The sequence below is a fragment of the Miniopterus schreibersii genome (genome assembly GCF_964146895.1).
Source record: "Miniopterus schreibersii genome assembly, chromosome: 10".
NCBI classification, from domain to species: domain Eukaryota; kingdom Metazoa; phylum Chordata; class Mammalia; order Chiroptera; family Miniopteridae; genus Miniopterus; species Miniopterus schreibersii.
Window position 1 is genome coordinate 65,210,960 of NC_138110.1, and position 142,896 is coordinate 65,353,855.

At 48.4% G+C, this 142,896-nt stretch overlaps 2 protein-coding genes across 4 annotated transcripts; one reads left to right on the forward strand and one right to left on the reverse strand.

The window, feature by feature from the left end:
• The first annotated feature begins 21,018 nt into the window (after positions 1-21,018).
• Positions 21,019-57,104, forward strand: SMOX (spermine oxidase). 3 transcript variants are annotated; one of them, XM_081148794.1, is made up of 8 exons: positions 21,019-21,218; positions 45,355-45,588; positions 47,888-48,114; positions 52,081-52,254; positions 52,415-53,174; positions 54,063-54,223; positions 56,048-56,137; positions 56,590-56,982. In XM_081148794.1, the coding sequence occupies exons 2-8, from the start codon at positions 45,381-45,383 to the stop codon at positions 56,725-56,727; spliced, it is 1,758 nt and encodes a 585-aa protein (XP_081004920.1). In that variant the 5' UTR covers positions 21,019-21,218; positions 45,355-45,380; the 3' UTR covers positions 56,728-56,982. The 3 variants fall into 3 exon arrangements, with proteins under 3 accessions (XP_081004920.1, XP_081004921.1, XP_081004922.1); XM_081148795.1 differs by lacking the exon at positions 56,048-56,137 and having other exon boundaries at positions 56,590-57,104; XM_081148796.1 differs by lacking the exon at positions 52,081-52,254.
• A 15,797-nt stretch (positions 57,105-72,901) lies between these two features.
• ADRA1D (adrenoceptor alpha 1D) lies at positions 72,902-91,242 on the reverse strand (the record flags this gene model as incomplete). The annotated part of the gene is made up of 2 exons (XM_081148686.1): positions 72,902-73,458; positions 90,120-91,242. The coding sequence occupies 2 exons, from the start codon at positions 91,240-91,242 to the stop codon at positions 72,905-72,907; spliced, it is 1,677 nt and encodes a 558-aa protein (XP_081004812.1). The 3' UTR covers positions 72,902-72,904.
• Between the last annotated feature and the right edge of the window lie 51,654 nt (positions 91,243-142,896).

The window sequence follows — 142,896 nt, forward strand, 5'->3', positions numbered from 1 at the left end:
AGGCATCTTTTCCATCTGGCTGTTCTTGAGTTATACCCTTTTATAATAAACCAGCAATCTAGTAACTAAAATGTTTTTTCTGAGTTCTGTGAGCTGCTCTAGCAAATTAATCAAACCCAAGGAGGGGATTGTGGGGACCTCTAATCTATAGCCAGTGGGTCAGAAGCATAGGTTGGTGTCTGGATTTGTGATTGGTGTCTGAAGCCGGGAGGAGGGCAGTCTTGTGGGACTAAGCCTTTAACCTGTGGGATCTGACACCATCTCTAGGTAGACAGTGTAGAATTTGAGTTGAATTGTAGGATACTCAGTCAGTGTCTGCTGAGAATTGGAGAACTGCTTGCTAATGTTGGAAAACATACATACATTGGAACATTCAAGTCTATTATTTCATATACCCTTGGATGCTATCTTTAAGCTGAATAAGAGAAGATATCATAGCCCGGCTGGTGTGGCTCAGTTGGTTGGAGCAATGGCCCATGCACCAAAAGGTTGTGGGTTCAATTCCCAGCTAGGGCACATACCCAAGTTGTGGGTTCAATCCCCAGTTGGTCTGGACACGTACGGAAGGCAGCTGATCTATGTTTCGCTCTCATATTGATGTTCCTCTCAGCCTCTCTCCACCTTCCTCTCTCTAAGCATGTCCTTGGGTGAGAAATACATTTCTTTTTTTAAAAGAGAAGATGTCATAGTATAGATGTCAATGAATGAAAGTCAAGAGTTTTCAAATGTAAAAAACAACACCAAAAAAATCCCCATTAAATTGAGTGTGGATAAATACACCTGAAGCCTTCCAAGGGTTTAAAGGGGCTGGTTTGCTAAAGAAACTCTAAGCCTGGTCTGCAGCCCTTAAAGCAGCCCTAGACCTGAACCCGTCAGAAGCCAGCTGTGAAAGCTATGCAGAACCCAGGGAGGGCACATGGGCTAGAGTCCATTTTAGATTCAGAAGAGTTAAATTGGCCAAGTGGGCAATGCCACTGCCAAAGTGAAAATGAGCAGAACCAAATTAGCCAACCAAAAAACTCTCTCCATTGCTAGGGTAGCTAGTTCCATGACTTTTGCCCACCCAGTGGGGCTTGATCATAGCTTGGACCACCAACTGCTGGGCAGGTTTCCCTTCTTCCATTTTTTCAAATGAGAGTTTTTGTTGCAGTTATCTTGTTTCCACTCCAACATTGCACACATCCCCATGTGTGGCGGGGGCCAGATTTCTTGTCTTTTATTATTTAGGTCACTGAATACAGAGCAGTTTATCTAGACCTGATGAGAGAGCCCCACATCTCCCATAGACCTGAACTGGAATCATTCATTGGATTCCCTTGGGGAAGGGAAAGGGATTTTCTACATAAGGTCAGAAGGGTTTGCATTGTCAAAGCGATGGGTTTAAAAAGATTACTAAATTGTACCCTACCTTCTCTATTTTCCTTTTATTCTATAACAATAGAGGTTTTGGGTAGGCATTTGATTGCCCAGCCATGACCCTTTCCCAGATTCCCCTGCAGCTGAATGAAGTCGTGTATTCAGGCCAGTGGGCTGGGAGTAGAAGTGATGTATACAATGCCTTGGTTGTATCCTTAAAAGGAAGTTTATTTTGTGTTCCTTCTAGTTTAGTTCTCATTTCTGAAATGATTTTTAATTTTATTTAAATTTCTTTCTTGAGTGCTGTCATTTTCTTTCCAAGTTTTTCTATTCTGACTTATGTTGCTATTTCTTATCATATAAACTTCTCATTATCGTTGAACTCATTTAGATATAGTAGATTACATTTTTAATCTGTTATAGATTACATTTGCAATCTGACTTGTGGGCATGTCTCTCTGGCTCATGTTTGTTATCTGTAGGGGTGTTATTTTGCTCCTTACTCTCTTTCTTTCTTATAAAAACATTGTAGGGGATTTGGCCTTGATAATTTTCTATTGCATATTTCTATGTGCAGTTGGTGTTCCTGAACTTTTAGGAGGAGGCTGCTCATGGCTGCCAGTACAAGGTGAACAGAAACAGTGACATTGGGTTTTCTTGCTTTATTCTAGAATTTTAAGGGCAAAAATTTATTGTTGCTCCATTAAATATGAATTTTCAAAGGATTTTGGTGTATATCTTTTACCAGGTTTAGAAAGTTCCATTCTATTTCTAGATACCTAAGAATTTTTTATTTTTAATAAGTGTGATTTAAAAAAATTATTTAAAAATTTGAGATAATCTTGTGTATTTTTAAGATTAATAATAAGGTAAGCATTTAATATATTTTAATGCTGAATTCTGGAGATAAATCCAACTAGGGCATGATGTATAGTTATTGTAAATACATTGTTTGATACAGTTTCTAGAATTAAAAAAAATATATTTTATTATTATTATTATTATTATTATTATTATTATTATTATTATTAATATAATGTGCTGACTTTCTGAATATGTTTAAAAGGATAAAAAGTCCTCTCAATGCAAAGGAAAGAATAGACATTCTCTAACAGAGCCAGAGCCAAGGGAACTATAAAGCACATGGGTGTTCACTGTGCAACAGTTTGCAGAATTTTGTTTTGAATTTTCATATCTATGTTTATAAGTGATATTGCTCAGAGATTTTTTTTCTCATTTTGTTCTTGTTTGGGTTGAGTATCAAGGTTTTTCTAATCTCATAAAATGAATTAGTCATGTTCTCCCCTTATTTTCTGGAACAGTTTTCATGAGATAGGAATGATCTGTTCCTTGAATGCTTTGAAGAAACTGCTTATAAAACTATCAGAGCCTACTTTTTAAAAGGTAGATTTTAAAGCTTTTGATTAAATTTTATAACCATTTGTCAAATGGTTATAAAATTATTTAACTTTTCAATTTATTCTTTGAATCAGTTTTGGATAGATACATTTTCTAGGAATTTACCCATTTCATCTAAGTTTTAAAGTTTAGTAGCAAAAAATTGTTCATACTTTATAGTTGTTTATAATTTAAATTTCTGGCTTTTTCTATAATTATGCATCTTTTTTCATTTTTTAAATTGCTAAGTTATGTCTTCTTTCTTGTATATATTATATATGCACTTAATTTCTAAATTTTATTTAATTCCTTCTGCTTTCTTTGGATTTCTTCTATTATTCTTTCCCTCATGTCCAATGCTGGCTAATTAGCTCAACCATTCCCAGCCTTTCTTCTTCTCTAATATTGTCATTTATGGTTATACATCAGTCTTACGTCATGTTTCCCAGAAGTATAGCCTAAGACAGGGATTCTTGTGTACAGGATTTATTGAGAGGGCTCTCAGAATAAGAGAGCGGAGAGAAGCTGGGTAATGTAGAGGAAGGAGCTCAGGAAAGGTGTGGTCCCTGGCCCTGACCCATGGGAGCCCTGGAGCATGAATGGCAACAGAATTGGTCCCACCTTGAGGCAAGTGGGCTGGACTTTGGCACCCCTGTTTGAGTCAAATATTGGCTATAGACTGCCATGGAGTGGTAGGTGGGGGCACAATCTCCCAGGTCAGATGGTTCCCATGAACTGAGGGCAGGTCTCTGGAGAAGGGCAGCCAGGAACTGCTGGTGTTACTGGAGATGCACACTCTGACCTGTTAAAGGACCAATGGTTAAACAAAAAGGAACATGGTTGGAGCACCAACAGAAGCTACTACACCTATTAATATAGTGTATTTTTATTATTTCATATTTGTAGTATTTCATGATTTTATATAAATTTATTCTTTTATCTGTAATTGATTTAGAAATGTGTTTAAATAATGTATAAATGTGAGTTTTTTAGTTATCTTTTTGTTAACTAAGCCAAATGGTATTTATAAGTTAATTTCTTTATGTTAAGAGAAAATTCATGATACTCATTCTTTGCCATTGGTTATGAATTATTCTATGGTCAATTTTTATAAACATTATGTATGTGTTTGAAAAGAATAATTTTTTTTCCTCTTGCTAGGTGCAAAGTTCTATATATGCCTTTTACTTATTTATTTAATTTTTTAAATTAAAAAATTATTCGTTTAAGGGAGAGGGGGAGAGAGAGAGAGAGAACCATCTGTCGTTCCATTCATTTATACATGCATTGGTTGATTGTTGTATGTGCCCTGATCAGGGATCAAGCCCACAACTTTGGCAACTGAACTACCTGGACAAGCCTGCCTTTTATTTTTTATCATTATTTTTTCAGTCAGAAAAAAGATAATTTTTAAAATTGAATTTTAATTAAAAGAAAAAGATAAAATATGCATATGGATTTTAGGCACTCGAGAAAATTACCAAGTAGAAAGCAACAAGTATTCCAATTGCCTTATTTCATGGTGAGCATAATTTCAGACATCTCTCTTTGCATTTTTTTTCATTTTCATGAAATTTATTATATTTTTCCATACATAAGTATGTGTGTACTGAGTCATGATATATAATTTATTTCTTACTGTGAGTTGGTGTATCAGTGATCTATTGCTGCATAACAATTACTTCAAAATTTACTTAAATCAACAAGCATTTGTTATCTCACCACATCTCAGGGTCAGGAATTCAAGAGCAGCTTAGTTAGATGGTTCTGGTTCAGGGTCTCTCATCAGGTTGCAGTCAAGACGCCAGCCAGGACTGTTGCAATCATTTGAAAGCTTTACTGGGACTGGAGGATTTGCTTCCAGGATGTCTCACTCACATGGCTAGAAAGTTGTTGCTGGCCATTGGTTGAAGGCCTCAGTTCCTCATTGTGTGACCTCTGTATAGGGTTGCTTGAGTGTCCTTACAATATGGTTCTGGCTTCCCCCAAAGGAAGTGACTCAAGAGAATAAGGCAGAAATGGCAATGTCTTTTATGACCTAGCTTCAGAAGTCACATACCATCACTTTTGCCATATTTGGTTGTGATGAAGTGTTGGAAAAGGCTATACAGGGGTGTGAATACCAGAAGACAAAGCTTATTAGGGGACCTCTTGAACGTGGCTGCCACAATTGGGGTAAAAAATGTTTGAGAACCTGACTTGTCTAATCACCCACTTTATGCATAATTTCAAATTATCACCAAATCCTGAAGACTGACCATTCATATATAGGTTTTACTAATGTAGTTACAAAATACTTACAAAGTTAATGTGGCCTATAGTCAATGATTAATGAGTAGTTATTGATGCCACTTCCTATAAGTACATTATAATAAACATGACTTTTAGCCAGTCTTTCATACCTTGATTATTGTAGTAGCCTAACTGGTCTCCTTGTTTCCATCCGTACCCCCATCAGCCCCTTCACCACACAGCAGCCAGAAGAACACATTCATTTTTTAAAACTTTTTATTATGGATATTTAAGAACATATAATGTACCCTCATATATCCATTACTAGCTTTAACTGTTATTAACCTCTTGTTCTTGTTTCTGGACATCTTTTTTTCTCTGTCTGCCTCTCTATTTCCGTCTGTCTGTCTTTCTGCCTGTCTCTCTTTATGTATGTGTGTGTCTCTCTGTTGTTGTCTTTCTATGTCTCTGTTCCCCCCCCCCCCAACATTTGTTGCTATTGCTGTTGTTGTTTAGCTGATCTATATATGCCTTTTAGACCAAGCTTACTAATACTGTTGTTCAAATTATCTACGTTCCTTAAAAATGTTTATTCTACTTTATTTCTGTTATTGAAAGGCACTTGTTGAAAATTTATGTGAAGATCATGGATTTGTTAATTTTTTCTCATACCATTATCATATTTTGTTTTTACCATATTTCATCAATTGTAAGATGCACATTTCTTTTCACATTTTATTACTTATGTATTTATTTTCACATTTTAACATTTCTGTTATTGGGATATATTTCACAGTTGAAGTTATATGATTGCTTTTAGCCAGATGAAGGTCATGATGAAGCTGTCATTGCCTGAGCATGTATGAACTTGGTCATAGTTGTTAATATTGTCATTATTTCATTTGAGTGATGTGGGCACATCATGTGTGGAAGTTAATGATCATTTTACATTTCCTAACAATATTACATTAATTCAACATTGAAATGAAAGTTATGTACATTCTATGTACAAGAAAGAGAGCAGCAAGACAAAAGCACCTAGATGGTGCTGAAGGAATTCCTGTAATTTTTCTTCGTCTTTTTTTTTTCTTTCTTCACAGTGGGACTACCAGGGATTTTATGAAATAAAAAATACACACATCTATAAGAAGATGAAGTTGTGCTATGGCTAAAAAGCTTGCCTGTCACTCACCAAGCAATATAACTAAAAGCAGGAGAAATTCCCAAAACCTTAAAATTGGATGACAGACATTTCAAAACATTGAGAAGCTGGTATGATTGATGTGTCATGTGGAAACCATTGCTGGAGCTTTGAAAATCAGTTTCACAGAAGCTTTCTGCTGACTTTGAACATAAGCATTTCTAGTGTTGTGATTCAATTGGGGGAAAAAATAAAACATGCATTTAGGCAAATAGAGAATGATGACAAAATCACACATTCTTTCAATACCTCAAAATTGTACTGTCAATTCTAAAAACACTAAATAAATTAATATAGTGAGCACATATTACCAAAAGAAGAAAATCACTGAGATAGTATATGTAGCTGCTGTTAACCAAAAGATGTCATGATACTTAATATGAATAAGGTATTCATATAGCTTAATTTCCAAAACAGAATACTGATGAGAGTGAAAGAGGAAGTCATGGATACTTGTATAAGGATGTCAGGTACTATCTCCAGTAAAATCAGGTTAAAAACCCTAATTTTAAATTATAAAGCAATTTCTGAGAATTAGATTTTTCTCAAAGATGTTATTGTGACTGCAATAATAAAATAATGGATGGATGTTAGCTCCATCAATGGAAGACTAGCTAAAAGTCACATAGAATAGGTGTATAGGACTCATGGGCAACCAATCTGCCCAGTACAATTGTCTTCATGCATTTTGTGGGCATTTATTTAAACAATGAGATAATAAGCTCAAGAGACAGAAAGAAGGGAAACACAGACAAGAGGTCAGAGACAGAGATAACAGAGTGAGAAGTTCTAATACATATTTAATCAAAGTTCCAGAAATTGAAGAACAAGAGAGAAGATAGGGACAGAGGCAATATTTGAAGAGAGAATAGCTGAAAAGCATCTGAAACTATTGAAAGATACCAATTTACAGATTCTAAAAGCTCAATTCCAAGCAGTCTACATAAAAAGAAATCTGGCCGTGGCTGGTGTGGCTCACTGGTTAGAGAGATGGCCTGCACAGTGAAGGGCCTTGGGTTCGATTCCTGGTCATGGATATGTCCCTTGGTTGCAGGTTCACTCCCTGCCCCTGGTAGGAGTGAGTGCAGGAGGCAACCAGCTGATGTGTCTCTCTTACATTGATGTTTCTCTCTCTTTCTCTTTCTCTCCTTCCTTCCCTTCCACTCTGTCTGAAAAGCAATGGATAAAATATCCTCAGGTGAGAATTAACAAAACAAACAAACAAACAAATAAATAAATCTGTACCTAGATACATCATAATGAAACTACAGAGGACCAAAGACACAGAGAAAAATCTTAAAGAGCATCCAGGAGGAAAAAAAAGAGATTACATTTAGTTAGATGGCAACAGAAGTGAGAAGAAAGTGGAATGATATTTTCTATGTGTTGGGAAAAAAATTTATAGAATTCTATACCCAACTAAAACATCTTTCCATTAATAAAAGTAAGTATGTTCATGTGTTTTTCCATTGCATTCATTTCCCAGCACCAGAAAACATTCCTTTGTTATGCCCAATTTGCCCAATTCTCAGGAGCTTCTACAGTGAAAAATAAAACCACAGCTACCAAATGCTTTAGGGGGTTGAGAAAAAAATAATTTCAAGGCCAGAGTATTGGCTGTCATCAGAAAGACTATGACTCTTTATTTTGCAATATGTGATGGAAACCACAGAGAAAAAAACATGGCTTAAAGGAAACACATGATGAAATCATTTCAAGACTCTTCTCCTGTTTAAAAACTGGGATATAAAAAACCCTCTCAATTCAATGATAAAGCAAACAACCCAATAAAAAATGGACAAAGGATTTGAACACACATTTCATAACAGCTATCAAAGCTCAACTACACCAGGAGGGTGGACATAGCCCATGAGGGGGGCAGTGCCCAGCGAGGGTGAGTGGGGAGGCTGTGCCACTGGACCCTACAGGATACCTACACAATTATACCACTCTACCAACCCTGGGAGGTGTAGCAATACTACCTAATATACAGACACAAACACAGGGAGTCTGCCAAAATGAAGAGACAAAGAAACAGGTCACAAATGAAAGAACAGAACAAAATCCAGAAAAAGAACTAAAAATGGGACAAGCAATCTACTAGATGCAGACTCCAAAACACTGGTTATAAGGATGCTCAGTGAACTTAGGGGAAGAGCAGATGAATTCAGTGAGAACTTCAATAGCATAAAAAAGGACATAGAAACCATAAAAAAGAACTAGTCAGAAGTGAAGGCTACATAAACTGAAATGAATAATTTACAGGGAATCAACAGTAGAGTAGATGAAGCTGAGAATCAAATCAGTGATTTGGAATATAAGGAAGCAAAAAACACCAATCATAATGGCAAAAAGAAAAAAGAATTAAAAAAAAAATTAAGATAGTGTAAGAAGCTTCTGAAACAACTTCAAGCACACCAACATTCAAATCATAGAGGTGTTTGGAGGAGAAAGGAGAGAGCAAGAAATTGAAAACCTATTTGAATAACTAATGACAGAAAACTTCCCTAACCTAGTGAAGAAAAGAGATGTACAAGCCCAGGAGCACAGAGAGCTCTAAACAAGATGAACCCAAGAGGCCCACACCAAGTCTCATCATAATTAAAATGCCAAAGGTTAAAGACAAAGAGAAAACCTTAAAAGCAGCAAGAGAAAAGCAGTTAGTTACCTACAAGGGAGCTCCCATAAGACTGTCAGCTGATTTCTCAGCAGAAACTCTGCAGGCCAGAAGGAATGGCATGAACTATTCAAAGTGATGAAAAGCAAGGACCTACAACCAAGATGACTCTACCCAGTAAAGCTATCATTTAGAATTGAAGGACATATAAAGAACTTCCCAGACAAGAAGAAACTAAAGAAATTCATCACCACCAAACCAGTATTATATGAAATGCTAAAGGGTGATATTGAAGGGGAAGAAGAAGAGACAAAAATATGAGCAATAAAGTGGCAATAAATACATATGTATCAACAATTGAAACTAAAAAACAAAACAAACAAACAGAGCAGAAACAGACTCCTAGACACAGAGAACATTTTGACAGTTGCCAGATGAGAGGGGGGTTGGGGAGATGGGTAAAAACGTTGAGGGGATTAAGAAGCACACATTGGTTGTCACAGAATAGTCATGGGGATGTAAAGTGCAGCATGGGGAGTATAATTAGTAATATTCTAATAACTATGTATGGTGTCACATGGGTATGAGATTTAGCAGGATGATCAGTTAGTAAGTTATATGTCTAATCATTGGGGTGTACACTTGAAACTAATATAGTATTGGATGTCAACTAAGTGAAAAATAAGTGCTTTTTTAAAAATAAATAAAAGTGAGAATCTAAAAAAATAAAATAAATAGAACCTGAAATAAAAAAAATTGACATCAATATTGGCTCATCAATTATAACAAATGTACTACACTAATGCAAGATGTTAAAAATTAGAAAAGTTGGGAGGGAGGGTGAGAGGGTACACGAGAACTCTACTTTTTGCTCAAATTTTTCTATAAACCTAAAAGTGTTTTTTAAAAGTCTATTAACTTTAAAAAGGGCCCTGCCAGTGTCGCTCAGTTGGTTGAGCATGGTCCCATGCACCAAGAGGTTGCCAGTTCGATTCCCAGTCAGGGTACATGCCCCGGTTTCGAGCTCAATCCCCAGTGGGGGTGTGCAGGAGGCAGCCAATCAATGATTTTCTCTTATCATTGATGTTTCTATCTCTCTCTCCTTCTCCCTTCCTCTCTGAAATAAAAAGAAAACATATTTTAAAATAATAATAAAAGAAATTGATGCAGAAGACGAGCTTTAGATAGGAAGTTTAGGAATACTTAAACAGTTTTATTTTGCTTGAAATTTTCTTTTTATGTATGCACAAAGTGATAAGCCATAACTCATTAATCCTAAGACACACTTAAAAAAAATCTTTGAATAAGGATGCATCTTAAAAAAGATGGCATTTTAGATTTGATGAAATATGGTATGATAAAAAATATATATGTCTAAATAAGTCTAAAGAAATTCTTTCAATATGTATTAAATAAAATCTAAGATTAGAAAATATTGTGGCATAGTTTAATTGGTGGTGTTTATATTTTTAAATGGAGCTTAAAATAATACTGCATTTTACAATTGATGTGTCTCTGATTAGATGAAATATAATATAGGTGTATACTATAAATTGGCTAGACGATGCATATTTATCTATTATTGTTTCTGGTGAAGGTGATTAAAGGGGATGACAATTTGAACTGTAATGCTTTATTTCTTGTATTTAAAAATGGCAGAGTCACTGACATAAAATGTTAACTGATTAAATCTGAGAAGTAGGAGCATGGTGTTATATATTTTTTTGGCTATTTTATTTTTTATATTAAATTTTTTTTTTTGAATTTGAGAGTACGCTTATTAAAGCTGGGGACAGTGAAACAAGCAAGGGCTTAGGACAGGAGAATCAACAGGAGAGAGCCTAGGTGGGGTGCCTTTGGCTTTCTAGAAATGTTATGGGAAAGAAATGAGCCAAGGCGGGCTGCTTTAGCTCACCGGGGAGTCAGAGAAAAGGGGGCCTTGGAAACAGGTTCAGGAATTAGCCCACGATGAGTTGCAGCTGCCCACTGCTCCCCTGGTTGCAAGCCTTGTGGGGTCCCTTAGGGTTTAGGAGATGCATGCCTGTGGGGTCTATATTTAAAAATTTTAAACAAAACAAATACCAGAAAAAATAAAATTGAAGAACAACAGCTCAGAAACTTATTTGCTGGGGAGTATTCTTGGGCAGTTGGGGGATGGTAGAACTTCGAGAAGGAAAAAGTCAGGCAGGCAGACACAAAAAGACAAATGTTGCATGATTCCACTTACATGAGATACCTACGGTAGTTAAATTCATAGAGACAGAAAGCAGAATAGTGGTTCCCAGGGGCTGAGGGCGGAGGGTGGGGGCAAAGGGGCATTTTTATCAAATGGGCACAGAGTTGCAGTTTGGGATAATGAAGAAGTTCTGGAAATGCACAGTGGCAATTGATGGTTGCACAACATTGTGAATGTACTTAATGCCATTATGAGCTGTACACTCAAACATGGTTAAAATGGTAAATTTCTGTTATGTTTATTTTACCACAAATACACACACACACACGTTGGACAGGGGAAATCAAAAGTCTTGTTTCAGGCATGTTGAGTTTGAAATGCTCACAGGTAGTTGGATAAAAATCCAAGCTCAGGTAAGTGATCATGGGCTGTAGATGCAAATTTAGCAGACACCATGTTGGAGCCAAGAGGCCAGAGAGTTTCAAGACCAGGGGCTTCCAGCACTCAGAAAAGGCACGTCCAGTGAGGCAGGAGGAAAACCAGGAGAGGTGGGGTGGAGGAAGCCAAGGACAGAAACCCTTCTCAGCAGGAGGCAGTGGTCAGCCGTATAGACTGCTTCAGAGACACTGAGTGATGTGAGCACCACTGGATTTGGCAGTGAGAGAATTGTTAGGGTTTCTGCAGCATGCTAAGGAAGAAAGGCAGACTGAGGTGGTGTGGGAAGGAAAGAAGTGGTGATGGGAACTATCCAGGAACTTTGAAGAAGTTTTGCTCTGAATATTAGGTGAGGAATGGGGTGGTAGCAGGAGGCAGATAGGGAGGTCTAGGGAAGCCTTTTTTGTTTTTTAAAGATGAGAGGTATTGGAAGAAGTTTGTATGCTTTTGGGAGTGGTCCACTATTCCCATAAAAGAGAGAGTAAGAGCAGAAGTAGGAAAGAAGGGAGGACTGAAGAAGAGGGACACGAGTGGTGTGTGTGGCCTCGTATAGGAGCAGGACACCTCCTCCATCCAAGGAGAATGGGCAGAGAGAGTGGGCCCCAGGCGAGTGGTGTAAAGATTTGGTGGTGGGAAGACGAGATCGCATCCGTCTCTTCAATGAGGAGTGAAGCAATGTAAATGATGGTTTCTGTTTCCTCACCAGCTGAGCTGAGCACAAGAGGGGGTGGCGGAGGTTTGAGGACAGAGGAGGAGATGCAGACAAGTCATAGCGAAGAGTGGGAAAGGCTGCACAGTGAGCCTGTGGAGCCCTGTGGCCCTGGATATAAAAGGAGGCCAGTGACAAAGTTGAGTGACTTTCCCTGGCAGCGAGCGTAGGGAGGTGGGTCTGACTCATCTGTGAACCTTAAATTGTGCTTCAAGGACCAGTGGCATGAGCTTCACCTGGGAACTTGTTAAAAATGAAAGTGATCAGTTACCACCCTAAACCTTTTGGATCAGAAACTCTGGGGTGGGACCAATCCATATGTGCTTTTCACAAGCTCTCCAGGTGATTTGGAAAGTTTGGGAAGCTCTGAACTACACTGAAGGAACCAAGGGCATTGGGGATCATCTGCAACTTGTAGATGCCAATAGGTGCCATTCTCTAGGGCAGAAGTTTCTAGTGCTATGAGCTCTGGGTGTGTCTTCTTTCTTGATTAGTGACAGATCCATAAGCAAACCTGGAAATTGCCAAGAATGGAAGCCACTTGAAGGAACTTGGAGCTTTCTAATGAAAGATTATTTTGCAAGGCAAACATCATCTTTCAAAGGTACTTTTTTTTCTCTTCCTGAGTCTGAATTTGAATATTGAGTTTCCTGTGTCTTGATCTTCACTCCTGCCCACGGTGTTGTGAAAGGACCCTGGACTTTCCTTGCCCTCCCTAGGTCACGTCTTTCTGGGTTGTCACAAAGGCCCTTCCTGAGGTCTGTTCCATCTTCCCACATGGCTCATTTCCAGTTTTCAAGTCTTTGGGGAAACAAGGTGGAACTGGTCATTCTCTTACGTGTGAAGACTTCTCCTCCTGAGCTGAAATAAAGACAAGGATGAGTCAGCCTCTCCCAACCTCTAGGATCTCCCAGTGACTCAGAGGATGGTCTGTTTAATGGATAAGAACTCCTCCCAGGAAGTTGGCAGCCCCAGCCTCCCCCACCTGAGTCATCTGCCCTGCGCGCTACCTCACCATGCACTGCCACCAAGATCTAGGGATATATGCCATGAAAGATCAGCGATAAGTGGACCAGGAATAAGGATGGAGTTGAAAGGCTAGCGTGCAGGAAGCTAAATTTGGTCTTCACTAGCTGGTCACCTTCGGTGAACCCACAAATGGCTTAGTGTCCGTGTTTGAAAATGGGAGAAATTGTGTATCCTACAATGTAAGTAGACCCAGTAGTGGCCCAAAAGAAGAGAAGCTGAGTCCTCTGGGAATATATCTGCCTGGGGACACACTATGGAAATTTCCTCTGCCAAAGGAAGGGAGCAGTGGGGGTGGTCCACTCTGGAGGATTTTTCTAGGTAAGCTGTATCCTGAACAGGGCCTGCAGGAGAGTGGGGAGGCCTGCATAGGAGGAGAGGCAGGAAGTCAGATGTGGGAAGGCTGGCCTGAGGCAGGGAGCTTGGCAAGTGGAGTCACAGAACAGCTGGTGGAAACACAGCAGTCCAAGACCTTGCTTTCAGCACTGCCTGAGTTACAGGCTCTGGCTTTCTTTCCTTTCTCCTTCACTGCCTGTCTCTGTCCATCTCTGTTTTTTCTCTATTCATCCCCTCCCCTCTCTCCTACATCACAGAGAGTAGTGAAGGCCCCACCCACCCCTCCTCATGGGTCGAGTGTTTTCTTTCCTGTTTCGATGGTGACTGGCATCTGCTTATGGAGGCAGCAATCAACCCATCCTGTTTACTTATTGCTGACACAGCGGGTTGTGGTTTAGCAACGTTGTCGGCCACAGCCTCCCAGGGTGGGGTGGAGACCAGGAGGCTGACACACACACAGGCACACACACTCAGCCATGACCAGGTCAGTCTGTCTCACAGAACCAGTGGGTCCTGGGCTGTCCCACTCCGTTGTCTAGGATGCTATGGGACAGCCAGCTGGGCTGAGGTCATCTCCTCTGCTGCTGATGTCAATGGTCCAGCATGCTCAGCAACGGCTCAGGCCTGAGGAAAGATCTCCTGACTGAAGCTGAGTGCACAGTGCCCAGCTCCTCGGAGGGTGGGAGGACTCAGAAGTGAGTTCAATGCCCAGAGGGCAAAATGTTAGAAGGGCATCTTGCTCAGAGTTTCTATTTCTATACCAGGGAGTTAGGACCACAGAGTAGGCAAAGGGCTTTCGGAATTGGCCACCCTTTACCACATCCCCTTTCTGCTCCACCTCTTTGGGTTGGGTCCCTCCCTCTTTAATTCATGTGTTTTGAGACACTTCTCAGATTGTTTTTCTTGGTTTCCCCAAGTTTTGTGCAGTTGCTGCTGCTCACTATTAGGCTGGAGGTTGACAAGGCTTCCAGGAGTTGGTGGTATGAATGGGGAGAGGGGTGGGAGCAAGGCCAGATCTGTGGGGCGAAGGATGGTGGTGGTGATGGGCATTTTACTAGAGGCAAAGAGGAACCAAGGATGAGAAAATAGTGCTCTATGTTTTCAAGGTGCTTGACTAGGACCTGACTCCTAAGCTCAGAGCACAAGGGCCCAAGCAGACAAAGACTGTCAATCAAAAAGTCCAAGAAACAGAAAACCCACATGAGCTGAGAGTCTAGGTGGATGCCCTCTGATGCTTTGAGGGGGTTCTCAGAATTCCTGTGGTCACCTGGAGCTTGCCAGGGTCTGACTCATGGCCTGATTGCATGCCAACTGTGATGGTGAAGAGCCAGATAGAACCAGGGCTTGGTGGGGGGCAAGTCTACCACTCACTGCTGTGTGACTGGGGCCCACGCTTCTACTAGGAAAGTATTCATTGTCTGAAATTCAGATTGAACTGGGTGTCCTGAATTTTTTATTTGTTAAATCTGTCAACCCTTCCAAGCACTCCAAAGGCCAGCCCCCACCCCCAACCTGAGGCCATAGCAACAAGCCCCAAATTACTTTGCAGTCTGGGATTTCATCTAAAAAACCCATATAAATTTTAAGGTTTTCTCCATGTTTCTATCCTTGTTTTGATGTAAAGCAGGTATTAAAATTGTCATTTTAAAAGGACAAACATTTCCCACCTATTTGTACTCAGCTGTGGATTAGTTAAGACCCTGCTTATCTGGATGGCCAGCTTAGCAGGAGGAGGACCTGTGGGTCCCTCCTGGGGTTGTTTGCACTGGGCACTGGTGGACGAGGAATGGCAGGACAGGAGAGGGAGTTTTTTCAAAGGTCACATTTGCTCAACTTAAAGGGTTCCATTTTTGCCTTCTATTTGCCTTTTTGATATGTGTTTAATTGTCTCTTCGTTCACAAAATGGGGATTATTTTAGTTAAAAAATGCAAATTCTCTTACTTGGTAAAATAAAGGGTGGGTAGCCAGAGAGAGCCAAAGTCTCTGGAAAAGTGGGAAGGAGGCAGGAGGGTACAAATCCCTGAAAGGAGCAAAGGGTGCTTGAGAGCAGTGGCTACACACTGGAATAACCAGCAGGCCCAAGTAGCACCCCAGACCCCCACATCAGAACCTTGGGGGTGGCACCCAGGTGGCAGTACATTTTCAAGCTTCCCAGGTTGCTCCAATGTACAGCTGAGGTCGATGCCATTGCTTTGGAGCTTTGCTACTTGAAGTCTGGCCTGCGGACCAGGGGCATCAGTCTCCCCGGGAGCTTGTTAGAAATGCAGAATCTTAGGCCCCACCCTAGACCTGCTGAATCAGGACCTGCATTTTAACAAGGCCCTCAGGTGCTTCATCTGCGTTCTGAGAAGTCCTGCTTTAGCAGCCCTGTCAGGAGCCTCGTCTTGATGGGGTGGTCTCAGCAGGAGCTGGCCTCCTTCAATGGAGACCTGAAGGTCACAGGTGCCGGTGTCTCCATCGGAGCCTGCTGTAGCATCTCCCATTTCTGGGTGTGTGAAGTTGGAGCCTGGTCCATAGTAATGGAACTTGTATCCTTTGTCTGGGTCTGTTAGTGTCTTTTCATTGATACATCATTGTTCCATCAGGACAGCCATACAGTAACTGAGGATGCTGGCTGAAGATCAGGGACTCTTGTGCTGGTGGAGAAACCTAAAGACACCAGCCATGATGTGTGGAGAGGACAAGAGGAAGTATGCAGTGTGGCCTTGACGTCAGATGCAATCTTCATGTGCTGCATGGCCATGCAGGCCTGGTTTTGAGCCATGAACTCTCTTGTTTTCTAAGTCTTTCTTCAACCAGATGGACTTGACATAACTTATGAAAAAACCTGGGTGAGGAAGGATACTTTTTATTTGTTTCTCTATCAGTCAGATAGAGAAAGTATATCCTCCAACCAAGAACAACACTTCCTTGGGGATTTGTGACCCATCCCTTCTAGAACTTTATAAACTCCTTAATTGCAGAGATTGCTGCCCTTTACCCCCAGTTCACTTTCCCAACCTTTCTGGGCTCACAGCTGGAATGCATTTCCCAGCTTCCCTTGTAGTAAGGTGTGACTATGTGGCTGGTTTCGGCCAATGATATGTGAATAGAAGTAATGTCATTTTTTAAGCTAAGGCTTTCCTCTGCTGCTGGCTTCACTGCAGCTAGTGGTTGCTGGAGGCACAGGTTGGGATGAGCCTAGATTGCTGAATGTACAGGAAAGCCATCACAGAATGGGAACACCTCTTATTGTGTGGGTAAGGCATGACTTTCTTTTATGTTTGGACCACTGTGTTCTTGGGTCTCTTTGTTACAGCAGCCAGCATTACTGTAACTAACACTTCTTAAAGCCCTCTTTGTTACTCTGCCCTCTTAGCACAGGGCATCCTGCTCCCTGTGATGGGTGTGTGGAAGTGCTTTGTAAACTGTGAAGTGCTCTACACATGAGGAGTCTGACTGATCAGTGCTTTACTAATGTTTCAACACAAAACAGAGATTAAGTCAGCTGTGTCAAAGTAGCAGAGACTGATGCTAATAATAACTGACATCTAGAGGATCCCGATGGCTTAGAAATCACTTTTCACACCCTTTATTCCTTATAATACCTACCACAATTCTGAGAGACAGGCTTTTATCTTTACGTCCATTTTAAGGGTGACAAGAGGGAACATGTTGAACTTGCTCAAGGCCACACAGCTGGCCTTTTCCCCCTTGTTGCTCTGGGAGGAAACAATGAAGAACTGTTTTAGCTCTAATCCACTCTGCATCGGTTAGGCTCTCCAAAGACCACCTCAAGAGTATAGGAAAACAGGTTATACACAAGGCTGTAGATGCTGTTGACTTGTAAGAAGTGTTAAAATTCCATCCCTGGTTGAACCTGCCTACCCCCGGAATCTGTTCTTAAAGATAAGAAAGAGGTATTGTTTTGGGGTTTCTGTTTTGTGGTAGATTATCTGCAAAGATGGCTACCAAGGAGTCCTTCCATTCCTGCATGTGCATTTTTTATGGGTTGAATTATGTCCCACCTCCATAGATAGGTTGAATATATTGGAGATATGTTGGAGTCCTAGCATCTAGCACCTCAGAATATGACCTTATCTGAAGACTGGGTCTTTACAAAAGTAATCAAGTTAAATGAAGTCATTAGGGTGCGCCCTAATTCACTGGTGTCCGTGTAAGAAGGGGAAATTTACACACAGAGTGACATGTATACAGGGGGAACTCATGTGAAGATGAAGATGAAGGCATGAAGGCATGAAGGCAGAGATCAGGGTGATGCATCTACAAGCCAGTGAACACAAAGATTGCCAGCAAACCACCAGAGCCAGGAGAGAGGAATGGAACAGACTTTCCCTTACAGAAGGAACCACCCTGGCTGACAACTTGACCTTGGACTTCCAGCCTCTAGAACTGTGAGATAGTAAATTTCTGTTGATTAAGCCACCCAATTTGTGGCACTTTGTTGCAGTAACCCTAGTAAATTAATACAACATTCCACTCTTCCTAGCAAGAGGTGGAATCAATTTACCCTCTCCTGGAATCTGGAGACTTTGTGACTTTCTGTAGCCAATAGAATGTGGCAGAAATCATGCATTGGCAGTTCTGGGCCTAGATCTTAAGATGCTTGTGAGCTTCCGTTTTCACCCTCTGAGAAGTAGGCTGCCATGTTGTAAGGAAGTCTAGGCTATCCTGCTGGAGAGGTCACCTGGAGAGAGAAGCCATTTACATTGTTCTAGGCCCAGCCAAGCTTCCAGCTGATGTCCCTAGTTAACATCACATGTGGCAGAAGCACTGTCTAACTGAGCTTAATCAACACAAAGAGTTGTGAGAAATAAGAAATCGTTGTTGTTTTAAGCCACTAAGTTTTGAGGGTGGTTTGTTGGGTAGCCACAGACAACTGAAATGTATTTTGGCAAGTATTCTAGCACCTCTGCCACTGTTTTCCCCAAAGCCAGATGCTTCCAGTACCATCCTTGCTACCATCCTCCTCAATGGATTCTGGGTGATGCCTGTCTGCTCACATTGCTTACTTCCACATAAAAATCTTTAGTGGTGCATCTGACTTCAGGCCTGGATGATGCCAGCACCCCAATTGCAAAGAAGACTGGGAAATTGTGTCATATATATATGTATATATAATTTTTAAAAATATTTTTTATTGATTTTTAGAGAGAGAGGAAGGGAGAGGGGGAGAAAGAGAGAAACACTGATGTGAGAATGAAACATTGACCGAGTGCCTCCTGCATGCTCTTTACTGGGAATTGAACTGGCAACCTTTCAGTGAGCGGGGTGATGCCCAACCAACTTAGCCACACTGGCCAGGGCTAATTTTTTTTTTTTTTTTTTGGCGTGTGTGTGTGTGTGAACTTACTGTGTGCTTGGCACACAGCTCTGGGTCCATTCACCTTCTCTTTGTAAACAGTACTCTGACATCACCCTTATTCACCCTGTGGTTTGGATGGAATTAATGCCAGGGTTGGGCATATGATTCAGGCCCAAACAATGATATGTGATCTAATCAGAGCCAACTTGGTGTAATCTTGATTTTTTTGTTGGGACAGCTGAAAGAAGTGAGGACTTGGGCTGTGAGGATGGAGCCTAGAGCTGTTGGCAACCACCTTGCTGCTGCAAGGAACAGAAATGAGAGATGAGGAGAGGAAGACTAAGTCTTGGTATTTTTTGAGTCTCTTGGTGCCCAAATAAGTCATATCATTGGAGTCTTCTATTATGTGAGCATATAAATTTTCTATTTGCTTACACCAAGCCAATTTGAGTAGATTCCCATTATTTGTAATCTGTCAATTCCATATATATATTAATGTCCTTATTTAATATTCACAATAAGTCTTTGGAATAGGTATTATTTATTAACCCCATTTTACAGATGAGGAAACTGGTGCACAGAGGGGCCACATGGAGGCAGAATTCAAGCCCAGGAAACCTAATCCTGAGGGCCCACTCATAAACATCCTGTTCTTGGTGATGGGGAAGGATTCACAGAGGAATGCATGACATTTAACCTAACATTTAACTCCAAGGGGTCACAGGAATCTGTCAGGAGCAGGGAGAAAGACTTCTAGGTGGGGGGAATAGCTTGGACAATGACAAGGCCTTTTCTGCTAAGGCCGTGTACCTGCCCTGCAGCCATGCTGTGGCTGCTGCCAGACCCACCTGCTTCCCCCAAATCCCCTCAGACTGTTTAATCCACCCCTTCCCAGTACCCCAGGTGTGCTGGTTCATGGAACAGACCTTTGCCCTAGCAAGCATGTAAGGAAGGCATTTTGCCCGCTACCTGGAGTGAGTCACAAACAGTACCCTTACCTATCCCACTGGGTTCTATATAATTCTTTAGGGCCTGCCACGTGCTGGGAGGATACCCATGTCTTCTTGCCACCCCGCAAGATCAGCCTGGTATGTAAGTGTCCTTACTCTTGCCTGGGAAATTTTCCCAGCACCTACACGCAGCCTGGTCCCTCCTGCAGAGCAGCATCAAAACCCCTCTGTCCTGACCTCCGGACCCATGAGGGCTTATGCTCTGCATTGGGGCCTGGTGGGTTCACTGTGGGGTCTGGGTTAGGTGAGGCACACTCCTCAGTCTGAAAGACAGTTCAGGGCAGGATCCTGGATACCACTGAAGGCTTGTACCCCTAGGACTGGGTCTCTGTCAGCCCCAGGAGGACCTGAAGATGCTAACAGGGCTAAATAGAATGAAATTGTCAGAGACCAAGGGCTCCCTGCTCCTCCCCTCTGCTCCCCCCTCCCCCCCAACTAGAGCAAATGAAAAACTGCAAGGAACCAGAGCAGTGCTTGCAGAATCTCAAACAGAATACAAATAAATAATTTCCAAATAATTCTGATTTAAAAACAAAAGAAAAAGATAAGTGACCCTCACATTTGTATTAGCTTCATTTTTTATTAAATCAAGAATGAGGCAGTGGGTTCTAGTAAAGGGTATTTTCTTAAAGAGGCCATTTCCACTCACGGTCGTGGGCTGCGAAAGGACAGGCTGTGGCGATTTGAGAGCCCCATCACCCACTGCTGTTGCAGGTTTGAGGTCCATTCTCGGAGGCTGGGGTGTGGGGGTGGAGGGTGCAGCAGCGGTGTTGGGGAGAAAATGAAATTGGGGGTGGCCCTTGGGGACGAGCCCTCTGGCCCCAGTGGAGGGTCTGCAGGAGTGAAGGCAGCTCCAGGAGAGAGAGGTGCTCTTTCCTTTCGAAACGCCGGCCCCGAGCTCCTCGGGTAAACTGAGGCCCGCGTCCCGGCTTTGCTGGTCACCTGGCAGACAGCCTTGGCCCTGCGTTCCCCCCCAGCACAGGGAGGGCAGGGCTGGGCCGGCTGCTTTTCTTTCGGGGACAGGTGGGGACGTTTGGCTCCCGGCTCCAGCAGGGGAGGGGGCGTGGGGCCCCGGCGGGGAGCGCTGGGCGGGGAGTTGGAGGTGCGGGCGCCGCGCCGCTCGGCCCCGCGGTCGCCAGTTTCCCCGCCCCCGGGGGGGCGGGACCGGGGAGGAGCCGCGCGCGTCCCCGCCCCGAGGCCGAGCGGGGGCCGGGCCGGAGAGGCCGGGCGGGGTGGGCCGGGGACGCGAGGCGGAGCCGGGCCCCATACAGGCCGCGGCGGCTGGCTCGGGCCCCTACGGTCCCGGTGGCGGCTGGAGGAGGGAGCCAGGCGGCTGGAGAGGAGGGGAGGTGGAGGAAGCCGAGGCTGGAGCGCCGTTCGCCGCAGACTAACTTCCCGGGCTCAGCAGGGAAAAAGGTACGGTGCGCCCGCTCTCGGTCGCGGCCCCCGGCCCCCGACCCCCGACCCCCGACCCCCGGCGCCCGGTCTGCTCGCGGGCAGGCGGGGGCTGCGGCCGCCGCGGGAGGGTAGGGGCCCGGGCAGCCCCGAAGGCTCGGCCGGTCCGCGGCTCCGGCGCCAGCGCGGCGCTCCGGCGGAGGGCTGGGCGCGCGGGCTTCCCCGCGGCTCTCGGAGAGCGGTGGGCGCCGCGCCCCCTTCGCCCGCGTCGGAGGAGGCGGTGGTCGGGCCCGGGGGCCGGTGATCTGAGAGGGGGCTGCGCGGGCCGGGCGAGCGCGCCGGGGCGAGGGCAGGCCGGACCCCGCGGGCTGCCTGCTGCTGGGGAGCGGCCGGGCGTCTGGCGGGCGCGCTTTGTGGGCGCAGACAAAGCCGGGCGCCGACACCCGCGACGACTGGGGCCGCCCAGAGGGTGGTCGCTGGGGGAGAAGAGAAGGCTTTGGGGCGACGGCCCGGACCAGGGCGAGGCTGGGCCGCCCTCCCTGCGGGCGTTCGGGTGGTCTCCTCGGGGGGGCGCCGGGCAGGGTGGGGAGCAGCTCTCTCCGATGGGCCAACTAGGGGCTCAGCGGCTGCGCCGGGCTAGGCAACAGCCGGGCTGGGAAAGGGGTAGTGTGCTGGAGGGCTCACTTGGGGGAGGGGCTGAGGAGGGAGGCCTCTGCCCTGGGATGGGGCTGGGGCTTTGGTGGAGCCGGCGAGGGGTCCGTGGACCCCCTCCGAGGGCTTGCACCAGGGGAGGGTACGGCCTGGTGAGATAAGTCCTGTGGCTGACGTGTACGGTGAGATGTGTCCACAGGTTGTTTGCAGAATGTGCTGGTGGTGGCACATCCCGTGCCAGTCCACGGGAGAGCCACTTGTCCAAGCAGCGAAACAAGGCAGGCGCCCCAGGGGTCGTTGAAGTGGGTGCGGACGGAGGGGTGGGTAGGCGCGCATCTGGAAGTGTGTGCAGTGCAGGCCCCGCATCTGTATTGTGCTCCCCACCCCCTCCCCTCCCCCTCTCTCTGGTAAGGGGCTCGAAGCATCCCAATTCCTGCCCCAGGCCTATGCCTCCGCTTGGGTTCCAAGGTGCTCCGCTCCCTGTCCCCCACTCTTCAGTTACTTCCCCTCTCTCCAGTCTTAGAAGTGGCTTCTTTCCCCCCGGATTATTCATACAGTGTCAGAACACGCTTTGGCATTTCACAGTCCCGCTTTTGCCCTCATCTCTCATTTTCCCTCAGCAACAGATCCAATTCTCGCAGCAGAGCTTCTCCAGAGAGCCGCCTGTTCCTGCCCCTTGGGTTCCCCAGCCCACCTGACCCGGCTTCTGTCTCACCAGTCACTGAAACTGCGCCTTCCCTCCCCCAGGCGATGTCTCCAGTGATTTCCACACCCCCACAAGCAGGTTTTCCTTGACCTCCCTTGGTCTTGTGGATCATTTTCTCCTTCTAGGACCAATAATCTCTCTTGGCTTCTCTTGGTTTTCTTCTTTCCCTGGCTAGTCCTTCCTTCGTCATCTTTGGGGACAGCTTCACTCAACGTTGAATGCTGGAGGGTCTCAGAGCTGTGTTCTCAGTCCCCTCCTCTTCCCTGACTCCATTCTGTTTACATACCGCCCCCCACCCCCAGCTCTCATTCTTTCTTAGGACTTTTAAAATCAAGTATTAATTTACAAACACACATATCTTAAATATACATCATTTTCATTCTCATGATTTTAAGGAGCAAATTTTATCTTAAAGCCTCTCTATCCAACCACCTATGTGATGATTTATGGTGTCCTGGATGTGCCATCGGTATGAAAGACTTCGTATGGATGAGACAGAACCCTGACTGCACTCCCCAAACGATCCTCCACAGGCCTACCTATCTCAGTAAACCCACCCAGCTTTAAAGACAGGAAACCAGGAGGCATCAGCTCCTCCCGTTGCCTCCATCCCCACAACCGGTCCAGTAGCAAATCCTTTGGGTTCTTTCTGCAGAATCTATCTCAGGCATGTTCTTCAAGCTCTTACTCCACTACTACCACTCTAGGCTACTGCCCCAGGGCAAGCCACCTTTTATGTCTTGCCCAAATGCTGCAGTAGTTGTTACCTGTTTCCATAAGTCCTCATTTGCTCTCCTCTAATCTATTTTTTAAAATTTTTAAAAAATTTGTCTTTATTGTTGGAAGTATTACAGATGTCCTCTTTCCCCCCCATTGACCCCTCCTACCCCATAACCCCCCTCAAGCCGTCACCACACTGTTGTCTGTGTCCATGGGTTATACATATATGCATGTGAGTTCTTTGGTTAACCTCTCCCCCACCTTCCCTCTGAGATTCTATTTTAACAGAGAAGTATTTAGAAAAATATTGATTAGATAAGCTCATTCTCTAAAGCCCTCCTTAGCTCCCTATTGCACTTGGAATAAAATTTCAAAGCTTCCCCCTGGCCTATGAGACCCTTCGTGATCAGGCCATCTCTGACTTCCTCCAGCCCTATCTTGTCCCTATGTAGTCTTCCTGACAGCCACACCTGAATCACTTGGCCTTTGAACAACCCAAGCTGTTTTCTGTCCTGGCACCTTTGCTTATAATGTTTTCTCTGCCTGTAATGTTCTTCCAGGGTTTTCTACTGGGCTGGTTTGGCTCCTTCTTATTTTTCAGGTCTCAACTTAAGTCTGCCTTTCTCAAATGCCTTCCCAGTCTTGGTAGAGGGCCCCTCCCCACCCCATAATTCACTATAGCTCCCGTTTTACCTTCCTCATTCTATTTATCACAGTCCGTGACTATTTGTTACAATTATCTTTTTACTTTGGCTGGCTGGAAACTTGACTGAATGGCCCACTGCTGTATCTGGAGCATCTACACAGTGCCTGGCACACAGCTGTTGTTCAGTCTTGAATCAGGTGGGAAGGTTGGGGCTGGGCTAGGCAAAAGAGGTGGGTATTGAAGTTAGCGCAGGAGCCCCCTTTAAATCTCGTCACCCCGAAGATTTTTCTTTTCTTTTCTTTTCATTTCATAAAAGCAGTTGTGCAGATGGCTGTAAGATTCTGAGGGGGTCAGTGGGGTGTGAAAAAGGGAAGTGGAAATTGTCAAGTGTCTCGAAGGCAGGTCTAGGGGGGAGATTGGAGGGTCTGAGGGATGTGGAGTCAGTGTGGGTTGCTGTGGGTTGGGGGTAAATGACTTCCTTTGCTCTCTTTGGTGGGAATCCAGGCTAGGTTAACAGGGGTAGGCGGGGGTGATGGTGGGAGGTGTTCTCTAACTCAGGAGATGGGAGCGGTCTGGGCAGCTGGGGATTTATTTCAGGCTATTCCCTGGGTGACTGCTGGGTACCCATCCCTGGAGGGCAGGGAGTTGAAAGGGAGGAACAAACTGGGGCTGGGGGTCTCTCTATTAGACCCATGTCTTTCCACCCACAGCTCTCCTCTTTGCACAGAGGAGCCAGCTGAGAATTGAATTGTGTGGCTGGTGCTTCCAGAATGGAGGGCGGAGGACCAGGGGACCTCAGATCTGGGAGGGAGGGCAGCTGGGTCCTGGACAGGCAGGCTGGTGATGGACCAAGGTAACACTGTGAGATGAGTGCTGGAAACAGAGGCTGGGGTCCAGATCTAGAGTTGGGCTGGCATGCCTAAGAAAGGCCTTGACCTGGGATAGGTGGGAGCAAGGAGGGTATCCTGGGTGGGAAATCAGGCAGAGACCAAGAGGCTGGGCAAGGGCCCTGCTATACTCAACGGTTGTCAGGCAATGTTTTAAGGACTTTGTAAATATTAACTCCTTTAATTCTCTTAATAGCTCTATAAGGTAGGTCTTATTGCATTTAACAGATGGGAAGACTGAGGCGCAGTCATACAACGCAATAGTGACAGAATAAGGATTTGAACCCAGGCAACCTCGCTCCAGAATCCATGCTGTAAACCACCCAACTCTACCACTTACCTCATACCTCTCAGATGGGCACCAACTGAAGTCTTCTTAACAATCAAACAGTTTTTACAGACTTCCAGACTTGCAGGATGACATGCAGGCTGCATGTTTTGGGGACTGGGGAGGTAGGAAGGAAGTCATAACCTCTAAGGTAGAAGGGATCTTCGCTCAGTGAGTTTCTCTGCTTCATGCCCTACCTTTTCTTTCAGGAGAGGCTCAGGCCCAGGCTGAGTAGTTGAGCATCATATACACTGTGATTTTAGGGCGCTGGGGGGTCAGTTTCTTCTGGTACTAAAACAACTCTCTGCTTGAGATGCCACCATTGGAATGTCATCCCTCTGGGTTTAGTATTGCCCCACTGCCCTCTTCATCTGCCTCTGGAGAGCCTAGGGAGGTCAGGTAGGGGCTCTGCAGATAAACTGGCCTGTTTTGGATTCCATCTAGAATGTTGTGAGGTAGAGCTTCAGATTTGGCCTTGGGAAACCTGGGGGGGGGGTGGTCAGAGTAAGGCTGGGTCAAACGTGGGAGCTGAGCTGGGGGAACAGAGAAAAGGGAACTGAAAACAGCTTAATTCACTTCACTGTTGGGCCTGTCCTTACCTCTTTTTGTCTGTCTGTAAAATGGGATTAGAGAGGCTCTATTCCTTTGCTCCCCAGAGGTTGTGAAAGCCATGAACTCCTTAAGGTTACATGTTTGAGTGCCTTCTTGCAGACCCAGTATGAAGGAGGACTTTCCATAGGACACTAGCCCTGAGGAACTGGGCCAGAAAGGAGGGAGCCAGGAGGAGGGTGTGGCAGCCCTGTCCTGCAAGGCTTTCCTGTTTGGTAATGAGAGGATGACTCTGGGCAGGTGACTTTGCCTCCCAGCGGCCTGGCTGGCTGGCTGAGTAGGGGTTTGCTGACCACAAAGGATGGAGTCTCTTTTCTCCAGTTTCTGAGCCCCAGAGTTTAAGGGGTCTGCTCATCTATCTTGCCAGATTCTGCCAGCCCGCCAGGAAAAGAGGGAGGCAAAGTTGGTGGCATTCTCTTCTGAAATTTGGGAAACTGAGGCACACTGAGCAAGCACATTATTGCTGGAAGCTAACCAGGTCCATGGTTCTGGGGAGTTTCCCTTCTTTGGCAGGGAGTATGCAGGAGGCTTATCCACACTACCTGAGTCCTTGTCTGCTGGGTCGAGGTGAAAGCTGTGGCAGAGCCAGAGGCTGGCAGGCAGGAGCTGAGGGTAGACTTCTTGACAACTGATGGCATCATTTGACATCTCCTATGCCCCAGTCCAGTGTTTACAACCACTGGGAACACATGACAGGGTCCCCCTGTCCAGGAAATAAGAATGAGCCATGCCAGGTGTGATATAATGAAGTGCAGGTCAGACCAGCTTCCTCGAGGAGGTAGTGCTTTTACAGGGTCCTGAAGTCCTAGCAGTTTTGGCCAACAAAGGAGGGGATGGCATTTCTAGGGTGGAGAGGAGCCCACACCTGGAGAATTGGGTTGAAGGCAGGTTGGGGAAGGCCTTGACTGCCAAGCTGCTGAGTCTAGACTTGATTCACTAGGCCCCAGGGAGCCACTGAAGGTTATAGGTCCCGGGTGCAACTTGAACAGTAGTCTATAAAAGTACATCTCAAACTCCAACATAAAGTAGATCACCTGGAAAGTTTGTTAAAATGTAGGTTCTAATTCAGCAGATCTAGGGTAGGGCCTGAGATTCTGCCATTTCTGACAAGCTCCTGGGTGGTATGATGCAGCCGGGTCTAAGGGCCATCTATGTGTAGCGAGGGTTGAGATTGTAGACTTGGGCCAGGTAGGTGCAGATTGGAGCAGGTCAGGTGGGGCCTGGAACAAGTAAAGGGGACCATCTGGGCTCCGGTGGGCTGTGTTGGGGAAGTGTGGGGACTGCCTCTGTGGGGGCTGAGGTGGAGGCAGGGCAGAGGGGAGAGTGTAGAGGATGCAGGGTGCTGGGAAGTGGGGCTGGGTGAGGGATCTCTGGGGGCTTGTGTCTCAGGTCAGGAACCAGGTCTGATTTCCAGGGTGTTTGGCATTGACGAGCTCCCAAGATCACAAGAGGGTTTCTAGGTACTGCCCAGTGCAGGGTGACATGCAGGCCGCATGTAGGCACCTTATCTTTGCCCACAGCTGAGCCCAGCCCTGTGGGTAGCCAATCTGGGGTGAGCATTCTTCCTCCATTTAGTGTTGGCCCAGGGAGATTGGGGAAACAGCTGACTTCAGCTCCAGACATAACATCTTCTAGAAGTCCCCAGGGTCTCCCCAGCTGCCGAGCCATCCCCCCCAGCAGGTGCAGCATCCCTCACCCTGCCCTGCATGAGTTCTTGTAGCCACTGCCAGTGGTTACATGAACCACTGCTATTGGGGTCTTCTCCCACTGGGCCCTCTCCCTGGTGCACCTGGAAGTGGGAGGTCTACATGCTTCTTTCTGCTCCCCCTCTGGCTGGGCTACTGCAGGCAAGTGTCTGCTCCCCTCTGAGGCCTCAGTTTCCTATAAATTGAAGGATTCTGTCCTTTCTCTGGGGAGCAGGTGAGAGGGTCACTGGGTTTGTTGGGTGGGGTACTGCTTCTTCCTAGAATGGCAGCTGAAAACATTTTAATTTTGGTTTAATATTAAAATTTGCATACTAATGATGGAATAGAATGATCAATTTGCATGGAAGAACTGTTCAGTGTGCTTTGGGGGTCTCCCAAAGCCCTTTGCTTTCTGGGTTTGGCATGGCCTGGGCTGTGGTATCTGAGGGCACAGGTCAGATGAGGTATCTTTAGACCCTTTGGGTCTTCCTTTAGACCCAAAGGAAGGTGGGAAGGTTCTGCGGCCCTCGGCAATACCAAGAGGGGCTCTCAGGCTGAATTCCCCAAATGTCTGCACACCTCCTAAAAGGACTGCAGGACCCAGTGTCTGCCTTTGCCAGGCTGTCCTGAGGAAGTGGGAGGGGGTGGCATTTCTCAAATATTGTTCTGAGAAATTTCAAGGATTCAGGGGACAATAAGCGTAGAAACTGGCAAATTCACTCCACCACCACGTGGGAGATTCAGAATGCTTTTAAAGAGAATTAAAGGCTCTGACAAGTCCTGCAGAAAAGAAGCCATTTGGTGTTTCCCAAAATGATTTGACTACAGAAATCTTTTTTTTTCTTTTTTTTTAGACTTCCTAATAATATCCCACTGACCAGAAAAACACCCAGTGGGAAGGGCTGATGTGGGAATATGCAGCTCCATGGAAGACTTGGGTAGTGCCCAAGTCCAGAAGTGCCAGGGAGGGAAGGAAGGATGGATAGACAACTTCCTGGGGAAGGTGGACTTGGTGGGATGGGTACCATTTGGACAGTCTGTGGAAGAAAAGGGTACTGCAGAGGGAGGGATGGCCTGGAGAGGATGGGCCTAGAGCCAGCTCTGGGTTCTCATGGCAACAGCTCTGCTTTCCTGGGTGGGTGAGGAAGAGAACTGGGAGGACCTGTCTGATGCCTAGGGTCCAACAGTTGCCAGGCCTGGGTCTTTGGGATTCTGGGAGTGCCTCCCACCCCACTGCCCCTGCCATCTCCTCACTCTAGAAGTTCTCTCCTAGCTGTTCATCTCAGAGAGTGGGGTTGTGACCTTTGGGCAAGAAGCTAAACCTCTTGGTACCTCAGTTTCCTCATTTGTACTGTGGGGATAACATTATTTCCCTCGTAGGGTCGTTGTGATAATTGAATACCTGTTGGCTGCTCTTAGTGTGACCCAGGGAAGGGGACAGTGGTCAGGGATGTGAGAGGCACAAAGGCCATCAGAGAGCATGGTGAGGTTTGGGGTGGGGTCCTGATCAGACTAGAGGAGAAGAAAGAGTGAGAGCGAGGGTAGCCAGGACTGACTTCCTGGAGGAGTCACCTGCAGAGTAAGGAGATTTGGGCAGAATGAGGGGATTTTATGGGCCACTTTGGGCCCTGTGGAACTAGCCTGGGTGTGGAACCACAGGATCTGGTGGGTGGGTTTAAGAGACAGGGGAGCTAGGGCAGGGAGGAGTTGTCAGGGACCTTCCTTCATTTATTAGGCCATGGGGAGCTATTGAAGGTTTTGTTTTTTAATCTTCACCTGAGGATATGTTTTTTTAAAAATTGATTTTAGAGAGAAAGGAATGGGGGGGTGGGGAGAGAAAGAAACATCGATCTGTTGCCTCCTGTTTGCGCTCTGACCAGTGATCGAACCTGCAACATTTTTGGTGTATGATACTACACTGCAGCCAACTGAGCCACCTGTCCAGCACCTGCCCCTGAAGGTTTTTGAGGAGGGCAGTGGTTTGATCAGAGCAGTGCTTTAGTGAGAAACATGGCAGGAGTGTGATGGTGGGTTGAAGGTGCAGGACCCACCCCCCTCCAACATTGGCCTTCCTCCTGAATAGCTGTGCCCCTTCACAACTCAAAGCATGGGGAGGGGGCAGGTTGCTTATATGACCCTTATCCCAGATTCTCAGAGCTGAGTCATTTTCCCCAAAAGGTTGGGAATCTCATCCTGTTGCCTTCCTGGAAGGGGTGTTGCAAGTACAGGAGCGGGGGAGGGGGAGTTCCAGGGCCCTTGCTCCCTTCTTCTACTCCTCCCCTGTGGCTGGTGGGGACAGTCATTGAGTCCACCCTGCCTTGCTCCTTGCCACACCTCATTTCCTCTGAAGTGTGAGGACTCTTTGTTCAGCAGCTCAGGTGGGGGTGATGGGGTGTGGCATTTCAAACTGTGACCCCGGAGAAGTTGCTTTAATGGTGCAAAGTCAGGCAGACAGGAGGTCCCTGGCAGAGGATGCTCAGTGAGCCTGCGTACCCAGCCCAGCTACACTCCTGTCCCGCTCTGTCCTTTTTCAAACAAGCGGAGCCCAGGGCTTTTCCTGCTCTTTCTAAACGTGCTGGGAAGAGAGGGGAGGAAGGAAAGCATTTGGGTTCAGCCAGAGCAGGGTGGCTTGGCTGGGGGAGTGCAGCACCCCTGACACCCCAGTCCAGATTCCTTTACCCTTTAGCTACTTCTTGGAGGAGACTGTGAAAAGGAAGGTATGATTTAAGCCCAGGAGAAGAAGCACTTGGAAATGAGCTGTAATTTATTAGAAACAGAACAAGGAACCCAGTTACCCTCTGCCAACTTTGTCCTAGGCCCTGGCAGACCCAGAGTGCCTGTCCTCCCCTCAGGCACCACGAGGCCTGAGCTGTTAGCCCATTTCACAGACAGAGGGAGGTACTGGCAGTACCGGCAAATGATATGACTGGGTTTCCAACCCAGGTTCTTTGACACCTGGTGCAATGCCCATTCTTCACCCCACAGACCCCTCAGAGCCTGTTCCTCGACTTTCAACCATGCCTCTTCGCCACAGCCAGACCTCCCTCCCCCACCCCAAGCCAGGCGAGCCCAGCCCAGCCCAGCTCCCCGAACTCCTGACCCCAGGGAGGAAGGGGCTGATGGGTGAACTGCAAAAAACTAGCTCTTGAGTTGGCTAGGTCTTAAGATGGCTCAAGCAGAGACACTCAAGACCACCAATCGACAGACATTGTTGAAAAAGATTTTTAAATGAGGCTTTTATATGTTAAACATATAGATCCCTTTCACTCTCTTTTTTTGGAAAATTAATTTAAAAAATCATACACAGCCCAGCTGGGCGTGGTTCAGCGGTTGAGCATCGACCTAGGATCCAGGCGATCGGGGTTTGGTTCCCGGTCGGGGCACATGCCTGGGTTGCGGGCTTGATCAATGACTCGCTCATTATTGATGTTTCTATCTCTCTCTCCCCCTCTTCTTTCCTCTCTCTGAAATCAATAAAGATTTATTAAAAAATAAATAAATAAAAAATCATACACAATTAATGGAAAACTTTTGACTTAATCTGAAAAAGTAACTCAAGACAATGAATCTGACTCATTCCGTGGCTTTAAAAAACAGTAAAGGCCAAGCCTTAGTATCTTACTAAGTGAACTTTGGAGTTCCTTATGTTAGATGGCAGGTGTGGAGCCTCTCTGGACCTTAATTTCCTCCTCTGTAGAATGGGGATATTGACTTGAGGATTCACTGATAAATTGCACGTGAAATGCTTAGCACTGTGCTCTGTACCTCAGACGTGCTCTATGAAAAATAGCGATAACCATGATGATAGAATTATGAGAACAAGCATTTCTTTATTTCAATAGCTGGTGAGTTATTAAGTCTCTCTTTGAACTCAATGAAAGGACTTGAAGAATATGTTTCTTGTCCAAGCTCAGTGTCTTAACTCTGTAGGTGTTTTATGGATTGAATCATGGGCTCAGGGCCCACGTATGCATTTTGAAGTGAAGAGCATTGGCTTTTCAGACCTGGTTCCAGCTCTCCCTGGGGTCCTGCTGCCATGTTGAACTTTATGGAGGGCCCTTTATGGGTGTTCCTGTGTTAGGAGATCCTGTGTTAGGACTTGTCAGAGAGCACAGCTACACCACCCTGTAGTTACCAGGTAGGGAAAACCTTGGGCCATTGAGAGAGGAGGTGACTGTTTAGTGGAGGGGGGTATGTGTGTGACACGACACCTTTTTTCTGCCGAGGGCCATTTGGATATTTATAACATCATTCACAGGCCATACAAAATTATCAACTTAAAAATTAGCTATGAAAAAAGCTGCTAGATTTATTGAATTTTGAGTCCCACCTGCGGTTGCCTTGGCAGGGCCAGACCAAATGATCCGTAGGCCGGACATTCCCCACCTCTGGTCTAGAGGGAAGTATGCGTTAGTGGCTCTTAGAATTTTTCTTTTGTGTGCAGGCACAATTAGACTAGCATCCCTGTCCCTGTTTTTGGAGAATGAAACCAAGGGCAAAAGGGCCGTGGCCTGGCATAGTGTCATGCCTGGCAAGCCTTGAGCCAGCCCCTATGGGGCAGGGAGACTCAGGTAGCCTGATGCCCACCCCACCATCACCCTGGGCAGGAGGCAGGTGGCCTCCCTGTGGCAGCCCTTGGTTTTGGCAGTGCAGCTGGGTTGAGACTAGGTTTGGGGACGCCTCCTACAAGGCAGCCCTGAGTGCCTGGCACAGTGTGTGCTGTGTCAGTCTGTGGGGAGGGGTGAGACAGGAGAAGTGCCAGGCAGGGTGCTGTCCTCAGGCCTGCTGCCCCGGGAGGCTGATGGGGGCCTGAGAACCGAACAGGCATTGGGCAGAGATGAGCTCAGTGTTGTCAAGTCCTGCTCTGCCCTCACTTTATCTGGTGGCCTCTGTCACATCTGTGAACCTCTCTTAGCCTGTTCCCTCATCTGTAAAATGGGCACCCAGGTGTTTGGGGGTATTAAATGACTCCGTGAATGGAGAGTGCCCAGCACGGGGCCTGGCACATGAAGAACACTGGAAGTAGGGGTTTGCTGTGTGGTTCATCTAGTGGCTGGATTTTTGGGGGATGTTCTCCCTTTTTCATTTTGCGATCATGCGTGCCACCTTCACTCTGTGATTAACTGCTGAGTGGGGGGCATAGGATAGGAAGCTTTGTGGGAAGAGTTCACAGTGAAGGGGGAAACCCTCCCCACATTGCTGCCTGGAGTCAGCAAGCCTTGGACACTCAGTCTGCCATTTAGGCTGCAGTGTCTCTCTGGGAGCAGAGAACATGGGTCCCAGGCTGGGCAAAGTGGGGACCCCGTGACTCTAGAGAGAGGATGGGCTTGCAGGAGATACCTTCCTCCTGGGGGCTGGAGCTGAAGCACAGGCTTTGTGCACAGTTATGAAGGGCCAGCAAGGGGGAACTGTGCCTGGGCTTGACCTTGTCTCACAAACCTCAGTTCTTGTCAGTGGTTTTGAAAGATTCAGTGGAAAGTGCTGATTGGGCAATCCTCCTTCACCCCAGAACTGTGGAGCTGCAGCTCCTGGCATGGAGAGGGGAGAAACCTGGCAGGGAAGCCACCTCTTCATCTGCCAGCTGACACCTCCCAGGCTTCAAGTGCCCCAGGTGCAGAATGGGTGTGTCTCTGTGGAGACACTAGCCCAGGTCAGGAGCTGGTCAGGACAGTGCCTGCAGGTGATGCCTGATGAAGTGGGGCTGGCAGAGGAGCCCAGGGCTGTGTGTTTTGACACGTGCTGGGCCCTGCAATGGGAGGTGGCCTGGAGAAGTGTTCCCAATGCTGGTGATAGCCTTAAGGAGAGAACTGGGTTCTGGAATTAGACCATCTGGGCTCTCCTCCCATCTGTAGATCCTGCACCAAGTTATTTGGCCTCCATTTCTCGTCTGTCTCACCCCACAGGCTTTGTCAAGGGGAGAGGGGATTACCAGTTGACACAGAACTTATCAAGGTTTGTCCTGACTGGTCACCCAAGTCATCCTGACCCCACCCTTGCCCTCATCCCCACATCCTGTCATTCAGCAAGTTCCCAGGAGGTTACCATAGCACTTTTACCCTTTGATCCCCTCCTGCCTTTCACTTTCTCTGCTCCATTGTCACCTCATCAGAGAGGCTTCCCTGACCTTCCCACACAGAGCAGCTGCCTCTCCCCTTACCCTGCTTTTCTTTTCTCATGGCACCTGTTACCCCTGATCTGTTAGAGCCTCGAAGGGGAGGCTTCGGACTGTTGCTGTGTCCGGGTGCCTGGCACAGAGTAGTGCTCACTAAACTTTGTGTTGTTCTTGTTGTTTTTATTCTGGTAAAATATATATATATAACATAAAATTTACCTTTTTAACCATTTTTAAATGTACAGTAGGCCCCTCTTATCCACAGGGTATATGTTCCAAGACCCCCAGTGTGTACCTGAAACTGTGGATAGTACTGAACCCTATATATACTATGATTTTTTGAATACATACATACCTATGATAAAGATTAATTTATAAATTAGACAGTAAGATTAATAGTAACTTATAATGAAATAGAATAATTATAACAATATACTGTAATAAAAGTTATGTGAATGTGGTCTTTCTCCCTGTCAAATATCTTACTGTACTGTATGCACTGTGTGGCCATGCTGGACAAAGGGGTGATTCACATCCCAGGCAGGGTGGAATGGAGCCGTGTGAGATGTCATCACACTACTCAGAATGGCACACAATTTAAAACTTATGAATTGTTTATTTCTGGAATTTTTCATTTAATATTTTTGGATCACAGTTGACAGTGGGTAACTGAAACTTGGGAAAGCAAAACTGTGGATAAGGGGGGACCCCCCAGATGTCCTGTGCCCACCCAGACTTCTCACCACACCGTGCACTGTTGCTGAGTGGCCATCCTGCCCACCTCCTCCCACTCTCTCTGGGTGGTTGGGACTGCAGGTGATGCCTGATAAAGTAGGCCTGGGAGAGGGGCCACTCTCCACACTGCACTGCCTGTGGGATCTTGTGCCAGGGGAGCTGGGGCCATTCTACCCTTTCTCTTGGGGGCTCCCATGGGGGTGAGTTTACACGTGTCGCTGGCAGGCTTGGAGAAGCTCAGGGCAAGCCCTCCATGCCTGCATTGTGGCTTGGGGGGTGGCTGCTGAGGCTTCTGAGGAAGGCTGGGTGACTGGCGATGTGGGGCTGGGGTTTGCAGGCTGATTCATGGAGGGAGGGAAAAGCAGTGGTGAGAGTTGATCTTTAAGCAGCACCTCTAAGCCCTTGTACATACAGTTCCCCCTGCCTGGAGCTCATTTCTCAGGTCTCCTAGGAATCTCTGCCCCCTCTCTCTGCCCCCATGAGGCACCCCTCCTCATCCTCTCCCACACTCTTCCTTACAGCCCTTACAGAATCCTTATCACTGCATGTTGTACCTGTGAGTTAACTGGCTATGTACCTGTCTGTTTAACCCGTGGCTGTGTTCTCCCCAGGGCAGTGCCACTGGGGAGACAAAACATAAATCTTTCTGACGATGTCTGAGTGGGAGCCTAAGACCCCTTAGAGAGCAGGGCAGGTGTGATGGTAATTCCACTTTTTCAGGTGAAGAAACAGAATCTTCTCCAAGGTCACTTAGAGCTAGACGCCATCCTGCATCCTGGTCCTCTCGAAGGGAGCAGTCCTCAAGGGCAGAGGTTGGCCCCGTCTACCTTGAGGTGCATTATAGACTTGTAATGCACGGGCTTAGGGAGCTGGGCGGCCGCAGGGGAGGGGGATAGAAGGAGACCCTCAGTTTAAGCTGGGGCTAGGGAAGTGGATCTTGGGCACTGCCTGGCTTGCTGTTCTCTCTGCCTCCTCCTGTCCTGCACAGCAGACATGATGTATCTGGGTGGGCCTGGAGTCTGCATTTGGAGCCTGCTGTACAGCAGTGATTCTCAACCTTGGCTATACATTAGCATCATGTAGGACCCTTAAAAAATATCCATGCTGGGACCCCAACCCCAAACACTCTGATTTAGATGACACAGTGTGGGGGCTGGGTATCAGTCTTTTATAAAAATCTCCAGATGAGTCTAATGCACTGGTTGGGAAGGAGTTCCTGTCTCCTGGGCCTTATAAGTGGTAGAGCCTGGGCCAGGCCCTCTGTTCACTCCACCCTAGCCCTGAATTTCAGAAAAGAGGGAGCTGTGGCCCTGAGTGAAATAGAGAGTTTGCCTAGGGTCCCCAGCCTGGGGATTCCCCAGGGAGAGATAATTGATGACTATATTAGTTACCCATAACAAACAACCTCAAAACTTAGTAGCTTAAAACAGCAATTAACATTTATTATCCTCACAGTTTCTGTGGGTCAGAAACTTTGGGGTGAATTTGTTGAGTGTTTCTTGTTCAAGGCCTCTCAGGAGGTTGCAGTCAAGATGGTGGCTGGGCTGCAGTTATCTGAAGGCTTGACTGGGGCTGGAGGGTTTGCTTCTGGGTGGTTCAGTCATATGCTTGGCAAGATGGTTTGGCTGTTGGTAGGAGGACTCAGTTCCTTGCCTCATGGGCCTCTCCATAGGACTGCTTTAGTGGCCTTGTGACATGGTGACTGACTTCCTCTTGACAAGCAGTCCAAGAGGGCCAGGTGGAAGCCACAATGTGTTTTTATTTTTATTTATTATTAATTAATTAATTAATTGAATATATCAGGTGACGTTAGTTAATAAAATTATATAGGTTTCAGGTATACAATTCTATAATACATCATTTGCATATTGTATATGTTTATCACCCCCAGTCAAGTCTCCTTCCATCACCATTTATCCCCCCTATACCTTCTTCTACCTCCCCCTACCCCCACTCCCCTTCCCTCTGGTAATCACCATACTGTTGTCTGTGTCTATGAGGTTTGTTTTTTTTGCTTAATTCCTTTACCTTTTTCACCCAGCCCCTCATCCTTCCTTCCTTTTGACAGCTGTCAGCCTGTTCTCTCTCTATGAGCCTGTTTCTATTTTGTTTGCTTATTTTGTTCATCAGATTCCACATATGAGTAAAATCATATGGTACTTGCACAGTGTGTTTTATGACCTGGTTTCAGAAGTCACACTCCATCTTTTCTACAGTATCCTATTGTGTACACAGGTCAGTTTGGGAAGGGACTGTATTAGGGCACAAGTACTAGGAGGCAAGGATCATTGAAGGCCATCTTGGAGGCTGGTGATTGTTCTGTCATTACTCTTGCAGCCTCAAAGACCTTGCCTGGGAGGGCCAAGCATACCCAGTAAGTTGGGGGGGGGGGGTGCCCTTGTCTCCTAATCCTCTGTTCCTCCCCTGTCATCAGATCACAGCAGTATCACTGCAGAGCGAGGTGGTTTCTCTGAGGCCTGGAGGTCATGGAATCATCATGCAGTAGCGTCTATGACCTCTCTATTGGCTGGATTTCCCCCTCCCCCCAGCACATCTGGTTTCCTGGCCCAGCCCTCCTGGTGGTCGCCCCACTAATGTGCAGACTTGGGCCTGTAGGAATATAAATATACCATTGCTGTTACCTGCCTGGTTGTGGGCTAAGCACTCTGCATTGTCACACTCAACCCTGTGAGGCAAGTACTCTTTGGCCCCATTCTACTGATGAGGAAACTGAAGCCAGGTCACTCGTCTAATAAGTGGTAGAGAGTCAAACTACTGATATTCAGAAACAAGTGATCTGACCCTAGAGCCTGTATGAAAACCGTGGTGCTATAAGGTGTCCCCAAGGGAGGGACTATTTATCAAGTTGCATCATCAAGTGAAACATAACAAAGTATGTTTCTGTGATTATGTTTGTGTATGTCTGAGATTCCTCAAGGGCCTTGGTGAGTTGGGTGCTTCAGAACAGGGCTGGTGCCATGGTTTCCTTTTTGGAGAACCTCTTCCCAGGGAAGTTAGTGACTGTGAGTACCATCTCCCATCAGCCTTCTTCTGCCCACAGCCTAGTGTGCTGTCCCAAGGACGGTCTCATACCAACGTAGTCAGCCATGATAGTGATCAACTTTGTGGTCTCTTACAATTCTGTGGGTGCTGACTTCCTGGAGGGGGGTCCCCGAGTTGGGGGTGTCAGATTCTGTTTAAAGGGAGGGAATCTAGACCATGGGGTCTCATCCTAAGGTTTGCTAAAGGGATCCACCATGAAACCTATGCCTTTAGGACTTTTCTCGGGAGCACAGGAGGCTGGCTAAGAGGGTCTGGGGTCAGGGCCAGCCTTATTCAGGGTAGGCGTGATTACTCCCTTTTTACAGATGGGAAACTGAGACTAAAGCCAGTAGACTCTCTAAAGGCCATACTGTTTAGGGGCAGAAGTTACTGTCTGGGCAATTTTATCTCCTCCAGGTCTGTCCAGGGGTGGCATAGTCATCATATAAGACCCTGACCTGTCTCTGGGCTGAGGAGCAATGGGGTTTGCCTGCCTCTCTGTAAGATCTGGGATCCGAGTGGAAGAATGTGGGCCCTGCTGGCAGAGAGGTGACTGCCTACCCTGCCAGAGAGGATGTCTGCTGGTAGACACACACGAAGATGAGAAGCCAGGCCATAAGATGTGAGGATTTAGGGTTGGAGAGGGAAGCTGAGCTGTTGGGGCTGGCCCACATTTTGAAAGGTTCATAGGAGATGTTGAGAAGTCATCAAGACCAACACTTGATCTGATCTATTGTCAGAGCGTGATCCACTCACATAATTTTGCTGAAGGTGGGATCTCTAGGGTGGAGTTTGGGGTAAAGCCATTTGGTGGTGGGTATGGGGGTAGGAATTCAGTCCTAGGTTCTGTCCTGGCCCATCTCCACTATTTCTCTTTCTGGCTGCCAGTTATCATGGCTGCCAGCTGAACGTTATGCCCATCAGAAAGACTCTACCCTTTCTCTGGCTTCTTTCCATGTTTGCTTCCCCTCCTCTGTCCCCAAGTAGGCTTCTGTCAAGGTCCAGTCTAGTATTAATGGGTTGGGACCAATGAGGTGGTCTTCAGGGTCTGTCCCTACAGGCAGCTAGCTATAAGCTGGGGTCCTGGACCAATCCACCTGGGTCTCTGGCCTTGCAGAGCATCATGGGAAATAGAGGCTGGCCCATGATGTTCACCTCTCCAGGAATGACAGCCCTCCTGCCACCAGTGCTTGTGTGGGCCATGCTGTTGTCGCTGACCCCCCAAGTACCCAGTCGAGGACTGCCTCTCTCCATATAGTACAGGCTCCCTACTTCTGAAAAAGGCTTACACAGACTTTTAAAGTTGTGCTTTTTAGGGACTTGACACATCTGGCTGTGGGGAAGAGATGTGGCTAACAAAAACACTGTGCTTGGAGAGACATCTAAGTGCCAGGAAGAAGGATGGGCCCTCCCCAGAGCCCCTTCCTCACCTTGGCCTGTGAGGGGGGCTGCTGCTGCTGGGCTCTGCGGAATGAGGCACCCACACCTTGTCCGTTTTATGACTTTGGGGTTGGCTAATGGCCCCATATCTGATACCTGTCCCTACCCCAGAACTGGGTAGGTTGAGACAGTATTGATTTCAGGGTCAGGGTCCAGTCTAGTATTAATGGGTTGGGACCAAAGCTGAGGCTGGGGCTCCTCAACTGAAATGGAGCTCTGGGCCTAGGAGAGGTGACTTCCACCTCTGTACTAGTCTCCTTGGGACCTTCCTCCCTTCCCTTCCCTTCCCTTCCCTTCCCTTCCCTTCCCTTCCCTTCCCTTCCCTTCCCTTCCCTTCCCTTCCCTTCCCTTCCCTTCCCTTCCCTTCCCTTCCCTTCCCTTCCCTTCCCTTCCCTTCCCTTCCCTTCCCTTCCCTTCCCTTCCCTTCCCTTCCCTCTCTGAGGTGGCCCTTGCAGTCCTACCAGGTAGCTGTACCTGTCCCCTTTTTACAGATGGGAAAGCTTGAAGACTAAAAGAGGCAGTTAAGCATCTGACGGGACTTAGACAAGTGTATCCAGGAGGTGGGATACAGATGCTGTGTCTTTGGAGTGAGTTTAGATGTGTTGGCTAGGTGGGGCCCAGAGAAGGTGCCACCTGGCAAGGGAGAGACTGAACTGGGGCCTGGGTCTCTGGGCTCCCAGGCCAGTGTTCTCTCCCTTCCCTTGTGTCTCCTGGGCTCACAGGCTGTCCTTGTCCTGTATCTGTACCCCTTCCTCCCCCCCATCAGCCACTGGCCAAGCCTGGCTCAGCTATCCTGCCTCTTTTACTTCCTGGCTGGCTGGCCTGGGTGAGGAGGACTGGGGAGGGTCGGGCTGGGAGGAGTTCAGGCCCAGCCCCTTCCTGAGGTTGAGGGGTGGGAGGAGCCTTGCAGGCAGACACAGAGCCCCTTTGTCTGGGTGGCTGTGCAAAGCAGCTGGTCTGGGATTTCTGGGTGTTTTTACATCTGAAGAATAATTGCATTGTCTGGGGGGCCCCTTGAGAATCCATATCCCTCCCCAGACCTGCCAGGCAGTCCAAAGAGGTTCCCTTGAAAGCCCCCCTCCCCTCCTGTTGGAAGCCTGAGGTGGAGGGTTCCCTCCAGGGAAACTGAGGTAGGGCTGCTGCCCTCGAGCACTAGGAGTATCCGTTGGGAGGAGAGGCTTGGAATTCCCCAAGGTTGGTTGGGGAGGGTGCAGGTGGCCCCCAGACCCCTGGGAGGGCTCACATGAGCTATGGTGGGGCTTAGAGGAGGGGAGGAGCCTGCTGATTGGAAGGGGTGGGCCTGTTTTGGAGTGCCTCAGCTGGTGGAGGCTGGACTATGAGGGGTGAGGGGAGGTGAGCCAGGTGGGCTAACTGCCTTGACCATGCTCTTCTCCTCTGGGAAATGGTTCTTGCACTTGGGTAACCTTGAGAAAAGGACAGGAAGCTGACATGTTTGGGAGTAGCCTGTGTTCAGAGGGGACCCAAGGAAGGGTAGATACTTTTTGTTTTTTGTGAGGGGCAACTTTGGAAGGGTGTGGGACACCTGGGAAGGTGGCCCTTCGTGGCATCATTTTTGTTGTAGTGGCCACTGTTGGGGAGGGAAGTGGACTCCAACACTGAGGAGGAAGGGGCACCCTGTGCTGAGCTGGACCACTGACCCTCGCAGTTAACTCCCAGGCTTGGGGAAGGCATCACTGCATCACTGGTCTAGCCTGGGACTGTGGCCCTGCTCAGTGATTGTGGGGCTGTAGCCTCACTCCAGAATAATAGGCAACAGGATTTCCTAGGGGTGAGACAACCATGCTTTGAGAATAGGCAGGGGCCAGGTGGTGGTGTTTGCAGAGCAGAACCAGTGTAGGAAACTCACATTTCCAGGGTATCTGTTGCTTCAGGAAACATCAGTGGAGCGGGCCTTGCTGGTGGTTCAAGCAACAGACAACCGCGCAGCCACACAGCTGCACAGCCACAGCGCTCTGCACAAGGGTGTGCATGTAAGAGAACCGAGAGCCAGCTCCTCTGATGTGTGCGAGAGGGATGTTTCCCACAGGCCTTCAGCTGGGCTACGCTGGGGATGCTCAAGACTTTGGTGGAGTTTGGGTGTGTGTGTATGTTTGATGGGGTGTGAGTGAAAACTGAAGCCACAAAGGTCAGCTAGGTCTAGAGGGTCAAGAGCTAAGGCCTTCCTCATGCCTGGTACATGGTGGGTGCTCAGTGAATGGCTGGATTTTATTCCTGGTCAGTGAGAAGCCTGGCCATGCTTGCCTTTGAGGGGGTGGCTGAGCAGTTCTGTAGGAGTGCGGTTCAGGTGGAGGAGGTAGGCCGTGCCTGGGGAAGTTGAGGGTAGAGGCAGCAGTTATTTGGACTGTGGGGTTCACATAGCTTCACCAGATGGATAAGGGCGGGTCTTCATGAACGATACCTTCAATTTTGAGCCTGGGAGTGCTTGGCACTCCAGTGGTTTTAACTGCCATGGGGAAAGTATAAGGTGAGTGGTACCCCCGGCTCAGTTCTGGGCATTTCCAAGAGGGGCTGGGCAGGGTCAGATGTGGGACTCCAGGACTAAAACATGTCTCTAGTATTTGATGATTAGGAGGCAGTTCTTGGAGGGTAAATGTCAGGTGACAAATGAAACTGTTCAGGATATTGGGTGGGAAGTGGACACATGCTTGGCTGCTAGTGCCGTTCCCGTTGCGTGGCCTCCCAGTCTTTATCCATCCTTGTCTGGTGACCCTGCCACAGGACAGGGCTTTTCTTCCCTGTGTCCTCGCTCCCCCCCTGCTGCCCTCTTCTTTCCAGTTTGGTTTCTTGGGCAGGTCAGTCAGGGCAGTGTTGGCTCTGGGCAGCAGGGGGAGGTGGTGGCCTGCAGGCAGATGGGAAGGAGGATGGGGTGGCAGCCGCGGGACGTCTTGAGTGGCGGTGAGACGCTCATGCAGTGTCTGGCCTGGTTTCATGAAGCTGCCGGTCTTGGCCTGCTTGGGGCCCGGGGGTCCAGGCTCCCGCCCCCGTTTTGCCATGGAAGCAGTTACAAGGAGGCAAGTGCCATTGCCTCCACCTCCCGCCTGTCTCCTCCCCCACCCCTCCTCCTCCTCCTCCCTGCCTGGCTGAGCCAGCACTTTTTTTCTTCTCTCCTTTATCTGCTCGAAAAGTACAGGGTGTTCTGTTTCTCCTGTGCATACAGATCAAGGAGCGGGTGTTATTTATTTATTTATTTATTTCTCTAAGTCTAGAGAGGAGCAGGCAGGCCCAAGGAGCCTTAAGTGATTCTTCTTCCTCAAAAAGACATTTTCTCATAAAATTAAAAAAAAAATTTTTGAAAGGAAAGGGAAAGATGACACAAACCAATGGAAAACAAGTTTCTTTCCCCACCCCCGATCAAATAACAGAGCACCTGAAGGTCCAGTTTAGCATTTAGCTGAGGGCCCAGCACGTAGTAGGTGTCCCAGCACATGGTTTTCTCTCGCCTCTCGGTTTGCATCCCAGGTTGTATTGGCTCCACAGGCCAATGTGGGGGCCACGGGGCACTGACTCCTTATCTGTCTGCCCTCTGTGGGCTGTGCGGGTGACCTCTCTGGCTTCTTGGGGGCCCCAGGGATTGATGGGCCCATCTGGGATTAGCTGTGAGGGTCAGGGGTGCAGGTGACCTATATGGCCCCATTTACCCATTCCCCCCATGGCACCCATGTGTGATGTTTGTTTGAATTCAAGGTCTCTGATACTTGGGCACACAGGGTTCTTTCTGTGTTCATCTTAAAGGCAAGCTGCCTGCCTGCACTTCCCACAATCCATTCCTGAACTCGTCCCAAAGACAGTCTGCTCATAATTTAGCTGCAGAACTTTATAAATGATTTTCACATATGAAGCTCTTGAAAATGATGACAATCTTGTGACATCCACATGGGGCCTTTTTTGACTGTCACAACAATGTAATGAGGACAAGCTGGCCACTTCAGAGAGAAGGAAGTTCAGGTAGCTGGCTGGGAAGGCACTGCTGCTCCAAGCATTCTTCCCCTAGACTTGCTTCCCAAGGTAGCTGCTTATCTAGACCTGGGTTTTTAAATGTGGTGCACCAGGGAGCCTGGGGTGTTCTGTGATGAGACTTCAGTGGGGGCAGCTTCCCCAGTTTCATCCCAGCCACACACTGGGCCCCATAGGAGATTTTCGAGAAGGGGTTCTACCAATAAGATTTGAGAACCACTGCATTGATCCCACCCTTTCATTATATAAAAGGTTATTTCTTGGGGGGCGGTGGCCTAGGGCTGGAGATGGGGATGGGGGTCCAGAAACAAGCATGCAGGCAGAGCCCCACAGCCCTGGGGAACTGGGGCATGGAAGCAGCAGAGCCACATCTTACTGTGTCATTGGGTGCTCAGCAGTGGTGGTGACAGTGGCAGCTCTGGGCACCCTGTGTGTTTACAGACCTGCTACAGAGCAGGCTCCTTGCCTTTGTTGCATCTGTGACCCTTCCTCCCTGCAGGCCGCCCTGGCTGGGGGTGCAGGCAGTTACACCCTCACTTCTAGATTTACTTCCCTGCTAGGAGAACCTGGGGGTGGGGAAAGGACTCCAGCCAGCCCTGATCCCCATCATGTGGCTGAACAGAACATCAGGAAGGTGTGGGGGTGGGGGGTGGAGGGACAGAAGAAGGATGGAAGGAGGAGGGAGAAGGAATGGGAAAGCTGGGATACAGGCTGTCCTGGAAGGGGCGGGGCACCACTCTGAGCTGGGAGCCCCTCTGAGGAGCTCTGGACCATGGGCATCACCTTCTGGCCCTCTGGGGAATCATTTCTGCACTGAGTTGGCCTGGGCCTGGGGGTTTGGACAGCATTGGGGGGCAGTCCATGTGCAGGTGGGCCTGGGTAGGGGGAGGTGTGAGGAGCAGCTTCTCAGCCTGAGCATACTGAGAAAGAGACCCCTTTGCTAGACTTTGACGTGTGTGGAGAAGGAGGCCAGTGTGCCAGCTTTTATTGTCTTAGAGGGAGCCAGGAATGTCCGAGTGGTTACTGAGGTAGACACACACATACAGTGAATGGCACAAACCCTAAATGTCCAACTCTGTGGGTCCTTATATGTACGCTGCAACCACCATCCAGATCAAGATACCTATTCCTCCATTCCAGAGAGTTCCCTCCTGACCCTTTTCAGTCTCCCTCCCCCACCTCTCTTCTGTCATCACAGATTGATTTGACCTCTTTGTGAACTTTATGTGAATGGAGTCGTCCAGTACGAGCTTTTATCACTGGCTTCTTTTGCTCGAGGTAATGTTGAGATTATTGCTGAGAACGATTCCCTGGCATGGATGTGCTGTACATAGCACGACGTATTTATCTGTTCTTCTATGGATGGACCTTTGGGTTGTTTCTGGGCTTTGACTATTGTGCATAAAGCTGCTATGAACATTCTCTAGCATATCTATTTGGTGGAATATGACATGTTAGGGATGGGCAACGGCTTTTTAGATGCTGCTTGTCCGCTGCCCAGCAGTCTCCTTCCACCCATATTTGCTCCCTGTTGTTAGGTCCTGGATACTATTAGAGTCTGCAACTTCTGCCACGGAAACCTTAGCAAAAGCTACTGGAATCTCAGTTGCTTGGGTCAGGGAAGGAACAGGGACAGAATCAGAGCTGAGTGGCCTCCTGGGGTCACCCATGGATACCTTCAGACCTTTGTGGTCACTTGGAAGAGAAAGGTAGCCTCTCCCAGCCCTTGGGCCAGATTCAGGGACCCCCTTGGCCTCCTAGCCATCAGCTCCCTAGCCTGGCGTCTCTGAGCAAGCTGGTTTAGTGTAACTGTCAATTTGATGTCTGGCCTCTGGTGCCACGGGTCCTCACGGTTCAGTTTCCTGGGCTCCTTGCTGCTTTGCGGTGACTGAGGGGCTGGATCGCTGGGGAAAACAACCAGAGGTCTAACCCGGAATAGCAGAGGCTCTTCCAATACTGGCCTTGTGGCATTTCTTGGGGGAGGGCTGAACTATGTCCTGCCCACCAAATTGCCACCTCACTGAGGCTGTGAAAGATTAACAGAAATCCAGAGGAGAAGAGAAGGGGCAAAGAAGAGAGAGTGCCAGGGATGAGCTTGGCCAGGGAGGGAGAGTAGTGCCGTGTGTGCAAGTATCAGGGGTTGCTGTGAGCATCCTGAGATCCGTGCAAGCATCCTGGGATCAGTGTGAGCATCGCCGGTTTGGTGTGAACTGAACCACAGCAGCTGTGCTGGGCCCAGCTGGTCCAGGGTCAGCAGCAGGGCCAGTTAGTTTCCCTTGACTTTGGCCCGTCGGTCATCCTCTTCCTGGCTGGCCCTTGGGGAAGAGGTAGTGCCCAACAGGTTTTTGGATGGGATTGATGGCTTTCAGGGGCTCAAGGTGGGCCCCCGGCTCCCCTGCTTGCTGGTGGGGGCCCACAATGCATCCCTTCCTTCCTCTCTCCCTCCCTGTGTCTGTCCTTCCCTTTCTGCATCCTTTGGAGATGGCTTTTACTTCCAGGTCCTTGAAGAAGACAGGGAGGGCTCCAGGTCTCCCCTTGAGGGCAGCGCCTGTGGACGCCCCTTGGGGCAGGTGGGAAGTGAAAGCATAGTAGGTGAGCTGTGCCATCTCTGCTCCCTGCAGGTTCCTAGGAGGCGAGTGCGGACGGTATGCAAAGTTGTGAATCCAGTGGCGACAGTGCGGATGACACTCTCAGTCGTGGCCTACGGAGAAGGGGACAGCCTCGTGTGGTGGTGATTGGTGCGGGTTTGGCTGGCCTGGCTGCAGCCAAAGCACTTTTGGAGCAGGGCTTCACGGATGTCACTGTGCTTGAGGCTTCTAGCCGTATCGGAGGCCGTGTGGAGAGCGTAAAACTCGGTGAGTGCCATCTCAGCCCAGCTACCTCCTAAAGTCACCACCTCTTGTCCTCCAATGCCTTGGCCCTGTCTGAAATCTCATCACTTTAGCTTCTTCTCTGTGGTAAGTATTCCATCATGCATGCTGCCTGGATGTTTTCCAAAAGCTTCCTTTGCCCCTCTCAGGAGCCCTCTGAAGTAGGCAGGATGAGCCTCTGCTGTTGCCGGTAGACCTCTGGTTGTTTTCTCCAGCCATTTTGGGAACATGACCTAGGATTCAGTATTTAGGAGGGAGGGGATTCCCAGAACCAAACTCTTGGCAGTGGATGAACCAGTTTCTGTTTCACAAGAAGGGGAATCCCATGTGTTTCTATTAGTCATTAACTTTTGAGTGTGAATTAGTGTATCATGACCGAGAGTTAGCTGGGACAATAGAAACTCAGGGCAGTGGAGGTGGAAGGGGATTTTGGGCCTTGTTGTGGGTAGGTCTTAGGATTGTCTGGGAAGAGGGTCTGTCCAGGTTGCAGAATATTGAGGACTCTGGAGAAAGCAGCCAGGTAAGAGACTCACCCCAGGGCTCCTAGAAGATGGGGAATTGCCTGAAATGCAGCTGGAGGCCAGGGCTTCCCAGCCAGGGGGTCTGACCATTGAGAGGCTGAGCAATGCACTGTAGGCTGCACTGACCGTAGGATTTTGTGTCTGTGACTGTGCCCTCACAGGCAGTAAGGCTAAGCAGATTCCGTGTTCCCATTTTTGATGAATGGGGCAAGAGAAGTAGGTGGCCAGGTTTAGAATAAGCAGGGGTTGAAGACTAATGGGGACTTTCTTCTTTCACAGACTTTGATCACATTAGGAGTCTTCCCTATAGCATTTAGAAGATGGCATATGTGAAGTTACATCTATCATCCCCTGGCACACACAGGAGAGTGTGTTAGTAGTAAGGATGAAAGCACTATCCAAGGCACTTGTAAATATGGGGACAGCCAGCAGGGAAGGGTGGGACTCTTCGCTTGATAACTGATTGGCTAGCCTGGAGTCTTTGAGAAGGGGCTGTTGCATTTGTGGTTCTTGAGTCTTGATAAGATATTCAGGGTCTGAGATGGAAGCAGAAGACAGGAGCACAAATAGCCCAGTCTCAGTGGTAGCTGACATCCAAGACATGCTGTGCAGTGAAACGATGGTACAGGCAGTGAGGAGGAAGGGGTGGGGCTTCAGGAGGCTGAGAGGATGCACAATCTGGCAGGAAGCCTTCCCTGCGGGGAGAGAGGTTGGGTGGGTCTCCAGTGATAGGGGGAGTTGGGTAGTAGTGAGAAGGACAAGGCAGTACTTGTGGAATGATGTATGTGAGGAGCATCAAGGCAAATTTGCCAGGAGAAGGAAGAGCATGTCCAGGCAAGGCATATGTGCATGTATTGTAGACACCCAGGGCTGAGAGCCCAGGCTGCAGTTGAACTAGCTGCAGTGTGAGATGGTGGCTGCGAATCTCACTGATAAGAGCAGGGGTCAAGGGCGAGAGACTCCAGGGACACTGTGGAGTGTGTGTGTAGACATGGAGATAGTGACTGGTACCCTTTGGATGCAGGGGTGTAGCAAGGATGACACAGACGGAGGAGCATGTGGGAGAGAGCAGGAAATATTCTCAGACTGAGGCCTGCTCTGGGCTGCCTCACCTCCTGGCGGAGCATGGTGGATAGGGCTGGGACACTGACCTTGCAGTTGACCTCAAGCTATTCCCCTTGTTCTTGCTTTTGCTGAGTTTCTGGAGTCAGGAAGGGTACTACATGCCTGGACATCACTTCCCAGTGGCTGTGTGACTTGGAGCTCCCTGCTCGGCCCTGGGGAGGGTCCCCAGGTTTAGTAGAGTCTCCAGGATGCTGGCCCCATTCTGTTCCTATTGGGAGCTAATACCAGGCAAGATTCTTGGGGGGCCCCAAGCCTAAGACTCTAAAGATTGATTAATAATAAATGCCCCTAGCGGCCACCAGGAACCCCCTAGAGGCAGAGTACTGGGCTTTTAGCTTTCGGTACCCTCTGGTCTGCCCACTTCTAATTAGTCCAGTGTGGTGACTCTGGGGCATATCATTGAGTCATTCAGGTAGCAGTTATCTTAGCAATGAAGTGGAATCCATTTTGGGCCACATGTGGTTTCACTGGGAACTTTTCACTGAAACTTTGGTTGGGTACCAGAGGGAGACCCTAATCCCCATCCTGCCCTTTTGTGGGGTGGAATGATCCTCTTGGAGGAAGGAGGGTGAGACAGTACTCTAACCCTCTCTGAAGAAGTCTTCACCCCTCTAAGGGCCTATTGTTGTCACCACCAGGACACACCACCTTTGAGCTGGGAGCCACCTGGATCCATGGCTCCCAGGGGAATCCCATCTATCATCTAGCAGAAGCCAATGGCCTTTTGGAAGAGACAACTGATGGGGAGCGCAGCGTGGGCCGCATCAGCCTCTACTCCAAGAATGGCGTGGCCTGCTACCTTACTAACCGTGGCCACAGGATCCCCAAGGACGTGGTTGAGGAATTCAGCGATTTATACAACGAGGTGAGGTAGTTAACAGGGAAGTTAGGCATAGAATATGGGGGCTGGGAGCACCCTTGCAATATGTGGGAAGTCTTCTAAGATGCTGGTCATGTCCTTGCACACTCTCTGGGCCCTGTATTTGGAATATCAGGACAATTTGTGGGTAAAATGAAGTTGATGAGTGAAGAAGTACTAGATAAGAGATTATTGGTACACATGATTAAATATTTCTCCAGAAAGGCCTTAACCATCTTTTATTAGATTTATTACTAGGCACTTAGGTAGTAATCGTTGTTATTGCTTTTCAATACTCTTTTAAATGGTAATTTTGAAAAACTTTATTTTCTAGTTGTTCCTGGTATATAGAACTATAACTGATTTTTATATATTGATTTCAGCTACCTTGGTAAATTATTATTTTAATTCTAATACTATATCTATTATTACATTCTATTAATTTATATTCTAATGATATTTTGGAATTTTATGTGTATAATTCTATGCAAAAAAAGATGAGAATTTTGTTTTTTCCTTTCTAATCCTCAGACCAACATTGTCTAATAGAACTTTCCACAATATTCGAGATGGTTTATACCTGTACTATCCAGTATTGTAGTCACTAGACACATGTGGCTCTTGAGCTCTTGAAATGTAGCTAGTAAAACTGAGTAAGTAAATATTTAATTTAATTTAATTTAAAATTGCTACATGTGTCTAGAAGCTACTATATTGAACAGCACAGACTAAGACTATTTCTTTTTCTTGCCTTATTGTACTGGCTGGTATCTCCAGTACAGTGTTGGATAGAAGTGCACATATCCTTGTCTTATTCAGGTTTTTAAAAATATGTTAATATTTTTAGTATCTTTCAGTGGTGCTGTGACAAGCAAGGTAACATGTAAGCCCTGCCTTCTGATACCTTGCATTTAGAGTATAATGACCCTTCACTCTAGGTCCATAAATTGGCCAACAAACATCTATTGTACATTTTCTGTCTTTTGGGCATGGGAATGAGAAATAACCCTTGTTTTGGGGTAGTCCCTGCTCAGTGAGGCTGGCTTAGTGTGTGTGCACCCACAAGGTATATTGTGTGCAATCCCATGGTATTGTGTATTTTCACACATGTGCAAAGAGACTGAATTTTTAATGAGTAGATAAGAACTAGTATTCTTCAAAATGGAACTTCCTGATCTACTGGGCAGTCATGCTCTGTGAGTATTTCAAGCATGGATGCCTCTTGAGAATGATCTTCAGGTCCTTAAAAGTAGATTATCATCAACTTCTACTTGTGGGTTTGATTTTTGAAAACCAAGAGTGTAAGTTGTAGAAAGTGAGATAGATAAGGTGAGTTATTAGTCTGGGTGGTGATGCTTTGCATGAGAAGGAAAAGATGTTAACTATGGGGTCCAGAGACAGATTTTCTTGTGTGGCTGTTAACCAATGCTGGTGGCTGTTCTAAAGATGTGTGCTCTAAACATGTGAAGCCCTCCCCAAGGTTGGTTTCATAACAAACATGCAGCCTCCCTCCAAAGGTGATGATTTTGAAGGGCTTCTCATTTGAATGCGTTATATAGGATGTCCCCCCCAAAATGTATACACACACTTTGAATAATTATAGTGTTTATTAGACTACATTTCATTTTCAAAATTGAGCTATCAGCTGTTAAAGTGTGTATACATTTTTTGGGTACACCCTGTATTTGTTAACAAATAAATGAGTTGCAATAGTATCACAGAGCTCACTCTCTGGAGTGAGACTACCTCGATTCAAATGCCAGTTCTACCATTTATTAGTTGTATAATCTCGAGCAAGTTATTGAGCCTCTCTGAACCTTACTTTCCTCATCTGTAAAATGGACAAAGTTATACCTACTGTATAGTGTCATGAGGATTAAATGAGATCCTGATGAAAAGTGCTTAATGAGAATTGCGGTGAGTATTAGCTGTCATAGGCTTGTCTCATTTCTCTTGAGTCACATTGGAAAGGTATCATTTAACCCAGGTCAGAAGACTGTATCCATATGAAAAATTCATGTTCAGTTAAGGCTGTCCTCATTGGTGATTGACATAAAGAATCACATAGATAAACTAAGTTTGTTCTCAGCTGGGCATTTGGCCTCTAGACAACATAAGTTAAGGACTGGCTACCATGTTGGTTATCACCCAAGGAAAAATTGCAGGGAGGAGGCGGCAAGTTGAAAGCCTGACTTCTTGGCAGTAGTACTGGCTGAGGAATTTGCTGAGGGCTTCTGTTAAGGCCAAACACCCAGCGTCTTGTGACTGGAGGGAGGAAAAATAAACAATTTAACTCATTTACCTCTTTATATTTTATACTTCAGTGACATTTAATTCATGTTTCTATCTCATGTGGGGGCCTTTCCCTTGAGTGGAATGGTTGGGGTGGGCAATGCCACCTTTCTCCAATCTGCATCCCGAGTGAGGGTCTATGCCCTGGCTGGGCTAAAGGGCAGACATCAATCCCATGAATGTGTGCTTGGCCAAATTCAAACTCACTTTAGGAAGGAAAATACACCATTAATAGGCACCAGCCACAGATGTTTGGCCAAGGAGCCTGCATTTCCAGTGTTCTGGGAAAGAGAGTGGGCGTGTGGTCATGCTCACAACCCTTCAGAGATGCCAGGGCCTTGAATAAAGTACAGTCCTTGACAAGACCCTTAGTCTTTCATGCCCCGGCCCCTGCCTGCCTTTCCAAAGTCATCTCTTGCAACTTTCTCTTTCCTCACTGCTCACTTTAGCAGCACCGAACCACTTTGAACACAGTGCATTTTACATTCTCTCTTTCCTCCTCTCCTTCTCTTTCATCTTTGATTGGATTTTTAGCATCTCAGTTAAAAACTGAGATGTCACAGCAAAACTCGTTTTTGAGTATGCTGTTCCTTTTGCCTGAAATACTTTTCCTCTCCCTCCCACTGCCAACCTGACTATCTCCTGATTGCCCAAGGTTGTCTGGGTTGATCTCTGGGCTCTTTTTTATCACAGTATATTTTACGATGTCTCTCCAACTTGAGTGAGGGCAGGGGTTCACTTTTACAACCTATGTCTAGCAAAGAGTCCAGTAAACATTTGTTGATGAATGTTGGGACTTAGGCCTTGCCTTTTGGGGAATCCCATTCCTGACCCAGGACTGGCTTCCTTTTCTCAGAGAGACCTCACCAGTGTTTGATGGCAGTGATATACCAGGTAGGCAGTAGGACCTACTCCAGGGGTCATTAATTTCTTTCTGTTGATGAGATGTGGGTTAAGTTCTTGACAAAACAGGCCTGTGAAATGCATTTCCATTCCTTGGTACACTGGGGCCTTTCTGCCCTCCACATGCCCTGCTCCAACACGGCCATCTTCCTTACCTGAGTCTGAGTTCTATAGTAAAGCTCTAGAAGTAAAGCACCTTGTGTGGATCTGAGCAGGGTCGGGCACTGTCTCCTGGGAGATTAGACTTCAGGGCCCCTACTGCTCCCTTTCCCTCAAAACACTGGCCAGGCCACCACTCCAGACTGCCCTCTTGGGAGAGAGCAAAGCTGACATGCTCCGGCAGAGGTGGCAGGGAAGGGGTTTGTGCATTTGGTTCTTAGAAAAGGGAAATGTGTGCAGATCTGAGTTCTAAAGTGGGTAGTCTGCTTGGCCATGTTGAACCCATGAGGGGTGGTTCCTTTCCCACAAACTGTACAGGCACCAAACATTTCACTTTTCTAAGCAAGGGCCGAGCAACAGAGCCTCCAGGGCCGATCCCACCTCCCTCACAGGCCCAGGCGCCTTAGGGGGCAGAGTCTGGGGGAGGCTGGCTGCCCAAGGGAGCTTGCCATGCCGGAACCATGACCCTGTTGAGTCTTCAGTACTGAGCACCACCAAGGGCAGAGGGGTCCTGGGCTTGGCATATCTGGGGAAATCCTTGAAGTGTGGGGCTGACCTGTCTGAGATGGAGGGGAGATGAGGGAGTGTGTATTCAGCCTCTTCGGCTCTCTCTGGCAGGTCTATAACTTGACCCAGGAATTCTTCCGGCATGGTAAACCAGTCAATGCTGAGAGTCAGAACAGCGTGGGGGTGTTCACCCGGGAGGAGGTGCGCAACCGCATCAGGGATGACCCTGACGACACAGAGGCCACCAAGCGCCTGAAGCTCGCCATGATCCAGCAGTACCTGAAGGTATCTTGGACCTGTGGGAGCTTAGCTGAGTATAGGTGCCAGAGCCAGGAAGACCATTCTGGGGAATCTGGCTCTGAGGAGGGGATGCTGCTCCTAGGTCAAGCCCTGCCCCCTGCCCAGCCCTGTCAGTCACCTGGTTTCTCTCTGGCTCATCCCGCAGGTGGAGAGCTGTGAGAGTAGCTCGCACAGCATGGACGAGGTGTCCCTGAGCGCCTTTGGGGAGTGGACGGAGATCCCCGGCGCCCACCACATCATCCCCTCAGGCTTCATGCGGGTTGTGGAGCTGCTGGCCGAGGGGATCCCGGCCCACGTCATCCAGCTGGGGAAGCCCGTCCGCTGCGTGCACTGGGACCAGGCCTCGGGCCGCCCCCGGGGCCCTGAGATTGAGCCGCGGGGCGAGGGTGACCACAACCACAACGCCGGGGAGGGCGGCCAGGGGGGAGGGCGGCCCCGGGGGGACGGGCGGGATGAGGAGGAGGAGTGGCCGGTCCTGGTGGAGTGCGAGGACTGCGAGGTGATCCCGGCGGACCACGTCATCGTGACCGTGTCGCTGGGCGTGCTCAAGAAGCAGCACGCCAGCCTCTTCCGCCCGGGGCTGCCCGCCGAGAAGGTGGCTGCCATCCACCGCCTGGGCATCGGCACCACCGACAAGATCTTCCTGGAATTCGAGGAGCCCTTCTGGGGCCCCGAGTGCAACAGTCTGCAGTTCGTGTGGGAGGACGAGGCGGAGAGCCGCACCCTCACCTACCCGCCCGAGCTCTGGTACCGCAAGATCTGCGGCTTCGACGTGCTCTACCCGCCCGAGCGCTACGGCCACGTGCTGAGCGGCTGGATCTGCGGGGAGGAGGCCCTGGTCATGGAGAAGTGCGACGACGAGGCGGTGGCGGAGATCTGCACGGAGATGCTGCGGCAGTTCACAGGTGCGGCCTGGGCCACCACCCGCTCCCCCGCCCCTCCCCCCAGCTCCTCTCCCCCCTGCCCTGCCCCTCCCCTCCCCCACCACCCCTCTCCTCCCTCCTCCTCTCCCCAGCCCCTCCCCCCTCCTCTCCAACCCCCTGCCCCTTCCCACCCCTCCCCCCTCTCCCTCCCCCTCTCCCTCCCCTCCCCCCACCGCCCCTCTCCTTCCCCCCCACCGCCCCTCTCCTGTCCCCCCACCGCCCCTCTCCTGCCCCCCCACCGCCCCTCTCCATCACCCCGCCCCTTTCACCCGCGCACCGTCCTCCGCCAGACCCTCTGAATCCCATGGGCCATGTGGGAGCGCTCGTCCCCACAGATTGTGAAACTGAGGTGGCGGAGGCCACTGGGAGAGCTGCCACCAGCTGCCACGTCTCAGCCTTGGGCTCCAAAATTGCGGGCTCCTGTCTGGCGGTTGAGACACTCAAAACCATAGGCTCTGTGTTTCTTCTCTCTAAGGGCTGCTGGTAAACACAGAGATGTCACCGCCAAACCTCAGATTGCTCATGTCCCACTCACCGCCTTGCCGAGCGGTGGATTTGTGTCTCGCCGTGGGATTCTTTTAGTTGAACGTCTTTCATTCGCTATCCCGGGAAAGCCCCACAAGAGCCCCTGAATTTGGAAGGAAACATGGTTCTCTAGAGCGCTCTTCGGGCAGGAAAATGAAGGCCCAGGGCGCGAGGTGTTTTGCTGGGGTGGCGAGGAGGCGGGCGGACCTCAGCCCCCCTCCCCTCCGCGCCTCCCCAGCGCCCCCTGGCGCCGCTGGAGCCCGGGCGCGGGGTGCTCTGCGCGGGGCGTCCTCCGGGCGCTGCTACTTCTTATCCTTCCTCTTGGCTCTTCTGACTCCCCAACAGGGAACCCCAACATTCCCAAACCTCGGCGAATCCTGCGCTCGGCCTGGGGCAGCAACCCTTACATCCGAGGCTCCTACTCGTACACGCAGGTGGGCTCCAGCGGGGCGGACGTGGAGAAGCTGGCCAAGCCCCTGCCCTACACGCAGAGCTCCAAGGCGGCGGTGAGTGCGGCCTGCGGGCTGCGTGCGGGCTTCAGGGTGGGCGGGCCGGCGCGCCCGCGCTGCACATTCTGCGTGTGCATTTGTCCAGGGAAAGGAGGGCAGTGTATTCAGTGAGGGGCACCAAGGAACGCAGGGGTGGAGTGCCTCCTCTAATGGAAGGGAACACAAAAACTGCACTTAACATCTGGAAGAAAAGATGGAACCAAATTGAGATGCTAAACGCTTTCTTGAGGTTATAAAAACAGCCATTTGGTGCTGCGCTGTCCAATATGGTAGCCATTAGTCACATTTCATTTACGGTAATTAATTACAATTTAAATTAATAAATTAAAATTTTAGGTCCTCAGTGGCACTAGCCACATTTCAGGTTCAGTAGCCACATGTGGCCAGTGGCTACTGTGTTAGAACATGTCTGTCATCATGGAAAGTTCTATTGGACAGCATTGATTCCATGAAAGTAAGTTTCCCCGATATGTTTTCACTTTCCCCCCAATATGTTTTCAGATATAAAATTGAGAATACTTATCCTCCCCTAAATCATATCAACTATATAATAAATAACATATAGAGAAAATAATAAATATGAGAGAAATAATTATACATATTTCTGTTCCCATAAAGTGTTTTTGAGTCCCTCCCTGCAAGTATGCACATACAATAAATGTTAAAACCCCAACAAAATTACATTTAAAACATTTTTCTTGATGGAATTGGTGCCTTCACTGGCCCCTCTCCATCCGCCAACGTGGAGTCAACCAACCAGCAAGGTGCGTTGTGCCTGCCCTGGCTGCCGTGCTCAGGGGAGAGAGGAAAAGGTTCTCACTGCTTTTATAGCCATCCCCTTGAAAAGCAAAACAAAACAAAACTAACTGTGGTTTAAACAAGACAGAAGTTTACTTTTATCACACAAAAGGAAATCCAGAGTAGGTGTCAGGATCTCGTATCATTAGCAGCCTGCTCCATCTTCAAGGCCTCCTTGTGGTCCAAGAGGGCTGCAGAGGTTGCTGCTCTCACTTCTTCGTTTTAGGCTGGAAGGAGGGGGAGGCGAACCTTGGGGCTGAATCAGTGTCTGTAAGCAACAGTGCACTTGGAACTAATTGGCCAGAACTTGGCCACATGACTATACCAGCTGCAAGAAAGGCTAGGATACATCATTTTTATTCCGGATGGCAGTGGACCCAGTTAAAAATCAGGGCTTTGTTACTGAAGAGAACAGAGAATGGATGTGGGAGTTTGCCCTCTGCCATAGTATGAGTTCCCCTTTCAGTTTTACTGCCTTTATGTGCTCCTTGTTGGTGGGTTAAAGCCTCACTGCTCAAAGTGGGTGGTCCACGGACCAGCAGCCCCAGCATCACTTGGAAACGTGTTAGAAATGCGGACTCTCAGCCCACCCCAGATCTTCTGAATTAAAAACTTCACTAGTATCCCCAGTTGGTGCCTTTGCACATTCAGTTTGAGATGCCCTGGGGAAGTCCAAACTCAAGCTTAAAATCTGAGCACTTGTGCTTTGCCTGGACCCCAGCTAGACAGCCTGCTTTCTCAAGGTTGAGACCTGGCTGTACCAAAATTGTCACTGTCCCCTGAACAAGGCCTGCTTTGGTGCATTTTTGCCCCCACTTTCCTTCTTCCTGAAATGTCATTTGCCTGTTTATTTACCCAGCATCTTCCAAGAAGCTGTCTAAAGGTCCTGTCCTCTGGGAAGCTTTGTGTGTACCCCTCCGATCATGAGCCTCTTTCCTGGGCTCTCAGCACCTCACCCAAACACCCATCATGTCACATATGACACCGTTAATAATTGGGTTTCGTGTCTGGCTTCCCCACCAGCAAGGAAGCTCCTCAAAGCAGCAGCCTGGTCACCTTTTATCTTCCAAGTGCCCAGAACAGTCCCTGGATCCTAACAGGGGCTCCATAAAGGTTTGTTAAATTACCACCTAATTTTATCGAGTGCTTATGTTCTTCCAGGTTCTAAGTGCTTTAGATACATTATTTCACTTAATCCTTCCAACTACCCTCAGAAGCAAGTGGTATAAACCCACTTTGCAGATGAGAACGCCAAAACTTAGGGAGGTTAAACTGCTTTCCCTGAGTTCACTGGTAAAGAGGCACGATGAGCCTCTGAGACTGCACAGCCAAGACTCCTAAAAGCCTCAGAGCAGACAGAGCTGAGGCCTGGTGTTTGGGGCAGAAGCAGGGGAATGTGGCCAGGTGGGGCGGGCAACTCCTCATCCTGTGGAAGCAGCAATAACTGCATCTCAGATGCTTGCTCATTCCTCTGACTTGTAGTATGGATGGGGATTTCTGGGGCAGATAGGTGGCCTCTTGGCTTCTCTTGCTCTTCCACTCTCACTTCCCCATCTCCCACCCAGCCCATGCAGGTGCTGTTCTCAGGTGAGGCCACCCACCGCAAGTACTACTCTACCACCCATGGTGCTCTGCTCTCTGGACAGCGTGAAGCTGCTCGTCTCATCGAGATGTATAGAGACCTCTTCCAGCAGGGGACCTGAGGTCCCTTGTTACTGCTGAGTGTGTTCCTTAAAGAACCACTAACTCGTGATTGCCAGCCCTGCCCCTTGATGCCATGTGCTCCTATTTTCCTAATCCTCTGTAGAATGGATTTATATCTTTTGTAGAGCTAGACACCTTGACTGGCTTCAGACCTAGCCCTGTAGCTTTTCCTTTTCTCCCTGCCGGGTGGTGATTAGGGTGGGGCCCGTTTATTTACCTCTGCTCTGACCTCTGACCTCCTCCTCTCCCCTCCCCTCCCCCCTCCCCTCCCCTCCTCTCCCCTCCCCTCCCTTCTCCTCCCCCCTTGTTATTGTAAGTGCCTTCAATACTTTGCATTTTGGGATAATAAAAGAGGCTTATCCTTCTTGTGCTCCTCAGCTTCTCTCTTCTGTTTTTTCTCAGTCTCATGTGTGTGTTTATTACACTCCGTTTGAGTGTGGGGGTGGTGGGAAGAGCTGTGGCCTGGCTGTGCCCCCAGAAAGGGAGGTGCCTGCCTTTACTGGAAAGGGATATCCCCCACTCCATTGTATTTGTGGTGGTTTGCCCTCCTGCTGCAAAGACCCCTCAGGGATAAGGGCCTCTCACTGCTCCTTCAGGATAGGCCTGGGACTGCCTGCTGGCCCTTTGCTGGACTTCTGATAGCCTAATTGGGTGACATGGCCACATGGATGAAGGTGAGTTCGATGGGAGGGGACACCTGTTGTGGTTCCATTAATTATTAATCAGTATCACCTGGCCATGGGGCCCTGGCTCAAGGCCCTTGGGTGGCTGCCGTTGACTTCTGGGAAGGTGGATAGTGTGGCCATTTGGGGGGCAAGGGGATATCCCTAAGTGCTGCCCACCTGTTGTGTTCCAAGGGCCTACCCCTTATTGGGGATGGTCTTTTTCGCTGAGTAAAAACACACACATATACACACAGACACCCCCCTTACATATACTTACACACACACACACACACACACACACACTCCCACACAGATACGCCATCTTACACCCTTCTACCTACACAGCTGCATCTACACACATGCACTGAACCTGAAAGAACATTTAGTCATTTTTACTCCAGATTTCTACTGATAAGAGTTCAAATGCTATAGAGTTGAGGGGCTGGGTGGTGGAGGAAGTTGTGAAAAGCCAGGTGGGCCCCCTGGTTTAAGTCTGTACGAGCTTAGATTGGGTCTCCTTCTTGGAAGTTTAGGGCACTGCCCTGTCCCCCCTCACCTCGGGTTATTATGGAACTATACGACATGCAGACACGCCTGTGCACATGCCTGCCTGCACCCATGTACGTGCACACCAACCTGCACGCACATAGCTAACAGGCATCTGGCTTTGCCAGGGTTGATCCCCCAAACATCTTCATGGAGTTTGTGTCAGGGATTTATATTCACCTAATGAATAACTTAAAAATATGTAAGTACATACATTAAAAATATTTCGAATAGAGGATCTATTGATGTGGTTCTTCAAGCTCAAAAGTCATAAAAGGCTATACCGAAACATCTGTCCCCAGACCTGTCCGCAGTACTATTGCTGCTCCTCGCAGCCCATGTTGGTAGTCTTGTGTATCCATTTCCAGATATAAGGCAAAAGAAATATATACCCTTCTCCGTCCTTTTTATACAAGAGTGAAAAACTATTCCTCCTGTCTGCATTTTGCTTGTTTTAGTTAAGATAATGTATCTTGGAGCTCTTTCCATAATTAGTACTTAAACAGACAATGTAAATTTTGACCTTACTTTGGGCAAAGAGTGTCTGTCTCCTTCCTGGCTTCAGGCTACTTTGTGGGAAATGGATCCTGTCCACGCCCTGGATTTCCCCCACTAGCTGTGATGGGATGAACAGGAGTGGCCATCACGTAAATAACGGGGAAGAAGGTCTAAGAAGAGTCTCAGGATCACAGGTTAGGGGTTTTAAATGACTCCTTAGGATGAAAAGTTCTGAAATGTTTATTTGGTGACTGCATGCTGGGAGCTTCAGGTGTGGGCAAGAGGGAGGGAAAGAATATTTGTTCAGTGCTAACCACCTGCCAGGCAAGATGTCAGCTATAAATGCTGGGCGCATGGTCTCTTGATTGGACGTGGATGACAGCTTAGGCTGCGGAGGGCAATACATCCCCAAGGGGAAGCAAAACAGACCTAGTGTAACTCAGGTAGGTGGTGATGCTGAGACTTGAATCGCAGTCTGTCCGACTCCACAGTGCAGGCTCATTCTATTGCACAATGAAAAGAAGACGCTTTTGCCATCCAAAAAAAAAAAAAAATCTAGATCATTGCTGGAGAGAGTGGAAATGGGTACAGGCCCACTGAGAGACTATGTGGCAGATTCTACTAAAGCTGGTCATGTGCCCACCAGCATTTCCACTCCTGAGAAATGAGTGCATGCGTCCACCAAAAATACATACTAGAATGCTCATAGCAACAGTTTGTATAGCTGAACACTGGAAACAGCTCAGATGGCCATCAACAGTGGAATGGACAAACTGGAGTACATTCATCCAGTGGAACATTAACATACCAATAGAATAAAATGAGTTGATATTTGCAAACATCTATTAATCTCAAAAATATTACGTTGAGTGAAAGAAGCCAGACATGAGGCCACAGGCATACATTGTTTTATTGAGCTTCACTTTATAGATATTAAGTTTTTACCAACTGAAGGCAAGCCCAGCACCAGCAAAAAAATTATGACTTGTTTTACTGTGATACTTGTTTTACTGCGGTGGTCTGGGACGGAGCTGCAATATCTCCTAGGAGGTATGCTTGTATATACCATAAGTTTTCTTTTATATGAAGTTCAAGAATGTGCAACACTAATTTGTGATGTTAGAAATGAGGGCAGGGTAGTGCCTGGGAAGGAGTGTGGGGGTGCTTTCTGGCTTAGAGAAATGTTCCATATTTTGATCCAGTTGGTGGTTGCGTGGATGTATACATTGGTATAAATGCATTGGGTTACATACTGAAGATTTATGTACTTTTCTGTGTGTATGATATAACTCAATTTAAAAAGTTTAAAAAAGAATCTGAAGATGCCCTTCCTCTGACCCTCCCATCCCAAAACGTATGGTTGTGTTGGCCCAGAGAGAATTTCTCCCTTGCAGCAGAGGTGATGCACTGTGAGAGCAGATAAAGGCACGAAGGACCTGCTTATGCCCTGCTGGCTCTCCAGTGATAAGGACTGGCCTTGCATTTATGTAGGATGTCACCATTTACCAGACCCCTTGCCTGCATCCCCTCATTTGGGCACCTGCAGCTGCATGGCATGAGGGAGACGGGGATTGTTTCCTATCAGGAAATCCAGGTTCCCAGAAGGACTTGTGTGGGGCTGTGCCATCTCAAGGGGAAGGGAGCAGCCCTGGGAGGCAGGCGGGGGGAGCCTCAGGGACATAGGTGGGTACTGGTGTGGGAGGGGAGGCCTTGGAGAGTTTGCCAAAGCAGTCAGCCCTCCAATGGACTGCCTCCATAGCAAATAATTGTGTAATGTGGGTAGCACTTATGAGCTGCAGCTTCAAAAGCAGATTCAAAGCAGATAAAAAAAAGCAAGAATCATTGAGAAGTGAGGAGAGACTAGATGTACCAGGAACAACATAGCATGAGTTCCTTGCTGGGATTCTTTCTTTTTAAAAAAATCTTTATTGTTGAAAGTATTACAGGTGTCCCATTTTCCCCCCCAATTGACCCCTCCACCTCGCTCCCACCGCCTCCCCAGGCCTTCACTCCATTATTGACTGTGTCTATGGGTTATACATATATGCATATAACTTCTTTAGCTAATCTCTTCCCACTTTCCACCCCCCTTCCCTCTTTCCTCTGAAATATGATTGTCTGTTGTCTGTGTCAGTGTCTCTGGATCTATTTAGTTCGTCAGATTCTTTCCTTCATTAGCTTCTTCTTAAAGAAGACCCTTCAACATTTCCTGTTCTGCTGGTCTGGTGGTGATGAACTCCTTTAGCTTTTTCTTTTCTGTGAAGCTCTTTATCTGACCTTCAATTCTAAATGATAGCTTTGCTGGGTAGAGCAATCTTGGTTGTTGGGATTATTTCTGAAGCATCTTTGGCATTGATTGATACCCAAAGGACTCGATCAGGAATGGAAAATGTGGCATGCTCTGGCCAACACCTGCTATCCAGTTCCTATCACCTGGGGAAGGTCACTTGAAAGGAAAGTTCTTTCCTGGCACTGGATTCTATGTAGAATTGTTTGCATTGTTTCTTGTGCTGTCAGCATCAGTAAATCCATGGGCAAGGTGTTCAGTTGTGGTTTTGTGGAAGCCTCAGAAATGTTCCCTCAAGGGGCCTGGGGCACTTGGCAAGTACTATCTCTTCCCACCTTTGCTGCTACTAGACTGGTGAGCAGTATGTTAGCTCCTACTTCATGAGAGCCACTTGGAATGTCTGCCCTGCCCGCAAACAAAGGAGTGAAGCATGTCTGGATTGAGCCACCCTGCATTCACTTGGGCCTGTTGGGGTGAGCCCAAGGGTAACCCCAAGGAGCAGAGTGAGGTGGGCTGCTGGCTCAGTTCTAGGAGCTGCCTGTCTAATGAATGGTCTGCCAAAAATAACGGTAGTGTTTGCACGAGGCCACGCTTTCTCAAAATGACTGGCTGGGCTGTTGGTGGAGGCCACTCGTGATTTGTGTAGGACAATCAAATGTCAACAAACAGAAGGATTTGTGGCCCTACCAAGGTGGCATCCAGGACATCTAAACTCATGTTAAGTATTTCATATAAGAAAGGGGTGGTCACAGCCCTGCTTCAAACTATATAACTGGAGATGATGGATGTGAAAGCTGTTCTTGCCTCCTATTTCCAGTAGTGGTTGTTGAACACCGATTTTGCAGGAGTGTTCAAAACCCAGATCTCTGTTAGGGGATCATGTCAGGCATATTTTATTTCAGTGAGCTCCGTATTTGAGCGATTTTGATCCATTTCACTACAGAGCCCATTACTACTTGGATCTGTCACTTTCCCCCTCTCCTTTGTGGAGCACATAGGGTCACACAGTCATCTGTCCATGACTAGTTCAAGGCTGTAATCAAGACCGGATGTCATATAGCTCTTCCTTCCCATTTCTGAGCTACTTCAGTGCCCTTTCCACAAGCCATTGGTTCTCCTTTTGCTTACTTAGCGTGTGTTAGGCTTTTATAACTGGTGTTAAATTAACTTAATTAGTCCTGACTAATTAAAATTGGTTCCAGGAGTGGGGTTTTCAATGCTCTATTATTTCTCTAGATCTCTTTCCAGTATCCTCAACTCTCTTGCCATTTGTTCTGTTAAAATCCATTTGTGGATCCATTGTCTGCTTTCTCCACAGTTGTGTCTGAGTCACCAACAGGTACAGCTGGAGAAAAACATGGAGCCACACCTGCTGGACTCAAAACACGGCAAAGCAGAGCAAACAACACCACACCGCCTACCGGAGCTTTCCATGGACTTACCGTGTCCAAAACAGAACTCTCGATCTGCTCCTCCCCAAACCTACTCTACTTGACTTGAGTAAGGGGTCCCACTGTTTGGCTCAGGGCAAACTCCTGAGTCATCGGCTCCTCTTTTCCTTTCCACTCCACAACCAATCATCAGATTTGCCATCAGCAAATGTTGGCTTTATCTACAAGACACATCCGAAATCTGATCACTCGAAACTTTCTGCCATCGATGCCTCTGGTAGCCCCTTGCGTGGTGTCCTCCCACACTCACCCCTTAGCCTGTTCTCCACACAGCAGCCAGGGCGATTCTTTAAAACTGTGAATCCAATGTCGTGCTCCCCTGGTTCCCAGTGACTCCCGCCACACTGAGCATAAAAGGTGACTTCCAGCTCCTTACGGGATCTGTCTTCCGGCTCCCACTTCCTGCCCCCCTCCCTTGGCCTTGGTTGTCCCCTTTATCTGGAATGCTTGTCCCCAGGTATTTTCAAGTTTCTTTCTCTCATTGTGTTCAGATACCTACTCAGCTGCCACTTCTCTAGGGAGACTTCTCTAAACACCCCATTTTCACAACACTTCCAGTACACTACTTCCTCCCCTTATTTGTTTCTTCATAGGCCTTCCCTTTCGTCATTCTGTGTTATTTATTTTTTTGTCTGTACCCCCCCCCCCCAGCGAATGCCAGTTACCTGGTGTAACAGTTGTTTATCAAATAAGTGAACAAGTGAAGAAAGAAGTCGAACGGAATGGTGCCAACTTCTGGACCCACCCTCGGGGATGGCTGGCATTGTCAACCTGCCTCTCCTGCCTCTTCGCTGTCAACAGGCAACGTGGTCTCCTGTGCCACAGACAAAGTAGAAGCCAACTGGAGGCAACTTTCTCACCAAATCTACAAATAGCCAACCTTCACCCCAGTCCTTTTTCACTCCCCCCTCCCACCACCCGCACCCCCACAGGAAGTGTGTGACCCCCCCCTTGTGCATCCCATGTCCCAGACTCAGGGACTCGTCTCATCCGGTCCTCTGCCCTTCTCTCTAGGACCTTCTTCCCACCCACGTTTCCTAGTGTGCCCGTCTCTCCCACCGCCCACCTTCCTCTCGCTGCCTCCTTCCCTCGCCTCCCCCCACTCAAGCTGCACGCTAGCCTAGCATCTTCCACACGCGCACCCTCACTGACCTCATCCTGGATGTTGCTGGTGGGGAGTCTCTGGTTGCTGAGGGAGACCCAGGAAGGGCCGAGCTGGCCCCCTTCTCACCGTGGTTGGGAGAGATGGGGAGGGCTGCCCTGGATCCCGGGGTCTCCCGAAGCCAGAGCAACCTCAGGGGCTGAACCACGTCCTATGGCGCCACCTGCTGGCCATGCTGGACTACAGCCCTCTCGCTGCCGGGAGAATGTTGTCTGGATTCTGCGTGAGCTTTTCTGAATTAAAAAAAAAAAAAGACAACAACAACAAACCCCCAATAAATCACAGACAGGACCTTTACTTAATATTGAACAAAGGAATAAAATAAGATTGTAGCTTACTCTAGAGTATCATTTATTTTTCATTCTTAGCAGTAGAAGCAGGCCTTGGCCCCTAACATGAGATAGTTCATTCACTTATTCACTTGTTTGCCACACTTTCAGTGATTCCCTTTTGTATGCCGGCCTCTGTGCTAGAGAAGCTTAATTAAGCTTCAATAAGTAGGTGCACTAATGAATAAGAAATGTGAATTTATCTCGTCCCCAGTGAAGCTGACTGTATGGTTTTAATTCTGACTGGATGGTTTTAATTTGTTGACATTTGTTTTATGGCCCAGGATGTGCTCTGTCTTGGTGCATGACCTACGGTGCTTGCTAAGGGCATGTGTTCTGCTACCGTGGGCGGAGCGCTCTATAGATGCTGATTGGATCCTGTGGGGGTGGTGGTGATCTACATCCGTGCTGACTCTGTCTAGTTGTAGCCATTGTTGAGAGAATAGTGTTCAAGTGTCCAACTATAATTGTGTATTTGTCTATTTATCCTTTCAGTTCTATCAGGGTTTTTTTTTGTATCAGTAGACTTCTTTTTTTTAAGAACAGCTTTAAAGTATATAGAGTCTGTCCTATTTTCCCTATTATTAACATCTTACATTAAATATGGTACATTTGTTGCAACTAATGAACCAATACTGGAACATTATTATTAACTAAAATCCATAGTTTACCAGACTTCCTTAGTCTTTACTTAATGTCCCTTTTCTGTTTCAGAATTTTATCCAGGATAACACAATACATTTAGTTACCACATTTCCTTTGGTTTGTCCCCTCTTGGTTGTGACATTTTCTCAGCCTCTCCTTGTTTTTATTATATTTTATTTTATTTTATTTTAAATATATCTTTATTGATTTCAGAGAGAGGAAAGGAGAGGGAGAGAGAGAGATAGAAACATCAATGATGAGAGAGTCATTGATCAAGCCCGCAACCTGGGCATGTGCCCTGACAGGAATCGAACCCCGATCGCCTGGATCGTAGGCCGACGCTCAACCGCTGAGCCACGCCTGGCCGGGCTCTCCTTGTTTCTTATCTCAAGTCATAAAGATGGTAGTCTATGTTTTAAAGTAATTCTGAAAGTTTTATTTTATACGTTTAGATCTTTAGTGGACTTGCGGGAAGAGGCAGGGATCCAGGTCTGTACTTAGCCCGGGTCTGGCCATCCCGGTGTTACTTGTTGGATAATCCACCCTTTCCCCACTGATTTAAAATGGCATCTGGTGATGATTGCTGGGGAATAGGAAGAATTTTGTTTTAAAATATTGACTTAGACTTGGCTAAATTACAAACTCTTTTATTAGTTTGGATTATTTATCAGTCACCTATCTTGGGTTTTCTAGGTAGATCCCATTACCTGCAAAGTTTGAAAGTCAAGTTTCTGTCCTGTCAACATGCCTGCCCCCCCCCCCCTTATTGCATTAATATGTTGCGTAAAAGAGTAACATAGAGATCGCAGCCTTATTCCTGATTTAATGGGAATGTTGATAACGTTTCTAATAAGCATGCCATTTGCTTATGGATACCTTTTATCCGGTTAAAGAAATTCCCTTCTATATTTGTGAATGTTTTATTATGAATGAATATTGAATGTTATCAAATGTCTTCTGCAACTATTGAGACGATCATAGGGTTTTTCTCCTATTATCTGCTAATGTGTTAATTACACTGATAACATTTCTAATGTTTTGTATTTTTGGGACAGTCTTTGCCTTGTTGTATCAGTCAGATTAGACTAAGTCCTACTCTGGTAACAAAGAACCCCTGAATCTTAGTGAATTACAACAGAAGTTTATTTCTTGTTCATCATGTGCCCAGAAGGTTGATGTTATGTCCTCTTAAGTCCAAGACCCATGTTGATGGAGCATCTTGTGGTAGGTAGATGGAAAAGAGAGATAATGGAACATCTTAATGTTTCTGGTCAAAAGTAGCATGTGTTACTCCCATCCACATTTCATTGGTCAAATCAAGTTAGTGACTGAGTCTGATGTCAGTGAATAGGCATATAATCCTCTTGCAGAAAAGTACACAGCAGGTTGGGGCAGGGAAGGTTTTGTCAGTAATACAATCTACTACACTGGTCTTGCTGGATTTCATGTGCATATATTTATTTAGGCTTTTGCATCTATGTGTGTAAGTGACCTAAGATTTTTTTCTTGAGCTTTCCAGGGCTTTCCCCATTCCCTCTTGAGCTTTTAAAACAATTTGGGTAGTTTTACATCTCTTTACTATATGCATTGGGAAAGTATGTATAAAATGTTAATTATCTGTTTCCTGGAAATTTAAAGAACTTACTTGCAAAACTGGCTGGACTTAGTACATTTTTTTTTTTTTTTTGGAAGTACATCTTTGACTATTGTTTTAATTTCTTTTATGGTTAATGTTCTGTTAAGATTTCCTACTTTTGGGGGTGAGATGAAATTTTGGCAATTGATATTTTATTAGAAAGTTGGCCTTTTCGTGTTGGCTTAAACATTTACTCTTCTAAAATTGTTCAAGTATGTATTCTCTCTTGTGACTTTAGTTATATCCCCTTTTCATTTCAGATTTGTTGTTTTCATTGTATTTGCATTGACTGGGCTTTGTCAGGGGGTCCTTTTTCATAGAAGAGTTCATGCATGTTTGGGAACTTCTGTCTTTTGCCTCTTTATGTATAAATGACACCCTACTTAGCTGAAGAAACTACAGTTTCTTCTTAGAGCTCCCTCTAGTCTTCAAAAATACTTACAACAGGATCTCATTTGATTCTTACAAAGAAAGTATAAGCTGGGCCCTAGTGACAGAGGAGAAAACCTAGGGCTTGGCAGGGTGGGGTCCTTGTACCAGGCTACAGGAGTGGGTAGTCCAGTTTAGACCAGCGCTAGCTCAGGGCAAGAGCTAGATTGGTGTTGCTACTTATGGTAGGTGATGGCATAAGTGACGTCACCAAGTGCTTTGCCATATGACTTTGCATCTCCTCCCACTAAAGAGGTTGTTACTCCCCCCCATCATCACTCCCCCCATTTGAAACCCTAACCCAGCTTTCTGAGCTAGACTGGAAGACTATTCAGCAAATATCCAATCACTTTCCTATCCCTCTGGAGCAGAGTATATTTTCCTGCCACACTAACTTTGGGCTTGGCCATCCCACTTGCTTTGGCCAATGGTATGTGAACAGTCCTGATGCAATATGAGCAGAAGCTTTAAACATGTTTGCACAGTTAGGTTTGGCATCTCGTGTACTCGCCATTTGTCATGAGAATAACATGCCCCCGATAGCTGATGCTTTAGGGAGAATATGGAGAAAAGGGGAATAGATCTGACTGAGTCCATAGAAGCCTGAAACCAAACCTAGGACCTGCAGACATAAACATAAGCAAGAAAACAAATGCTTGTTCTTGTAATCTGTGAATTTCAGGGTGGCTTGTTTTGCAGAATTATCACAGCAATAGCTGACTGAGATACCTCTACTTAGGGGAGTCATCCAGCCCAAAAGAGATATTTCTAAGCACTAGTGATAGAGTGAGCAGTGGATCCATAGACAAGGAAGCCACCCAGAATACAAGGGCGGCTCAGTCCCGGCGAAAGGAACTTGTAGGAATGGGCCAAGGGATGCAGGTCCCTGGAAGATGCATTTCATGGCTTGACTATGGCTCAAGGAGCTGGAGGAGACAGAAGCCAGTGGGCATCCTTTTAGTTCTGCTCTACAAGACCGAGGGAAATCTTCTACTCCCCACTGCCCAATTCTCAGCTTATGAGGAAAAACTTTGTTCTAAAAATTCAGAGCTGCTGGCCATTCCTTTTCCATCAAATAAAGCACCTGAGAAATGATACTGTTTCTGTTCTCAAGGTCCCTTCTGACCTCAGACGCACAAGCCTGGACAGTCCAGCGAGCAGGTAGATGTCCTCAGCTACTCAGAAAGCAATTGCTAGGCAGTAGGACCTGGCTGGAGGTTAGATGACTGGCAAGCCCTTCTTGGAGTTAGGGGAGAGGAGTAGGGGACATGCAGTAGAAATGATAGAGCCTTTAATGTGGAAGCAAAACTCTGGCAGGGCCCCTGAATCTGCCTTTTAATGCAGCTTCTTCAGCTCTGGAGTCCCCACTCTTTGCAAATGGTTGACTGATATCCTTACTTTCCAAACCGTTTTGAGTTTCTCTTTTTAGGTCTTTGTTGGTGTTTTAAGGGAAGGGGTCATAAATGGCTTGGTAGGATGCCACCTTAAGTTAGGAGGTATCTGTCCGTGATTTAAAACAAATCTTTTCTACACCAATGGTGTGCATGAGCTTCATTATTGGAGTCAGGAGAACATTTGCGTGTGGACAATCAGAGTTGACCCTATATGTTTTACCAAAGTAAGTATGAGGTGGTGAAGACAGTGTTGGGGCTGGAAATGTGGATTTGGGACATGGGTGCTCCTATGGATGGCATTGGAGGAAAGGAAAGAAAAAAAAAGGAAAGAAGGAAAGGAAAGAAACTGAGTAGAACTTTAGAAAATGCTTAAATTTAGGGGGAGGTGAAAGGGGAGCAGGAAAAAAATGTTTCCTGAGGTGTTAAGACAAGCATGAGCAGGGCAGGAATGATAGGCCAGGTACAGAATGTCACCAAGGCAGGAAGTTCTGGGTGCCCAGCAATGTGAAAAACTGGGCAAACAAGTATTATAGGGTAGAACCTTACCTCCAGGGTGACATTTCCTCCCCAAGCATGTCACTAATCATGCTGTTTACACCCTCTGACCTTTCATATCACTAGTCAAGCAGTTTAGACTCCCTTAGAGGAGGGATGAGGGGGCTGGAGAATAACCGCATAGGACTCCCATACAGGCCCTTGCATGACCACTCCCTTAAGCATTAAGCCCTCAGGACAATGAGGTTCTGGTCAGCATCAAGTAATCTTAGGAGCAGAGCCTTGGGTCCACAGAGATAGAGTTTTGGTCAAACTAAAGATGACATTTAGGCCTCAGTTGTGTTTGAGGTCCAGGCCCAGAAAAGCAACAAAATCAGATGAAGCAATGCCATGGCTGACATTAGGACCAGATGCAATGACTAATGACCCCCTACCTTAGTGCTGACCAACCAGTAGAGGCCACGACCCTGAAAGGACACACCTGGAAAGTTGAACATTCTTTTGAGATCCTCCCCTGATACCTTAAGGCAAGGGGCCCAGCGCCTATACCCGTCCCCAGCCTCGCCCCTCTTCTTCTCTCAGGTGTGTTGCTTTTCATTCCTCCTCCTAAGCTCCAAGGGCCTTTCTTTTGCCTTTGTAACTTGTTTCCCGAGTCCCTGCAGCCCAGCTGGCTCACTTCTACTTCTGTGACTTTCTAAATAAACTTTTGCTTGTATTTGAGTTCTTGGCTCTGAATTCTTTCTTAGCCGAACTTAAGGACCGAGGTCTAATGTCTAACTCCGCCACCAGTAACAGGACTTCCGCAAATGTCAGTGTGAGGTCACTGGAGTTGCCTCCGATGCATCCCTCATTCTGGCTCCTGGCTCTGGAAGCTCAGCCTGTTGTGTCCCTGTTTCTGGATTTCTTCTTGGTTCCAAATTCTTCCTTCAATTTCCACTTCATTCTCACCCAGACCAGAGCAATTTGAGAATGTAGTCTGAGTTCTATTCAGGATTCCCTTTGTTTCCCAGTTTCTGCCAAGGGGTGGGTTGAGAAAGGGAAGAAGTGCCAGCTGGGGCCAGCAGGAGAGTGAGTGCAGCGCCCCTTCCCAAAGGTCCCACTCCCAGTACCACCTGGGGCCACCAGGCGCCCCAGAGAACTATTCTGAGCAGAGAGCCTGAGGGAATGGTTTAGCCTTTGCAAGCATCTGGTTTTGTGCTTCGCTAAAGCCACAGGAAGAAAAAAAGAAATTCTTTCCAAGTATATGGTGAACATGTAACCCCCTGGGGGTGTAATAGGATGGGAATAGAAACAAGGTCAGGAGGGTACTGAGGAGTCAGAGCTCTGACAGGTCACTGAGGAGAGGGCCACCAAGGCCCCAACCTTTCCCCAATGCCTGTCAGCACCTGGAGCAGTGGTGGTGGGGAGAGCCCTGTGGGGAGGTGGGGCTCCAGGTGGGAGGGTTAGATGGGCTGGAGGGCACATGGAGCAGGTGTTCCTGCAGAGGTCCACAGTGTAGCTGGCTCTCTGGCTGGGGGAGGACCAGGCTCTAGCTCCTTGAGGATTGATGGGACCAGATGGGTTGAGGGTCTCGCAAAAATGGTGATGTTGAGCCAGCTAACAGGTGGACAATGGTGCAGTATCCCAGGGAAGGGTCAGTGGACCCACAGATCCAATATTTAATGAACACTCACACCCAGTCCTGAGCAGCCCTGGGCACGGACAGCTCTCTCCCTGATGGACACAGCTATGGATTCTATCAGTGAACTAAGCCAGGGTGATCTTGGTGCTACCAGGAAGACCAAGGTTACACTCAGGGATTAGTTCTGGGCAGGGGATGGAAGATCTTGGGAAGACGATGAAGTGTGGAGAGGACAGGCGGCAGGCTTGACGCCCCAGGGAGCCTGAAGCCTCAGCACTAGTGGCCATGTCATGCCTGCATGGAGCAGATGAGATGGCTTTGCAGAAGGTGAGTGGGCTTGCATTTGGGGTGTCTGGGAGTTACCCAGGGGGAGAATGAATAAACACATTGGAGCTAGAGACAGACCCTTGGGAGCCATTTATGTACATGATTGAGGTGGTTTGGAAAGGATGAGATTGTGTGGAGTTGAGAAAAGGAAGAAGAAAACCCTGGGGGACATTTAAGGACAGAGAGAGGCGCCTGCGCAGGAGTCTGAGAGAGTGTGGTCAGGGGACGGGAAGAGGTCCCAGGGGCGTGGCTCAGCAGGGGGGGAACATTTCAGGAAGCAGGGGAGGCCGCTAGTGTGGACTGCAGCAGAGACAGATGATGGGAGGAGATTAGGGAAATGAAAGGTCCCAGGTGACTTGCAAAAGTGGTCCCGTGGAACGTTGGGGACAGAGGTCCCGAAGAGTGTGGGAAGCAAGGCAAGATGGGTGGCAAGAGCCCAGCTTGAGAGGGAGGGTGGACTGGAGCTAGAGGTTTTGGGTGGGAAGCAGGAATGAGGCTTTCTAAGTTGCGGGGGGAGGGGATTGGGCAAATGCCAGTGTCTTTGGAGACTTGCTTTTCCCCCTGTCACATCTTATAGGACCATACCCTTCTCACTAACAAACTCCCTCGTTTCTTGAGGATTGTGCAAAGGAACTCTTATTCCCATTTTGATGGGTACTGAGTCTTCCCTATCTCCCCAATCACCTTGACATTTCACAGGGGTTTCCTGGAGATATGGCCCATTTTTATATGCACTTCAGGGACAGTTTTTAACGAGTTGTGTGGGCCAGGCTGCAGGGCCGGGGCCCCTGAGGACCCAGGAAAAAGTGCAGTGAATGCACTTCTTCCAAATGCTCCAAAGTCACTGGCAAGAGACTCCCTCCTCCAGAAGGGCTGTTGCTACTCCCTCCATTCCTCTTGGCCAGTTTACAGCTTTTTGACATGTCCTGAGACCAAGGCCAGCAGCTCAGTGCTTTGTTGATGATTAGAACTGGGTCCCTGGATGCCCCTGCTCCGGCATGGCCCCATTAGGGCCTCTGCAGCACTTCCCCATCTCCTGAAGGCTCGGTGCCTGGTGTGGGGGGCACAGGAGGAGGCAGCTGTGTGCTGAAGGCTGCTGTGCCCAGGAGATGGGGGCTGAGGCCTGAACATCGGAAGTGTTTTGCTGATTGATCACTGTGCCTACAGAAAGTACTGGCCAAACTTCCCGCACCACCTGCCTCCATTTCCACTGTTATGGGGGCAAGGAGGCCCCCTCCCCCACCTAAAAATCCTCCTGATGAAGATATCCTCCCTGTCGTGCTCCCTTGCCCCTACCATTGACCTCCTGTGGGCTTAACTGCCCCAGCCTGTGGGAACCAATGTTCACCCTGCTCAGGGACCCTCCCCTGCTATCAACGCTTGCCCAGGAGCCCGATCCTCTGATACTGGGGTCTGCCCCATTGCTGACCCCTGATTTGACCAACAGCCCCTGCCTCTGTGACACCACAGGGGCTATATCCTAGAGTCCCTAGCTTTAGGGTGGCCAATGTGCTGTATAGTGGGGCCCTCATGGGGTGTCAAGCGGTTCCTAGGTAGGTGTTCTCTCACTCGGCATGTACACCTGTCTACTTGGGCTTGTATATTTTTTCTTGTAATGTTTCACCCATTTAACTGATGGCTGCCTTCCCCACTGAGGCCCTTGGAACATCACAGGTACATCTGGGGAGACTGACAAAGCGAAAGTTTGTGTTTATGATTACTGTTTGGTTCCTAAGACTAATCATGTGAATTTAAAAGCCAACCACCTCCCTCTCCAGAGTCCTTTGGCCATGCTACAAGTCCCAAGGGACAGCAGCCGTCAGAGAGAGAGTCAAGTTGAAACGAAAGGTGGAGGAATGCCCATCCTGTTGTGGGCCTTTAGTACTTGAAGAATTTTAGAAAAAAAAAAAAAAAAAGTAGTTTTTTATAGGTTATAAGCTAAAGAGGGGCAGTTTGCACAGTTTGGACAAAATAGAAGTACTCTTACCAATAAATACGTCTCAAAATGACAAATAAAGCTCTCCCCATTTGACCACTCCGGATCCCAGCGAGAGGTGACGGGCACAGGCACAAGGAGCTATGTACAGAGTGTAAACAGTAAGGCCCTTGGGGGTGGCAACAGGGGCAGGGCCGGTGATGCGGTGGGCACGGGGGAGTACCGGCAGGGGAGGGTGGGGCTCCGAGTAATACAGCAGGCTTCTAACACACTCATCCAGTCTGCGCCAAAGCCCGTGGGTGGCAGCGACAGGTCCTCAAGGTTCCTCCAGTCGGCAGTAAGGAGAAATTGTGTCCATTGAGAAGCCCCGGTCACAATGACTTTTTCCTAGGGAGGCAGTGGGGCAGCCATGCAGGGCCTCCGTGTTCCTTTGTCCCCCCCAAGAGGAGGGACAGGCCTGCCTGGCCATACTTGGGGCTGTCTACCCAGGGCTCAAGGCATGGATGGGGCAGTGTTTCTCAGAACAGGGGTTGGGAGCAAATGGCCCCACGGAGTCCGCAACCCCTCCCTCCGCAAGGGGGAGCTCAGGGCATCAGCGTCCAGGCGGCGGCCCGCGACCTTCCCCCCTCCCGCGCACCACCCCCGCCCCAGTCCTCGCGGGCGCTAGAGAGCAGCTGCCCTGGTCAGAACCAGCCCCTCTCCCCAGGTCCTCGCCCCACCTTCTCCGCCCCCACCCCGGCCCAGCTCGGGGGTCCTTAAATATCAGTCTCCCGGAGGCCGCCGCAGTCCGCCAGTTCGCAGGCCTGACAGGTGGCGCCCTCCGCGACGTCGTGCGGGACGCCGAGGGACACGGTCTCCAGCTCCGGGCGCAGGGCGCACGCGGCCTCGGCGCGCGGCGCGCTCCCGGCGCGGATCTTGTGCGACAGGCTGGAGACCTTGGCGCGCAGCTGGGTGGTGGGCCTGCGGAAGGGCGCGGGCAGCCTCCACTCGCGCTTCCCGCGGCCGGCCGCCTGCGCCTCGGGGGCGCCGGGGGCGCCGGGGGCCGGGAGCTCGGCGAGCGCCAGCGGGGCCCCCGGGAGCGCGCCCGGGCCGCCGGCCGAGGCCCGCCAGTGGTGGCCGTAGACGCGCCAGAGCGGCCGGCGGCGCCGGCGGCGGCGGCACTGGCAGCGCAGGAGGCGCAGGAAGGCGCGCTTGAACTCGCGGCTGGAGCAGGGGTAGATGAGCGGGTTCACGCAGCTGTTGAAGTAGCCGAGCCAGAAGATGACCTTGAAGACGCCCTCCGAGGGCTTCAGCTGCGGGAACAGGGAACCTGCGGGCAGCAGAGACCCACGAGCGTTAGAGATGCGCCAGGAGGAGGGCGGCCCAGGCAGCCCCTGGGCGCAAAAGGGGGACCCTCCGCGACACCCGGGCGCTCTTGCTGAGCCGTTACCTAGGGGCTCTCACGCTCCCTCTCCCCAAGGGGTCCCTGATAGAATTCCAGGGGGCCCGTGAACTTGCATGGGAGAGAAAGAGTCACCTTCAGTGTTACTCACAACTACCTGAAATTGAGCATTTCCCTTAATGAGGAGGGCAGGCAACACACCGGAGTAGAATTAGGCAAAACCATACGAAATTAGTTTTTGCAGCTCAAAACTGGTGCAACATTGGCAGTCTCCTAAGGCTCAGCCTAATATTAGCAGGGCCTGTAGGTATTTTTCTATTCAGTGGTTGCAGATGTTTTGAAATACTGTCTACGCGCCTCACTATTTGGAGAGGATGGTCGTTGGAACACACCCTAGATCTCATTTCATGCCTTAACGTAGAAGCACACTTATTACTACATCACAAATGTCACTGAAAAATATTTTGACAAGAGGTTCAGTAAAATCAGTTTCACGTGCAGTCCTTTGGGTTTTATTTAGCGCATTTGAAAGCGTGACCCTGAGAAGGGCTCTTAGTCCCTAGCACAAAAAGGGCAAGAGCCCCGATCAATGGCGAGCAGGGCCTGCCCCATTCCAGGCTCTGCCCTGGGCTCAGTCAAGCATGGCCCTGCTCCCTTGTTAGCAACAGGGATCCAATCTCACGGGAACGCTGGTGGGGTGATGGTGGTGCTCAGCATGTGGAGTGGGGCCTTTCAGGGGTCTCGGAGAATGGGCAGGGGCCAGCCAGGACGGGAAGGGCAGAGGGTGTAGGAGTGGAAAGGCCAGACGAGCAAGAGGATAACAAGTCTGGGGCCTGGGAGTGTCGGATAGGATACACTCAGAAAAAGTCAGTGGGACAGAAGGGCCTTAAATTCTGGGAAGTTGAGCTTTTATTTTGTGGGCAGTTAGGCGCCATGGATATTTTTAAGCAGGTGAGAGATAGGGCCTAGAATTAAACCTCCATAAACAATGCCCATGGCTGTCGCAATGCAAGACAGTGGGCTGTCCCGGTGGGCATGGTCAAGGAAGGCTTCTGCGATGGCTTTCAGGGAGCAGTGCCAGGCAAAGGGGGTAGGGGCATGGGGTCTGAGCTGTGCCAGGAGGACCTGCCCACAAACCTCCCTCCTGGTATCTCCTCCATGGGCCTGAAGTAGTCATGTCTCCAAAAGCACCTGACAAAATGCAAAGGCATGATCCAGGCAGTGCAGGCCACTCTCTCAGCCTCACTCATCCTCAGCAGCAGCAGCAGGGGCAGAGGGGAGGTGGCAGGAGTGTCCTATTCTGGGCAGAAGCTGCAGGTGCCCAAGAGGCTGAGCAGGCTAGGAGTAGGGGTCCTTGACAAATCATGGGACCTGCTCTCTCTTCCCCTTCTCCCAAAAGAAATAAGAGCAGGGTCCCCTACTGAGGGGGCACAGGCACCACATCCTCCTCTTGGACCTGGGATGCTTGCATTTCACCTACCTCCCACCATATAGAGAATCGCTGGTGCCAAGAGATACCGTGGAGGAAAGAGGAAGGCCACACAGTGTTGGGTGGTGCAGGCCTTTCAAACCTTGGTCACGTAGCGCCAAGCAAGTTATTTGGCTAGCTAAGTCTCACTCTCCTTTTCTGTGAATTACAGACAATATTTCTCTGGCAGGGATTTTGTGGAGATTCATAAGTTTCAGGTTCTAGCACTTAATGGATTCTTAATAAATACTTCTGTTACTCACTCCCCCTCTCCCTGTTTCTGTGGCATCTTTTTCCCCCCTGTGGCTTTTGAGAGAGGAGACCTCAGACCTGGAAGGGACCCACTTCCCAGCTCTGGAGAGTGGCCAGAAACAGAAGCATAGACCTGGTAGGTTTGGGGGAGGTTGGGACATCGGTCAGGGTGTGTTGAGGAGACGATATCCCCAGGGAGAGGAGTCAGGTAGTTGTCCCTGGAATGTAGGGTCCACCAGGGTTGACCTCAGCCTTCAGGAAAGCAGCCCTCGGAACAGCATCCCTCAATGGCTACAAAGTAAGACAGTGCTGAAAATAACTTTCTGACTCAAGCCACAATTTTTTATATTTAGCCCAGGATGACAAATCGGTGGACTATGCTTTCAGTGACCAGCCTGAAGCTGGCCAAAGGGCATTGTTATCAGTGTGGTTTTGATTCGGATTGGTGGGCGCCATGGCACTGTATGCCCTGGGCCTTGTTGTAAACATTAATATTCTAATTCATTCTCAACCAACCTGTGCGGAAGCCTGCTGCCAGCTGGGGATTCCTTACATAGAAGGAGCTGGACCCAGGCCGGTGTGGCTCAATGGTTAGAGTGTCTGTCCAACTGATGTGTCTCTCTCACATCAACGTTTCTCTCTTTCTCTCTCTCCCTCCTTCCCTTCCTCTCTCTCTCTAAAAACAAACAAACAAAAAAACTGGGATTCAAACACCCTTTCATCCCCTCAATTTTCCTACTGTGTCTGGCTGATGTTCTGTCTTGCTGTGGGCTCCCCCAGAAGCAGACCCTGAGACAGGATTCAAATGCAAGTTGTTAATTTGGGAGGTAAATGAAACATCAGTAGTGGGGTGGGAAAAAGAGAGGGGAAAGAGAAGGAAGCCAATAAAAGGTGTGTTGTGGAGGTCCTGGGAGCTCTGGGAGACAGTGGAGGACAGGGACTTCAGAGCTGTCCCCCCAGGGGGGTGAGGGAGGAGGGGTGCCTGTACACCCCCTCCCGTAAGTCACCGGTTAACTTCCCACACTGCCTGCCTGCTGTGCGGGTGGACACCGAGGTGTTGGTGGGCAGAGGAGGCCCCCGGGCGGAGAGACAAAGGAAGGTGCTGGGGTGGAAGTTAGCCCACCAGTGCACGGAAGGTCTAGGGGAGAGGCACCAACAGCATCTGCCACAACTTTGTTTATTTGCTCCCTGCCCCTGTGCGCAGACATCTTGTCTGGAAAATACAGACATCTGCGCCTTGGGCTCCAGCTTCCAGGAGCAGCAGCTCCCCAGGGCACTGCCTGTTCCCTGCAGAGCCCGCAGCTCTGAGTCTCACACCCAGCTCTGCCCAGAGTGCTGTAGTCCCCCGGTGCCCCGCTGCACTGGGCCTCACTCTCCCTGCGCCGCACCCCACTCTCTACAGCCTCTTGCAAGGATCTCTGGGCCACAGAGGGCTGTGGGCAGGACTTCCCTCCCCTTTGCATGTCACGGATGAGACAGGGAACTGCCCCAGACCCCTGAGGATGAGCACTCTGCTCACGGGCATTGTCCCTGCAGTGCTGCCCTGCTGTGGGGACACCAGTGGACAAGCTGCTTCTCAGTCACTCCCAGCTTTCTCGTCTCCCAGCCACGCTGGCTTGTGGCTTCTCAGGTCGGCCAGCTGCCCCCGTCTTGCCTCCCCACCCCTCTCCAGCTGCCCAGCACACACCTTTGCCAGCACCTGCGGCTCAGACACAGGAAAGCCTCAACGGGCAGCTGGGGACTCTGAGACAAGGCCACTCTCTCTCAGTGCCTGGCAGCCACCTTTTCTGCTCCAAGCTGGCTCCACCTCCAACTCTGCCCACAGCCTTTCTTGCAAGCATGAAGCCCAGCTGTGCCCACTCATCTTGGCAGCTGTCACTGGAACCAGAGGCTCTATGGGTTGCCCTCCCTCACCTTCCCACCTCTCCATCCAGATGCCCAGCATCAAGCCCTCGTTCTCCTTTCTCTTGTGGTTCCTGCCTCTCTCTGCAGTCTTACTTCTGTCTTTATATGCATTAGGTAAGTGGCCACACTGATTTCTCACTGTCCTCTGGCCACAGTGGACTCCTCAGTCTTGTGTTTGGGCTTTTGCACATGATCATTCTGGATGCCCTTCCTTTCCTCCACCTGGTAGTGCCAGCTCCAGTGGCACCTCCTCCTGGAAGCCTTCCTCACACCACCCCCTCCCAAACCAGCAGAGTTAGTTGTACTCCCTCCTCCCCACCCTTCCCCCCACCCCAGCATATCTACTCACTTCTAAGTGCCAAGAACACTGCAGGTAACTATTAGTTTCCCATCTATCTTAACCTTAAATGGTAAGCTCCCCACACCATGCTTGGCACATTGTAGGTGCTCAATGCATTCTGACCCCTCTCTTTCTATTGTACCCTGTATCCCATCACTGCTAACTCCTGTTATCACCCTGGTCCCAGCTATCACCAGTCCCAGCTACCGTGTGCAGTGCCCTTTCAAGTGGGCTCCTGCTCCTGCTCTGTGCCCCAGAACCCTGATCTCCACACAGCAGCTGGGGGCAACAGCTGGGGGATCCCTTTAAAACATATCTGAACATTTTATTTCTTCACTTAGATCCCATTTCCACTGCTGATAGCAGCTCCCCCCTGCCCCGCCCCTGGTACTTTGACCTGCCAGCCCCTGGGTTTCTCCCATCAGCTCTTTCTGTTTGCCTCCTTGGCTTAGCTGAGTCTCCTACTTGCTCAAAATGCTCCCACATCCACGCCTTTCTGGATTTACGTTGTACTTCTCCAGCCAGGTCCTCACTCTGGAGCGACTGGCCCACTCCCTAAACACACTTAGGGTCTTCGACTGCAGTTTAAGGTCCTGTGCTTCCAGCCATCTCGCTGCCTGCCCGTCCGCAGCCAGCCCTCCCCTATTCCTGCACCTCTGAGCTCTGACTTCTCTCTACAAGTCCCGCAGCTGCCCCTTCACCTTCTGCAGAGCACTTGACCTCCCTTCCTGTTTCATGGAGAAAACAGAAGCTAAAGCAGCTGGGGACTCGCTCAAACCTTCCTCCCCTCTCTTCCTCTTTGGTAAGAAAGGAGTCTCTCCTCCCACCCAGGGCTCATGCCCTAACTGTGCTGTGGTGCTCTGGAGCCAGTCCCCGTGCACTTGCCTGTCACAGCTGCGCCCTCATTCGCTCCACGCTTTCCATGCACACCTGCTGCTGAATGAGTCCCTCTCTCCTACCCTACATGTCCAATGGGTCACCATGTCCAGTGCATTCAACTTTCTCTCCAGTACGGTCCCTCCCTTCACATCAGTCCTGAAGCCTGTGCTGAGCCTGGCATCTCATTTTGTTGGCAAGGCTACGATGGCCCCCAGTGGTCCCCTATCCTCTCCACTTTGCACACAGCCCCTGGGGGCTTTTTCTAAAAAACATGGTCTCTCTTTCTTCCCCTCTAAAAACTGAGTGGCTTCCAGTGGCTCTGAGGAATAAGCCCACACTTTCTTGTGTTGCATTCAAGGCTCTTTAGGACCAGTGCTGTCTTCATCTTAACTCCCTCCAAATCTGGCCACAATAAACCACAAGCAGGTCTTCCCACTGGCGCTGGGCCCCTTCTACCTTTCTGTTTGGTCCCACTGCTCCCACGGTGCTTTCTGCTTCCTCCCACCCACCCCTCTAGACTGAAGTCAGGCATCCTCCTTGGCCAAGCCTGGGTTAGGTACTCTTTCATGAATGCCTCCACTTTAATAAAATTTATGATTGCTCTGTCTCTTCTACTAGACTTCAGCTTTCTTGAAGGCAGGGATGGGATGTTCTTCTCCTCCCAGCCTCTAATACAAGTGCCTGGCCCAGAGCAGGGGCTGTAAAATATCTGTTGAATGAATGAATAAGTGGTGTTTAGGTAGGTGGCTTCTAAAGTGAGGAGGAAGGAAATGGGAGCTAATGCTTTCTGAGTGTTCAGTACCTACTAGGCTCCATGCTGGGCCTGTATGCACTTCTCATTTCATTCTCATGGCACTGGCATCCACTTGGCAGGAGGATTCTAGTTATCCCCAGAGGGCAAGGGGCAGGGTCAAGCTTTGAACTTGAGTCAGTCTAGCCCTAAAGCACTTGGTCTTCCTGTAGCATCATGTAAAGATAGAAATAGAACTTCCCCTGATTTCCCAGGGATTCTGGAAGAGCCACAAACACTTGCTTTAGCCCTTTGGTAGCTGCCCCATTCCCGCAGGCTGGCCCGGCCAGGACCGCCCCCCTTCTCTCTCCACAGTGGGTGTCTCTTCTTCAGACTGGGGCCTAGAACCACCTTCTCTGGGAGTGTTTCTGCGATTAATCCCACTGCCCTGGGCATCTGGGGAGGTAGGAGTAGTTTCTGGACTGTGTGTATTCCTTGAGCATCTCTTAATTTGGCCGCCAGCAGGCTAGGTGTCATTTGTTGGCCTTCTCTATAAACCTCAAGGGTGCCCTGTGGGGCCTGCCACGTCGAGTTTGGCTGCTGCGCATGCACGTCCATCCAGAACATTCACAAAGGCTGGGCTGTTGCCTGCTGGTGGGAGCTGCTTCTCAGGAGAGAGCATCAAACAGACCCCCACCTCCTAGGAGGAGCCACAGAGCTGCGTGGCTGTCTTCTTCCCCTCCTTCAAGTCTCTGCTGAAAAGTCACTTCTAAGGTTTGAAGTAGATGTTGGTGCCCCACCCAGGTGCCCCCAGGCTCAGCGGCTGGGAGTGTTGGCTGCTAAGGCTCATAGTAGTTCCTTCTCTGGAGAACTGCCCTCAGCCAATGGGAGCTGCTTCAACTGGGAGATGACACCTCCCCACCAAGGGGCAGCTCACAGCCAGGGACCAACTGGTGTGGGACAGAAAAGGCCAGCCCCCTTGCCTCCAGCAACTCCGAGCTGCTGATCTTGCTCCAAGGCTCTGGTGGGGCCAGGCTGAGGACAGACTTTGAGACCATATCCTGGGTTAGCTCTTTCCTGCCCTAGCCTGCTCCCTCCCTTCCTCGAGAGTGTCTCCTGAGAGCTTCTCTCAGTCCATCACTTGCATATGAAGCCCCATCTCAGGCTCTGCATCTTGGGACTGGACCCAAGACACCCAAGGCCGTGTCTTCAAGCCATTTTGCTTGCTTCCCAACCTACAATGGCGGGATTACGCCTTTGTTGCTGTGCCAATTCTTCCACCCACTGCTGGGGAAGGCAGGGCACGAGTATGCACATCTGTGTCCACTTCTCCCTACTCAACAGGTAGGTTGGAGCGGGGCACTGGCCGAATTTACCCTCCAGCGAGGAGAGGCAGTAAGGACACAGGAAGGAGACGGCTGCACACACAACTCCTGATTGCCTCACTCTGCTCCTTGACCTCGCAGGTGAGTCTCCATCAAGCTTGCTCCCACCTGCCTTCTCCCACTCCCTATATCGGGGCGCCTATGTCAGGAGTCTAACCTAACGTGCAGGGCAGGCAGATGTCACTGGTCAGAAGTGGCAGGGCCCCTCCTGTATCAGCAGGTGAGCTCACTCTCTGGCATGTTGGCTGGGCCAGTCTGGTCTACCCATTGTTGGGGAAACTGAGGCAGCAGCCTGTGAGGTTGGGTGGGGTGTATTTGCAGCCTGGATCATTATAGTCTAGTCCTCTCTCCTAAGGAACAGGAATGGCCAGGCCCAGGAGTTGAGGCTGAGATGCCAGTTAAGGCTGGTGGCGACCAATATGGCCAAGCCTCGTTGAGGAGTGACAGCTCTGAGGCCAAGGGGCGGGCTGTGTGATTAATGGCACTGTTTTGGCCTCACCAGAAGGGAACTCGTTCTTTCTTGGCAGAATGTCAGAATTCACAGCCAGCCTTGCTCATAACTTGCAGCCAACTATGAAATATCAGGCTGCACCAGCCTTCCCCATCTCCTGCTCCTTCCATCATTAGTGGGGTTGAGGGGCAGCTCCTAGAGCCATGGAGGCTGCCTTTTGGGGGGCCCAAGGGAGAGAGATGAGTCACAGACCTGTCCTGAGTACTACCCTGGGTCCCACCATTTCCCTTCAACTCTTTCCTCTCACCTTCTCTCCTTTTCCACCTTCCTTCTTTCTCCCCTTCTTTCTACTCTTTGCTGTCACTTCTTAACTCATTATTTTCTGATCTGTGGCCTTGGAGTGGCCATACCCTAAGCTCTGAGCACCTAAGGCTGATGTCCCTGCCAAATGGCTCTTGTGCTCACTTGAACTGGCCCTGATAGAGCATGAGCCTCTCAGCTCTGGGGCTGGGCTGACAAATGGCTCATGGATCTGAGCAGGTCAGTGTTTATGCCAGAGGAGAGAAGGACCCCAGGCAGTGGCCACTGTGTCTGGGAGTCCCAGCACTGAGTTGCCAGGCATTGCCCAGGAGGCTCCAATACCAGCTTTCAAGGGCCCAGGACCCTGTTGGGTGGGTCAGTGAGGACAGACAACTCCTCCAGCATTCGCAGGAGATCTTTTCAGTGGGCATATAGCTCATGAAGCAGGATGAGGCCGAGCTCAGATGCAGCCCGAGATGGGCTCAGGCACTCAGAGACTCTCTTAAGGGATGGGCTCAAGGGCTCTGGGGATCTTCTGGGGTCTGTGAGAGGATCAGGTCATACAGGAAGTGGCTTTGTCCCGTGGCCAGGATATGGGGCATAGGGAGCATGAAACTGAGCCTGAGGGATGAGCGCAGGGGCTGAGGGGTTCAATGAGATTTAAAGCTTAAAGCATGGCTGCCAACTGACCTGAACCCTGGCCCCAGCCTGACCTCTGACCCTGGTGGGAAGTAACAAGGACTCTGAAACCAGAGTGCTTGGGTTCCAGTCCCAGCTCTGGCATTTAGGATTAAGATTAATATCAATATATTTTTTAAAGAAGTTAAGTAGCACAGGATATTCTTGCAAGTAGGTAAAAAGGAGGAAAGATTATAGTGAGAAGATGGGGAAGGGAGGAGGGCAAAGGGGCCACAGGGTTGAGGGCGCATCATCTTTATGGGGAGCTTGGGACACATCTACATGCTGTGTGTGTGGGCAGAGGAGAGGTGGAAGACAGGGAGAGCTGAGCAGTAACAGACAGAATGAGACCCCGTACGGCAGAAAGGTGGTTGAGAGAGATTCAGAGCCAATAGGGAACATGCAGGATTTCCAGGGACACCCTGCGGCTGTCCAGAGGAAGAAGCCTGCCTATGGAAAACGTGATTTTTCTTTAGCAAGTGCTCAGCTAGACACTGGTTTGTAATGGCTCACAAGAGCTGATTGTTAAATTTCCAGGAACTTTGCAAGCCGGCTGAAGTCTCTTTGGTAGCTTGAAATTGATTACAGTGGGAATATTTACACCATGGAAATGGGCAGCTGCTACAAATTAGGCCCCACTCCAGAGCCAATTGTTAAATATTTACTAGCACACTACTGTGTTCCACATGAAAAAATGGCCACATTTAAGGTTTAGGGCTAACAGTAGTGTGTGGAGGTGAGGGAGTTAAAATGGCAAAAGAAGGTGAAGTGATGGATTGTGGCAGGAGCAGGAAGGCAGGCCTAACTTACCAGGGGACAAGGTAAGGACAAGGAGTTGAAGGTTTGGTTAAGGTTGGGGATCAATCAGCTTTTCCTGTATAGACTCTATTTCAAGTAACCAAGCAGGTAGTAGTGAATTCTTTTTAGAATTTTAGAGAACAAATGTAGAAGGGACGACAGAATTCAGATATCACCACTTTAAGTTCCAGTGATATAATGAGTCCAGGACATGGTTAATGGCTGCTAAAACCAGCAGCTGAAAGGCTGATGGGACACTTTATAATGGATGGATCAGGCTGATGGCACCTAAACCCTGGATCAATGCTAATATCACAAAAAAGAAGAATCCTTGCCCAAAACACTGAACCTGCATCTGATCAATCCAGTTTACAGGAAATACAGGGAACAGAGGGACACATTAAATGGCACTATGGAGATGCAAACCCCAGACTGGGCTACTCCTCGGGGCAAACAATGTGGTGTCCTCACCAAATAAGTCGAAAGGACAAAGCTGGGGGAAGGAGAATCTTACCAATTAAAGAGACCTAGGATGCAAACCAACCACATGCAATGTATGCACCTTTTTTGAATCGTGATTTAAACAAACTAAAAATTTGAGGCAATAGGTGACATTTGAATACTAGGTAGATATCTGATGATGTTAAACAATTATTTTTGTGTTATAATGGATTATGTTTTTTTTTTAAAGTTCTTATTTTCTGAAATACATGTTGAAGAATTTACAGATGAACTGATGTCATGTCTGGATATTCTTCAAAATAATCTGCAGTGGTGGGAACATGGGTTGGGTTGAGATGAACTAAGACTGGCCTTGGACTGACAGTTGTTTAGCTGGGTCACAGGTGCTTGGGCATCATAATACTGCTCTGTCTACTTAGTATGTGTTTGAAACTATCCATGATAAAAAAAATGGTAAAAAACCTAACCTTAGATCATTTCTTATTCACAGTAATCACTCAGTAAATGTTAGCTGCTATGTTTAAAAAAAAATTTAGGTCACATAAATGGGGGGCCATCCCCAATGCATAACTAGTAAGGATGGTTGGGGTTGGCTCTACATAGAGGGCTATTACCCTAAGTGAAATCAGCCAGTCACAGAAGGACTGCTTGAGTCCACTTGTGTGAGGTATCTCAAATACAGGCACACCTCAGAGATATTGCGGGTTTGGTTCCAGAACACCTCAATAAAGTGAGTTGTGACCACTTTGCTGGTGGAGGGTCTTATCTTCAATTTGTAAAAAAATTGCAGTGTCTGTGAAGCACAAATAAAGCACAGCACAATAAAATGAGGTCTGCCTCTGTCAAATTCATAGAATCTAAGAGGGGCTGGGGGGAGGGGGAAGAGGGGAGTTGTTAATCAACAGGCATAGTTTCACTTAAACAAAATGAGTAAGTTCTAGAGATCTGCTGTGCAACACTGTGCCTCGTTAACAACACTGCATCGTGCACTTAAAATTTTAAGAGGGTAGATCTCATGTTGTGTTCTTACCACAATAAAAACACACACACACATGCACACACAAAACCAAAGAGGGCTGTACTTTGCCACCCAGACCCTTGGCATGGCAGGATGTGAAGAGGCCATGGCTTCTGTCACTTCCTCCCTCTGTGCACACTGACTGAGCATCTACTGTGCGCCAGGTGCTACAAAAGCACAGATAGGAAATGGAATGCCAGCCCCTTCTTCAAACTTTTGGGCCGGGGACAGAATAGAATAGCCACTACCGAGGACCTGAAGCACCCCACACCTCTCCCCCTGTGTCCGTAGACCCCTGCACGAGACCCCTGCACGACCTCAGGGAGCCTGGGGAGATGGGTCCTTCGGCACTTGGCCAACACCCTTCAGATGCACGTGGTGCATCCACCCTCCACAGCCGGCTGCCAAAGTGTGCTTTCCAGTGTGGACACCCATCCTTCAGCATGGCTCACAGCCTCCTCCTGCCTCCTCCCTCTTTCTTTCTCTTTACTAAGGCATAAGATACTGACAGTGAAGTTTATAAAGTACACACAACTTAAGAGTATGGCTTGTTGACTATACATATGCATACACCAGCGTAGTCAGCACCCAGATCAAGATAGAATATTTTGGGCTCTTTGGAAGGTTTCTTTACACTCTCTTCCAGCTAAGACCATCCACCTCTGTCTGTCTGTCTGTCTGTCTCTCTCATGTAACCACCATACTGATTTTTATCACCACTGATTAGTTTTACCTGTTTTTGAATATCACAGAATCATATAATATGCTAGCTTTTAATTTCAGATCTGGCTTATCTTGCCCAGCATAGTGTCCATGAAACTCATCTACGTTGCCGTGATCACCAGGTTTGTTATTTTCCCAGCTGTATAGTAGTCCAGTCAATGAATGCACCACGATTTGTTTATCTATTTGGTTGATGACATCTTGCCTCATTTTGCCGCCTGTCTTCTTGTAGATTCTATATTCCAGGTCTCCCAAACCACAGGGTGACCCACAAACACCTCCACTCCTCCATGCTTATATATGTACAGTCTCCTCTGCCCTCACTGATGGTATGTGTAAGAATATTGACAGTGCCCCGTGATAAAGTTATGTGCAGAGTGCCTGGAGCAGAGGCAGCACCTAACTAAATCTGGCAGTGGTCAGGGAGGCCAAATATCATGGGACCTGGGCGGACACACAGGAGGGAGCCCCAGGGCTGGCTCACAAATGGCTGGAGTCCCAGTGTGTCCTGGGACTTCCACTATCAGAGCTTCCTGGTAGCTTATACACCTGGAGGTGTATCTGGGAGGGGCCCGTGGCCTCTGAGCCTCTGAGGCTGCTTTGTGTCACTGACACATCCTACACATTCAGAGGCCAACTAGGGGGCCAGAGAGGCTTGGTGACCTGCCCAATGAAAGAGAGCTGAGAGTGCCAGCTGGGCATCGGCCTGTGGTCGCTAGGAATGACGGGGTGGGATTGTGTGTGTATGTGTGTAGGTCTCAGTGGACGGGCCCATCTCTGGGCATGGCTGGGGTGTACTTGCCAGGCAGGCCAAAGCAAGACTCAGTGAGGTGCTGCTGCCATGAGAACATCAGGAGAGATGGGGCCTCTGGAGGCACCTGGGACAAGAAGGGAGCTCTCTGCAGATGGGTGCTTGCCTGCCTAGGGCAGTATTCCTCCAGTCCCTCTGTCCCCCTGTTGCCTGCAGGGAGGGTGACTGGCATTTCTATACCCAAAGCTGTGGGTGAAAGGGGCAGAGGACACTTTGGGAAAGGGGGCACTGGAGGTGTGGGGCATGACTCTAGAGCCTTTCCAGGCCCCTCAGGATTTTAGGTGCCTGGTATCGGTGTCCTAGTGCCCCCTGACCATTGATCTAGGCCCCTAGAGCCCCCATGGTTCAGGATACCCCATCTGTATCTCTCTCTGCTGTTGCTCTGTCCTGACCCACAGCATTTCAGGTTTATAAGTGGCAGTCAAACTCCCCCTGTGCCAAGGTCCCTCTGGGACTCCAGGTTCCTTTCTTAAGGCTCTCAGTGCTCTTTGGACTGTGGGGGCCACTCACTGGCTATGTCACTGCTATGGCTGCAGCTTCCACTTGACTTGTCCAGAGGTGTGGGTAGGGAGCATCCTGGGTCTGTCTGACAAACCCTAGGTTGTGGCCCTACTGGGTGCTTTTGTTTCCATGGCCTGCCATTTATAAACCTGAAATGCTGTGGGTCAGGACAGAGCGGCAGCAGAGAGAGATACAGATGGGGTGTCCTGAACCATGGGGACTCTGGAGGCCCAGGTCAATGGCTATGAGAGATTGGGACACCGACACCGGGCACCTAAACTCCTGAGGGGCCTGGAGAGGCTCTAGGGACATCCCCCACACCTCCAGTGCCCCCTTTCCCAAAGTGTCCTCTGCCTCAGACACTTAGTACAAGGGTCCCCTCACCCATAGCTTTGGGTGTAGAAATGCCAGTCACTCACCCTTCCATGGCCTATGGCCCTTGCTGGCATCTGCTCCTCTTTCTCAACCCCTTCACCCCTGCTGCTTTTCACAACCGGTGTGGGGACCAGGGCTTAGGAGCTGAAAGGTGTCACTCCCCCTGGCTCCCCTCTCTCTGCTTCCTCCTGATTTCTTCAAAGTGGGGGTCCCGGAGGCTCTGTCCGCAGCCCCTCTCTTTTCTTTGCCTCTCTACCTTCTTTCTGGGAGACTGTACCCCACATTCCTGCTTCTGCAACCACTCCCATCCTTGGGCCCCTTATCTAAGTTCCCAATGCCCTCCACCCCCACCACATACTGGCATCTCCTACCAAGATACGCCACCCCTCTGGATGCCACATACACCCTGCCCCCTGCAGAGTTGCTGCTTGGAATAGTCCCTGTTCCTTCAGAGGTGCTTCTTCCTCCCAGGCCTGAGCCAGAGCTGGGGAGTGTCAGGACTTCCCGGCCCCCAGGATGGAGGAGACAAGAAGAGCCCTCTCCCAGGGTCCCCACCCCAGGTGTGAAGAGCAGCAGAGATGGAGGGACTGAGAAAGAGCCACGTGTGGCAGCCAGGGGAGAAGGCTGTTGACATTTAGGAATGACTTCCTGGAAGAGGGGGACACGTGATTTAGACCTCAGAAAACAGTAGCCTCTTGCAGTGGTGATTGTAACAGTGAGAAATGAGAAACACGGACACTCAGCAGGAGACCGCATCCACGCGCCATGGAACATTCTCACACAGAGCCCACGCTGCTGCTAAAATGAACCAGCACAGATACCTGTACATCTCAGCAACACAATGTTGGGTGAAGGGTGAACTGAAGGCTGATATGTGAGGCCCAGTTCAATTTACATAAACCCTAAAGACAAACAAAACAATACTCTGTATTATTATGGATACAGATACTTATGGGAAGAAAAGAAACACGTGTGAGGGTGATAAACACCAGATTTACCTTTGGGGAGCGAGGGAGCAAAACAGGGCACGAGAGGGAACTTAGTTGTGGCTGTGCTCTATTTCTTTGAAAAAAAGAGAGAAAAAGGGATCTGAGGCAAATATGGCAAAATGTGAACATCTCTTTCAATTTGGGTGATTATAGGTACATGGGCACTTGCTATATTATTTTCTTCTTATCTGTGCATTATTCTGTAACTAGAAATTTGAAAAGAAGTTAAAAGACCATGAAGGGAGGTGGCATTCTACACACAGACTGATCATTCCCTACAGGGGCCTGGTGTGAACCACGGGGCACCTGGGACGACAGGGCACAGCTGGGCAAGGCTGGAGCAGGGGTTGGTTGGCAGGGCAAGGCGATGGTAGTGGGCTTGGGGTGGTTCTAAATACCGGGTTGGGTGGGTTTCTAAAGGGGCACATGTGGACTTTCTCTTGTCTGCCTATTTGCTTCCCCTTACGCCCTCCACACCTTTCCCTACCCCTACCACAGCCTCTGGCTGCGTGATTTTCAAGTTGGCGATTTATTCACTTATCTTGTACTGAGCATCTACTACAAAAGCAACTGCTCACATGGCACTCACCATGTTAGAGTCACACATAATATCTCACTGAAGTCTTATAACACCCTGTAGCTCTCATTATAACCATCACCATCATCCCTATTTTATAGATAAGGAAAGAGAGGAACAGAGAGGTCCTGGGATTTGCCCCAAGTTACACAGCATGTAAGGAGCAGAGCTGGGATTCCTACCCAGGCTATCTGGTGCCAGAGCCTGTGGCCCTTGCTGTTGTGCTCTATTGCTCTTCATATGCCAGGCACTGTGCTGGGTGCTGTGGATTCGGTGACAACACAACCAGCACAGCCCTGCCCTTGCAGAGCTTCTGGGCCAGTGGGGGAAGTCAGACACCAAACCAAGCAACACACAGATGTGATTACAGCTAAGGACATAGTAAAGGAAGAGAGCCTGTGCCCCGAGGGAGAAAAGACAAAGACACACTGAAACTGAGGCATCTGGGAAGGCCTCTCTGAAGAGGGGACACTGATGCTGGGACCTCAAGGATGAGGAGTTAACCAGGAGGGGTCGGGGAAGGCAGGCCAGAGAGAGGGAAGAGTAAATGCAAGGACATGAGGGGTGTGGGCAAGGAACCCGCAGAGGGTCAAGGGGGACAGAGCGTGCAGTGAGCAAAAGGCAGGGCAGCCAAGCCATGGGGCCAGAGGGGAGGCAGCCCATCACATGGGGCCCTCCTTACAGGAGGGGGACCACATGTCCAGGTTTGTCCCCACTGTCCTGAATCATGCCTCTGGCTCAAGCATAAATATTTCTAGTGTCTCGTTTTGGTTTGGACAATAACAAATTTGAAGGTCACCTTCTCATAGGCCATGGTGGAGAGTTTGGATTTTGTTCCCAGGGCAGTGAGAAAGCATTGAGGGGTTTTCATAGAGAGTGACACTCTAATTTATAATGTATAAAGGTTATTCTGGCTGCTGTGTGGAGAAAGCCTGCAGGGGAACAGGAGGGAGGCCATTGTCCCTTTCCTGACTCAGCTGCAGAGTGTGGAGGGAACAGGCCTGGGAAAGGCAGGGGAGGCCCCCGGCTTGAGCCTGCTGAGGTTGCAGCCATGGGTGAAATGACTCAGGGTAAATTTGTCCCCAGAAGCCCTGTTCTCTTTCTCCTCCCGGTGCTGACCCAGCCCCAAGGCTTCCAGGAGGGCCCGCAGGTATGGGAGGAAGTCCCTGAGAACAGCTGCCCACCTCCCAGGTCTGCAGCGACCCTTGTGGAAGAAATAGGAGAGTATTTCAGAAGTACTGAAAGACTCAGGAAAATTAAGAAAGACGATGAACAACATTAACTTTCCATTTGATAATCTGCCCCTTTCCCTTTCTTATCCACTCATAGCCCCTCCCCCAATTCCAAGAGGAGATTGCAGAAGTTAGAGCTCAGGGCATTCACAGATACCAGCTGGGCAGGGTCCCCACACGGGGCCAGCTTCCAAACTGAGTGAGTGCTGGGAGAAGGCAGGTGGCTTCCGGTGCCTGCTGATGTACATGTTGACTGGCCAGGGCTTGCTGCCCATGAATGAATGTAGGCCCACCCTGTCTGTGTGCCCACCTCTGGGGGTTGGCATGTATATCTGGGGGCGGTGTGTGTGTGTTAAGGTAGGTGAGCACATACACTGCTGATTACATACTATGGGCAGATGCCTGCACAGAGTTTCACGGACCTTTTATATTTAGTGGGGTCCAGAGTGTAAAACAAGCCCAGGCTTGTAATGACAACGAAGGGGGTGAGGGGACCCAAAAGTTAGAAGCCTGTAAAACACATCCTGCAAGCACGAAGAGCCTCTTGTTCGTCCCCCACAAAGCCAAGCCACTCATCTAAGAGTCCAGGGAGGCTGCATGTTCAGGTGGAGAGCCACTCTCCAGCAGGGAGGGCCATCCAAGCCTGGGTGCCAGGAAGGCACAGCCACAGGCTCAGGAGGGAAGAGAAGGGGCTGGTGGGAGAGGGGTCACTCACCAAGTGGCAGGACGAAGAAGAAGGGGAACCAGCAGAGCACGAAGACTCCCACGACGATGGCCAGCGTCTTGGCCGCCTTCTTCTCGCGGGAGAACTTGAGCAGGCGCACGGACAGCGAGCTGCGGAAGGTGTGGCCCTTGGCGCTGCGCAACCCGCGGTGCGCCCCGTCCGCGCCCGAGGTGGCGCCGCGGCAGTGGATGCGCAGCACCACCTCCGAGGCCTTGCCGCGCTCCCGCTTGACGCCCGCCTCGAGGCTGCGCGTGGTGCTGCGCGCGACCACGTACACGCGGCAGTACATGACGATGATGACGGCCATGGGCAGGTAGAAGGAGCACACGGAGGAGAAGACGGCGTAGCCCACCTCCTCCGTGATGCTGCAGAAGCGTTCGTCAGGGGGCACCGGCTCCTTCCAGCCCAGCAGGGGCCCCACGGACACCACGAGGGCCACGGCCCAGAGCATCGCCAGGATGGCGGCCGCCTTGCGCTCGGTCATGATGGTGGGGTACTTGAGCGAGTGGCGCACGCCCACGTACCGGTCCACGGAAATGGTGCAGAGGCTGAGGATAGAGGCAGTGCAGCACAGCACGTCCACCGCGGCCCACACGTCGCAGAAGGCCCGGCCGAAGGCCCAGAAGCCCAGGACTTCCATGGTGGCCGAGAAGGGCAGCACCGTGGTGCTCAGCAGCAGGTCGGCCACGGCCAGGTTCACGATGAAATAGTTGGTGACCGTCTGCAGGTGGCGGTTGCAGGCCACGGAGAGGATGACCAGCAGGTTGCCCGCCACGGCCATGAGGATGAAGGCGGCCAGGAAGACGCCCACGCCCACGCCCTGCGCGCTCACCACCAGACCCCCGACGGCCGCCGTGCCGTTCACCTCGCCGCCGGCGCCCGCGGCCCCCGGCTCCCCGGCGGAGCTCCGGTTGTCCTCGCCGCCGCCCGCGCCCACCACGCCGCCGCCGCCGCCGCCGCCGCCCGCGGCCCCCGGCACGCCGCCCACCGCCGGGCCCTCGGAGGCGGCCGCGCCGCCCGCACCGCTCCCTCCGCCGCCCGCGCTGGAGCCCGCCGCGCTGCTGTCCGGGCGGGGTCCCTCGAAACTGACGCTCAGTAGATCGCGGAAAGTCATCTCAACGAGCGGCCGTCGGGGGCCGGGCCCGGGCGCAGGACCGGTGACTGTCAGGGAGGGGGGCGCCGGGCATAGCCGCGGGGCTCCGGTGCAGCCCCGCGCGCCGGTACCGTCGGAGTCCTGCCCACGTTCCCGCTCCGCGGAGGAGTGCGGCGGCGGGGGCGGCGGCCGGGGCGCCGCGGGCTCCCCGAGGCGGGCGCGGAGTGGGACGGCGGGGCCGGGCCGCGGGCGCGCCGCTCTCTGAGCGCCTAGGCGAGCGGCTACGGCGGCGGCTCCCCGCCCGGGCGGTGCAGGCGGCGGCCTCCGCGGCGCTCGCGCCCGGGCGCGGGGGGCGGGACGGAGGAGGGGCGGCGGGGGAAGGAGAGGGGGCGGCCGGCGCCGGGGGGAGGGGACGCCACATTCGCCGGGGGTAGGGGCTGTGCTCTCCGCGCCAGCGGGCGTCCGGGGTCCGGGCGAGGTGGGGTGCCTGGGCGCACCCGAGCCCGGCAGCAGCTGCCAGCTTCGCCGCGGGTGCCCACGACCGCCCTCTCGCCTCGTGGTCCGCTCGGTGATCCCTCCCGCGCCCCTCCCCGGCCCCGCTCCCTTTCCCTCAGCTCCGTCCCCCCCTCCTCCCGCCCTTTCCCCAGCCTCTCGGTGACTTGCTAGTGCCCTTGGGTGCGCGGAGCGTAGAAGGCGCGGTTCCCGGGTCCCCGGGCTCCCGGCTCTGGCCGCCAGAGAGCAGCAAGTGCCCGGGATCTGCGGCCTGCGGACTGAGCCGCGCAATGGCGTGCGAGTCGCCTCCTGTGTCTGCCTTGATGGATCTGTCGCATCTCTTCCTTCCCTCAGGTCGCTGGACAGGGGAAGGTCTGAAACACTTCTGTCCAATGCGGTGTCGAGGGAAGAGCCCCGGAGGGGGTCAAATGACTGTCCTGGCTTGGGATGGGCGAAGAAACAAGAGACTCTATGGTGGCAGACCTAGGAGCCTGACCATGACACATCGGTTTGCATATACTAACTTCTGTACTGTGACTTCACTCCATATGAGATGTCGGAATAAAGCTTCTTTGCCCCACGAAATAAGTGGCCTCTTTCTGGGGAAGGAGGGTTTAAGTGCTGGAGGGTGGGAAAGGGCACTGGGCGTGATGGTTGAGGGTGGGGGTGCAGACAGTCTGGCTCCAAATCTAGGCTCCAGCTCCTATTAGCTGTTGACTTTGTGCCTCAGTTCCTCATCTGTCAAGTGAGCGTAAGAGTAGTGTCTGCTTAATGGCATCAAGGTTAGGCCCCAGAGCAGCGCCTGCTTTGTTAGCTGAAAGGGGCTTGGAAGGGCAAGATTTGAACAGGGAGCACAGAGGGCAGGAGGGGTGTGGAGCTGATATGAACTGTGGATGGAGGTGGAGGGGAGGGTTTGAGGAGCCTCTTGCTGACTAGGTAGGACTGGGTAGGGAGAAACAAAATGAGATTATTCATTTGACCAAAATAAAAATACTAACCAGACTGCTGTCACGGGGTGGGCACTGTGCTGGACACTCTAGGTGGCAGGGAAAGGGGGAATTGCGGGGAGGATAGCACCGTGGTGTACATGCAGGATGAGGAAGGCTTGTGCCATGCCAGGGAGATGAGAGCCCATTTGGAGAGGTGTCGGAGAAGAGGTGGAGAACTCAGGGCCTTTTGTACCCACTGGCTGTGGATGACACGGGCAGGATGCCTGCCAGTCCTAGTTCAGAAGGTGCTTTGGAGAAAAAACAGAAAATTTTGAGAGATGGGTAACCCCCTGGCCCCCTCTTTCCCAGCCCAGGAAGCCAAAGCTGTTATAGTCATAGTTTGGAAATACCTCTTCCAAGGCCCTTCCCAAGTTTCCCCATTGCATCTTCCATCTTTACTGGGGTCTTTGGTAACTGACCAGAGATGGAATGAAAGCAAGGTGAGCCCTGGAGACGGAGCTGGCCCTTGGGTTCTTTGTGATCCGGTGGCGTGGCTTCTATTTAAGATGGAAAACTAAACACCTGTGCTTACCTTTAGAGTGAGAGTAAAGAAAAAGGAGAGGTTCATCCTGCAACTAAGTTAACTCCTAGGCTGTTAAACCTGGCTCCAGCCCCTAAGGAGGAGGCTTGAAGGAACGCTACAAGAGGTCATGAAGGGCTTGAGGAGATCTGGACCGATGCCTCTCTGCAGACTGTGGTTGTCACTTTCAGAGTCAGCACGCTGCATGAAAAAGAATGCTGGTGGCGAAGGCGTTCCTGACATACCCTGTTTGTGGGGATGAGCCAGTCAACCCCCAGTTCCCTTCCACCCTACCAAACCTGAGCAACCTTCATTATTCATTCGACACAAGTTAACTGAGCACCAGCTTATGGCAGGAGCTGCTCCTAGCACTGGGGATATGACGTTGAATGAAGCAGTCCCTGCCATCCCGAAGCTCCCATTCAAATGGCAGGGAGTGTACCTGGAAGAGTCAGGGGGAAAGCTTTTCCATTGCTATGGACAAAAGTTATCTCTGGGTTTGACATCTGGGTCCTGGAGATTATCTTCAATTAAATATTCAAAGAAAATCCAAATCCAAACTCTTCTAGTACCTCCTCACCTCTGAAGAGCAGCGGAGCCTGAAAGGGTACAAAATCAAGCATGTCACTGGCAAACAAGGCTCAAGCTGCCCCTTCCTGGGGTCAGGCCCTCTGACGGACAGGGACTTCCATCCTATTCTTTAGTTGCAAAGGGATCTGTGGCCCTCGCCTGACCTTTAAGCTTCCTGTGGGCTGACCCTACCCCTGGCTACAACCTGACCTACAACCTAAACCCTAATTGTGTCATTTATCCCACATGTGTACTGTGACCAGCAGGGACACTGGCTGAAGGGGTGAAGGCTCAGTGCTACCCTCTTCCAGGACAGCGGAGTAGTGCTCAGGACTGGCCAGGTGGCCATGGGTTGGGGATTAAGTGGGGAAAGGCCGTTGTCTCTGCAGGAAGGAGGTACTTCGCAATCCATCCTCGCAGCTCCATCCCCGTGTCAGAGAGGCTGCAGGGGACTTGAGGCCAGTTTGTGATTTGATTATTTATGCTAATTTTTGCCTAAAATGAATGGAGTTAGAAGTGAGTGACTGTATTTCCCATCGTAGTAGAAACGGTAGAGATCGGGCATGGGTGCCAATGGAGGGATGTTCCTACCCAGAGCCTGGCAAGCAGCCCACTGCTTGGGGGCCCTTGGAGTGACTGCTTGGTTTGCAACTGTGTTTGCTTCTGCTCCTAAGAAATATTCTTTTCTTTCTTTCTTTTTTCTTTTTTTCCTTCAGGAGAGGAAATAAGCTGGGAAGCAGGATGTTGGATAAATGTGGAAGATCCACTAGGGTGGAAAACTCTGAGCAGAGATTAGTTTTGGTAAGTTAAAAACTTGATTTGCCATTTGCTCAATGTCCAATGTGAATGTACCTGGTTGGGCAGCTCTCATGGACAGAGCTCCACGGGGCAAGGGCAACTCAGGGATCCAAGCTCCTTCTAGTGTGTGGCTTCACTGTTTCTTAGAGCCTGGGAATTCCCTAGGGACCTGGAGTCCTCTTCTGGATTCTCCACATTCAAAGGCCCAAAGAACAAAGGGGGAGTGTGGACGATTACACAGACGTTTTAGGAGGCAAGCACAACACCTGTGTCCAAGACCATGCCTCCACTTAGATGTAAGGGGGAAATGTGGGTCAGCCAAGTGCCCAGGGCAAAAAGGGAATAGATTTGATGGCCATCCAGCCTGTCCATGCTGCAGGACAGCAAGAGTCCCAGGAAGACTCGACTTGGGCATTAGTTAGGCAATGCCCGATGGATGGATGGTGAAAAGAGCACATAGATTGACTGCTCTGAACTTGCAGCTAATACTCAACCCAAGCCCAGTGGACACTTGTCCTGTGGCCATTCCTTCCAGACCAGGCCCAACATGCGTATTTCCAGCATGGCTTATTAAAAAAGGGTTAGAGTGAGAATGCCATTTAGGAATGAGCTGGTGACAATGACAATTCAACTCACTCAGCTGTGGGAATGCAAAAGGAGAAATAAGGTGGGCAGTGGAGACTCAGTTGCATTGTTTCAACCTTCATGGAGAGTAAGAAACCCCTCTGGTAGAATCCACCCAGTACCAATGGGAATCTCCGTTAGTGCCTGAAATTCCACCCTTATAATCTGGGTCTTTTAACTCCAAAAACCAGTGTTTTTCATTACATCACAAATTCTTTTACCTCCTAGCAGAGGTGACATACAAGGTTGATATCTCCTTCAGTCCCTGAGATCTGATTATTGCGGGATGGAGAACTGGGCCAAGTGGGGAAGATATTCCATGGGGATATTCTGTGGCAATGAAGAGAAAGATGAGAAGGTTCCAGGGATAAACTTTGCTAACCTGATAAATTCTCTGACCCTGAAATGGAGCAGCAAATGCGAATGATGGAGATTTCCTAACACAGAATTAAAATAAGTCAGTCAATTCGGAGGAAGCGGCCTATAAGCAACTTGAGAGGCCAGCAGGGTTGCAGGCCTCCAGTCCCGATCAGGGAGTCGAGGCGGCTCCTGCTGGGATGTCCGCCCTCCAGCTCGCAAATGAGATGGCCCCGAGCCATTTTCCATTTCCTCTCTCCTGGGCCAAGATTCTCTCTCTGGAGGAGATAGTGAAGAAAGGAGGATTTCCTTTGAATGATTCCCTGGAGGAACAGAAAGATGGAGGAGGCAAAAAATCCCAAGTGTCCCAGGAAAAAAATGAGGTGAGGCTGGCCTCCTTTCGCATTCCCCATGCCTCGTCCTTGAGATCCTACCGGTTCTCCCTCGCTCTCTCCTCTGCGAGTTCATCACTTAATCTCTCTAACCCTCCATTTGTAAAATGGTGATAACTCTGTCCCATGTGATCATTAAGTGTCTGCAGAAACACCATTTACCTCCTAATCTAGGTCCCCTTGTCTCTGATTTATTCCTCTGTAGAGCAGTTTTGTAATTCTATTGTTTACCTGTGGTACCTGGAGATAGGGACCTACTTGGGCTTTAAAGTGACTGTGGCATTTTGTCTTTTTGTGCTCAGTAGCTAGTGCAGTGCTGGCCTCTTGAAGTTCAGTGAATGTTTGTTGAGTCAGGGAGTGAAAGCATGAATCAGCAAATGAAGAACTGAATGAATGAATGAACGTATGAAGGGCTGTGTACCTTTAAGTGTCACTGAGGGTTAGAGTACAAGTCTCTGTTCCAGAGTGCCAGCCTTTTGCAAGAGATGACTAGGGATGGCTTTCACACATTCTAGGGAACTGCCTGTCTAGGGCACGAGTGGGGACCTTTCTCCTAGGAGGAGTGCTTCTGAGAGGCACCAACAGGGAGCTGGATTAGAGTGCTACATGCCCCTGCTCCCAAAGAGGGACTAGGAGGACCCCAGAGTCAGAATGTGCCTAACATGTGCTTATAGTTCTTGGCTTGGGTTGTTGTTTAGGGCCTCAGGCCTTTGAAGGAAGGTGGTCATGGACACTGCAGGACCCCGTGCAGCTCTGATCTGGGAAGAAGGCTGCTCTGGGTCCATAGTAGAGGAGCGTTGATGACTCACTCAGCTAATATCTTTGAAATCATCTGGTTCCACCAACTGGCTACCTTGAGAGTGACAGAAATTATCTGAGTAAAGGTTACAACCAGATTTTTTCCCATTTTGTATTTTCAAAACCAGAGGCTAAATGTTGGTATTTTATAATGGCTTCTTTGAATCCTTCCAGAGATCTGTTCTTTGGTGGTTTAGTTAGGATCATAGCCTTGTGTAGTGGGTTGAATGATGGCCCCCCAAAAGATATGTCCACATGCTAATCCCTGGAACCTGTGAATGCTGCATTATTTAGAAAAAGAGTCTCTGCAGATGTAATTAATTTGAGGATCTAGAGACGAGGAGATTATCCTGGATTATCCAGGTGGACCCTGAATTTACTGACAAGTATCCTTATAAGAGTGAGCCCGGGGCAGATGACACACAGACGAACAAAGGAGAAAGTGATGTGAAGACAGAGGCAGAGGTGGAAGTGACTGGACTACAAGTCAAAGAAGGCTAAGGAGTCCCAGCGGCCACCAGAAGCTGGAAGAGGCAAGGAATGGACTCTCCCCTGGAGCCTTTGGAGGGAACTTGGCCCTGCTGACACCCTGAATTTTGGATTTCTGGACTCAGAACTGTGGGAGAATAAATTTCTGTTGTTTTAAGCCACTAGTCTGTGTTAATTTGTTATAGCACCAAAGAAAACTAATATAGCTTGGTTGAGATTGCGTAGTTGGCCCAGTGATCTGCGGAAGCATTTCCTTTACAGTGTCACAAATGGTGTCAAGACCTTTTTCTGGTGTATGCATCAAATGCAATGGAGAAGGTACAGGTATATCACAGCAGACACAACATGATTATGGTAGAAAAGTCCTTTGGAACCTCCAGAAATAGTCCCTCTGGCATATATTTGAATTACAGTAGTCCTCGCTCCCCTTAGCCACAGAGGATATGTCCCGAGCCCCCGGTGGATGCCTGAAACCGTGGATAGTACTGAACCCTAAGCAACTTTTTCAACTTCGCTGGAAATGTGGCAGCAGCTTCTTTATTGGCAGATGCAGCCTCTCCAGTAATTTTTATATTTCAGTCTAAACCTACTCCTGAATCTGTGCAGCCAGCCCTTACTTGCAGTAAATGGCTCAGTGTCACTCATTTCAGGGGATCCCTTGCTGAAGTCTTCACAGAGGCTGAATGCTTTCTGGCACAACACATTGCTGTCAACTGGAACACATTTTCCGTTAATGTCTCTGCCCAAATCTTAGCTAAGCACTCACCATGCACTGTGGTGGTGACTTTTACAGTTTGAGGGGCAAGCGGCAAAACCAGCACAATTTTCTTGTTCCCTCCTCATAATTTCACAGATGTGTTCTTACCTTACGTAGATCTTAGCAAACCTCAGCATATGATGTTTTTTCTTTTTCTCTTCTTTTTAAAAAATCCTCACCCGAGGATATTTTTTCCATTGCTTTCCAGAGAGAGTGGAAGGGGGTGGGGGGAGAGAGAGGGAGGGAGAGAGAGAGAGAGGAAGGGAAAGAAACATCGATGTGAGAGAGATACATCGATCGGTTGCCTCCTGTACGTGCCCGGACAGGGGATTGAACCTCAAACCCACAACCTAGGTATGTGCACTGACCGGGAGTAGAACCTGCCACCTTCTGGTGCACACAATGATGCTGAAAGATAGATGCATGCTTGCAAAGTGCTATAAGCTGAGTCACACTGGCCAGGGTTCAGCTTATTTCTTTTACTTTTATTCCTTTTTGCACTAACTTATTTTTTTAAAAATGATATAAAACACTTGATTCCAAAATTCCATACCATCTTCCAAGTTCTCCCTTTCTCTTTATTGTTAACCATTTTAAAAATTAGTTTTCGGCTTACCTTCCGCTAAGGACTGAATGTTTGGTTACCCTCAATTTTATATGTTAAAACCCTAATCCCATGCGATAGTTATTGGAGATGGGGCCCTTAGGAGATAATTAGTTCATGAGGTAGAGCCCTCAGGGCAGGATAGCCCTCTATAAGAAGAGACATGGCCCTAGCTGGTTTGGCTCAGTGGTTAGGGCATCAGCCTGTGGACTGAAGGGTCCTGGGTTCGATTCCGGCCAAGGGCACGTACCTTGGTTGCAGGCTCAATTCCTGGTCCCAGTTGGCGTGCAAGTGGGAGGCAACCAATTGATGTTTCTCTCTCTCTCACACTCTCTCTGAAAAGAAATGGAAAAAATATCCTCAGGTGAGGATTAAAAAAAAAAGAGACCTGACCGAGCTTGCTTCCTCCCGCTCTCACCCCTGCGGGATGCGGCAGGAGGGCTGCTGTCTACAAGCCAGAAGTGGGCTCTCGCCAGACACCGGTCCTGCTGGTGCCTTGATCTTGGACTTTCTGCCCCCAGAACTGTGCGAAATAAATATTTGTTGCTTAACAGAGAATACCCTTCTTGTTTTAAGGTCAGCTGATTAGCAAACTTAAGGATTATTGATTGTAACACCTTGAGAGAAAAAAAATTGATTCCTGGCCGGGGCCACTGTCTGCATGGAGTGCACATTCCCTCCATGTCTTTGTGGCTTTTCTCCGTGTTCTCCAGTTTCCTTCCCCATCCCAAAGATGTTCCTTTTAGGTGAATTAGCGTGTCTAATTGTCTCAGTCTGAGTGAGAACCTGATATTTCAATGTAGCTCGGTGAGGATTTCGTATTTCGGGTATACTGAGAAAAGTAATTCAGCCTGAACTAATTTCTCCCTGATGAAAAAAGTGGGGTAAAAGCCACAGTGTCATTTCTTAAGCAGATGTTGTCTATCATTGTCTTGGGAGACTGCGATGGCTGTGCTCTGAAAGATAGACACATGTTTGCAAAGTGCTATAAACTATATACTTCCTCTCAAAATTTACAAAGCCCGTTGCTTTAGTAGAAAAGAAATCTTTTATCTTTGTTTACCCATATGTCCCAATAATAAATGTTATGCTGCTGTTAATATCCATAGATAATTCCCACTACTTTGGGAATTATTTAGCAGCAGAATTCTTGGCTTGTGACTCAAGAATTGGGCAGTGGCATGTCGTGGAGAGAGTATGGGACCAAGAGTCAGGAAAAAGGGCGTTAAACACAACCCAGGGTATGTCAGTTGCTCGTTACGTGATCTGCAGCTGGTTACCCTAACTTTCAGGGGCTCTATTCCCTCATCTGAAAAATGAGAGCAATTCCTATGTCCTTAGGCTGCTGGAAGATTAAACAGGATAAAAAATATGGAATTTAACTTGAAAGGGTGATAAGAATATATGTATAGTTTCAGTTAGGGTACCCCAAGAAGTAGACTCGGAGACAAGGATTCAAGTACAAGTAGTTTTTTGGGGAGGTGATCCCAGGAAACACGAGTTAAGGAGTGGGGAAGAGAAGGGAAGGTGAATTATCAAACCAGTTACTACTGTGGGCAACTGGGGCTCGATCCCCCTGGAGCTCTGGGAGACTGTGGAAGAAGAGGAACCTCAGAGTTACCCCATAGTGGGGTGAGGGGGTGGATATCTATACACCCATTCCCACCAGTCATTGGTATGGCTGTTGGGTGGATGTTAATTCCTTGTCACTGTAGCCAGTTCCCTACTCATGCAGGGAGAGCTCCAGCAGCCCAAGGGAGTCCCTAAGAAAAGAGCTGCAGGTGCTGGCAGGTGGGAGTCACGAAATAGGTGGTCTTAAGGGCATGCGGGTGGAGCACTGAGAGCACCTACTGCATTAATCATCTACCTAGTCCCATTTCAAACAGTATGCTAATACTCATCAAGATATACATTTGGATAGAGCCACTTTACTGGTTCCCCAAATGTCTTTCCAAATATTATCTCAAGACCTAGTTTGTCGATGGGGCAGCTCCAGCCCACACTTGGCTCTCAACTCCTGCCACCCTATGACGTGGGCCTAGTTCAGCCTTCTCGTACTTGCTCTTCCTTTGCCCGCCTCTCCCCCACCTCCCTCCTGCTTCTAGCAAGGGGTTGGGAATGCCTGCAGTCTCAGGAAGGACTTGTTAACTGATGGAATTAAATCCAGGATGAGTCTTGGTTTTTCACTTGTATATATTCTCATTTACATCCAGAAACTTCATTTAGGAGGCAGAAACCTCCTGATGAGAATGGTGCAGGCCTGCATAGATAAAACTCATGGATGAGAGCCAAGCGTCTTCTTAGAAATTAGATTTCATCTTTTCCCCTAGCAAAAATGCTTAGTGGAATTACTCACATGGAGCAAAACAAATTGGCTTGAGTTACTTGCCACTCTAAAGCAACCCTCCTGGGACATTTGTGTTTTCAAAACATGTTCTTATCTCAGAATCTCCTCTCCTCCCAGATGCCAAGTCCTCCTACCCCTGGTCTCTACCTCTTGGTTGCCAGCCCTGTAGTCTGGGTCAGGGCTCCTTTAGCCCTTGCTGGTTGGGCTGACTGTCCAGGTATCTCCTTCTTTCTCCCTAACCTGTGTGGGGAACTTCCAAAACTGCTTCTCAGCTGGGAAAGGGGACCTTGCCAACAGAAGACAACCCACTGGCCTAAGACCTGCTGTGAGTTAGGGGGCCAAGAGTGACGCAAGATGGTTCTTCCCTGCGAGCATTTCTGTCTCCTTTTCTTCCCCATGTGGCCTGCCATGTGGAGGCCATACGCACTCCTGGGAAACAATAGAGTGGCTTGATTTTTTCCATTGTCTTTTTTTTTTTTTTTTGGTTCATAGGAGGTGAAAGCCCTAGAAAACTCAAAAACAGTGCCTAGAACAACCTGCTGCATGTTCTCAAGAGCACCAGTGATATGCTGGTGGCTTTATTTATTGACAGCTCGCAACAGAGCTGCCTGCATTTTTTCCCACTCCACTGACTGACTTTTTGATGGATTTGACTGGTGGTTTTGGCATCACGTAGGCACAAACTTGAGCTGGGCTCCGTAGAGGCGGTGAAATCAGACATGAATAATAATCATAATAAACCTTCACAACATTTGAATGTTTCCAAAGAGATTTTTATGCATTTACCTCGTTCCATCCTAAAGTGCCAAGTGACATAGGCAAGGGGGGGGGTTGTGGCTCCCATTTTCCTCGTGGGGAGCATAGGTCTAGAGATGGGTATCGGCTTGTCCCCAGCCCTGATTCCTTGTCTGGGGCTCTTTCCACATGGGGGGTGGGATGGAGAAAGAGAGAGAGACAGAGAGAGAGCGAGAGAGCTGCCTGGTGCGGCCTGCATGGCAGGAGGATGGTTAGAGACCCTTTAGAACATTTGCTTGGGCAGGGCCAGTCGGGCTCGGGATATCGGGTTCTGAAGAGGAAAACAAACATCGGGGCGCTGGGCCACAGCCTGAGACCGAGATCCTGGTGAGTAGAGGTCATCCCAGGACTTTGCAGGGCTCAAAAGAAAAAGCCTGCAGGGCACTTCATCTGCTCATCTCTTAGGGCTGGTGCCAGGCACAGCTATAAGGTGGGCACTCTTGGTCTTCAGGGTCCCTTCTGCCATGCCAACTTTTCGAACAGCTCCCACTGGTCTCTGGGCACATTTTTGCACCTCCTTGCCCCCAGCTCACTTGCCTTGGCTTCAGCTTGCTGGCCTCTCCCTCCCCTGGCCCACTATTTCCATTGCCCTTCCCCCCAGCAGAACTCCCTGCCCCGCCCCCTCCTCCCTGGGATCCAGCTCTCTGCTCCTGGGTGTAACACCTTCCTGGGCCCCTCTTCTCAGGTGAAATGCATGTGTTTTTACTGGAGTCTACTTGGGACGGCGTTCCCTTTTGCCTTGGCCCAAGGTGTCAACCTATGTTTGCTTTCTGTTGACCTTCCCTTGGAGGACCCTTCAAGTCCTGTGTCCTTCAGGATGGCTTTCTTGACTGTTCTGGTCCACCCTGATCCTGGGCTTCCGTGACCTACTAGGAAGCTGGGTTGCATGGGCTGGTGGCCCCCAGCTTCTCCTTTCTACTCCTTTGGAGCTCTCCTTCCCCCACCTCTTCTCTACCCACCTCCTTGCCGTCTTCTCCCCTCCTCCCACCCGTCATCACACACACAGTGGATTTCCAGCGTCCTCCTTATCGCCCCCCACCCTTCTCATCCAATCTTCTAGAGAACCGACATGGCCCTGCCCCTGGCTTTCTCACCTTGAGCCAGCGAAAGGGCGCCCTCATGGTGAAACTCTGGCCTCAGCTGGGGTAGGTCTGGGTGAGGCGGTGGGTTTATCTGAATGCTCCTGAAATATACTGGAGGTGGTGGTTCTGAGGATGTGACATGCACTGAATTGACTACTTTTATCATTTTGACATCTCTTGTCTCTAACTCTTGCCTCCCAGTAGACAGGGAGCCTCGTCCTGTTTGGGGGACTTGACACAGTGATCTAAATGGGGTGCTGTAGAGTGCTGAGTGGGATGGAGGAGGGAGCGGGTGTGGGCAGAACGGAGGTTGCTGCTCCTGTCCCTGCCCCTGCTGCCTGCATGGCCTCTGGGTGCCTCCTCTGCTTGGGGATGGATGTTTCCTTATGGCCCCCTCTGCTTATGGCCCCCAAGATCCCAGGCTGCAAGCCCCCCCCCCCCCCCCAGGTTACAGGCGGCTGGTGAGGTCAGCACTGGGTGGCCAGCTGGGAAGTGAGGGCAGGTGGCACTGGCCACTGTGGCCTGATGCAGGGCACAGACTCTAGGGCGCCCCTGGGGATGTGTCATCCCCCTGGGGATCATTGGGGTTCTGGGCCCTCCCCACCCCACCCCAATTTTCTTTTGAAGGACCTTACAAAGGCAAGGTCCCTCTCTCCTGCCCACTGTGCCAAATGTGAATCATATTTCATTATGGCATTTTCTTTCAGTGAAAAACACATAGTTTGACCAATTAAAGCCTCTTTTGGACGAAGCCCCTGACAGAATTAGAGAGGCAACAGGAAAGGACGTCCTGTTCCTATGGTTTTCGTTTCTCTCTCTCTCTCCTGTTTTTCTTTTTCTTTTTTCCCTTGGTCACAAGTTCAGATTTGAAGGGAATCAACTATGTGCATTCTGGCCTCTTGGCGGCTGTAGGGATCCAGCTCCCAGCTGTGTAGTCAGGGCCCCAGGGGCTGACGCCAGGCCTGAGGGGTAGAAATGGCACAGAGAGGTCTGGGTGAGCCCCCGGGTCTGGGAGAGGAAGAAGCGAAAGGGGGTGCCTGGGGCTCATGGGCTGCTCCTGCTGGGGAGGGGCAGGGGCTCTAAGGGAGCCCCACAGCGGAAGGGAGCCCACAGAGGAAGGGGCTGCTCAGGGGAGCAGGGAAGACGGGATGGAGAGGGCAGTGTGGTCTGGGCGCCCTTCACTGGCTGAGCCTGGGGGAGTGGGGGCCTGTGAGCATAAGCTAAGGAGCACTGCGACATGGATGGGACATGATTGGATGGAGAGGGTGAGATGATGGCCACATCTTTTAGCTCGTGCAATTGATGTGTGACTCCCGCTTTTCAGACCCTGCTATCAATACTAGGAATTTAGCAAAGACACAGAAGTGATCCCTCTTGCTGTGGGAATTCCAGTCTAGGAGGGAAGGCCATGAACAAGAAGTGATGAGCGCGGTGCATGCTCCAGAGGGGCCCCCTACTAAGGGTTTGGGCGTCTGGCGATGCTCTTGGACGGTTCTGACTAGTGCAAGATCTCTAGGGAGGCCAAGGAAGCCAAACAGAAGAGGGGGAGGTTTGAGACAGGGGGTCGAAAACAGGACTTAGAGCAATTCCTCCTTTCAGATGGCAGGGCCACTGAGTGGGCATCTCTGGCTGAAGGCTGGAGCACTTTATTGAGGCCACAGGTGGAGGAGCAGGATTGCAGGTTTGGACACAATGAATTTGGGTGCTTGTGGGACCCCATGTGGTGATGTCCAGAAAATGGTCAGATAGATAAGCTTGGCTTTCATTGCTGAGGGCCTATGAGTATTCCGGGTTGTGCCCATTAACACATATATGGCAGTTGAGGCCATGGGCTGGGGTCATTCAGTGAAAAGGTCGAATGGAAAAGAATGTCACAGAAATCACTGGCTTTCCCTCTTCTCTCCCCACCCCCCTCTTTTTGATAAAGCAGTACAAAATTAATTGACTTTTTGAGAAGATAAAATATGCACATGGTGAATATTTAAACAGTATGAGAGGGCACAGTGTATGGTGAATGGTGAGCCCCCTTCACACCCGATCCCCAGCTCTCCAGGCCCTATCCTCAGAAGCATACCAGTTTCTTATGTATTCTGGGAATGTCTAAGCCTGTAAAGAAAGCAATTTTATATAAATGTTAGCACATTTATTTTTTCCTTCTTTCTTTCTACATCTTTCTTTAAAAATGTAACTAACTACTTTGGTGATTATTTCTTTTAGTACTGAAAAAAAAAAAATCTCCTATTCTTTTATACAGTTTCATAGTATTCCATCATATGCATGTCTCATAATTTAATTAACCAGTTCCTTACAAGTGGGAATTCAGTAAGTTCCCAGGCTTTTGCTATATAAACAATACTACGAAAATATCTTCATATATACAGGCATCATCTAGGGATTAATTTTAGCTGTAAGTAAGAGAAAGTTCAAACAACAGAGATGCAAACAATATAGAGATTTATTTTTTGTCATGTCCTGAGAAATCTGGGTAGGCAAGTGCTGGCGTTAGTTTAGTGGCTCAATGATATCATGGTAAAGTCTCCATGTCCTTTTTCTCATGGTTACAAGGTGGCTGCTCCAAATCCAGCCACCACATCCACATTTAACTGAGTCTGTCATCCTTTTAAGGGGATTTTCTATAAGCCTTCCACTTTTTCCCCTTACATCTCATTGGCCAGACCGATGCCAAGAAACTACCCCTATCTCAAGGGAGGCTGGAAATGTCTTTTAGTTGGGCTCATTGCTCAGGTTCTACTGTAAAGAAGAAGGGAATGGACATTGGATATATGTCTAGTAGTTTTATCTCTAGTACCAACTCTTAGAAATGGAATTGCTGGGTTAAACCCTGCTATACAGTTAGCATTTTGATTATGCCACGCTGCCCTCCAAAGGGGTTTTGCCAGTTACACTTCTACGGTGCACACAGTGCCTGTTTCCCTAGCTCATTGCCCACAGACTGTTGCCAAACTCTTCACGTTTTGTTAATGTGATGGCTGAAAAATGATCTCTCATTGTTTTAATTTGCCTTCCTTTTATTGTGAGTGGGACTGAATTTCTTTTTATGGGCTTAAAAACACTGGCATTTAAAGGGTGATAGGAAAAATGTCATAAGAGAGACTGAGAAACAGTGCTTCGGGATGGAAGAGAAAACCAGGAGAGGTTGGGGCCGAAGGAGGGGAGGGAGGACCTTCAAGGGGAAGGGACGGTGTGAGATGCTGCGAAGAGGTAACATAAGGACAAAGGAATGCTCACGGCGTTTGGTAACATGGAGGCCACTTGGGACCCCAGACACGGTAGGCTGAGCTGGAGTAGAAACCAGGTGAGGCCCCTCACCTTTGAAGTATTACTTTTTCTGTTAACTCAATGGGTAAATGAATTCGGAGGGGTTAAATAACTTGCTCAAGGTCACAGAGCTTGTAAGGGGAAAGCTGGGATTTGAATCCAGGTGTGCTGGACCTGTGGCACCTCTGAGTGACTTTCACAGAGGCTCCGGTAGAGAGAGAATATTTGTTTAGAACTGCTCACTTCAGACCTGGAAGGGGCCTTTGACGCTATGGATCCACTTGCCAGATTTAACAAATGTGGGAACTGAGTACCGTTAAGGGGTAAGAGACTTGCTAGAAAGGGTGAGAGTTTTGCAAGAACCCAGGTCCTACTCTGATTCAAGGCATTTTGTAAGATGACTCCTTTCTCCAGAAGGGGCCACTAGTCAGTAGCTTGCACTAAGTAGAACTCAACCGAGTCAGCACCTTAAACAAAGCAATTTACCTGGGCTCTGAGGTGAGTCCCCAGCCCCTTGAAGGAGACATGGGTCCAACTTACGTCCTTAAAAAAGATCAGGCTGTTGTTAAAATTTGGGTCCCATCAGTAGGCCCATGGGAGTGGTCAGAGAGCTTAAAGCAGACCCTGTGGTCTACTCAGAATTGCTGTGTGATCTTCTCTCATGGCAGATCCTCTAAATTGCCCCCACCCGGAGTCACTAGCTTGTGGGTTATCATCTATCCTTGGCTCTCAGTAAAGCCAACCAGATGGCCATACCTCTGGCCTGTTTGATGGTTTATGCACCTATTCATTTTAAACATTTTTACAATTAGGCTTAAAATAACATTGTTATTCTAATAAAATAGGGATTATCACCCAGATAATCCCTGTTGAGGAGTTTGTTTAGAGTGGCAACGTGCCCAGCCTCTGAAGGCAAATCATGATTGGCTAAGCCAATTATGGTAATATGTTCTTTTTTGTGGTTTTGCTAGATACTCACTTTTCCAGAAACCCTTGCAACTGGATGGTGGAGGGGGTCACCTGATATAGTTCTGGCCAGTGATTATAAGAAATAGGTGTGGGAAGAGCACACACCGGCATTCAATCTTCTGCCTTCTTCTGGCCTTTAATGTGGACATGGTGCCTAAAGCTGAGGCGGCCACCTGGTAGCAGAAAGTGAAAATAAGACATGGAGCAGCCTGGGGATGGAGGAGCGGAAAGATAGGTCCTTGGTGACTTTGCTACTAACCCTGGACTCCCAATTTTCAGGTTTCTTGTCATATTAGATAATTAAACGGCTTTATTGTTTAAGCCACTGTTACAGTTTTCTGAGTATTTGTAGCTTAAAACATTCCTGTTATACTCTCAAATTTTTAATTTACACAAAGACTTAAATATTATTCAAGGAGTTGCACTCATATTAATACATATCTTGGAGACTTATTTTATCATCACATATAGGTCTGCCTAATTCTTTTCTTGTTCCAGGCCTGGAGTATTCCATTACAATAGACATACTCCAACTTATTGCTCACTTCCCTACTGGTTGAAAGTTAGCTTGTTTCCAGTTTTTTGCTTCTATACAGCAGAGCTGTAACTAACATCTCTTTTTAAAAGTCCTCATCTGAGGACATTTTTTCCATTGCTTTTCAGAGAAAGTGGAAGGGAGAGAGGGAGAGAGAGAGAGAGAGAGAGAAACATCGATGCGAAAGAGACACATCGATTGGTTGCCTCCCGCACGTGCCCTGACCAGGGCTGGATATCGAGCCTGCAACCGAGGTACGTGCCCTTGGGAGGAATCGAACCCGGGACCCGTCAGTCCGAGGGCCAACACCCTAACCACTGAGACATACCGACTAGGGCACTAACATCTTAGTCATATGTATTGGCCACTCTTGTCAGTGTATCTGATCTGAAGGTTAATTTGCTAACAGTGGAACTGCCGGATGAAATGCTGGATGCGTTGTAAAATTTGGTGGTGCCGCCAAATTGTCCTCCAGAAGAGCTCTGTCAATACACAGCCACTAAGAGTGCCCATGCATGCCCGTTTCCCCAAACTCTCATCAAACGGCTCCTGTTAAATGTTTGCATTCCTGACAGTATAATCATTTTTAAAAAGATATTCTAATTTGCATTTACTTATTTATGATTAAGGTAAAGTATTTTTTCTTATGCATATCGGACATCTGCATTTCTTCTTTTGTAACCTCCTGTTTTAACACTTCCTTCCGTTTTCCTATGGGTAGACAGGCTCTTTCTGATTTGTATCACTTTCTTTCTATGAATTTGGAAAGTCAGTCCTCTGACAAATGTGTTGCAAATTTTACCCCTAGTTTGCTGTTTATCTATTTAAACTTTACTTTCATTGCTGATGCTGTGACAGATGTACCCATTTCCCCTACCTTTGCCCGCCTCCACCCAGCCCCCCCTTCCCTCTGGCCTTCACCACACTGTTGTGTCTATGGGTTATGCATATGTTCTTTGGCTAATCCCTTCACCTTCTTCATCCAGTCCCTGCCTCCTCCCTCCCCTCTGACAGCTGTCAGTCTGTTCCATGTATCCACCTCTGGTTCTATTTTGTTCGTCAGTTTATTTTGTTCATTAGAGTCCGCATATAAGAGCTCCTTCTTTTATATGGCTTCATAGTATTCCATGGTGTAAATGTCCCACAGCTTTTTTATCCACTCATCTCCTGATGGGCACTTGGGCTGTTTCCAGATCTTGGCTATTGTAAATAAGGTTGCTATGAGCATAGGGGTGCATATATTCTTTCTGATGGTGTCTCTGGATTCTCGGGATATATTCCCAGAAGTAGGATCATTGGACCATAAGGCAGTTCTGTTTTTAATTTTTTGAGGAACCTCCATACTGTTTTCCACAGTGCTTGCACCTGCCTGCATTCCCACCAGCAGTGCACTAGGGTTCCTTTTCTCCACTCCCTCGCCAGCACTTATTTGTTGACTTATTGATGGAGCCATTCTGGCAGGTGTGAGCTGATACCTCATTGTGGTTTTAATCTGCATTTCTCTGATAATTAGTGACACTGAGCATTTTTTCATATGTCTATTGACTATCTGTATGTCCTCTTTGGAGAAGTGTCTATTTAGGTCCTTTGCCCATTTTAAAATTTAATTCTTTGTCTTTCTGGTGTTGAGTTGCATATTTCTTTTGGAAGTTAACCCCTTACCAGATGTATCATTGACAAATATGCTCTCCTGTACAGTGGGTTCTCTTTTCATTTTGCTGATGGTTTCTTTTGCTGTGCAGGTATTTTTCACCCCTCAAACTGTTTTAATTTTTAGATTGTTGTATTTATCAATCATTTCTTTTATGGCTTCTAGGTCTTTATCTTGTTTAGAAAAGTCTTTGCACTCCAGGATTGTAAAAACATTTATCAAGTTTTTCTTCTAATACTCCTGTGGCTTCTTTTTTATACTTAAAAGTTTGTTTCAACCGGATTTTATTTTGGTCTAAGGAGTAAGATAAGGATTTGCTTTATGTTTTTCCAATCAGGCCCCTGTGCTGCTGGTTCTGAGGAGCCGGACTTGCATTTGAGGATCTGGATAAGTCATGGTTACCTTCCTGTTCCCTTCAGATCTAGACAGCCTTTGGAGGTTTGAAGGCACCAGGAAAGACAGTGTTGTGACCCAAGGGAAAGACGCCCTGTGGGAATGTTCAGGTCTGAGGGTAGGTGGGGTGGGGTGGAAACTGAGCGGAGGGTCTGTTGGGCAGTGTCTACTAAAGCCATGCGTACTCACATCTGTGACAAAGCAGTCTCACTCCTGGGTACATACACACTGAAAATGAGCACATATATTCACTGAAAGACATGTTGATGGCAGCGACATTTGTACTGGTCCTAAACTGGAAATAATTAAAGTGCCTAGTGATAAGAGAATGAATAAATAAATTGTGGTAGAGTCATACGGTGGAACACAATTCAGCAATGAAAGGAAGGAAGGAAGGAAGGAAGGAAGGAAGGAAGGAAGGAAGGAAGGAAGGAAGGAAGGAAGGAAGGGAGGGAGGGAGGGAGGGAGGGAGGGAGGGAGGGAGAGAGAGAGAGAGAGAGAGAGAGAGAGAGAGAGAGAGAGAAAGAAAGAAAGAAAGAAAGAAAGAAAGAAAGAAAGAAAGAAAGAAAGAAAGAAAGAAAGAAAGAAAGAACCTCACTGTGGCATTATTCATGGTGGCCAAGAAATGGAAGCAACCAAAGTGTCCCTTGATAGGTGACTGGATAAAGATGTAGCACATATATACAATGGAACACTCCTCGGCCATAAGAAAAGACGAAATACTGCCATTTGCGACAACATGGGTGGATCTTGAGAATATCACCCTAAGGGAAAATAACTCAGACGGCAAAAGTCAGGAACCATATGATGTTACTCATATGTGGGATATAAAACTGAAAGCAAAACTGAACAAACAGACAAACAAAAACTCATGTTCACAGCGATACAGGGTTACCAGGGGGAGGGAGGGGGTGGGGGGAGTAGTAAAGGGTAAAGGGGGTTAACAGAAGGAGATATGACTGTGGGTGGTGAACACACAATGCAATATACAGATGATGTGTTATAGAATTGTACATTTGAAACCTATGTAATTTTGTTAACCACTGTCACCCCAATAAGTTTAATAAAAAACAAAATAAAACAAAGAACAAATCAGTATTATATGTGTTATGGGCTTAATTGTCTCCCCCTCCCCAAAATCATATGTTGAAGTCCTAACCCCAGTACTTAATGTGACTGTATTTGGAGACAGGCTCTTTAAAAAGGCAATTAAGTTAAAATGTGGTCATTTGGGTGGCCCCTAATCCAATATAAGACTTGTGTTCATATAAGAAGAGAAGATTAGGACAAATACACACAGAGGGAAGGCCGTGTGAAGACTCCGGGAGAAGATGGCCATCAACAATCCATGGAGAGAGGCCTCAGGAGAAACCAACCCTGCTGCCACCTTGATCTCATTAGACTTCCAGCCTCTAGAACTGTGAGAAAATAAATTTCTGTTGTTTAAGCCACCCAGTCTGTGGAATTTTGCTATGGCAGCCCTAGCAAACTAATACAACATGTGACTACAAGAATGAATCTCACAGATGTTATGTTGAGAGAATGAAACAAGATTCAAGCATACCTACTGTATGATCCCATTTATGTGGAATTTAAATTCCATATAAAACTAACTGGTTAGCTTCAGGGGGTGAGTAGTGACTGTGAAGGGGCATGGGGAAGCCTTCTGGGATACTGGCCATGTTTTATATCTTGATCTGGGTGATAGTTATATACCTCTAAAAATTCATCAAGCTGTATACATAAGATTATTAAGATTTGTGCACTTTATTATTTGTAGGCTATATGTATTAAGAGAAAAAAAGACAAATTCTTGAGGAGAGATATGAGCACTTTGGGGTCGGCGTCACCTCTGCGTGGCCAATGCCATCTTTTACCAGCAGGGTGATGGGAACGCAAGCCCAGGGAGCCCTGTTCAAGCCAGGGCCTTCTGAATCTGAGACAAAAATAACCACGTCTCAAGTATGTTCTTTCCTTTTTTTCCAAATGGGAAAGGCACAGGCCTTTTTCACATCCCCAGCCAGAGGGAATCTTTCTCAAACTTTCCATAGAGATTCTCCTTTGGGCAGACACCAAACATGGACATTTTCCACCAGGGAAAAAGTGCTGGGGAGCTCCAGGCTTCTGAAAAGAGCCGGTTGGGAAGGAGAGGATGGCAGAGCTCCCCGCCCCCACCGGCCTCTCACAGTCCTCTGGGAGCCGCGCTAGGGCTGCTGTGGGTTGTCACCGAGAGGTGGCTGATCAAAGGGACTGTGATGCTGCTTCTGCTGCTTCCGGAGGACAGGGGTGGGAGAGGGGACTGGGTCAGATAGCGGCCAGGCCCCAGCGCCTCCGAGCACCTGGCCCTGTGGGAAGGAAGGTTTCCATTCTCCACCCACCCCCTCCGCCCGGACAGAAGGAAGTCACGGATATTAAAAAATAGAGTGTAATGCAACATATAAAATGCCGACAGTGGATGGAATGTCCCAGTTCTGTCTGGCTCTGTCCATCTGTCCTAAGTGGAGAGGGTGGGGGCTGGCTTCCTGGCTGCATCTCCTCTGTCCCCTCCCGGGACCCCTCACTCCCCTCTTTGTCCAGCCTCTTCTCCTCCTCACCACCGGAGGTGCTCGGAGGTGGGGACAGATCTTTAGGAATCACCTATGTAGGGCAGGCACTGTGACGACTGTGCCAGGAAGGAGTTATTTTTCTGATGATGACACCAAGTTTAGGGGTGTCACGATCTCTAACCTGAGATCATGCGCCTAAGAGACGTCAGAGACAGGATTTGAATCCAGGCCAGTGGGATGCAGCGCTTGGGCTCGCCGTGTCCACAGGGCTCAGCTGCCTCAGGTCTCCTTTGAAGGACGTTTCTGGACTGTTATATTCTATCCTGTCTCTCAAGATAAGTAACATTTTAATGAAATATTTTAAAAATGATGAATAAGCTATAAAAATTTTAAATAAAGACAGGATCAGTATTATTGATTTTCCCTTTTGCTTCAGGCTCTAATATGGCCCAGTTATGTCAACTTATTCCTGGGGTCCTCAACCCCCTGCCCTGCCCCCAATACACAAAGGTGCTTCCAAAACCCAGTCTTGGGCCTGTTACCCTCCTTGGCCCACCCTCTTATCCTTGGAACTCAAATGGATAATATTGTATGCTTTCAATTATCATCTCAATATCAGTGACTCCAAATTCTACATGCCCAGCTCTGGGCAAACCGCTTCTCTTGGGTTCATGTCTTATATTTCTACTGGTCTGTTGGAAATCTCCCCCTGAACACTGCTGGCCTCTTAAGGTCAACGTATCCTCAACTGAACTTCTCCTTCCCCCATCTTGTCCCCAGGTCTCCTTGGACTGTCCTGTCAGTGTCAGCAGCCGCCTTGTGGTGACCTAGCTTCCCTCTCACCTTCATTTTCTATATCCAGTCTGCTATCAAGTCTTGTTGGTTTTTGTTCTCAAATACCTCCTATAGCTGCCCTTTCTTTTCTAATAACCAGACAGACTATATTTTGAACTGGTCACTTGCTGGGGGTGGGAAGGTACAGAAGAGATGGCGTAAGCACTATTATGCGTCTGAGGACTGCAGATGCAGGGGGCGGGCTTGTTGGGAGAAAGGGGTGTGCTCACTTAGAGCTGGGCAAGGGCAAGTGGAAGTTGAAGGCAGAAATAAGCTCCATGTGGTTGAAATATCTTCTCAGTCTTTTATTCTGTAAGTGAATTTGAAAACCCTCTATCTTCTAGGCACTTGCTGGGTGCTAGGGAGACAAAGATGGAAAATTAGTTCAGTGCTTGAGAAGCTCACAGACTGTTGGGAAGACAGACCCCCAGGGCCATGCCACTTTGGGGCACTGAGGAGGGAGCAACCAGCTGTGCCTGAAAAGATAGGCTGGAAAGGTTGCCCAGAGGAGGGGATACTGAGCTGAACTTCATTGTTGGGTGGAATGGGCGAGATGACTGATGTCACTGGTGATGATGTTGGTCATTATGAAGGGGACAGAGATGATGAAACTCAGCAAGGTGATAATGATGCACAGGAGGACCACCAGGATGGAGATATGGGGCTGAGGAAGGTACTCCGCTTTGGTACCTCTGACGGTAATAGACAGGACAGAAATATCAGCCATTTCCAACTCGCCCAGGGAGTCCCATTGCCTGCTTTCAGGTATCCTCTCGCCATCATGGCTTATGATTCAAGGGGCGGCTTAACTGTGCCTTTTTCCTTCTTGAATGAAGAAGCATTCCGAACCCAGACATTCATCTGGCTTGCAAGCAGGACATGAACGAAGTAATTTTTTCTGGCTCTTCACTTAGGAGGACTGGCCTGCTCTAAGGTTGTAAAGAAATATGCTTGCAGCTGGTCTTGGCTTGAATTTAATCTGAATCAAAAGCCACAAAGAACTGAGGAAAGGGAAGTTTCACACTAATTACTAGTTAATCAGCTGGCCCAGATATCCGACATCTGGTCCCCACTCTACAGCAAAGTCCACTGATTCAGTATCCACAGCTTGATGGGCCTGGGTCCCAGGGGAGCATTTGCTCTGTGTCTGGAGAGCTTGTGGAAGATTAAAAAGGGAGCTATACTCCCTACACTCTTCCAGTTCTAGAACCACTAGCTCTGGTGACTGATAACTCCAGAGGAGTTTCCTCACCCCAAACTCTCTCGCCTATTGGCCTGTCACATGCTCAAACTCTCTCAGTTCACACATCCTTGGCTTCGGTCTTGCATCTCCAGGCAAGGATGGAAGGAAGAACATATAAAGACATTGCTGCTCCCAAACATTTCAGTGTAACAGAGTTTACAGCTCATGATGTCCTGGGCCACTGTGTTTAATAGAGGGGAGGAGGGAAGACCTGCTTAGAGTCTGGGCCAGTTCTCACTGAGCAGGAGTGGTGAGGCTATGCAGTAAGAGGGTTGGCAGCTTTGGGACCTCTGAGGACTAAGGATGGGGTCTGCAGGTGATGGGAGGTGGGAAAAAGCCTTGGGTTGAGCAAGGTTTAGAAGTGGACAAAAAGGACCCCTGTTTACTTGAAGGCATCGGTTGGGGGACCTTCCAGGGGGAAAGATCAGAGACCCTGTGGACATGCTGGAGTCCCCGCCTCTCACCTGTGCCCTTCTGCCACTCTCCACAGCTAACTCTTTGAAAGGCGGAACCTGATCCCATGATGTGATTCACGGCAGACAAGGCCTCCCAGGGGCAGCCATCGTGGCAGGCGAGCAAGGCCTCTCATCGCCGATTGCTGTAGCGGCTCCAAGCAGTTTTGGGTTTGCCCAGGTTCCTCTGGTTCCCCATCTCCCACCCTAGCTCTTCTTCGTCCAGAATGCTGTCAGTGTGGAGACATCAGGATGCTTTGGAGATTGATGTTTCAAAAAACTCAGAAGAAACTCAGACACTGCTTTGGTTTTAACAAATTTTAGAAATGCTTTTCCAAGACCCACTTTTCTGCTGACATAGAGGCAGTCTTGGTTTTTCTTCATAATCAGCCACGTCCCCTCACTGTATCTCCACATGAAACACCTTGTCCTATCTCCTTTTCAGTGGCAAGAAGCCAGGCCTTGGGGACTTCAGAGGACTGAAAATCCAGGGCTGGAAGTTCCCGGAAGCACACCACCTGGCTGAGCCAGCTGTCCTGTTGCAGACGGTGGCAACCACCTGGGAACCTCATACTCGTGTGCAATCAGTTCTAATTTTAGGAAATTCTGAGAACTCATTGGGTAACTCTGAGTTATCTTTTAAAAACATGACATAGAAATTGGGACCCAGACCTTAAATGTTATGTCTCTGGGACTGAGTCTCCTAACTCGCCAGGCATGCCTGTCATTGGTTTGCTTGCAGACCCATTTCATGCCCTTCTCCCTGCTCTGCTCTAGGTCACAGAGAACGACGTTTCCCAGGCTCCCTTGCGCACAAACCCACTTTATGTACAGAGAGCAACTTGGGACCTGATACCTGGGGGCTGCTCTTAGCTAACGAATGACAGGTGTGAGGGTATCAATGGGACGTGACCCTCCGAAGGATTAACCCAAAGTTACTCTCCTGCCACTTTGGTTGATATCACACTGTTACTGCCCCCTTCTCTTCCTACTCCCACTTTCCCACCTTCCACCAGTCTTCTCAGCCCCCACCCAGGAACATGGCTAATGAGCTCCATTCACAAAAATTCTCGTCTCAGGGGAAGATAGGCAACGGCTCTGATTCCTTTTCTCTTTTCTGACTTCCTCCGGTCAGAACTAACGGGGCACCCGTTGGGCACACTGTTGTTTGAGCCATGTCTGAGTCTTTTTAAAGGAAAAAAGCATCTTAGTTAGGTTCTCTTACAGGAGGCAAGAAAATCTCTCGTTTAGCTCTTACTCCTACTTCGAGAAAATATCTCCTTTTTTCAACAGCAAGCTTTCCTACCCCACTCCCCCCAGGAGTGCCCTTCTTTCCTGCTATTTTGAGTCCAGCCCTGGGCAAGGAGTCAATGGCACAATGGCTGAGGGTGGGAGCTTGGGAATCAGCCAGCAACTCTGAGTCTGAATCCCAGCCCTATCACTTGTGAGCCGTGTGGCCTTGGGCAAGTCATTTTGCCTCTTCAGGTTTCAGTTTTCTCATCTGTAAAATGGGAATAAAATTATCTGCCTCTCATCATGAGGATTAAATGACACTGAGTGCTCAACACATGTTTGCTGAAAGAATGAATGAATGAATGAATGAATGGGCAAAACAAATGCACTCACTGGTGGATTGGACTTTGCCAGTTTACTTGTGAGCATTGTAATGTTAAGGTAAACACTGACTAGACTGCATGGTCTCTCCTTTCTACTAGCCTCAAGTAAAAACCCATAATTGTCTATAATTGCTTTTCTCTCTACTGTGGGTTGGTTTTATCTTATTTATCTGGTTAATTCTCCAAGGGTGTGGACTGGATCTTCTCTCTTCTCTCAGCTTGGCAGATGCTCAGTAAATGGTCACTAATCATTGTGTCCTATTTGGCCAAAATGATTCCTGAATGCTGGCTTGGAAAGCACAGAGGTCAGGCCTGAGATGAGCCCTTGGAAGTTGGACTTTGGGAGCAGCTTCTGCCCTCCTCAGCCATCTGGAAAACTCACTCTTGTGTCCTCGATTTGGAAGCAGCTTGTTGTTGCTGAGACATTAACCTACATGTGGGGTAAAGACAGGACAGCCAAGGGACTGGCTCTCAGAATCAAACACACAGGGTCAAAAGAAAAATACCAGAGGAAAGAAAGTGGGTGAAAAGTTTATATCTGGTTGGTTTACTGTGCAAATGATTGACTGTTGTGGACAAGATTGCGATCCTGATTTATGGGTGGGATAGTACATTCACTGTTTCCTGAGTGCGCAATGACCCCTTACTCATAGGTACAGTTAAGTCTCTACCAATCACATACAAAAGTGCTTTTAGGAGAGTTTTCAACAAATTCAGTTCCATCCCTGGGGAAAGAACTCAGATCTCATGCTGTGATGGACCTCAGTGCTGTCTTTTTAAGCATAAGAACATGTGTGACAATACTTGGCCCTTTCATACCCATGGGTCCTTCTAAGTGACACTGTGTCACCCTTGCTGATAAGGGAGGTGACCAGTGGTGGTGGGCCCACAATAGACCCGGGGGACAGGGTGCAGAGACTGACCATGAGGAAGCCTGTGCATGAAGCTCTTCTTAACAGAGTGAGGTGGATGATTAGGGCATCAGACAATCTCTTTATGGAATCTTACCAGAAAGTTATGGAAAGAACCGGTCACTATGTATTAGGGGCAAAATAAGATTCGAAGAAGTAGAGACCAAACAAGGGGCTGAGTCGCATTAACGGTGGAGAACAAAGTGATGGCTGGGGACCTCCTCACAGCGAGAGGGGCACCGCACAACTCCCCCCGGGAGTCGGGAGTCGGGGGTCGCTGCAATGCCTCTCAGTCCGCTTGAGTGGAGTTACTTTGATGGGTCCCTGCTCCTCTGTTATGATGAGAAGACTACTTTGCAGACAGAATTTATCAAAATGGGAGCTCTAGCCAAGTCAAGGGGTAAGGCCACGCTGAAGCCAGCGCTTCTCAGACTTTAATGTGCATCTTGTTGAAATGCACATCCCATTCAGAAAACTGGTGAAGGGCCTGAGTCCTGACTTTCTAAAAACTCCCAGTTGAGGCCGATGCTGGTGGCTAGGGGACCACACCCTGAGGAACAAGGGCTTAGGCAACACACACACACACACACACACACACACACACACACACACACACAGAGGCACACATGTATATACATATACACCACACATCACCAATTTAAAAATTTTACGCAGAAGTTGAGATTTCATGAATAACCACAAGTTGGTTGGCTAAACTTGTCACTTTTTACTTAGCTCTACTCTAGAGCTGGGGGGAAAAAAAAAGATGACTTCAAAAAACCAAATACTTCTAATTTATTTTTGGTATGGAAATCCAGGATAGGTTAAAAATTAATAATAAAGATACTTTAACTTAGCAAAGATTTCTTTTGTATTTTAGGGCAAGAAAATACAGTTTTGCCCTGGCCCGTTTGGCTCAGTGGTTAGAGTGTTAGCCCGCAGACCAACACTCCCAAGGTCGGGGGTTGCACTCTGGACAAGGGCACATGCCTTGGTTGCAGGCTTGATCCCCTGCCTTGGTTAGGGCAAGTGCGCGAGGCAATCGGTGTTTCTCTCTCTCTAAAAATCATGGAAAAAAATATCCTCAGGTGAGGATTAACAACAATAACAACAACAACAACAAAATAATAATAATAAAAGAAAAAGAAGCCTGGCCAGTGTGACTCAGTGGTTGAGCATCAACCTATGAACCAGGAGGTCACGGTTCGATTCCTGGTCAGGGCACATGCCCAGCTGGTGGCTCAGTCCCCAGTAGGGGGCGTGCAGGAGGCAGCTGATCAATGATTATCTCTCATCATTGATGTTTCTATCTCTCTCTCCCTTTCCCTTTTTCTCTTTGAAAAAAAAAAAATATATATATATATAAAGAAAAAGAAAATACAGTTAAAAAAAAGAAAAAGAAACAACTGTAAGAGTTTATTTAGCCTCCTGAAATTGTACCTTTAAATATCTCCCTTGGGTGGACTCACAGAACAGTAGGGGAGAAATGGATTATTCATTAAATGATTCTGGAATAATAGTTTAGCAACTTGAACAAAAAATCAATTTAGAGTCTCATCTTACTGTACACCAAAATAAATTTTAATGGATTAAAGAATCAAATATAATATTAAAAAGACTATAAAAGCATGAACTAATCTCTAGATTGGGAATACTTAATAAGGTTAAAAGAGTTGGAAGAAATCATAAAAGTTACAAATTTTATTAGATAACATTTAAAGTTTCTGTCTGTAGTCCATCCTGTTCCCATCCCACAATAATTAAACAAACATCAAAGTAGTTACAGAAGAGTGTAAACATCACCACAATCAAGAGATAGGACAATTTTATTAACTTTACATTTGCTGAAACTCATAGAACTGTACCTGCAATGGAGCAAATCTTACTCTATGTACATTAAAAGATAAATTGCAAAAGAGATATGAAAGAAAAAAATAGCTGCTGAAAACACACAAACATTAAAATACCAACAAATCAACTGAGAGAAAAAGACAACACATACCACAAATTAAACGTTGATGTTCTTACTATATAAAAAGCATTTTAAATTTGGTAAGCATAATATTAATATCTCAGTAGACACATGGGTGAGCAGACAAGTCATAAAATAGAACATTTAAATGGCAAAATAATAAAATGAAAATTCACTTGTCATTGACATTTTAATGTCCCACCCATCAAATTAGTCCAAAATAAAGGAAAACTGGAAATACCTAATGTTGGAAAGGGTGTAGTGTAATAGTCTGAATAATGACCTCTAAAGATATCCATGTCCTGATCCCTGGAACCTTTGAATGTCACCCTATAGGACAAAAGAGATATTGCAGATGTAAATAAATTAAGGATTTTGAGATTATTCTGGATTATCTAGGTGGGCCTTAAATGTAATCACAAGTGTCCTTCTAAGGGGAAGGCAGAGAGAGATTTGTCTGCAGAATAGTAGGAGATGTGAAGAGATTGGAATGATTCGAGGAGGGGTCACAAGTCAAAGAATGTAAGTGGTCTCCAAAAGCTAGAAAAGGCAAAGAAATGAATTCCTCCCTCAAGCAGCCTGCTGACACTTTGACTTTACCCCATTGAAACTGATTTTGGTCTTCTGGCCTCCAGAACCATAAGAGAATAAATATGTGTTGCTTTAAGCTCCCAAATTTATGGTAATTTGTCACAGCAGCAATAGGAAGCCAATGCATGCAGTTTAACAGCCTTTTTCATAAATTGCAAATGGGAGTTTCAGTAGTGCAACCTACTTTGCAACATTTTCACAACATATAGGAAAAGCTATAAAAATTTTATGTCTAGTGATTTAGTGATTCTATATCTGGGGATCTATTTCAAAGAGACAATTTGGTGATGTAAAAGGCTCTTGGATGAAAATGTTTATCAGCATCAGTACAGCAACAAACTGGAAACAAATGAAATGTTCAACAGAAACGGAAAGATTGAATAAAATATAGACTGAGGATAGATTATCAATCATTAAGCTATAAAGTATTGTAAGTATTTGGTAAAAATATGGGAAATGCTATATTGTATAAATATTAAATTAAAAGTCAAGACATAAAGTTATATATACCCCATGATCTCAACTACGTAAAAATTCATAGAAATAAGGCTAGAACAATATAGACAAAAATATTTATTGACTTGGATGGTTATTTTCATTCATTCAACTGTTGTGTCTTTTCAGCTTTTCTATGAGTGGTCATTAATTTATGTTTATTTATCTTTATTGTTTAGAGCATTACAGATGTCCCCTGTTTTTCCCCCATTGCCCTCTCCACCCAGTTCTTACCCCATCCCAGGCCTTCACCACACTAATGTCTGTTTTGCATTTGAAATCATTATTAAGAGCAGTAAGTGGCCCCTTTGGAAATGGAGGGCAAGGGGCCCTGGACCTTGATGCTGGTGTCATGGCCAGACCTTGAAGGAAGTAGGAGATCTGAGGAGGCTGTTTAGGGACAAGGCAGAAAGAAAGGGCGGAGGGCGCAGGGGTCTCAAGGGCTTGGCTGGTGGAAGTGGGGGTGGCAGGATGGTGAAGGGTCACCACCTGTTAAGGAGGGGAGTTTGGTTTTGATCTAAAAGAGCTGGTTAGCAAATTTTGAAAAAACAGCTTAGATCTTTTGTTTTGTTTTTAAAATATGTCTTTATTGATTTCAGAGACAGGAAGGGAGAGGGAGAGAGAGAGAAACATCAATGATGAGAGAGTTATCAATATGGCTGCCTCCTGCACTGGGGCTCAAGCCCGCAACCCAGGCATGTGCCCTGACTGGGAATCCAACCTTGGTCTCCTGGATCATATGTCCATGCTCATCAGCTGAGCCACACTGGCCAGACAAACAGTTTAAATCTTTATCTGCTTCTAAATGAATCTCTTTAGAAAAAAGAGTAGAATAGGCACTGTTGGTTTGCAGCCCAGTATCTACTCTCCTTTCCAGTTCCTGGCAGAACTCCACCACTGTGCTAGTACCACCCCCCACTCCCACCTACTCAATCTGTGCAAGTAAAGAAGGCATAGCCCAGCCCCAGGGGGGTGGGAAGGGGGGTGGTTCTGACTAGTCTAAGCCACTTCGGGCAGGCCCATTCTACCTCTCTCAACACATGTTTGCAGAAGCTCGATTTAAGCTTCTGCAATCACAGAGTTTCTAATGCCCACACTCAATAAATGCTCAGTAAACGTTGATGAATGAAACAATCAGCACTTGACATTCCCCTAGCAATTGTTAGTGGTCCAGAATTGGAGACATGCCCTACCTCAGTTCAATGAGGCTAAAGAGAAGAAATTTTATGGTCAAATGAAAGGTCCTTTTTGTTCTCCAGACTTTGAACAAAGAAACCCGCTTCCCCCTGGCTGCTGGGTGCCATCTTGCCACCTTGAGAAGCCACCCTGAGAACAAAGCCCTCACAGAAGAGGAGAGAGCTGAGGGCATCTCTAAGAGATGGAGCCAGAGCTTGCCCTCCCTCTGTACTTCCAGTTCTGTGAGTTAATACATTTCCTTTTTGCTTAGGACCCGTTGTGTTGGGATTCTAATGTAGAATTCGAGTCTAAGAGTTTTTAATGGAAAACATCAAAGTATTTAGAATGTCTAGAATTAATTACTGGGAGCTTACCCTGGGCCAGACACTGTGCCGAGCACTAAAGTTATACAAGTGGTTCAATACTAAGTACAGGTTTTTATCTAGAGAAGAAGCTAGCTGTTCATTAGATTGACAGGATGGGACAGACAGTTATCTTTTTGGGAAATAAGTGGCAAGTAGGAACCTACTGTCTTGGGTTAGGGTGTGCTTCGATCAGAATGAGGTACTTTATGTTGCAATAACAAACAAAGCCAACAACAAAGGCCTATTTGTTGCTGTGCTACATCTCTAACGTGGGTGGGGTGCGGAGGGGCTCTGCTCACTGTTGCTCTTAGGGACCTAGGTTCATGCGGCAGTCACAATATCAAATGTTGCTGGTCTTTTTGTTAGAAGAAAAGATAGATCTTTGGAGTGTGTCGCGTAGGTAATTGAGTGTTCCCACCCAGAAGTGGCATGCTGAGCCACCACAATGGGCATGCAGTGTGTGCAGTTGTACAAGGCCCCAAGCTCAGAAGCGCTCTATGCTTGGTTTAATGCTCTGCTGTTTCCGTCTTGTAATTACTAATAATTTTTAAACATGGGACCCTCACATTTTCATTTTGCACTGGGCCCTGTAAATCATGTAGCCAGCCCTGATGATAAGTGTCACTTAAACTATATCTCATTGGCCAGAGCTGATCACATGGCCCACCCCACCAGAAGGGGGCAGAGAAGTGCAATTCTATTTTGTTCTAGAAAGAACCAGAACACTTATTGAACAGCATAGAAGAGAACCAAAGAGTGTCTGACACTAGTCTTGTTTTGTGAGGCTGAGGGAAACTTCCTCTTGACACGCAGAGCTCTGGGTGATGGAACAATTTATTTGCAAAAGGGCCACAGGAAGTTTTGTGAGAAAAAGCACAAAGATTTCAACTTCTATTCCTGGAGATTCAAAGTTAGGGAAATCTGTTGGTGTGGACCAAACCTAGGGGTTGGGAAGAGCAGAGAGGTTCCAGAAGTAGAATGAAGTAGGCTGGAGATGGTGCTCAGTATGAAGACCAAGGGGTCTGTGAGGGAGAACTTGCTGTGATCCAATGTATGCAGGCCACAGTGGTCAGCTCTGTGATATGATGAGTGAGCCTGGGCTGTAAACCAACAGAGCTGCAGCCTTGGGTCCTAAATGGGGCCATCACTCTATGTGGGCCAGGGAAGTCCAGCTGTGAATAGGGATGCATAGGCCCAGTCTTGGACACTGACAAAAACTAATAAGTTATAGCACCAGAAATTGGTGGGACTTCCATTCTTTCTCCAGTTGGCATTTAGAAACAAGAATGAGTCCTCTTCAAACTGATTCATAGTCCAAGGTTCTTAGAAAAATTGCAAGGAGGAGCCTGTTTGGGAGAGAGAGGTGATGGGCTTCTACTAATAGGACTTGAATGAGTAATTAAGGCAATGTGAAGGGAGGTACCTATATCATATCCTGAGTTGGAGAAGCAGCTCAGGTGGCTACTGTTCAGCTTAGCCAGAAGAACAATACTCATGCAAAGCTCTCTGAAAGCTCTCTCAGCTTGGGAGGAACATCTTCCCAGTCCTTGGGGCAGCCTAGCCAAGTGCCAGTGGGACCACAGAGCAAGTTCACGGAACTTGGTTGTAGAGCAGCTGACATGGCAGGGGGCTACAGGTTCCCGGGGTCTGGTCTCAAACAGAGGGTGGATGCTGGGAGAGGCTGTGTCCTAGAAGACCTGCTTGGGTTCATGGCATACCCATGGCCATGAGAAAGAGGCCTATGGGACCACTTTGTCCTTCACCTCTTCACATTGAGGTCAGGTTCCTTTGGCTTTTATAAGGAATCTCTTGGAAGACAAGGGCATGGTGAAGAGAAAGCATGACAAGCCAGCAGAGCAAGCTTGACAAAATGAACATTTCCCTGCACTGGATGCTGTTGGACATTGACTTTTGACCTGTGGCCTCTCACCCTAATCCAGCTACACGAACCACTAAGAGCAGCTGTGCTTGGAGAACCTCCACCCTTTCCCTGGGATGATCCCGCATGGCCTCAGTTCCTTATGGTTCTGTCCACTCCCCATTCCTGTCCCTCTTCGTCTCTCTCTCTCTCTCTGGAATCTCCTGGTCCTGTCTTTTGGATTTCTGGATTGCCTTTGCAGGGCTCCTGACAGCAGTCTGGCAGTGTCTATAGTTTTTTCCTGCTTAAAATCTTTCACTGGTGTCCCACGGACCTTCTTAGGTCTTCTGCATGGCTTAAGAGACCCTGCTGGACCTACCTCTCCCCATCTTTGCAGCAGATCTCCCACACCCCCGTCACCTCCTGCCTTGGTCCTGCATGTCACAAAGGTATGTGTCTCAAATTACTCCTCACCCATCTGTGCCCTTGTTCATGCTGTTCCTTCCCTTAAGATTGACTTTCGCCTTAATGAATCTTTCAAGCTTGACCCAAGCTACTTTTTCTCTCTGGACTCTTTGTCATCCTCAGGACAGCTGCCTACACCCCTGCTTTGCGCTCTTTCCGGCCCATCTTCCCCTCCATCTTTCAATATTGACTTTTAACTGGTAACAGCACCAGTATATTGCACTTCCAGGCTACACAGATAGACTGTAAGCTCCTTGGGGACAGGGGTATGTTCTGGATCTTTTTGAATCTCTGGTGTTCTGCACAGTGCACAGTGCCTGGCACAAAGCACCTGGGATGGACACACTGCACTGGATTCGTCATCCATGCCAACTTTCTTCTCATGCCCTTTTAGGAGGGGCTGGAAAAGCAAAATCCACATTTCCCAGGACCCTAAAGCCAAGGGCCTGAATAGGATTGAGACAGAGTCCAACTTTCTGCTGCTTCCGCTGCTTCTGTTGGAGAGCAGGCTTGGCCATTGAGGTGCTGGGTTTTCCTGTCGTACTTTCCAGTGGCTGGTCACTAATTTCATGGGTGTTGAGAGGCAGACCTCTGAGCTCTACGCTTTGTTGGTGGAGGTCTAGAGAGTGTGGCCTTACTCTAGAACAAGTGGTTGCACAGGGGACCCGTGACCCCTGGCACCAGTGAGAGGATGTGTCCCTCTGAGTGTGGCATAGGATGCAGCTCCCCTGCTGAGCTAGTTCCGCCAACCTTCCCCCAAATTTTCTCTCTTTCTAGTATCTTGTATTAAATCCGTTTTTGCTTAATACAGTTAGTTTCCATTTTCAGCAACTGGTCCCTGGCTGATAGGTGTGTTTGCTGATTACTGAAAAACCAGCTGGTTCTCATCTGATAAGTTCATTTCACCACAAGGGTCCTGAGCCCAGAAAGAGTATCGACTTTCAATGGCAGAGCCGGGACTGGAACCCGGGCCTCTTGCTTGCCCACCTGGTGCTCTTTCTCTTGCGCCACAGTGGATTCTGCCTTCGCTGCCCTCACCCTTCCCCGCCTCATTCTAGAGAATGAAGAATGAATCTCTCCCTTCAACAGGTGGGACTGGACCATTGTTTTAAATATGTATATATTACCTATAGAATATTTATACTTTAATATAAATAAGTAATATTGACCTTTTCCCTTTTCATCTCACTTCCACACCCCACTACTGTAGTTATCAGAATTACTTTTTAAAATAAACTGCTTGCTCTAGAATTTTCATCTTAGGGTTTGATTTGGGGAAATCCAAATAAGATAGAGGAATTATTTTCTTTCAGTAGGATGGTAGGTCCATGGAAAGGCTACAGGCCCACAGAGGGTAGTTTAGAGAGCAGACTGGCAAGGGAATTATAGACAGAGGGTCCTTGCCAGAGTTCACTGAATTTGTCCTTGGGGGTGGGCCACATGTGGACCCCAGGTTCCTTGCAGTTGTTGTCCCTCCATGCTGCTGCCAACTGAGACCTTTAGACTCCAAGGTAGGCTCCCAAAAGTAGATTAGCTTAGTGAAGTCTCTACTGCCAAATAGGATCATGAAAGAAGATGAATATCTGGTCCCTTTGTCAAACAACAAGTCCTTCAGAAAATGGAATAATTACCTTGAATGTACTGTTTGAGTCCATCTAACTTGTAAAATATAAGGTTGGCTTTGAGGAGTCCCACCTACATTTTGCCAGGCCTAAAAACCTCCTGCAAACTGGCACAGGGTATATAGTTTCTCTGTCCTCACAGAGCAATGACATGTGGGTGAGGGCCCAGGGGACACAGAAAGACGATAGTGACCCACAGCCTGGGCCTCCTTCAGCACTCAGCCTTAGGCAGTTTTTTTTAAATCTCCAGAGAAATGATAAGGAGTTTTAAAAATAAAAGCCAGCGGGGCAGCCTGCAGCATCTTACTCCCTGGCACCTCGCAGATTCTACCCTTGGCTCAGCGCACGGCAGGACCCAAGGCCCAGTCCCCAGGGCCCTGTTCTCCAGCCTCTTCAGGCACCTTGGACCTGAGACCTCTGCCCTAAGGTCCAGCCTGGCCAAGAGTGGTCAGTAGAGCCGAGAGAGTCAGAGTGACCCACATACTCAGAGATAAGGCTGCAGTTTGTCGATTCAGGGGCTTGGTTACTCTCTAAATAAACTATCCTGTTTGAAAAGCTTCTCTTTCAACTTGAGCTGAGTGTTTCCCTCTTCCGTTCCCAGGGGAGGAGCTTGTGTTTTCTTTTCATAAATTTCTATAAACTGTTCCCACACTCGCACCCACCAGATACCAAGCTCCCTTGACCCTTCCTAGCTTGGCCATGGAGGGTGGGTGCTTGGGCTGTGATGGAAGTCACACATTCTCTTGGAGTCCTATGGGGTTCAGTGGGGGTGAGGGAGGGGAGGGGGTTTCTGCTACAACAACCCTGTAGTGAATGCTGTTGGTGCCCAGGCCATGGGATCCACCCATAGTAGCTGAAGGCTTGGCTACTAACAGCTCACCCCCAGGGCCTTCTCTGGGACACTGACTCTGGCTGATGGGAATGTGGCCTCATAAGGCCTCAGCATGTGGGGCTGAATGCTTCGCGGGTGTTATGCTGTTTAATCCTCAGACCATTTCACAGGTGAGCAAACTGGGGCCCAGAGAGGGAATGTACTTTGGTCAAGGTCACCCAGCTGGCAAGTGGCGCAGCAGATACTCAAGTGTAGGGGCCTCTGTGTATAAAGTACAGATGCCATCTGCAGCAGTTCTTCCTCTCCCCTCTGTGCCCCAGGTGGTCCTTTTGGGAGGGCCTAGGCACATGCTCTGGCGCTCTTCTCATCAGGGCAAGCCTCTGAACATCCATGGGAGGTCAGGCTGCATGTTCCCCAGACACGCCTCTGGGAAGTGCTGCCCTTCGACCTGGGCAGGTGGGGCTCCCGACCTTGTTCTGTGTTTTAGAGCAGAGCTTCTCAAACTGTTCATGCTGAAGGACCAGATTTAAAATTTTCCAATCTGTGGACTAATGCTTTTGCAAAATGCAATACTAGAATAATAAAATGTAAAATGCATTACTAGAATAATAAAATGTAAAAAACAACAATAATGCACAACAGAAAGGCCAAATGTGTTTTTTAATATTAGATTTAAAAGACATAAAATTAGGTGGCCAAATTGCTATAAAGTTCCTAAATGCTTACTCAGTTCCTGTGCTAACCTTGTCATGGGCCCACGCTAGAGGATAGGACAACTTCTCTCACATCCCTCTGGCTCTGGGACAGGCCGGGGGTCACATGCACAGCCTGTGGAAGTTCTTCTATCTTCCTGACTCTGGTTCTGAACTAAAACAATCCCCAGGTATCCCAGGGTCTGAGCTTTTTGGTGTGTGCCCACTTCCTCCACAGGGTGCATGCTCCCTGAGGGCAGAGACCACCGGGTTCACTTTAGCATGGCCTAAGGGCCTTGCCAAGGGCTTGGCTCACTACTTTATTTATCAGTAATTCCAGCTGGGTTTTCAAATCCCAGGTATACTTGAAATTGGCCTTCTGGGGCCCATATACACGTGCACACACCTCATATATCTTACCTACACATATCTTATACACACACACTCATGCTCACTCACAAACACTCACAAATTCACACATCTATTTCTGTGCAGTTGCATAACACACACACACACACACAACCATAGTTGTGCCTGCGTTACCTCCATTCGGCTTTGATGGGGCTCAGCAGGCGAATCCCCAGTGTTCCAGATGCTGTCTTGCCACCTGAGAGGCTGAACTACACTGTAATTTCCAGGGTCCATTTGCTGGCTTTCTTGGTAACATGAGCTAAGGTAACATTACCTTCTCAGGGCTATAAGCCATAGCAGACATCCTGGCTTTTTGGGGACAGTGACAGTTAAGTGAGCACTGGGGCATGGCTTGCTTCTGTACTCTGAAGAGCAGGCTGGCAGCCTGATACTTCTTTGAGGCTGGGGACTGGAGGGAGTCCCCAAGGTTGTGACCTTTAGGCCTCCCCATGATCTCCCACGTGTCCATGCCACCTTGAGCAAGCATGGTGCATTAGGGCAGCCTCTGGACCAGCCAGCCAGGGAGATCTGAAACACTCCATCTTTGGCTGCCCGAGGCAGCTACCAAGGCTTTTCTCAGATTCTTTGGGAAAGATCACATTGATAATGGATGTGAAACTGCTTTGCAAACTGTAAAGTGCCGAGCATTGTGAGAGGGGATGTTCATTTTTAAGACCACAATGGAAGATTTGCTGTCTTCTCAGCAAGTGGCGGTTGTATCTTCTGCCACTGCCCTTCACAGTACCAGGCTGGCCAGGGGCACCTCCTGGGCAAGTCAGCAAGATGCTGGGTGCTCAGCCCTAGGCTTGGCTGTATGTGGTCTGCAAGGCAAACAAAAGCCACAGGACTTTCTCCTGGGAGCTTCCTTCCAGGAAAAGAGCAGGAAAGCACTTCTTGCATAGTTGCAGGCACGGCTGTGGATGCCAGTGGTCAAGTGGGGAAGAAGTGGCTTCTTCTTGGGCTACTGTGCCTCCCACAGGCCCTTGCAGCAGCTCAGCCCTTAGAGAACCAGCAGTGACTGTGCTCAGACAGTGGCGGTTATGGGTTAAGATCATGCTTATGATTCAGTTGGCAATCAAATTCAGGAGATGCGACTGCCTTATGTTTACTGTGGTTACTCAGTATGATGACTATTTTATATGTCAATTTGGCTGGACCACGGTGCCCTGATATTGGAACAAACATTTTTCTGAGTATTTCAGTGAAGGTGTTTTTGGACGAGATTAACATTTAAATCAGTGGACTTTGAGTAAAGCACATTGCTCTCCATGTGGGTGGGCCTCATCCAATAACTTGAAGGCCTTAATAGAACAAAGACTGACCTCCCCAGCGAAAGAAGACATTCTGCCAGCAGACTGCCTTTGGAGTCAAACTGGAGCTATTCCCTGAGCCTCCAGCCTGCTGGCCTCCCACATCCGATTGGGACTCCCCATTCCTCCATAATTGTGTGAGCCAATCAATTCCTTAAAATCTCTCTCTTTTCTCTCTCCCTCCCCCGCTCTCTTTCCCTCTCTTTATAGAAGGATAAAGGAAAGGAGATACAGGCTACCCAACTTCTCTTTACCCAGAGTCATCAGCTTCCCAAGTACAAGCTTCAGTGTCTCCACATGGGGTGCGTATGGGCTGCCACAGTGGGGGGCCAAGATGTTTGCCGGTCACCTTGACATAGAAACCACAGCTTTTGCTTCCCATCAGCTTTTTATACTGTGAGTCAGGTAGGCCCAGGGCCTGCAAGCCTACTCACAATGTTTCGTATTTATTGTGTAGTTTCCAGGAAACGGGCAGTGAAAAGAGGGAGGCCGAGGTTATTCCCAGGGAGGCCCACATCGGCCCAGATTTGATGTTAACTGTTTACACACAGGACTGCAGTCCTTGTTGCTGACAGTTCTTGTTTCTGAGCCTCCACTCATTATGATTCATGGGTGAAGGCAGAACCCAGAGGAAGACAAGGAGTCAGCATTTAGCTTTTGATATTCAATACAAGCTCTCAAGGAAACCCTTTTGGAATGAGAATTGTGGAAGGCAAGGATTTGTGCTTGCTGGAGCTGGGCTTTGTTGAGACACAAAAGGGCTTTCTAAATGCCGCTAAACTTCTCTTTAAATATTGGGAAAGCTCAGTGTTGTCCTGTTCAGTGTCATGGCATGGGGCCACATGGTGGGAGTGGAGGGGACAGGAACCCTTTCTGGGCTCAGGGAAAGGAGCTATAGGTGGGAGAATAAGGATGGGAACGTTGAGACCTGCTCCCTGCCCTCCTTCTAGGTAAAAATCCAGGGAGTGGGGGATATGTGGCTGATGAGACAGGCCTGGAAACTCCAGGTGGAGGGAGGCACCCTTCTGTCTGCCTGGAGAGGGTGCAGGACTTTCCTTGGAGAATGGGCTGCGCCACTAGGGAGAGGCCTGATGGAGTAGAAACAGCGGTGAGGCTTGGTTACACTGGGAGGCCCTGAGATTTCCCTGCCCACCCCTGATCCAGCCTCCCCTGGGATCTGTGAAGCTTGGAGGAGATCCAGGAACATGCCTGGGGCCCCTAGAGAGCAGCAGGGAAGGGACTGAGAGGCAGCATGCCAGCCAGGGGCCACTGTGATGGCAGGCACGGGGGCTCTCTGACAGCACCCCTGACAGAGGCTCAGGAGTGGGCCACCCAGTGTCAGGAGCTGGGCTGAATGAATAGTCGAGCCTCCTCCAAGGGGCTGCAGCCCCAGTGACAGCTAAGACAGCTGCTGAGACCCCACTGCAGGGCCCTGCTCATTCTGGGAGAGACTGAGATTGAGCAGCTGCGTCCCACTCACTGGCCTGGCATCTCTTATTTGCATTCAGACTGGCTTCCCCTCACTGTACTAATTTTCCATAAGGCCCTGGAGTCAGCACCAACTCCCCATGATTTGAGAGCAGCCTAATAGCCCATGAGTTTTTTTCGCAGCAACAAATTAAGCTAATGAGTAGATGCTGGCCATTCATCTCCTTGAGGCCGGTTGCGGGGGGGAGGCCAGTGCTGTCACGAGCAGCACCAATATCACCCTGGTTTTCCTCTTGGATTAAAATAATAAATTCCTTCCTCTCTGCCTTAGAGTTGGGAAGGAGGGAGTGTTGCTGTGGTGGACAGACCGCACTCAAAGCTCTCAAAGACCCCAGTGTGATGAAGAGAAACTAAACAATCTGGGCATCATGACAAGTTAGTAAGAGGACCCCACCTGCCCCCAGCAGTGGGAGACCCTCACTGTCCAGATCCATGCTGCTTCCCTGGAGCAGGGTGGGAAGGGGCCCCAGGTCCCTCAGGCCCTCTCTCAGCTTTGAATTCTTGCATGGCCATGGTCATGGAGGTAGGGCACATGTCATAGTGCCCTACCTCTCAGGGGGCCCCTGTGTCCATCTCCTCCCCTGGCTGGGTTAACCAGGCCAGGAAGGACACAGTGAAGAACTGGGGGGAAGAGGAGACCCCAGGGCCAGTGTTGAACACCTTGAGTGCACACCTAGTGGCTCTGGTTACACACTAAGGGGAAAGCTTGTTGGGGGGTGGCATGGGGGGGGTTCAGGATGACTGTGTCCTCATAGTAATAGTCGGGCCATGAGCTATGGGTTGGGCTCCCTGGAGAGAGGCCAGAGGTGAGGATTAGGTCGTGAAGAATTGAGCTGGGAGGTGAAGGAAACTCCAACAGACAGGGAAAAGAAGGCAGCCGGTGAAGAGCGTGTCCCGAGTCAGCTCCTGCGTGGACTCTGGCGGACAGTGTAGGACACGCACCTCGGGGTTTCCCCTCCTGCGTGGCGAGGGAGTTGGGTATTTTCCACACTCCTGTGCATCATGTTGGAGGGCCGCTGTTGGAGTAATTAACTTTCAAGCACTTCTGGCTTGTCCTGTGCGTGGACTGAGTGGGCTCCCACAGTCAGGAAAGCCCACAGTCCGTGAACGGCAGGTCCCCAGGGAGCAGCCTCCAGTGTGGAGAGGGCATGGGCGCTGAGAAATATCTGCTCCATCACACAAGCTAGTTCTTTAGCTGGATGTCCCTTTCTGTGACTTGCTCTCCCATTGTCTCTGTCCCCGTATGCCTGGACCTTGCTCTCCTCGGAGACCTTCCTCCTCTTTACACCTCCAGTCACCAACCACCTCCTTTGAGTTGGTTTTTCACTGGGTTTCACCCACCAGCTCCCTGGGCCCCTCCTTTTCTGTGGTAATGGCAGAGCCTAGACCAAGGAGGTCTGAAACTCAAACCACAGCAGGTCTTTATGATCAAGCTCTTACCTACTGAGAATAATTTCAACTGCTCTTACACCTGCCATGGCTCCCATTTTCTTCAGGACAACACCTACTTCTCTTATTCTGGAACCTTCATTTTAACCTAGTTTCCTCTCTTCAGGTTCATGTTTCAGAGCTTTTTTATGTCCCACTCCAAACAGTGAGCCCTGAGCATTAAATCTGTAGTTAGCTGCCTCTGTGTCTTGCCACATGCTGTTCCCTACTAAGGATAATTTTCCTCCCTTTTCTACTTAAACTATATTACACACTTCAGAGAACTATAGAGATGGAATCAGAAATCACATGAGCCCATGCTGAGCACCCAGGTAGATATGAGAGAGAGAGAGAGAAAGAGAAAGAGAGAGAGGGAGGGAGGGAGAGAGAGAGGGAGGGAGCACTTCTCTGAGCTGCACAGATTTTCTGGGGGTGGGGGGCCCGCCAGTCAGCCTTGCCTGGCTGGACACACCAACAAGATAGCAAGGAGCCTAAGCCAGATAAGAAGACAAACTTTTCGTTAGAAAGAACCATCCTGGTCATTGTCCTATAAGCAAAAATAAGATTGGAAATTAGAGGGATGCAACAAAGCAGACAGTTGTTGAAAGTTAGCCAATAATCCCACTTTGATTCCTAGTCAAAACCTAGAATATTAATGCCACTGAACTGTATAGTTCAAGTGGTATATTTTATATATGTATATATATATTTTTACCATAATTAAGAAATGCTCAAAAGGAAAGTAAAAAAAGAAAGAAAAGATCTGTATATTGACTCCCCCTGCCCCGAATCGAGACTAGCATAATTGTTGGGGGTTTGGAGAGCAGGTGGTTAAAGAGGAAAACTTCTGAGTGATGTTGATAAATACTCTTTACAGTTTTTCAAGACCCAGGGTCCTGGCACAAATTTGTAACCTGGACCAGACAGAAGGCAGTTTCTGAAAGAGAAATAAGCATCTGGATGATTTTTATAAACACCCTCTCTGGCACCAGAATAGTGAGCTTAATGCGGGCATGTTTTAGCCAAAACACTAGCAGCCTGGAGAGAAGCATGCCGGCATGGAGGCCGGGGTTCTCCTGCGTCCCGCTGGGTGGGGGAGGAGGGAAAAGCTTCCTTGCTTCCTACCGAATCCTGCAGCAAAGGAACGATCAGTTTGGTTGAACGAGAAAGCTTGGAGGGGGTGCAAGTGTTGTAGAAATTGTCCAGCCTCCCCCCAGTGGGAGGAACCAGTCCCCGCCTCAGCCTTCCCGCCAGGAGGAAGGCAGGCCACCCTCCCAGCACAGCACTCTGTCCCCTGCGGGAGCCCCTGGCCCACCTTGGCCAAGACTTTTAGAGTGAACATGGCACCTGTGTTTAGGGGTCCTGGGGTCAGATGTGGCAGAGCTCTCACTGTCCTCGGGGGCCTCTGGGAATTAGAAGTGAGCTGGGAAATATCACTGGGGGGTAGGAGTTTCAGGGGAAGAGGGGGGAGCCAGGAGTTGCCTCCTGTCAGAAACAACCCGCCAGCCTGCACTTTCCAGGCAGCCTTTGTGGGTGGGGGGACTACCCTCTCTCCGGCAATGTAAGGAGAGGCCCACATGGAGCCCACTCCGCAGCTGAGGCCTTTCCGCCCCCCAGATGAAAAGAAGCTCAACCCACCTCCCCAGTTGCATGGCCCAAAAGCATTCCCTGCATGATTTCTGTGGACCCTAGAGGACAACCTACCTCATGGTCCCCTTGGTCCTAGTTTCTGCATCCAAACATCAAGTCTCTACTCTGTCCCTATGTTACAACCTGGACACCCTCAGACCTTTCACTGTTTCCCCCCCCCCAAATTGCTGTAACATCCATAAGTTTATTACTCTTAAGGAAAGTCATGGAACATCTGCAGCTGATCTTGAAAGCTCTCCTCTCTGCCCCTCCCTCCCTCTCTCCCTCCTCTCTCTCTCTCTCTCTCTCTCTCTCTCTCTCTCTCTCTCTCTCTCTCTCTCTCTCCCCCTTCCTCCAGGAGCCGACTCCTTCCTTGTTTTAGCAGAGTGCTTTTCCTCTGCCACTCAAGTTTGGCACCTGCTGACAGTCCTGCCCCCAGTGCTCTGTTCCAGCCCAGCAGGCTTCCCCAGGCAAACAAACATAATGCTTTCCCCAAGAGGACTTCTGATAAATTCAACTTTCTCCATCTCCTTAATTAGAAACAATTTAGCCAACCTAAGGAAGAGACATTTTATCACCAATTAGTCAAAATAGCATCTCCTATTGATGAGGTGGATCAAAAAGAGAATAGAAATGATTAAACATGCAAATATTTGAGATACAGCATCCTCAAATGTTCAGATCAAAGTTTTCTTTTTTGGTTTTTTTTTTCTTTTTTTGTTTTTAAAGGAAGGGTCAAAATGAAAAAAACCATCAAAGTGTGCTTTAAACCAATGCTTCTCAAACTTCAGTGTGCACACAGATCCCCCGGTGTCTTGCTAAATGCACATCCTAATTCAGCAAGACTGGAGTGGGGCCTGAGATTCTGCATCTGTAACAAGCTCCCAGGTGCTATTGGTGCTGCAGGTCCATGGGCCACATTCTGAACAGCAAAGTCACAGGGTCCCCACTCCAAGATTCTCATGTAATGGAGAATGGCTGAGCACTGACTTTTTAAAGGTGCTAATGTGTAGCTAAGGTTGAGAACCACTGTTCTAGAGTGTAAGCCTATGGGTTAGAGGTGGGCAAAAAGTAGGTTTATAGTTGTTCGAATGGAAAAATACAAATAAATAAATAATAATACAAGAATCAACACTCTGTTTTGCATACTCACAACTGTAAACTTACTTTGCTCACAGTGAAATGAGCACAGTCTTGACTTGGGTGGCATGTGGCAGATGCTTGATGAATCACTCTTCCATTTGGGCCCCCCTCATGAGAGTGACCTAAAGAGGGGATGGGGTGAGGCAAAGTTTGGAGACCAGGCAGTTTGCAATAGCAGAGGAGTCAATGGCTGCTTGGTACAAAGGAGAAAAGGCTCTGGGGTGAAGGCATGGAAACTGTCTTAAAATGGACCTGGAAGGAAGGTAGAACCAGCCTCAATGGAGGAAAGCTTTCATGTCAGTATCAGGCAATAGTTTCTAACATAAGAATTGCTAGACAAGAGAGTGGGGTGAACCGCTCTTCTCTGAAGATGGCTTAAGAGAGGTAACATAATCAGGGGGAATTTAAAAATTAAACAGGGAGACATTTCTAGAGATTTCTCGACCTTACCTTGTAGTTGGAGACTATGATGTGATAAAGGAATGATAAGAGACTTTTACAGATTTTCTGGAAACTATAAGACAGAGTGGGGTTGGGGGAGTTTCTGCAGAAGACAGTCACAGGGATCCAAAGGGGAAGGGTTTGAGATATGGATAGAAGGGAATTAACTGATCCCATATGTCCAAGATATTTTTGGGCACAGCACCTGTTGTTGTATATAAGCACAAGGTAATCCCACGATGAGTCTGCTAAGGCTCTAAAGAAATCACCTGTGAAAGGGGACCCGAGGGAGAAGTTCTTAATTTTCTTTGTTCAGTGGACCCAGTTGGTAGTCTGGTGAAGCCTAAGGACTTATCTGAGTATAATAATTTTACATGCATGAAACAAATACTTAAATTACAAATATAGTCAAAATATTAGAAAAACAAATTTGTGATGTAGTATGACATTAAAGAATGAGATCTAGCAGTGGATCTAGTAACTACTGCATTTCAAAGTATTGCTGAACACAAATGATATCTCCAAAGGTATCTACACACATCATGTGATAAGAAAAAATGTGTGATTTCTATTGGTGACGTCACAGGTATTGCTAATACTACTGTGGTTTGTTACATTCACAACTGAAGGAATGCTAAATGTTAGTTAACTAAATATTAGTTTAGTTAAACATCAGTTAACTTTTTCCCACCCAAGTTCAAAGATCCCCTAAATTCTATTCACATTCAGTCTGAGGACCCCAGGCCAAGGATCCCTAGAGTAAACACAGTAGGAAGTCAGCAGCCACCAAGGCTGAGGACCACTTGTTGGGTCAGATGTCAAAGAGAGTCTCTGATAGTCCCCGCCCTCCATAACACTAATCCTTCCTTCTAGCATTCAAGGCACTTGCTTTTTAATTGGATAGTAAATAAAATTTCTTGAGTTAACTGCTTTTCCTGCCATTTACTACTATTATTGACCTGCAGAACTGAGAGGATTTCCCAAAGGGGAGAGTTAAAAGCTTTGGGCAAGGATGGAGTTAGGACTGAGATTTGGAACATGGTAGGTTTGGGGGAAGTGTGAATCCAAGGCACATCTCCATCACCTTTACCCAACATATGTTGTTCATTCCGAAACAGAGGAATGTTTCCCAGACAGAGGAACTCTTGAGGTTTGGATAAAAGGGAAAGAACGGATCCCATATGCCCCACTTTCCTTCCTTGTGGCAGTTTGCAATGTTTAATAGAGTTGTACTGATATCAGAAAATGGCCTGATTTTACATTTGGTTTTTTTTCAAACCTAGTGTGATAGAGCCAATCATTGGTCTCAATTCTCCATTTCCTGTCGTAGACATTCACCTCCACGCTAGGGCTTCACGGTGGACAAAGTGTGCTCCCTGACTCCTTGGCTTTTAGCTTGATCATGTCACTTGCTTTGGCCAATGGGACGTCAGCAGACAGAATGCAGACAGAGGCTTGAAATGTGCCTGCTCGTTGGAGTTGCTGTCTTTGGCTATGAGAAGAACATTCCCTGGATTACCACTGGACAGGAAGATATGAAAACAATAGAGCAGATCTCTATCTGGCCTGTAGCTTGGAAACAAGCCCAGCTGAGCCTGACTTAGATTAGCAAGTTGCAGATGTGTGAGCATGAGAATCACTGCTTACGGTTATATGCCACTGCATTTGGGAGATGGTTTTCATTGAAGCATGATTCTAGAGAGAGCTAACTAATATACCTAGAAATATCATATTTTCAAGGCTTTTATGGTTTACAATAAACTCATGTTGTAATTTATCCACTGCTTAAAATGATGTATATAAAGTTTACTCTAAAAAAGATGACCATTAGTTTATTTAAGTCCATTATTTATTTTTTGTGATCTCTGGCATATTTCTGTATATTAAACACACATAAGCTGATGAAGCTCAGAGTAAATAGTGGGGTGGTGGTGAGGTGAAATAGAGAAGGCTATTAGACATTAAATTCAGCAAATATTTACAGAATTCCTATTAAATGCAAGCTACTTTTCTAGGTACTAGAGATACACAAATAAAAATCTGTGCCTTCATTAAGCTTTTCTTTTAAGAACCATTCACTTGATATAGGGGTCATTCCCTTCCACAGCAGAACAGGTTTCTCAGTATCAAACATGGATTATGGGATAAAATGGACACAGAAATGACTTCAGACTTTACTATGTGGAAGGGACCCTTTACCATTAAGGGAAAAAATAAAGCATGGATGAAAATCTGGGAAATCAATAGCAATGAGTTTTATTCAAAATGGGGAAAGAATTTCATCTGCTAAGTGGGGAACCTAAAAATAAAGTCAAGTCAGGGCAAAAAAGGTGATTTTTTTCTTCCCAGAAGCTGACCTTAGGCTTAAGAAGAGGCAGAGAAATGGACTCTCGGTTGCTATTAACAATTATATAAGGTCCCTTTGTCCTCGGTAAGTCACACTCTCCTCTGTTGCTGACCACTCACGCACCCTCAAGTAGCCTCTGCTTCTTCCAGTATGTTTCTGCTTTAAAAACCTTGTCAAGCTCTCCCAGGCAACCTGACCGCTCGGTCTAAACTCTCCACTCTCTAAGCGGCCCTGGGGCTGATGCTGGTCTTCTTTGCAACTCATTTCTAATACTCGTGCAGAAGAAGTGAAGAAGCCGGATAATCTACCAGATAGGCACTTGGTTGACATGGCCAAACACCTGAATATAGAAAAGAATCTGGAAACAGCAATGGCTTAAATAAGTTCGAAATTTATTTCTCGCTCACACAAACATTTGGGCCGGCTCTCTACGGTTGGTACGGTGCGCCATGCCATCAGGGACTTTAGTTTCTTCTGCTGTTACTGCTCTACTTGTGGCCTTGACCTCCCGTCCAAGAGGACAGCATCTCCTTGCCAGGTCACAGAATAAAGACAAGGGCAAAGAAGAAGAGCAAAAGATACATTACTGCTGCTTCTTAAAGAAGAGGCCACACTCCCACTTATGTTCCACCGGCTGGATTTTAAACACATTTCTTCTCCCGGCCACGGGGAAGGTTGAGAAATACAGTCTTCATTTTGGGTAGCCATGTGTCCAGCCTAAAGTTAGGGGACCTAACACAATGGAAGAAAGGGTGGAACCTGGGCCTGGCTGGTGTGGCTCAGTGGTTGAGCATCGCCCCATGAACCAGGAGGTCAGGGTTCAATTCCCTGTCAGGGCACGTGCCTTGGTTTCGGGCCCAGTCTCCAGTAGGGGGTATACAGAAGGCAGCCGATCGATGATTCTCTCTTATCATTGATGTTTCTATCTTTCTCTCTCTCTCCTTTTCTCTCTCTGAAATCAATAAAAACATATTAAAAAAAGAAAGGGTGGAACCTGGGGAGGAATTAGAATAGAGTAGGCTATTCTGTGGTGCTAATGAATCCTAATGTTTCAGTGGCTTAACATAACTAAAGTTTATTTCTCACTCAGAAACCTGAGTTGATAGATACTCGACCATCTCTCAGCTGATTGACCGAGAACCCAGGGCTTCCAAGATAGCTGTAAAAGAGAAAGAAAAGAGAAAGTACAGAGGGAGGACTATGGCCCCTAAATGCCTCAGCCCACATCACTTCTGCTCTCAGCTACTTGGCCAGAACTAGTTATATGGCCTCCGCCTAACTACCAGGGAGCTGGGGAAGGTGGAGATTACTATTAATGAACAATAAGCATCTCTGCCATATGGGTTAAAACTGTTAAATTCAGTTAAAAATGTGTGCATGTGTCTATGCATGTACAATGATTAATTGCTACAGCAAGTTGAAGTTTGGTGGAACACTCTGTCAGAATTTAACGCTCCTTTCTTCCTCCCAACTGCCTTATCTGTGGCTCAGAGCCTCAGTTTACTTCTCGCCCTGACTGTTGATTTGTGCTTTCTTCTTTGTATCCATGGTCTTGAAGAAAAGCCATGGGAGCTGATGCTAGATTTTTCCATCTGACACAGAGGAGGCCTCCTTTTAAACAACAATAAAAATAGCCCTCCATTTATGTTGCTGTTTTCCCCCCTTTGTCTCTTCTATTGAAGGAGCCAATTAAACAAGTGTGTGCTTTCGGCGCCTGTTCTGTGCTCACTTTAAGATTTAATCAACCCTTTGAACCTGCAGCATAACTGCTTCATAATGTCAAGTTAATATATTGAGATCAGCTCAAACCCACCATTCCCAAGGGTGGTTTTGTTTAAAGGCAAGTTGTAATTGAATTTCTAAATAACCGCCAAGCTTTCAAGGTACCAAAATAAACATTATCCAAACAGAAACTTACCCTGGAGTCTTCAGTTACTTTACGTGTACTTTAAGAAAATAGAGGTTTTTATGTTTAAAAAAGTGAGCTGAACTCTCTGATGTCCCTTTAAAAATTAATCATTCCCCATTTCTCAAGGTACCCAAAGCCAAATACCCTGATTTACAAATCAGGTAAATCAGCAGCTGATTATTCATTGAAACAGTTTGCTTTGCTTTGTAGGAAGTTGCCTTTCAGCCACCTTTAACCCCTGAGCTCTTTTATTTCTCAACTAAATATCTTCAGGGCTGCTTACTGCCTGCAAAATAAAGTCTGAATTCTCTAGCCTGGAATCCAACACTCTCTGTGATCTGTCTCCAACATAGTTTTCAAGGCTTATCTCTAAATACAGAACCCTTCATCCAAGCGTGCACCCCACTCATCAGTCATATTCCACAGTTCCCCTCTTGCAAATGTGCTTGACACTTTCCACTTGGGTATTCGTGGATACTATTACCTCAACCTGGAATGTTCTTCATCCCAAATTCATCTGTTAAAATGCTGCCCCAGTCAGTAGCCTCTTCTAGTTCCTCTCAGTTGTGTTAAATGTCACCTTTGTGTTTCATAGCACTTGGGGACATGTTTATTGTTCTACCTTCCTCATCCTGTCTTATTTCAGAATAATTTTCCAGCTTCCACTTGAGATCATAAGTTTTCTAAAGCTAGAAAGCATGCCTTCTGATTGTCCCCCTCCTTTGTTTCCATGAACATTTATTGAGTAGCTACTAAGTGCCTGGCACTGTGCTAGAGGCTCTGAGAATTCCATGCCACGCACAGATGATACCCTTAAGAACCCCATAGCAAAGACTGGATGCAATATCGAAGAAAGAGAGGAGATGGAGTGGAGAGTGAGGTTAGGGGGAGCAATAGTATGCATAATGCACATAGAAAGTTCTAATATCTGATGGACAGTATCTGTGGCATGACTGGTGTGTGACAGAGTTGGAAGTTCCAAGCTGATAGGGGAAAGCTAAGAAGACAAAAAGTTACCACCCCTCCTGACACCTGCTTGCAGAGCAAGAGTGTCACTCCAGGAGAAACGGGCCACTGTCCACACTCCAGGTCCTTTACAGTGGTGCAAAGATTCTCCCCAGGGGCAGAGACAGGCCGTAAGGATGAAGGGCTTCACAGCACTGCCCGAGGGGACTGGCAATGCCGGGGAGAGATTTGACAAAGGGAAGAGAAAGATGACCTTTTCTCCAGAATGAGAAGCACATGAAAGTGCTGAAAGGCAAGAGGTTAGAGCCACAGAGGGAGACGCCAGTGGGGAAAAGGCAGAGTGGGATCCTGGGGGAGGGGGAGGGTGGAGACAAAGATGCAGGTTACAGCTTGGAAAATGATGAAGGGAGGGAGCTTGGCGAGAATCCAGGTAACTGTTTAGGTAAAAAGAGAAGAGTTGCCCGGCCGGTGTGTCTCAGTGGTTGAGCATTGACCCATGAACCAGGAGGTCCCGGTTCAATTCCTGGTCAGGGCACATACCCAGGTTTCGGGCTCAATCCCCAATAAGGGGCTTGCAGGAGGCAGCCGATCAATGACCCTCTCTCATCATTGATGTTTCTCTCTCTCTCTCCCTCTCCCTTCCTCTCTCTGAAATCAATAAAAAGATATATATATATATATTTTTTTTTTTTAAAGAGAAGAGCTGATGGACTCTTGGTTGGATCTCTTTGGCCGTTTGAATTTCCCACAATGCCTGGCATACAACAGAACACTGTGTGGGCACCAACCAATGTTTTTTGAATTGAAAAAGTCACCCACTCAATTTATACACTGAGGTCCCCCACAGAGCATTTTGCTTTCAAGCTCCAGGACCATGTGGGATAGGGAGGGGCCTGAATAGTCTTATTCCCACTACACGGCTGGGGAATTGTGGCCGAGAGGGTCAGTTACTGTCCCGAGGTCACCAAGCCTGGAGGCCTCCTCAGCTGGGGCTGGACCTCAGGCTGTCTCTTGGAGGTTGCTTAAGAACTTCAGAGGCCGGGGGGTGGGGCTGGGTTTTCCACCCAGGAGAGATCGCTCTTAGTTTGTGTTGACTGCAGAGGGCCTCCAGTTATCTTTTTCAATGAATCAAAACACGACTTGAGGTTTTTCGAGGCCTCTGGTTTTGCGATGCCTGTGCCCAAAAGTGAGGGTTGCATTTCTGCACCAGACTTGAGCTTTTGCTGGAATGAGAGGTGGGGTGGGAGCCAGAAAGAGAGTGGGTGAGAATTTCTGCCAAAGGCCTAGGCCTCAGGGAAACCAGAGTTGACAGGAAGGGAGGACGCCAGGGCAGTCTTCGTGGCCCTTCTCCTTTTCTGGGGCCCATCCTCGCCCTCCCTTCCTTTTCCCATATATCCTTGGACTTCCACTGTTCCCCCAGCTGCTTGAGGCCTGCTCCCCAGGGCCGAGGCTCTGCTGCATGCTCCGACTGCCTTCATTCCTCTTCCCAGGCCCCATCTAAACTTCCCTGGGCTGCGCCCCACCTCCTCAGAAACATTTCCTAAAACACCCATTTGTGCTGCCTGCCTGCCTGGGTTCCCTGGAGGCAAGGCCCGGGCAACCTTGGGCGCAGGTGGTGTATTTTGGAGACAGTTCCAGGAAGGAGGACTTGGGGAGGTGGGAGGTGCATTAAAGAAGGAGGAAAAGCCATAACAAGTTGTGTTTTTAAGGTCACTCTTGTTGGTAATGGGGTTTCATCCTGCTAGGACCCCAATAAATACTAAGAAATCTCCCAGAATTGTCGGTCCAAAGGGCAGGAGCTGGGAGCACTTATCACTCACTTTCTGACCCCTGCTGGTCAGGATTATTCCCGGGGACCTTGACTCTCCCAAATGTCTGGACTGCACTTGCCCACATGTTGAGAAGACTCAGGGCATAAAAGTGGAGGGGTGGGGGTGGGCTCAAGATAGGATGGTGACAATGTGAGTCTGAGCTTGCACAGAGCTGTCCACTGCAGCTGAGGCTCGGATCAAAGCTGGGCGAGAGGCTGTGACGTGGGCACAAGTATGCCCACTTTGCTGCTGTGCTGCAGAGGCAAACGAATTTGAAAGAGTTCATTCTCCTGGTGAAATGAACCTTGCGTCAGTCACACCAGGCCCACCTAGTCCCAGTCAGGTTATCTGCCTTGAACTATCCTGGGTTTCGTATTGATAGAGCAACACTGACCTTCTTTAGTTGCTGTTTGCCTGGGGCATGTATTTCTTTCCTTTTCCTGCCAATATTTCTGTTCCTATGTATTGGTTGCAAATAATATGTAGTTAGATTGGAAAAGGATCCAGTTTTGTTTTTAATAAGATATTTTTACTTTATATTCACTTATTGTTATTTGTGTAATTGCATTTTTCTACCATTTCATTTTGCATATTTTACGTATTCCACATTTTCTATTTTTTTCTCCTTCTTGCCAACTTCTGGGTCGGTAGAGATTTTTACTTCCCCTTATTCCAGTTTTT

Coding starts and splice junctions, on each gene's coding strand:
- SMOX (XM_081148794.1), top strand. CDS start 45,381: ATGCAAAGTTGTGAATCCAGTGGCGACAGTGCGGATGACACTCTCAGT. Junction 45,589..47,887: donor TGTGGAGAGCGTAAAACTCG/GTGAGTGCCATC, acceptor TGTCACCACCAG/GACACACCACCTTTGAGCTG. Junction 54,224..56,047: donor CGCAGAGCTCCAAGGCGGCG/GTGAGTGCGGCC, acceptor CTTCCCCACCAG/CAAGGAAGCTCCTCAAAGCA.